This window comes from Astyanax mexicanus, chromosome 24 (assembly GCF_023375975.1).
Source record: "Astyanax mexicanus isolate ESR-SI-001 chromosome 24, AstMex3_surface, whole genome shotgun sequence".
NCBI classification, from domain to species: Eukaryota; Metazoa; Chordata; class Actinopteri; order Characiformes; family Acestrorhamphidae; genus Astyanax; species Astyanax mexicanus.
The window spans coordinates 29,471,386-29,615,564 of NC_064431.1; the positions used below are offsets into that span (position 1 = coordinate 29,471,386).

Genomic DNA, 144,179 nt, shown 5'->3' on the forward strand with positions numbered 1-144,179 from the left:
AACACACAGAGACATGAGACAAGGCCAGGACGTTAAAAACTGACAACAAACAAAGCTGTTGTTACTGAATGCAATCAAATCCTCACAGCAATGCTAAGGAGACAGTTACAACCCCCAACAAAAGCAGGATAATCTCTATAATAGCCAATATGTCAGAAGAAAGAAAGAAAGAATGAATGACAGGTGGATAGAAAGGGATGGTGGAACGAAGAGAGAGAGAGAGAGAGAGAGAGAGAGAGAGAGAGAGAAAGGGAGAGCGTTTTACGTAATCAAGGACACTTGTTTACTGTAGCCATCCGCTCACTGTCATCTCCACAGTAACAGTGAAGTGAAAGAGAGTGGAATGAAAACAGAAAGAAAGAGAGAGAGAGAGAGAATAGTAGAGATAGAGAGAGAATGTGGGAGAATAAGAGAGAGAAGTAGAGAGAGAGAGAGAGAATGAGAGAATAGAGTGAGTGAGGAGTAGAGAGAAAGAGAGAGAAGTAGAGAGAAAACATGGCAGAGAAAGAGAGAGAGTGAAAGAGAAAGGTAGAGTGAGAGATGTTTAAAGAGAGCGCTAAAGAAAAGAGAAAAAGGTAAAAAGAAAGAATAATAGAGAGAGAGAAAGGTAGAGAGAGAGGTAGAGAGAGAGAGAGAACTAGAGACAGAGAAAGAGAAAGAATGTGGGAGAGTGACGAAGAGGAGTAAAGAGAAAGAGAGAGAAGTAGAGAGAAAATAAGTGATCACAATTTCTTTTCTGCCCTCTGTCGTGTTTCCACCTGTTCTCGCGCTCGGCACAATTTTTTTGCGGCCCTTCTCGGGTCTTCACAGTTTTTGAGTCTTTGTTTTCCGCCCATTTTCGGGTTTTTTGTTTTCCACCTGTTTTCGTGTTTTTGTTTTCTGCCCTTTTTTGTGTTTTTTTTGTTTTCCACCTGTTTTCAGGTTTTTGTTTTCTGCCCTTTTTTGCGGGATTTTTGTTTTTCACCTGTTTTCGGGTCTTTGTTTTCCACCCATTTTCGGGGTTTATGTTTTCCACCTGTGTTGAGGGGTTCCTGTCGAGTTTCTACCTCCTTCGTATTTTGCTGCTCTGCACTTGGGTTCTACAACCCACAAATGAGGGAGAGAAAAAGAGATAGAGTAGTAGAGACAGAAGAATGAGAGTGAGAGAGAGGAGTAGAGAAAAAAAGAGAGAGGTAGAGTGAGAGAGAGAGAAATCTAGAGAAAATGAGTGAGAGAAAGAGAGTTGTAGTAGAGACAGTAGAGAGAGCATGAAAGATGTAGAGAGGGGAGAAGTAAAGCGAAATAGGCAGAGTTTTAGAGAGAAAGGTAAAGAGAGAGATAAAGAGAGTAAGAGGTAAAAAAAGAGATGTAGAGAAAGCATGAGAACGAATCTCAAGAGAAAGCAAAAGAGAAAAATGAAAGTGAGTGAATAAGAAAGTGGCAATGTACAATTAACCCTGATTTAAGACAAAAAAAAAAAACACAGCGCATCCAACAAGAACAAAAGCCTCATACATCATTTATATATATCAGTAATAGTGTATGTTCACACAGGAACTCCTCCTAAAGACTTTAGTTCAGTGAATCTGTTCACCTGTACAATAACCCATTAAAACCCGTCACACAGCAGCTCCAGATCTCCACTACTGGAGCTGAGATTAGCGAACTCAGCATCCAAACACACTCATTAATACAGCAGCAGAAACCCAACGTCTCCTCAGTGTCCGTGACCCTGAGCTGACCTCTCATCCAGAGGGAGCGGGAGGTTTCTGCTGACCTACATCCCTCACGCCCGCAACAGCGTCCGGCCTCCGAAATCCAATTACACACCGACTCGCAGAGAATACGGATAACACAAACGACACGATTTCCTGTTTCAGTATTACTTTTAGGCTTTTTATTGTTGAAAAAGTGGCTTTTACTGGCTTAATAATATACATCCATACCTTTTTAAATGCATTTTAGCCAGATTTTTGCCACCCTGCAATTTTTCAAATATCGTCAACAATTCCAATTAATGCTTGTATACAAACTTTTGATTGTGAATGCACATTTTCCTTGATTTTTGCAGGGTTTTTTTTTTCCAAAGAAATAAAAGGGAGAAAAGTTTGCACTCAGCTCTGGAAAAAATTAAAGAAACCACTTTACCGCTTTCAGACCTCAAATAATGCAAAGAAACAAACAAGTTCATATTCATAAAGTTTTAAGAGTTCAGAAAACAATATTTGGTATAATAACCCTGCTTTTTAATCACAGTGTTTAATTCATTCATCTTGGCATCATGTTCTCCTCCACCAGTCTTACACACTGCTTTTGGATAACTTTGTGCTTTACAATCCTGATGCAAAAATTCAAGCAGTTCAGTTTGGTTTGATGACTTGTTGTGATCATCCATCTTCCTCTTGATTATATTCCAGAGATACTTAGCAACCACATAGCTACACCCTCACATTATGGAATCATCTTACTGCACTGAATATCTAGTATCAATCTAATATCAACAACATAGCATTCACATGGGATACCGTAGCAACCAACTGAGAAAAAAACATTGCAACATTGTGTTTCTGTGTTCTGATTCAGAGGGAACTGAACTGAACACAGGCAGGATGTGGTGACTCAGCCCACGCTGCTGCTGCTGCTGCTGCTGCTCTTTATAAAGCTTTAAGAATTGATGCTGACCTGAAAGGAACAGCACCAGATACCACAGCGGTTCTACCCAACTCTCTCTCTCTCTGTATTTCTCTCTCTCTCTCTGTATCTCTCTCTCTCTATCTATCTATCTCTCTCTCTCTCTCTCTATCTATCTCTCTCTATCTCTCTCTGGTTCTTCTGTTAGAACCGGTTCTGTTATTATAGAGAACAGAGAGCAATCCTCTCAACTGCTGTCCATCTGCTGGAGTCACCTTACCGAGGCCTTGAGAGCGACAGATAGATAATAGAGATAGAGAAGTGAGAGAAAAAGAGAGAAAAAGCAAAAGTGAAAAAGACAGAGAGAGAGAGATCTTAGCGCGATTTCTTTTGAGGCTCTTCTCGGGTCTCTATCCGTTTTCGGGGTTTTTTTTCACCTGTTTTCGGGTTTTTTGTTTTCCACCTGTTTTCTGGTCTTTGTTTTCCTCCCGTTTTCGTTTTTTTGTTTTCCATTTGTTTTCAGGTTTTTGTTTTCTGCCTGTTTGTGGGTTATTTGTTTTCCACCTGTTTTCGTTTTTTTTTTCCCACCTGTTTTCGGGTTTTTTTTTTGTTTTCCACCTGTTTTTGTTTTTTTTTTTGTTTTCTACTTGTTTTGGGGTTTTTATCTATCTATCTATCTATCTATCTATCTATCTATCTATCTATCTATCTATCTATCTATCTCTGGTTCTTCTGTTAAAACTGGTTTTGTTATTATAGAGATAGATAGAGAATAGAGATAGAGAAGTGAGAGAAAGAGAGAGAGCAATAGTGAGAAATACAGAAAGAGATAGAGAGCTTGGCCGATTTCTTTTGCGGCCCTTCTTGGGTCTCTATCCGGGTTTTTTGTTTTTGCCTGTTTGCGGGTTTTTTTTTTTGTTTTCTACCTGTTTTCAGATTTTTTTTTTGTTTTGTTTTCCACCTGTTTTCGTGTTTTTTGTTTTCCAACTGTTTTCGGGTTTTCTGTTTTTCACCTGTTTTCGGGTTTTTTGTTTTCCACCTGTGTTGGGGGGTGCACTTGGGTTCTACAACCTTCTGGGCTGGAGAGCTACTGCTCGCCACCCATTACAGAGCTACAGTAAAGAGAAAGAGGTTAATAGAAAGAGTGAGAGAGAGAGAGAGAGAGAGAGAGAGAGAGATAGAGAGAGAAAAGGGTAGAGACAGAGTGAGAGAGTGAGAGAGAGAGAAGTAGAGAGAAAATGAGGGAGAGAAAAAGAGATTAGAGAGACAGAAAAGAGAAAGAATGTGGGAGAATGAGAAAGAGGAGTAGAGAGAAAAAGAGAAAGGTAGAGTGAGAGAGAGAGAGAGAACTAGATGCAGACAGGAGATAGAGAAAGAAAGTGGGATAGATAGATAGATAGATAGATAGATAGATAGATAGATAGATAGATAGATAGATAGATAGATAGATAGATAGATAGATAGATAGATAGATAGATAGATAGATAGATAGGGAGGTAGCCCAGGTAAGCCCAGAGTCTGCTCTGCTCTGCTCTTTCATTCGTTTTTCCAAAACTTTTCCAGCTCTCCAGTTCCAAACAAACTTTCACTCTCGGGCTGAAGCTCTCGGAGTAAACTCTCAGTGTGAGGCAATATGAGCGTTATGGCGTGTGGTTGTGTGTCTGGGGTCTCTGTGAGCTTCTGGAAGGAGCTGGTGGATGGTGGTTGTCTGGGTCGGCGTAAACAGAGCCCTGACTGACGTGACCTTTCCAGTTTTCCTCTCGGACGCTCGGCTGTGTTACTGTAGATGGCGTCAGCTGGTGGAGAACGCGGGCCAACGTGTCAAATGTTGAGCTGTTCCATTTTTAACCAGCGCAAACAAAAAAACAGCCCTGCTGCTCCTCCAGAGGAGAAAGGAAAATAACAAAAATAACAACACATTCCTGACGGCTTTCAGAGAGAGAGAGATCCACCATCAAATTCATGAAGATACAACTCCAGTGCTGTTAAAGTTAAAGCATCAGTGCATGTACATTACTAACAAGATATTTTTAAAATTCTGTTAATAGATTTTCCTAGTTTGACCTTTCGACCAATCTGAAGTAGTGCTGAATGTTTAGCAACGTCTCTGATTGGCTAACAGCACTGCGAGACGGGCAACAGTTAGAAACGTTTTAAATTAAAGACATTCTCTATCAGGGTACTACTTTTTTTGCTGTTTTTAGGCAAAAGAAAATATCTCACTTTTCTCATTTTCCATTATATATCATTTATTTTACATTTATCCTGGATATATGGAGATATTTGGAGTGCATTATTAGTATCATGACATTCTGGATAATTGTTGGGATAATTTACATTCTGTTACAAATCTGTGAAAAGGTTGTTTTTTTTTATTTTTATTTCTCAGTTATGGGTGTGCCATATCATATTGTATCATATCATATCGTATGCAATACAATAAAATTTTATTTTCATTTTGTTGCAGTAGTGTACTCTTAAAATATATATATTTTTTAATTCAGTGTTTTGTCATATTGCCAAGAGTATCGTTATCGCAAAAATACCATGAAATATTGTGATATTATTTTAGAGCCATATCGCCCACCCCTAACTCTTACATTAATAGCAGCCTTCACAATGTCATATGTTACTTTACAACATGTGTAATGCATAATATATACTGCTAAGTGCAGTTCAGCCACTGAACTAGTCTTAGAGTCTCTGTAAAACACCAAATCCACCGGAGATCCTATGTAAACCTATAGATACATACAGAGGTGGGTATTCCAGGTCCTAACACTAGTTATTTTAACTAGTGTAAACAGAACTGTTTTAAACATAGACCTACCTATCTCTATTACACTTTGCTGGTGGTGTTCCATAGACAAATTCTCATAATATGTTACTGCATATAACACTGATTGGATAGGTAATTAGGTGACCTATAGTAGAACTTATGTTGTGTTTTAATTTCAGGAAAGCAGAACAAACTTTGAATAAACTTTATATTTCCCCAAAATTCTCATTTTCCCAAACCAAAGAAAACTGCAGAGTCTTTGGTGTGACGTCAGTGGACAGATTTTCTCTCCAGCCTGCTTTCATTAAGTGCCACATGCCCAAAAGGCCACAATTGGAAGATTGCAGCCAAACAAACATCAGAAGAGGTCTGGCAGCTTGGGGGAGACCCAAGGCATTCTGTAAATGCTTCACTATGGAAACACACAAAACCAATGGAGACATAAACCCTATCCAGAGGGGTTAGTTTCTCAGGGGGACGTCTGTGAAAAATATTTCACACTTCAACTCTTCTAGTGATAAAACTCTTGCATTTTGGACTGCAATTGAAAAAACAGGAGGAACAGTACGTTTTTTTTTGGGGGGGGGTTTCTCGGTCACATGACATCATGTTCAGTAGCTCCTCCATTTCCACTCGCTGTTGTGTTTTGAACGTGGATCTCCGTGGAAACGGAACGCGCCAAAAGTGTAATTACGGTGTGCGGCAGTGGACAAATAGCTATTTTATTAAACGTGAAGTGATGAAACACAGAAATGTGATTCAGGACGGGACTAAAATTACCAGAGGACCACGGAGTTCAGCGAAAAATAGCCCTGTGGCTTAGTGTCTTAGTTGTAGCCTTGGCTTTGGGATGTACGCCACCTTCACTGCATTTCCCATACTCCCTCATATCTGACACCAATGTTACCAGTTCACAACCCTCCACTCATTGTCACTTGAGTACTAATCGTTGTCACCCGTTTCTCCTTTACATTCAATTTCGAATACTGCATTACAAATTTCCTTAACTAAATGGTAGTTGCCTAGGTTTCTCTTCCATTTCTTCTCTCTCTATGTCTCTCTCTCTCTCTCTTACTCTTGTTTTGTAAGTAATAAAAGTTACCAGCCTGTTAATGAATCATCTGATCAGTATGAAGTGAAGTGTCTCTCGTTTGTCTAATATGTAAAGACTCAGTGACAGCGCTGCTTTGATTTCAGTAAACAGCGATGCTTTTAATTTACCCATCCCGCTGATTCCCTGTGATCTCTCTGCGGCTGTAAAATGAGAAATAAATAAATAAATAAACAAACAAATCAATGCTTTGAAGTTTTGTTTTTGTAGAACTATGAATTTTATCGGGTGAAAAAAAAAGGAAGCAAAAGGTGTCGTACAATCAAACCAACAGCAGACTGCAGGAAACGGTGTTAAATGATAAACAAAATAGCTTGGAGAAATTTCACAAAGCAGGATTTCTTAGATGGCAAGACAAATTTGAGCCGCGTCCAATATGAATGTCCCTCAGCTCTTTTCCTATTGGACAGAGCAGACTCTATCTATCTATATACCTACGTATCTATCTATCTATCTATCTATCTATCTATCTATCTATCTATCTATCTATCTATCTATCTATCTATCTATCTATCTATCTATATACCTACCTCCCTATCTATCTATCTATCTATCTATCTATCTATCTATCTATCTATCTATCTATCTATCTATCTATCTATCTATATACCTACCTCCCTATCTATCTGTCTATCTGTCTATCTATCTATCTATCTATCTATCTATCTATCTATCTATCTATCTATCTATCTATCTATCTATCTATCTATCTATCTATCTATCTATCTATCTATCTATCTATCTATCTATCTATCTATCTATCTATCTATCTGGATGTTGGTGATCTTCAGGCCCTCAGGTGGTACTGCATTATAAACAGTACTGTACTGATTCTGTACTGGAAATCACTGCATGACTTTAGGAACACTTCCAGAAATCATTACTCTCTGTGAAAACACTAGACAATACACAAGACAAAGCTTATTTCAATAAATTAAAACCACAACTGCTGCTAACACTGTATCTGTCTTGGTGCCTGATCCCACAGTTAATTCTGAGTTTCGGCTTTTTACTGCCTGACAAAAAAGGCAGATCTCAGACCTGATACCCTGTTCAGTTTTGTTCAGTGTAAAAATCTGACCCGAGCTCAACTCTACATACCGACAGGCTCCAGATCATTCCACTAAAGCTCCGCTCTAATGTCTACTTTCAGTCTGTTACATAACAGCTCTAACGAGCGAACAGCACAAATTACACAGGCTGTATTATACATGCTCTATTATTCCAGCGTGTCTGAAACGTACCGGGGAGCTGTGCAATACATTAACCTTCACATCATACACACACACACACACACACACTGATTAAACTGACTAAAGAAAGCTTAAATGTAACATAAGAAAAACTGTAGTGTTAAAAACTCAAAAAATTATTTAGCCTAATGTTCCATAAAAAATAAAAAGATATGTTTTAAATTTAAAACACATTTACCAGTCTGTTACCACAATTATCAGATCAAACTACATTACGAAATAAATAAAATAATAAAAAAATATGTATATATATTTTGGCAGCAATAGTAGTAGTAGCAATGAGCGTAATAATAGTAATAATAATGGCAATAATGGTAATCATGGTAGTAGTAACAGTATTTATATAATAATAATAATAATAATAATAATAATAATAATAATAATAATAATGCTAGTAGTAGTAGTACTACTAGTAATAATGGTGGTAGTAGTAGTGGTAGTAGTAATAGTAGTAGTAGAAGTAATAGTAGTAGTAGTACTTGTAATGATAAGGATACTAACAGTAGAAGTAGTTGTAGTTGTAGTAATAATACTAATAATGCTAGTAGTAGTAAAAAGTATAATAGTAATAGTACTTGTAGTCATAAGAATAGTAGTAGTTGTAGAAGTAATAGTAGTAGTATTAGTACTTGTAGTAATAAGGATAGTAACAGTAGTTATAGTAATAATGGTAGTAAAATTTGTAGTAGGAGTAGAAGTAATAGCAATAGTAATAGTACTTGTAGTAATAAGGATAGTTATTGTAGTAGTAGCAGAAATAGTAATAGTACTTGTAGTAATAAACATAGTAATTGTAGTAGTAGTAATAGTACTTGTAGTAATAAACATAGTAATTGTAGTAGTAGTAATAGTACTTGTAGTAATAAACATAGTAATTGTAGTAGTAGTAGTAATAGTACTTGTAGAAATAAACATAGTAATTGTAGTAGTAGTAATAGTACTTGTAGTAATAATGATAGTAATTGTAGTAGTAACAGTACTTGTAGTAATAAACATAGTAATTGTAGTAGTAGTAATAGTACTTGTAGTAATAAACATAGTAATTGTAGTAGAAGTAGTAATAGTACTTGTAGTAATAATGATAGTAATTGTAGTAGTAATAGTACTTGTAGTAATAAACATAATAATTGTAGTAGTAGTAATAGTACTTGTAGTTATAAACATAGTAATTGTAGTAGAAGTAGTAGTAGTACTTGTAGTAATAATGATAGTAATTGTAGTAGTAATAGTACTTGTAGTAATAAACATAGTAATTGTAGTAGTAGTAATAGTACTTGTAGTAATAAACATAATAATTGTAGTAGTAGTAATAGTACTTGTAGTTATAAACATAGTAATTGTAGTAGAAGTAGTAGTAGTACTTGTAGTAATAATGATAGTAATTGTAGTAGTAATAGTACTTGTAGTAATAAACATAGTAATTGTAGTAGTAGTAATAGTACTTGTAGTAATAAACATAATAATTGTAGTAGTAGTAATAGTACTTGTAGTAATAAACATAGTAATTGTAGTAGAAGTAGTAATAGTACTTGTAGTAATAATGATAGTAATTGTAGTAGTAATAGTACTTGTAGTAATAAACATAGTAATTGTAGTAGTAGTAGTAATAGTACTTGTAGAAATAAACTTAGTAATTGTAGTAGTAGTAATAGTACTTGTAGTAATAAACATAGTAATTGTAGTAGTAGTAATAGTACTTCTAGTAATAAACATAGTAATTGTAGTAGTAGTAATAGTACTTGTAGTAATAAACATAGTAATTGTAGTAGTAGTAGTAATAGTACTTCTAGTAATAAACATAGTAATTGTAGTAGTAGTAATAGTACTTGTAGTAATAAACATAGTAATTGTAGTAGAAGTAGTAATAGTACTTGTAGTAATAAACATAGTAATTGTAGTAGTAGTAGTAATAGTACTTGTAGTAATAAACATAGTAATTGTAGTAGTAGTAATAGTACTTGTAGTAATAAACATAGTAATTGTAGTAGTAGTAATAGTACTTGTAGTAATAAACATAGTAATTGTAGTAGTAGTAATAGTACTTCTAGTAATAAACATAGTAATTGTAGTAGTAGTAATAGTACTTGTAGTAATAAACATAGTAATTGTAGTAGTAGTAATAGTACTTGTAGTAATAAACATAGTAATTGTAGTAGTAGTAATAGTACTTGTAGTAATAAACATAGTAATTGTAGTAGTAGTAATAGTACTTGTAGTAATAAACATAGTCATTGTAGTAGTAGTAATAGTACTTGTAGTAATAAACATAGTAATTGTAGTAGTAGTAATAGTACTTGTAGTAATAAACATAGTCATTGTAGTAGTAGTAGTAATTGTACTTGTGGTAATAAGGATAGTAATACTACTTGTAGTAGCAGTAATAGCAATAGTAATAGTAGTAATGACAGTAGAACTAGCAGTACTTGTAGTAATAGGAACAGTAATAGTAGTAGTATGTGTAGTAATAATGGTAGTAATAGTGGTGCTAGTAGTAGTAGTTACAGTACTTGTAGTAATAGAGATAGTAATAGTAGTAGTATGTGTAGTAATAATGGTAGTAATAGTGGTGCTAGTAGTAGTAGTAACAGTACTTGTAGTAATAGAGATAGTAATAGTAGTAATAGTATGTGTAGTAATAATGGTAGTAGTATAGCTATTATAAGTTATAGCTTTAGCTAAACTGGTTAGCTTTGGATAAAAGTGATATAAAATTGGATTTCTCTACTGTCATCTACAATAAAATGTTTAATATAATTAAGTAGACAGCAGCTCAATAGGTATTCACATGTTCCTGTGAGTATTTTCTTGCAAGCAAATCCAAAAATAATATTCCATCCTTAATAAACCTCAAGATCTGTTTTACTCTTTAACTAAAGACGTGCAGAGAAGATTTCCATATGCTTCACATAACGCTTCATGTAATTACATAATATAAAAGATGCTGCAGTGCTGCAGGGTCCTGTTACAGCACTGCTCCTGACTGAGTTTCAGGTTCACATCATTAAAACAACATTAAAACAACTTCTGTCCAATTTTAGAACACTCCTCATTATCTGCACAACATCCAACAGAGTGTAATCAGTCAGGGCTTACTTTAATATAATATAGCACTCTAAAATATGACTACCCAACACAAATTAATCAAGTTAATACAACATAACAAAAAATAATATCACTCAAGCACACTCAAACCTGTATTTTCTTTATTTTTAAATGTTTTATTGCACAGAACACTATTTGAGAGCTGCTGTCCATCAGAACAGATCATGAAACAGCCAATGAACATGTCTATAAACCATCAAAGCAGTAGCTTAGCCTCGCCCACTGCACTGGGAAAACAGCAGCGTATTTTTTTACTAATTTTATGTGATTTAGAACACTCTTTTATCATGTTTTCTTCACTGTTTAGGGATGGTTCATGAAATAAAAAGGTCAATTAGAAATATAGTATAATACACAGGCTTCCAATGCAATGGAAATGAAAAAAAAAATAAGTTAATTAGATTTATTTGCTATATATATTTAATAATTAAATATTAAAGTCTTCTTTTCTGTGTATTACAGAGAGAAAACCGCATTCTTATTTTTTTTGTCCATCACTAGAGATAATACAGGTCTGAAAGGGTTTAATGTGAATTGATACTGATTCAGTTACACTGATTGCAATATTGGTTGTTTTAATGAAATATGATAAACATTGAGGTGCGGCTTATATTTTGGCACAACAACCCTTATAAGGAAAACTACATTCCTATTGGCTCCTGGGACCATCTATATAAATATGTATTTTAATCTAGCTGTGTCTTTCCACAGTTTACTCACCTTCAATGTGTAGTCATTTCCCCCAGGCTACCTTATCCTATACCATTATTATATGTGTTTACTTGTAATATACAGTTCTGTTAAAAACTTAAAGACCACTTCAGTTTCTGAATCAGTTTCTCTGATTTTGATATTTATAGGTTTATGTTTGAGTAAAATGAACATTGTTGTTTTATTCTATAAACTACAGACAACATTTCTCCCAAATTCCAAATAAGAATATTGTCATTTAGAGCATTCATTATTTGCAGAAAATAAGAAAAGGCTGAAGTACTGTTCAGACCTCAAATAATGCGATGAAAACAAGTTCATATTCATAAAGTTTTAAGTTTTAAGAGTTCAGAAATCAATATTTGCTTGAATAACCCTGGTTTAGTTATTTAATCACAGTTTTCATGCATCTTTACATCATGTTCTCCTCTCTCCACCAGTCTTAAACACTGCTTTTGGATAACTTTATGCTGCTTTACTCCTGGTGCAAAAATTCAAGCAGTTCAGTTTGGTGGTTTGATGGCTTGTGATCATCTATCTTCCTCTTGATTATATTCCAGAGGTTTTTAATTTGGTAAAAACAGATCCTTTAACTGAACCCGTATCTTCAGTAGAGCAGATCTTGGGCTGGTTGGAGTGTTTTGATGTGCTGAGCTGGGCTCCGCTGTGTGGGCTGAAATACACAATTACCGCCACTTTATTTTCTCTGCACTGTCCCTGTAACAATAGGAGGGGAGGAGAATGTCAGCGGTGAACAGAGTCCTCTGTGGGACCACGCCTCGTTTTATTTGTGTTAAGAGGAAGATGCTGTCTTCTATCTGGACCCGGCTGTGTTTTACTGCGGCGTGAAACGCGATCGTCTGCCTCTGCTGTAGAAAACTATCAAGAAAACAACCCACGAACCTGCTGTACATCTTCAGGAAAAGAGATAAACCTTTTCCTCTACGAAAAACACTCAAAAAGTTTGTTTAAATGATGGAATGAGGCATTTTCTCATTAATTACCTCTGCTGTAGGCAGTGTGTATCCTTCCCTCAGACTAATGAAGGAGAAAAGAAACTGCAGTCACTCCTAAATCAAAAGAGATGACCTGTAAAACCAGAACATTGCATCACATTACATTACATTACAATTGGAATACGCTTTTGTCCAAAGCGATTTACAATAGTGATGTACAAAAGTAATAAAAGTTAAAGGTAAAAACATCTTTCAACAGGGCCTAAAGGAGGTCGAACGGAAATAATAGAATAAAGGAGTGAAGGAGGGGAAGAAGGAAATGAGCTTAGAAGTAGTTAGTTAGTAAGAGGTAGAAGTTAGTTAGAGGTGTTAGGAGAGTAAGTGCTGTTTGAAGAGCTCTGTCTTCAGGAGTTTATTAAAGATAGTGAGAGATGCTCCTGATCTGGTAGTAGAAGGTAGTTAGTTAGAGGTGTTAGGAGAGTAAGTGCTCTTTGAAGAGCTCTGTCTTCAGGAGTTTATTAAAGATAGTGAGAGATTCTCCTGATCTGGTAGTAGAAGGTAGTTAGTTAGAGGTGTTAGGAGAGTAAGTGCTCTTTGAAGAGCTCTGTCTTCAGGAGTTTAATAAAGATAGTGAGAGATTCTCCTGATCTGGTAGTAGAAGGTAGTTAGTTAGAGGTGTTAGGAGAGTAAGTGCTCTTTGAAGAGCTCTGTCTTCAGGAGTTTATTAAAGATAGTGAGAGATTCTCCTGATCTGGTAGTAGAAGGTAGTTAGTTAGAGGTGTTAGGAGAGTAAGTGCTCTTTGAAGAGCTCTGTCTTCAGGAGTTTATTAAAGATAGTGAGAGATTCTCCTGATCTGGTAGTAGAAGGTAGTTAGTTAGAGGTGTTAGGAGAGTAAGTGCTCTTTGAAGAGCTCTGTCTTCAGGAGTTTATTAAAGATAGTGAGAGATGCTCCTGATCTGGTAGTGGAAGGTTAGTTAGTTAGAGGTGTTAGGAGAGTAAGAGCTCTTTGAAGAGCTTTAAAATAAAGCTACTTTATAAAAGGTTTATTAACAGTTTATAAAGGAGTTTATTAATGCTAATAAATTTGGTTATAAAACATAAATAAGCAGTAACAACACTAACACTAACTAAATAGAAAAGGCAACAGTGGTCACCACAGTATACAAATAGTGATTCCACATTCATTTATCATTCCATCAGCAATCATTAACATAATTTATTTTAATAACTGTATAATAACTAAAATAATGCTATTTTCTCTGTTGTTCTTTCTGTTCGCATTATAAGTGCTTATTAATGCTTTTAAAGTTTTTACATTTTTTTAATAAACTGCTTTATAAACTGTTTATAAACCCTTTATAAAGGAGCCTTATTTGTCTTATTAAAGTGGTACCGGATTTTTTTTTAATGGCAAAGGGAATCAAGCTAACAGTTTATTGAAACCCTATATGGTATGTTAAACATTAGCAGTTGGAATAAATTGTCCAAATAAATCTGAAGGTCATATGATGTGGATTGAGCTGAAAGTGCAAATTTCTGAATTTGCTACTGGTCATTAGTATAGCTCTTCGGGTAAAGACTGTACATAATTTATAATGTGTATAAGGAAAAATCTTAAAACTACAAAATTTTAGTTATTGCAGGTAACTGCAGTCAACAGAGGGAATTTTCACTCCTGATGAGGGCCAGTTTTATCATAAAGTTTTTTGATGGACTTTGCAACTGCCCTTAAGGTTACTTTCAATTTTTCACATTGACCGACCTTAATTACTTAAAGCAGTTGTTTCCTTTACTAAGTTGAGTAGTTCTTGGCTCAAAATATGGCTCAAAACATTAATAACTAATGACAACTTTTTACTTCTACTGCTTACATTTTAACACAATTAAATGAACTTCTTTAATATATTTACATTGTATACATTATTTTTTTCAATGGGCATATATGCAGCTGAAACACTAGGAAACCTAATGCATCCCAAATTCTATTATCAACATTAACATTTTAATATTTTAACATTATAGTCATTATGCCTTTTAGAAAAATGTGTTTTGGGGAAAGGGTGGTAGTGCACTATAGGACATTACTTTTACTTTTATACTTTCATTAATATTGGAACCAGTACTTTTACACTTTTACTTAAAGAGTAAAAAGCTTGAGTTCTACAGAAGTATTTTAAACCCTAGTATCTATACTTCTACCTACAGGGTAATGAATGTGGATACTTTTCACACCTTTGCTAATAACGACAGAATCGTTGATAATAAACCATTTGTTTAGTAGATAAAGATGAGTTTGAGGTGGGTCTGAGGTTTTTGCTACTCTAGCACGCAGCTATGTAGAATTCACAGTTACGTAACCTCACATTACATACTTCTGCCTGCAGTAAACCATACCTTCATTCATGCTGAACGCTCTGTAAACACGAGGAGAAAATAGGTTTGCTTTGCATGTAGAGATGATGAAAGCCTGAAGTCACGCTGACTCTGTGTGACTCATAAATCCTGCTGAATCTCACTCTGCTAAAGGGCTCATTAAGACTGCTGCACACCGGCGCCATCTCTCAGACTGACCCAGCCCGGCCCCCTGTGTACCGTTCATCTCTCTCTCTACCTCTCTCTCTCTCTCACTACATTTCTCTTTCACTGTCTCTACACCTCTCTTTCTTTCTCTCATCTCTTTCTCTGTCTCTATCTTTCTCACTGTCCCTATACATTTCTCTCTCTCTAAATGCAAATTCGAATAGCTTTTCTCTACCTCTCTCTATATCTCTGTCTGTCACTCTCTCTATCACTCTCTCTCACTCTCTACCTTTTTCTTTTTGTCTCTCTTTCTATTGCTCTATCTCTCTACCTATCTCTACCTCTATCTCTCTATTTCTCTCTAACTCTCTACCTATCTCTACCTCTATCTCTCTCTCTCTCTCTATTTCTCTCTAACTCTCTACCTATCTCTACCTCTCTCCCTCTCTCTCTCTCTCTCTCTCTCTATTTCTCTCTAACTCTCTACCTATCTCTATCTCTCTCTCTCTCTCTATTTCTCTCTAACTCTCTACCTATCTCTACCTCTCTCCCTCTCTCTCTCTCTCTCTATTTCTCTCTAACTCTCTACCTCTCTCCCTCTCTCTCTCTCTCTCTCTATTTCTCTCTAACTCTCTACCTATCTCTACCTCTATCTCTCTCTCTATTTCTCTCTAACTCTCTACCTATCTCTACCTCTCTCCCTCTCTCTCTCTCTCTCTATTTCTCTCTAACTCTCTACCTATCTCTACCTCTCTCCCTCTCTCTCTCTCTCTCTATTTCTCTCTAACTCTCTACCTATCTCTACCTCTCTCCCTCTATCTCTCTCTCTCTATTTCTCTCTAACTCTCGACCTATCTCTGTCTATCTCTCTCTCTACTGCTCTCTCTCTCCCTACCTATCTCTCTCTGTCTCTCTCTCTATCCCTATCTCACTCTCTACCTATCTCTCTCTGTCTCTCTCTCTATCCCTATCTCACTCTCTACCTATCTCTCTCTGTCTCTCTCTCTATCCCTATCTCACTCTCTACCTATCTCTTTCTGTCTCTCTCTCACTCTCTACCTATCTTTTTCAGTCTGTCGCTCTCTTTATCACTCACTTTCTACCTATCTTTTTCTGTCTGTCTCTCTCCCTATTGCTCTCTTTTTGTCTCTCTCTCTATCGCTATGTCACTGTCTACCTATCTCTCTCTGTCTCTCTCTCACTCGCTACCTATCTTTTTCTGTCTGTTGCTCTCTCTATCACTCACTTTCTACCTATCTTTTTCTGTTCTCTCTCTCTCTCTAGCTCTGTCTGTCGCTTTCTCTATCTCTCTCACTCTCTACCTTTCTCTTTGTCTCTCTTTCTATTGCTCTCTCTCTACCTATCTCTACCTCTCTCTTTATCTCTCTCTCTCTATTTCTTTCTCACTCTCTACCTATCTCTGTCTGTCGCTGTCTCTCTATTGCTGTCTCACTCTCTACCCATCTCTCTCTGTCTCTCTCTATCGCTATCTCACTCTCTACCTATCTCTTTCTTTCCCTCTCTCTATCTCACTCTCTACCTCTTTTTCTGTCTCTCTCTATCGCTATCTCACTGTCTACCTATCTCTCTCTGTCTCTCTCTCACTCTCTACCTATCTTTTTCTGTCTCTGTCACTCACTTTCTACCTATCTCTCTCTATCGCTCTCTCTCTCTACCTCTCTAACTGTTTCTGTCTATTTGTCTCTCTGTTTTGCTCTCTTTATCTGTCTCTCTCTTTCTCTATCTGACTCTCTACCTATCTCTATCTGTCTCTCTCTTTCTCTATCTCACTCTCTACCTATCTCTTTCTGTCTCTCTCTATGGCTGTCTCACTTTACATATCTCTTTCTGTCTCTCTCTCTATCGCTCACTCACTCTCTACCTATCTCTATCTGTCTCTCTCTCTTGCTCTCTCTGTCACGCCTGGCCCTGTTTCCTGTCTGTCCTCGTGCCTGTGTTGTCCCACGTTACCCGTGCCCCTGTGTTCTGCCAGTGTTTTTCCACTCACCTGTGTCCATTTGTAGCTCCGCCCCTCATTAGTCAGTCCCCAGGTGTTACCTGTTCTCTTTCCCGCCTTGTGTGTGTATTTAAGCATCTCTGTCATTAGTGTTTTTGTCGGTTCTTGTGCGTGTATACGTCTGTCACGGCTGTGTTAAATCCCGTCTGTTAGTTAGTCTCCTGTTTCTGAGTTTCTGTTTGATTTATGTTTTGTTTTCTGTTGTATAATAAATGATACTTGCATTAGCGTCCGCTCTCCTCGTCCCGTCCTTCACACAGCGTTACACTCTCACTCTACCTATATCTTTCTGTCTGTCTCTCTCTCTTTATTGCTCTCTCTCTCTTTTCTGTCTGTCTTTCTCTCTTTATTGCTCTCTGACTCTCTACCTATCTGTCTCTATCGCTCTCTCTCTCTACCTCTCTAACTGTTTCTGTCTGTTTGTCTCTCTCTTTTGCTCTTTTACTCTCTCTCTCTACCTGTCTCTCTCTCACTCTCTACCTATCTCTTTCTGTTCTCTCTCTCTTTCTCTCTTCCTCTCTCAGTCAGTAGTTTTATTATTGCAGGGTTGAGGATGTCAGTTCAGTTCCTCTGGCGGTTGATAGTTAAAGGATAATAAGTAAACAGAGCTGTTTTTTCAGCATCAGTTCTCATTTTCCTCACTGCTGTCGCTGTGTAGCATCAACAAAACTGTAAAATATGAATCCTGTGCTGTTCAGACTGACTTTCTGCTTATTCTAGATCACAGTCAGCAATCATCCCATATCCCTAACATAACACACACACATTCACATAGTTCACAAATGCAATCAAAGATGTGAAAAGCATCTCCATTCATTACTCTGTAGGTAGAAGTATAGATACTAGGTTTTATAATATTTCTGTAGAAGTATCAACTCAAGCTTTTTACTCTTTAAGTAAAAGTGTAAAAGTACTGCTTTCACAATTACTTAAAGTATAAAAGTAAAAGTGTAGAGTACACCTCTACATTTAATACTGAACATTTTTGAATAAACATCACATTTTGTTCTAGTAACTGCTTGAGAATACCCACCTCGGCTTGATAATGGCAGCCAATTGGATGGGACCTTTCATTTATGCAGCTTATCTCTTATGAGGAATATATCACATACAAACTTTGAAAATTCTGATTCTGCTACTGTTTCTACTGTAGCCTAAAAGTGCTCATTTTAATTTGATCTTTTTAAGTATAATAGTATAATATTAAAGATGGAAAACACACAGGAAAGTTATTAAAACCATAAATTCCACAAGTAGAATCTGTGTAACCACTCCCTCTCACTCTCCGGCTGTTACGAACCGGCTATTGATGTGAAAGCATTTACAGTCTTGTGATTTCCCATTAAATGGCAATCAATACAGCCCATGGCCACTGGAGCCATTTCTTTCAGAGCAGAACTATCAATAAACCGATAAAAATAAAAAAGGCCATTATCCATGACTTTCCCACAATTAAAAGGCAGAGCTCATGCAACAGTTTTCCTGTTTACCCAAATCCCAACTAACAAAGAACGCTATAAGAACATTTAGCAATGTTTTGAAAAGATAAAAAACAAAAAATTAAATAAAACATTGACAAAGGTGACCTTAAAGCAAAGTTTCCAGAACATTTAAAAAGGTTAAATAAAAAAAGTTTTAGGCCCTGAGTGGTTCAAAGGACTAAAGCACTGCCACCATGATCGAGAGATATCTGAACTCATTCGGATCCCAGTCACGCAGCTTGCCATCAGCTGCCGGAGCCCCGAGAGAGCACAATTGCTCTGGCCTTGCTCTCTCTGGGTGGGTACAGTAGATGGTGCTCTTTCCCCTCATCACTCCTAGGGTGATGTCGATCAGCACAAGGCTGCGTCTGTGAGATGATGTATCGGAACCAAGTCGCTGCGCTTTCCTCTGAAAGAGGAGGAGTCTGACTTCACATGTATTGGAGGAGGCATGTGCTGGTCTTCACCAAAAAATTGTTAGAGTTTTGCATGGTCTGTTGCTTTCTTTAAGCTTTTACAATTGCAATTACCGCAATTAGATTTAACTGGAGCTAAAAGGTTAGCTTGTTTTAAAGGAAAGTAATGGGAGGTTGATCCTCACCGATTAGCATGGTGCTAACTAGAATAACAGAACTTTATTTACTAGTCAACTAGTACTAATTAGCTAATTAGTTAGTTACTAACTAACTTTAGGCACCTCAAATGTTTGAATAAACCTTTTATGGATAAAACTACAACTACTGCTTTTTGTGTCAACAACACTTTAGCAATGCAATTGTAGCAATGCTAACATACTTTAATCAGAGTTTTTAGATAACAGTGAATCAGAAACCACATAGCCTGTTTGAGGTGATTGCTAGCATCACATCTCCAATGCTAGAGAAAGCATGCCCTGGCTAATCAACTGCATTTGAGTTAAAGAGAAAAACAGTGATTTTTTTATTTTCTTCTATTTGTTTAAATATCCGCTGTGATGATTCCCAATCTGTGTGAGCTAAAATTAAAGCAGTGCTTGTGAAAAGCACTAGGCTAAAGCAGGTTTATGTAAGGGTCATTCACGCTGAAGTGTAGCAGAGATGTTAGCCATGCTGCGACCCGCTAGCAGCCCGAGCCACGTGACTCAGGTTAAGAGCACTTGTCCTCCAGGGCTTCAAACCTACACACTTGCGGGGGGCATTCAGCTCTGATTAAGTGTGGATGTGGATGAGGAGCACACATATGTCAGTGTGATTTTGGTACTGAGCCGTCAAACAGTAGAGCAGCGGAGCGTTCAGGTTAGCATCAGTGCTGAGGAGCTAATACTGGTAACTCTGTCTATCCTGCAGATACATACAGCAGTTAAGAGATGTTTAAATGGTTAAACTTAGCACTTGATGAGCACAGGGTGTGTAAGAATATGGAGGAGTTTTGCCTTACTATGTTCATTGTTCATTGATTAAATAGTTAATCTGTGTGTTACTAAATCAGCATTTAACTTAATCATGTTATTCAAGCATTTAGCACGATTCATGATGCTTCACGTTGTGACTTAGAATGTACGTATGTTAGGGTGACCAAACGTCCATATTTCACGTCCTGTCCCGGGCGTCCCGGGTTTTTTTCAAAAAGTAAGGAAATGTCCTGGTTTTTAAATTACCTTCATTGGACCATTACATTTCCAGGCACTAGGCACACCACTCCACAAAGCACGCCAACTCCCCCCCACTCCTGATTTAGCCAAATGAAATTATGGTCACCCCAACGTATGTTGTGTCCTTGTGCTCAAAGCAAGGCCGGTTTTCTTGCAACTTAGCATGATTTATTCCACAGGTGTCCAGAGATACTGTGTTTTTTTTTTCCAGCGGAACCAAGAGTTGTCTGTACATGTAATCTATTGTCTGATATAAGTTGGGGTAACCGAGTTCTTGGCTGACATATAGAATGAATAACTGCTTAGGTATCAGGATCCGGTGGGTGTGAGGATCCTCACACATCATTGGACTGAGGCCAGGCGAATGCCTGTATTTATGTAGACTCTCTGTCTAGGAAGAGTAGAGTTGGGCAGGAGAGCTTCTCCCAAAAGGGACTAGAGAGCCACAGGTCCTCTACACACAGCCGAGAACTCTGGAAACCTTTTCCTCTTATTTTCACCTTTTTATCTCAATTCATTTTTAATCATCTTTTTACTCAATTTTTGATGTTCCCAAAATACTGTTTTGCTCAGAAGATACTTTGAATAAAATCTGACAGAACTACAATTTTTGGACTGGATCTCCTTTTCTTCTTTATGACGTATCAAACCAGACACATCATAATTCGAACAAGTAGATCAATAATCTTTCAGGGTGTGTTTTGGTTGAGTTTTAGGTTGGTTTGTCTGGTCTACTGGAAAGTCCAATCTGACCAAGCTAGTCAACCATTATGTAAAGGGGCTTCACTGAATAATTTAATCCAGAGTTATAAAAAGTGTGAAGGTGATATACAGCACATATGAGATTACCAATATTTTATAGAGTATATCGTCACTTTCCTATGAAAAAAAAAACATATCTTTATTTTTGTTGATTTTTAGTTTACTACATAATTTGAACAGACAAACTGTCTCTTACACTGTGTCAAAATTTCATGATAAACAGATCAATAGAAACTCTTCAAAATGACCTGAAATAAACTCTTTTCTACATTGACTTCCATTGAAAGTCTACAAGGTTTTTTCTCTCTCCTGTAAAGATGCTGTTTTTTGAGATAAGTGTTTTTCATTAGACAGCAACAATATACACTGTAGTATTTTACATATTTGACATGTTTTAGTCAGCAAAGTTCTCGAAAGTTCACCTCTGATTTAACCAAATATGTCCAGCTTACCAATTAGTCAAGATTAATCTTACTCAAATTTAATCAAGCTAATCAAATCTATTAGCCAAAAAAAAGTGTGAGCAATATTTTCCAAGCAAAAAAAAAGGCTATCGCAAAGTCTCAATTGTTTTTTTCTTATTTTTGTTTTGTTTTGAGTAAGACTGAGTAAGAGAATCATTCCTAAAATAATGTAAATAACCTTATAGTGCTTAGAAAGACAAAAGCTCTTATCAGAGAATAAGATAAGGTTTTATCTCATGGGATGGCTTGAGAATGTCCATACCTGTACAAGATCTCTTCAGGTGTTATCAAATTAAACTTATTTTTAATTTTTTTCCCACTCTGAATCTAATAACACATATATTTAACTATTCAAAACATGTATTGGTCATTATCAGGCAGCTTCACTTAATGTTTTACAAGGTTTCTAATCCTTAACATTTAAAAAGTATGTTTAAAAGCAAGTCCACTAATTTTATTGATTTTCTCTCAAGAAAGCCTTTATTTTAAAGTAATAGTTGACTGCATGTTCAAATAATTGATATTTATGACAAAAACAACACTCCTGTTACTGGAACTCACACCTGTTACTGCAACTCACTCCTGTTACTGATACTCACTCCTGTTACTGAAACTCACTCCTGTTACTGAAACTTACTCCTGTTACTAGAACTCACTCCTGTTACTGGAACTCACTCCTGTTACTGAAACTCACTCCTGTTACTGGAACTCACTCCTGTTACTGGAACTCACTCCTGTTACTGAAACTCACTCCTGTTACTGGAACTCACTCCTGTTACTGGAACTCACTCCTGTTACTGAAACTCACTCCTGTTACTGGAACTCACTCCTGTTACTGGACTCACTCCTGTTACTGGAACTCACTCCTGAGTAATATAATCATTCCTGAAATAATGTAAATAATCGAATACTTATAGTGCTTAGAAAGACAAAAGGTCTTATCAGAGAATAAGATAAGGTTTTATCTCATGGGATGGCTTGAGAATGTCCATACTTGTACAAGTTATCTTGAGGTGTTATCTTGTGAGTAAGGCTGAACATTGGCCAGTGTCTGTTTCAGACGTTGTGCAGTGCAGTATTTAATATTCCTGCCACATGGCCACCAGGAATACACCACAGAAGGTATTACCACCTTCAGTGGACAGTGCAGTCAGTGTGTGTTAATGATCGTGACTGGCAGCTTCTGGTTAGAACTGTCTGTATGAACAGACAATACACTTTCAGTTTCACTTTCAAGGCCCCTCATGAATATCACACAGATCAGTGCAGCCTACCTTTTAATTGGACATGGCAAAAGTCATGGCACCCAATCTATGTAGGAGAATACTTAAGCTAGTCATATTCACCCAAAATGCACAAAACTGGCTTACTTTAAATTTAATTTCGTCAGACAGAGACACAAGTTGCAAAGTTTTAGTTTACTATTAGAATTGTGGTTTAAGGTTTAAGATTGGACTCAAGGTTAGAGATTATGTTTAGCCAAAAAGTTTGGTTGTAGAGTTTGAGAATCAGTAGAGTTCTCAGTAGAGAATTCAGTTGCATCTAATAGACATTCAGTTAAATTAAGACCATTCAAGACTCAAATCTCCAAGTGCAATTCAAAGTGTTGCATGCAAATGAAAGCATGCAACCATTGGACTCCAGAGCATTGGAGACACATTCTCTGGATTGATGAATTATGCTTCTCCATCTAGAAATCTGATGGATTATACCAAGTGTAAAGTTTGGATGAGGGGGGATTATGTTGTGGGGTTATTTTTAGGAGTTTCATTCAGCTGAGAGTTTAGTTGCATTTTCATTCAGTTACATTTTAATTAAGTATCTATGATACATTTATATTGGATGGCGAACATGTAAAAACACTTATTGCAATAAGTTAACATCACATCTCAATGCTTCGTTATTAGATCAGAAAATTGCTCTGTTGCACTGAAAATGGCTTTAAAACGCAGCAGAACCAGCAGTCTGCAGGGCCTTACTTACACTCATCAACAGGGGAGGACTTACTGAAAAACGCAGTCTAATCCATTCACTCCCCCACAGGCGCTTTAATTCACGCTGGAGTGCGCTATTCCAAGTTCAATCTGAGGCTGAAGGCGGCTGCATGCAAATACCGTGACCTTGCCGACCCCCAACTTCAGCGATTTATACTCATTCAGAGTGTTTAGTCTCATAAATCGTGTCTGGCAGCGACTGCAGCTCTAAAAAGAGCTTTTTTATAAAGTAGTAGACGTTCCTCAGACAGTAAATGAGTCATGGTCCGGTTTAAACCCACACTTACGCTTTCATCCCTCCCCCTTGGTGCCCAAACTCAAACCCATCCTGATTTTAGCTCCATGCAGAATATACTGTACTATAAATGGGTGCCATTTGCTTGTTGTAACTCTTCCAAATTAAACTTATTTTTACATTTGTTCAACTCTGAATCTAATAACACATATATTTAACTATTTAAAACATGTATTGGTCATTATCAGGCAGCTTCACTTAATTTTTCACAAGGTTTCTAATCCAAAGATGTTTAAAAAACACTGTTCAACATTTAAAAAGTATGTTTAACAGCAAGTCCACTAACTCCTTTGATTTTCTCAAGAAATCCTTTATTTTAAAGTAATGGTTGCCTGCATGTTCAAATAATTGATATTTATAACAAAAAAAATCACTCCTGTTACTGAAACTCATTCCTGTTACTGGAACTTTTTATGTTTTGAGTAACATAAATTAAAGTAACCGGAATGAGTTTTTTAGCATAGAATTAGCAATAAAAACAAATCCCCCAAATCACAGGGGCATCTGGAGATGTAATTTTGCTAAAAACTTTTTATACAGATTTAAGTTGTATACTGATGGAACTGGTGATAACCTGTTAGCTAGCCAGTCCCTGATTTGGCAGCTACATCACACACAGCTCTTAAAAATTATGAGTTTCTTTGATTTTACCTAATTGAAAACCTCTGGAATATAATCAAGAGGAAGATGGATGACACAAGCCATCAAACCACCAAGCTGAACTGCTTGAATTTTTGCATCAGGAGTAAAGCAGCATAAAGTTATCCAAAAGCAGTGTGTAAGACTGGTGGAGGAGAACATGATGCCAAGATGCATGAAAACTGTGATTAAAAACCAGGGTTATTCCACCAAATATTGATTTATGAAATCTTAACATTTTATAATATGAACTTTTTTGTTTTCTTTGCATTATTTGTTATTTCAGCCATTTCTCAATTTCATCAAATAAATGCTCTAAATGACAATATTAAATAAATAGCAAAATCAGAGAAACTGATTCAGAAACTGAAGTGGTCTCTTATTTTTTTCCAGAGCTGTATGTATGTATGTATGTATTATGTAGAATACAGTATTTATTCATGCTCTATCTACCATTGCTTCAACAAAAGAGCAAGCAATGCATTTTGGGTTTTTGTTTTGTTATATTTGTTTTCACAAACAAAATCATAAAAATTATTTCAGAACTTAATTTCGGCAGCAACTCTCTGAAGAGAAGATTCCTGTACGGCTGTGGTTGTTTACGAATCGCAGGTTATCTTCATTTTTTAACAAGAGAGCGCATTAAAAAATGCATGAGCCGGGGTCAGAGGTCACAGCAAACCTACAGGAACGGAGCGTAATTGGTGCAGTCTGGCCGCAGAGTGTGAAACCTGCTCCAGATGTTGCCTGCAGCGTGAAGACCGCAATCTCTTGAATATTTCATTAAATTATGTTAAGTGTGCTTAATCCTATTAATCATAATCTGGTTTAATGCTGACCAGCTACTGTGCATGTTAAAGACGTATGCTTTTTTAATCTCCAGCCATGACCATGTTTCTATTTTTGTGGTGCATTTGCGGAGCTTGTCCAATAATGCTAACCAATTCTGATTTTGCCTTATAAGCTAAAGCATGCTTGGTTTGCCTTGGTTTGCATGCATTAGCAGTTTAAGGTGGGTGTGAACAGTAAATAATTTATTATAGTAACTATTCTCTAATCAATCTGGTTTCTGTACAGCTAGAGCTAAACAGCTAAAGCTAATCTGTAAATCTGCAGTATAGAGCAAAAGTTGGTTTTGGGCTGTTTTTAATTAGCAGGAATAAATATATGAGTCTAAAATTACCCTGATAATGTTTCCATTTTTAGATTAGAGATCACACAACTTTATCCTCCTAACACCCGAACTCTTGTATGGCATGCATTTTTTCATTTCTCTTTGCTATTTAGGCTAATTGGCTCCTTATTAACAAAGAATATTTTTTTTACGTGATGTAGTTTCTGAGAAAAATCATGTCCACATATGACAGGGGTGTCAAACTCAAATTCACAGTGGGCCAAAATTAAAAACTGGGATGAAGTCGCGGGCCAAACTCAATATTAATTGAAAACATTGGCTGCAACTGTGCATGGTTTCCATACTTGTCCAAGTGTTTCGTTTCATAGTGTCTTCTCATGTTATATTATTTCGTTACAGCCAGGGTGGCTCCGCAAACAAAAACAGATCTGTCCTTTACATCCGTGAACAGATAATCTGCCTCCCACCTGTCTTGAAAGCTTCTGTTTTCCATCTTTCCCTTGGCCATTTCTGTCCTTCATGAGTGGTAACAGTGCTTCTAATGATTGTCAGCAGAAAAGAAGGGGTGCGCTTGGCGATCTCGCCTGACACAAACGTACTAACAAAGCATTCTGGGATTTGTAGTATTAGCTGTGCATGCTCTATATACTGGCGGGCCAGCTGTAATACACATTTGATATAGTCTCACAGGCCAAATATATTAACACAATATTGTAGTTATTTAAATTTAATGTTGTGGTCTAGACAACCCAAAATGCGATGTCCACACATGTGGATGGCAGGTCCTAGGAGGTTTAAAACTTACAATATAATTGAAACATACATTGCCCCTAGGTTGACATCATGTAAAAAAATCCTAAGGTCTGGCCAGAACTTAATAATGCATGGAAACGAGATCCTAAGGCATGGCCACGACTTGTTAAGGTGTGGGAATTAGATCATAATTTGTGGGAATGAGATAATTAAGTTGTGGCTACAACTTATTAAGGCATGGGAAAGAGATAATTAAGTGACTCAGTTCTAATACATCAGCTCACAGACGCCTTGTGCTGATCAGCATCACCCTTTGTGCTCTCTCAGGGCTCCAGCAGCTAATGGCAAGCTGCATGATCGGGATTCGAACCAGCAATCGCCTGATCATAGTGGCAGAAATATACTTTTTTTTTTTTACGTAAAGTCACCCTTTTCTACTGAAAAGGCAGAAGGGCACCAGTATACATCAATGGGAACAGCAAAATTAAAACACGAAACAAAGAAGGTTTCAGCAAAACAATGCAGATATGTGTGGACAGTTAATGAAAGCTGTTGCTGTTGCTGATTATCATAACATTAGCTTTAACTTGTAATTTGCCACATTAGTGTCGTTTGACTGACCCTGAGCTCGTTTAAAGCATTATGCCTATGCAGTTGAATGCAAAAACACACATCTACAAAAAGTCTACAAATCTTACATCATCTTTAATTTTAAAATGAAATATATAAATAAATAAAAAAACGGGGGCTCGGCTGTTTGCTTCGCTCAGATAAACTAATTAAATTCAGAGATGCACTGCCCTCAGTGGCAGCTTAAAAGTTTCCAGGGTCCAGTAGCCCTGATATAGCTCTGCTTTCATCAGTGAGCCATTAAATTAATGAAAGGGCTGCATTAGGCTAAGGGTCTGCTGAGGGAGGAAGAGGAGATCTAGCCTCCACCGCTTAGATCCAGCTCACTCCTGGAGAACCGCCGTCCAGGAGTTTGCCTTTCATTAAAAAAGAAAAAAACATTTTTTCCCAGATTTTGCTATTTAGAGGTATATATTTGAGTAAAATGAACACTTGTTTTATTCTATGAACTACAGACAACATTTCACCCAAATTACATATAAAAATATTGTCATTTAGAGCATTTATTTGCAGAAAATGAGAAATGGCTGAAAAAAAAATATGCAGAGCTTTCAGACCTCAAATAATGCAAAGAAATCACAAAATCACAGTTTTCATGCATCTTGGCGTGTTCTCCTCCACCAGTCTTACACACTGCTTTTGGATAACTTTATGCTACTCACTCCTGGTGCAAAAATTCAAGCAGTTCAGTTTGGTTTGACGGCTTGTGATCATTCATCTTCTTCTTGATTATATTGCAGAGATTTTTAATTTGGTAAATCAAAGAAATTTATCATTTTTAAGTGGTCTCTTATTTTTTTCCAGATCTGTATTTAGCTTAGCAACTGATCAGATAGTTCTGTTGGGTGTGCTTGCTAATAGCTAATAGCTAATGGTAATAGCATGAATGTATTGGAAGCCTATAGCCCATCAGTTACACTGAGATTATTTGTAGCTTCAGTAATCTGTATAGTTTAGATGGATTATGTGGTTTCTGTCTCTTGACTACGACTACAATTACGAGTATAAAACACACCCTGTGGTGCACTATTCCAACACAACAATGCTCGTCCACATGCTGCTACCATCTCAAGAGCTTGCCCTAAAGACACAGATACTATGCCAAGGTCAGTTAGACCTATCCATTGCCGAGTGGCATCACAGTGCATTTAGAGGAAAGCGTAGCGATACATCAGCTCACAGACGCAGCCTTGTGCTGATCCACATCACCCTTTGGAGTGATGAGGCAAAAGGCCGCCATCTACCCACCCCCCCAGAGAGAGCAAGCTGCATGACCGGGATTCTAAACAGCACAGACTCTAGTGCGATATTCCAACAGGACAATCCTTACACATTCACTGTGGCATTGTTTCAATAAGCTTCTGCAACGTCACAAGATTTATTTAAATCCAGTGTTGCATTAATTTATTAATTTTTCACCAAGATCCTGCAGCAGCATTGATGATGGTAGAGTCTGACCACTGCACAAAGCAGCTCTTCTCCATCCAGCACATCCCAAAGATTCTCAATGAGGTTAAGATCTGGACTCTGTGGTGAACTCTCTCAATCCATGTGTGAAAATGATGATCTCACGCTCCCTGAACCCTGAACTCTTTCACAATTCCAGTCCAATAAATCTTGGAATTGTCTTATCTTGGAATATGGTCGTGGGAATCATCAGGGAAGAAAAAATAAATCCATTGATGGAATAACCTGGTCTATATTCAGTATATTCAGGTATTGAGGTCAGCTGACCTCATTCTTTCAGCACATACTGTTGCTGAACCTAAACCTGCAGATCAACTGCAGCATCAACCAACCCCACATCATTTACCTACTTACATCCAGGTGTTAAAGCTAATTTTATTATATATGTTGACGCATTAAGCATTAAATTGTGCCATCACTTCCTAAAACATCACAATCCAGAAACTGCCTTTTCCTGACTGGAATCCACCAGCAGTATCTGGTCCCAGGCCTGGTCATCCATTACAGCGTTTACCACTTCATGTTTCTCTGTTTACTCTGAGAGAAAAGCGAGAGTTTTCTGCTTAAGCGATCTCCAGATGGCACACTGCGCTCAGTCTCTGGAGAGAGAAGTCTGGCGCTTTTCTGCCTTAAAGTCTTATTTTTCAATTTCAGACTGATCCATATTCATCACGCAGTGAGGAGATTCAGAGTGTAAAGTAGCTCTGAGATGTCTCAGAGCAACAACCGTACCTAGCAAAGTAAATATATCAACTTTTACTTAATGCCCTAAAGTAATTTGGACATGTCTGTTGGTCCATTCATAATAAAACATTTAATTGGAAATGTTGTTGACTCCTTTAAAACGATGATTTTTGAGACAGTTTTTTATCTTGTCACTATTTGTTGATTAGAACAAATTATACATTTTATCCTCCTGAGACCTCCTGAGACTGTTTTGCTTGGTGTGGATTTTTTATTTTTTTTTTTATTTCTCCTAGCTGTTTTGGATTAGTAAGACCTAACAAGTATAAAAACAGAGGTTTTTACTCGAGTAAAAGTAAAAAAGTACTCAATTTAAACCTCATTTAAGTAAAAGTTACATAGTTGCATATTTATTTGATGTAAAAAAAAGGACAAATTATAAATTAAATAATTATTAAATTAAATAATTTGGACCTTTGTCAGAATCTTTTTAAAACCACCCCATAAAACATTTTCAAGAACAAGTGGCATAGGTTTCTATGATCCATTTTTTTCTTTACTGTTAAAAAGTTAAAAAGTTTTGTCATATAGGTGACTATAAACCATTATTATTTTTTTAACTTGCCATTGCTATGCTTTAACTGCTATTTACATGTTTTTTTTTTAACAAGCAGATGTTCCTAATAAAAACGAGGAAAGTAAAGGAATTATCATGAAAAAAATGAAAACATACAAAAACATGTTGGTCGGCGCATGCCAATATTGATGGGTAGCATAACTCGACAGAACACCGGTTCCCCCGAGCACAGCTAAATCACACAGCGTCCCTCCCGCTAACCGTAATAATAAACACTGCTGGGAAAAGTTCAGCTGCGCTGCCATGGAGAACAAAACTCAATTTTTTTTTTATTCAGACAATTTGTTTTTTTTCCCCCAGCATTTTACTTTTTACTCAGTAACAAGGAGTTTTCCAATGTAGTGAAGTAAATTACTTGTGTCAAAATGTACTTAAATGTACTTAAAAGTAAAATTACCTATTTTAAAAACTACTTTAAAAATGACAAAATCTGCTCAATTACAGTAACTTCTCCAACAGGTTTCTGCAGAAACACTGAAAAGAGAGACAGATATTTGGAATTAAGTCAAATTGTTGGAAAATGTTCCTACATTCAGATCAAAATCTACACTAAAACTAACTTTTAGTGTTAATATAATCGAAGAGATGAAACTTTAAAGCAAGTCATTTACGTTTCAGACGTAGGTTAAACTGCCTGTGTATAAATAACTTCACTCTTCCCAAATAAAATATTGATTAAGATTGATCTGGACGATTAGACAGTTTCTTCCTAATGCAATACTGTTATATTCAGTATTATATTCATCTCCTCTGAGAGAAGAATCAGATCCATCTCAGTTCATTAGCAGAACTCTCTGCTGTATGGAGGCTACTTTCTATAATGCACTAAAGACATCAGCGGCTTCTGCAGCCTAATTGGGATTATAGAGGCAAAGCTGTGGGGACGTCATTTCAGTAAAGTTCATTTACGCCACAATAAATAAGAGAAAATATGCAAAATTAGGGAAAAAAGGGCTTGGAGAATACAGGTCATGTTACAGTAGAGCAAAATAATTGTGTTAAAACGTCTTTGAGTGGGATTATTTACAGAAAGTACCTCCCACAAAATGAATGAAAGATGGGTGTTCCTTACATTTGTTTTAAATTTTATTTGATTGGTCTAACGATAGCAAGAATATCACAAATGTCACACCTAAGCCTGTGTTTGTCTTCTGTTTCTGTCTTCTGTTCTTGTGTTTTGTTTACTCCCCCATATGCTACTAGAGCACATGTCTATGACTTTAAAAATCATAAAATGGCTGAAATTAAATTCTGGATAATTAAGGTCTAAAATTGACTTACATTTACTGTAAATTTGCTGTAGGTATAACATTTGGAGCACATACTAACATTAGCAGCGGGTAACAGGGGAGAGAACTAAGGTTACCGTAGAGCTAGCTAACATTAGCCGCAAGCTAGCTAACGTTACTGGGGATAGAACTAAGATTAGCGAAGTTAACATTAGCGGCGAGCTAGCGAACATACTAACGTGTGAGCGGTGAGTTAGCTACATTAACGGGAGAAAACTAGGGTTAGTGGAGAGCTAGCTAACATTAGCTGCGAGCTAGCGAACATTACTGGGTAGAGAACTAAGGATAGCATAGAGCTAGCTAACATTAGCAGCGAGCTATCTAAAAATATCGGGGAGGGAACTAATGGCAAGCAGAGCTAACATTAGCACAGAGATATAGCTAATGTTACTGGGGAGAGAACTAAGGTTAGCATAGAGCAAGCTAACATTAGCATAGAGCCAGCTAACATTAGCGGTGAGCTATCTATCGTTACTGGGGAGAGAACTAAGGTTAGCATAGAGCAAGCTAACATTAGCACAGAGCCAGCTAACATTAGCGGTGAGCTAGCTAACATTGCCGGGAAGAAAACTAGGGTTAGCGGTGAGCTAGCTAACATTAGCGGTGAGCTAGCTAACATTGCCGGGAAGAAAACTAGGGTTAGCGGAGAGCTAGCTAACATTAGCGGTGAGCTAGCTAACATTGCCGGGAAGAAAACTAGGGTTAGCGGTGAGCTAGTTAACATACTAACATGTTCTGCATCACAATGGAACAAAATTAAAAAAAGAAAACTGATAACAAATGGGAAACGTTACGTTTTATTTTTTTAATAGAATAAATTACTTTCTTTTTAAGAAGTTCTGACTACATTTTTGTGCCTGAAATTATATTTGTTGAGGTCTTAAAAAGGTCTTAAAATGCATTAAATTTGACTTTTAAAATGAAGCAAGCAAGAACCCTGTCATTAAACAATACAAGGAATTGTATGAATTTCAGTGCAATATAAACTAAAATACACCTCCATCCATACTGGTCTCCTCTCTAGCTGAGATCTCTCTTTCTCTCTCTCTTTTTTTTTTTTTTTTGCAGTGCAGATGCACGGGTTTTGGTTGTTGCATGTAAATGCGAGGTTATTTTTAGTGTGCTGGAGGTGATGGTGATCATCCCGAGACTGTGCCGCGATGCCTGGAGGAGAACGTCTGCGTGAGACTGCCTTTCCCCCGCGGAGCCTCAGAGCCTGTCAATCAGCATTTCTCCAACAAGCCCAGAGCCGGGAGAAAGCACACTGACTTCGTTTCCAGGAGTTTGGAGTGGATTGAATCTCCCACTGTATGCCCCGCAGGCGTCCGAGCGACTCCTCTGTAAACGTGTTTGAAGTTCCAGGATGATGGGTTTATCAAAACAGAGGTAATCCTGAAAGAAGGCCCTGAACTCGGGCCGAGCTGTCGACTTCTCATAACAGCAAATGTATAGTAGACAAGCTGCAGTTTGCATTTTTTAAACTACAATAAATATGATCTATTAGGTATATCTCTCTAGGTATATAAAACAGTGTTAAGATTACCTCAGGTAAAGTAAAGATTCTTTCAGAGAGATATACAGTTTTACCTTCTTTACCTCAAATGTAGTCAATAAACCAATTGAGGTTTTGAGTTAAAGTCCTTACAGGCAGGTAAGTAAGTTCACTTCATAAGAGAGCACTTAAAAAATGATGAGTTTCTTTGATTTGACCAAATTGAAAGCCTCTGGAATATAATCAAGAGGAAGATGGATGATCACAAGCCATCAAACCAAACTGAACTGCTTGAATATTTGCACAATGAGTAAAGCAGCATAAAGTTATCCAAAAGCAGTGTGTAAGACTGGTGGAGGAGAACATGATGCCAAGATGCATGAAAACTGTGATTAAAAACCAGGGTTATTCCACCAAATATTGATTTCTGAACTTCTTAAACTTGTATATGAATATGAACTTGTTTTCTTTGCATTATTTAAGGTCTGAAATCTCTGCATATATTTTGTTATTTCAGCCATTTCTCATTTTCTGCAAATAAATGCTGTAAATGACAATATTTTTATTTGGAATTTGGGAGAAATTTTGTCCATAGTTTTTAGGATAAAACAACAATGTTATTTTTTTCTCAAACATAAACCTATAAATAGCAAAATCACAAAAAACTGATTCAGAAACTGAAGTGGTCTCTTAATTTTTTTTCCCAGGACAATACTTCTCCCAAATTCCAAATAAAAATACTGTCATTTAGAGCATTTATGCATATTCTTAGTAATAAAGTTTTAAGAGTACAGAAATCAATATTTGGTGGAATAACCCTGGTTTTTAATCACAGTTTTCATGCATTTCAAGATTTTTAATTTGGTAAAATCAAAGAAACTCATCATTTTTGAGTGGTCTCTAATTTTATTTAGAGAGCTGTATATTGATGGGTTCGGGTTCCTCGACACACCCTTGACTGTAACAGAGCGAAGTATGAGTTGCTGGAATCGATACCTATGTGTCCATCTCAGCCCCCCCACCTCTGACCTCAGCTGAGCCCCTCGAGGTGGGAAGAACATGCCTGATCTCTCTCTTTCTTTCTTTCTTTCTCTCTATTCTCTCTATTCTCTCTATTCTCTCGCTCATCCTCAGAGATTGGCTGCTGAAATATTGATGGTGTGTATTGAAGGCGATGCCAGGTGGGTTTCTCGGGGGAGCAGAGAGGAGATGTTTTTTCTTTGAATAAGCTGACAGGAAGCTCTAGCAGAGAGCATTGACACACACACACACACACACACACTGCTGTTCATTGTCTGTGGTACCTGTAGAGCTTTGGTCAGGAACACAGCAGCCATCACAAAGGTCAGATATACTGACATTTCATACACACAACACAGTGCAAGAGAGACCACCGAGACCCCCAACAACTCCCAAAATCTAAACTCCTGAAACTCAGTATGCTCACCCTAACCAAACTTTACAATCTTCTCTCTAAATCTACTCATTCTCTTTCACTTCATCACTCTCACTCATGTTCTTCACTTAAGTTCCAAATGGTTAATTTATACCTGCTTCATAACAGCTACGAATTTTGGCTAGCAGAATGTTTTCCTGGTAGTATGCAGCTTTGGAAAAAAATTAAGAGACCACTTTAGTTTCTGGAGAGTTTCAAAGAAACAAGTTCATGTTCATAAGGTTTAAAAGAGTCCAGAAATCAATATTTGGTGGAATAACCCTGGTGTTTTTTTTTTATCACAGTTTTTATGCATCTTGGCATCATGTTTTTTTCTCCACCAGTCTTACACACTGCTTTTGGATAACTTTATGCTGCTTTACTCCTGGTGCAAAAATTCAAGCAGTTCAGTTTGGTTTGATGGCTTGTGATCATTCATCTTCCTCTTGATTATATTATAGAGGTTTTCAATTTAGTAAAATCTTTTTTGTATGTTCTGGTAACATTTCTAAAACACCACTGTTTTTTTTTTTTTTAAGCATTACTTTTAACATTTTCAGCTTGAAGTGTTATGACAGAAACATTCTAATAACTTTGGGGTGCAAACTATTACTAAGTCACATGTTTTCAGAACTTTCCTGGAAAAGTATTTCTATAGCGTTACAGGCAAACGTTCCTGGAACCTTTTCAAAACGTTGATAAAAGTTCTTATAACTTTGTCTGTCTATTAGCTGGGATTTTTAGAAAAGCATCAACAATAATGACATTAAAGATTTTTATTTTGCCATCACAGCGGTTTGGTGGTTAGCAGTTCTGCCATCAGTGCTGGAGTGCTGGGTTCAAGTCCCTATCTGGGTGAAGTTTACATCTTCTCCCATCTTCTGTCAGGGAGACCAGGTAAATTGGTAAATTGAATTATGTATGTGTGTAGCGTAATTAAGAATGTGGGCATAACTATATTCCTAGATATGGCTTACCTTAATGCTGGATGCAGTCCTCCAGGTGAGCAAATATTTCCAGTTAAGAGTAGGCTGTGCCTGATTGGCTGCTGCTTTTTTCTGGTGTGTGTTGAGTTTGGTTGTGTAGATTGTGGATTGTAAAGTGTCCTTGGGTTGAAAGGCGCTATATAAATTTAACTTCATTGTCATAATTAGAAAAGTTAAGAATGAAGCTGAAGAGGTTCCCACTAGTTGATATGGTATCCTAGATGTTTGTTGTTCCCTGGTGGCTGTTCTCAGGTAGTTGCTATATGGTGCAGTGGTATCCCACGTAGTTGCTCAGGTGTTGCCAAGTGGTTGCCAATGTGGTTAGTTTAGTGTTTCTAATGTGTTAAAGATGCCGTTTCTCTGAGAGTGTTGGACTGAGAGTGCTTTCTAATAAACTGTGTTTTCATTCCTTAGTGTGAGACAGCAGCCTGTAAGAATGTGTGTGTGTGTGTGTGTGTGTGTGAGAGAGAGAGAGAAACCATCCCGTTTATTCTTCTCTTTTCCACACTCGCGCTAAAACTCACACCTCAACTCTGACAATGTGTGCTCATCTCAGCACTAATCAGAGACACCATCTGAGAGAGAGAGAGAGAGAGAGAGAGAGAGAAAGAGGGAGAGAGGCTGTGAGAGAGATTGAGAGAGATAGAGAGGGAGAGTGAGAGAGAAAGCGAAAGAAAGAGACTGTGAGCGATTGAGAGAGAGATAATGCTATTGAGAGAGGGAGAGATTAAGAGAGAAATTGAGAGAGAGAGTGCGAGAGATAAAGAAAGAGAGATTCTGAGAGAGCTCGAGAAAGAGAGAGATTGTGAGAGAGATTGAGAGAGATAAAGTAAGAGAAAGATTCTGAGAGAGATTGACAGTGATTGAGAGAGAGAGAGAATAAGAGAGATTGTGAAAGAGATTGAGAGAGAGATAAAGCTAATGAGAGAGGGAGAGATTAAGAGAGAAATCAAGAGAGAGATTAAGAGAGATTGCGAGAGATAAAGAAAGAGAGAGATTCTGAGAGAGATCGAGAGAGATAGAGAAAGAGATTGTGAGAGATAGAGAGAGATTGTGTGAGAGATTGAGAGAGATTGCAAAAGAGATTGAGAGAGACAGAGAGAGAGATTGAGAGAGAGATACAGCTAATGAGAGAGAGAGAGAGAGAGATTAAGAGGTAAAACAAGAGAGATAGAAAGAAATAATGAAATAATGAGATAAATCAAGAGAGCGAAGAGATTGAGAGGAAGAGGAAGAGAGATAAATCAAGAGAGAGACTGCGAGAGATATTAGGAGAAAGAGATTAAGAAAGAAATCAAGAGAGGGAAAGACCTTAAGAGAGAGAGATTGAAAAAGAGAAAGAGAGAGATAGAGAGATATTAGATCAGTAGATATTATTATTGAGAGAGAGAGAAGAAAATGAAAGCAAAATAAAAAGAGAGAGAAAAGAATGCTGTTTATTCTTTTGATCAGAATGTTCTAATCCAGGGGTCTCAAACTCATTTTTGCCGAGGGCCACATTGGCATATTGGCTGTCCTCTGAGGGCCAGATGTAACTTATAAATATAAGAAAATGTAACCAGATGTAATACAAAATGAATGTAATTACTCCTTAATGTTAAATAACTCTCAATATACTATTTATTCAATCAAATATTACAGTTGCATGGAAAAATGGTTGCTTGTTGCTCTATTAACATAAATCCTTTTAATTTATAAGTTATATTAACTTTGATCAAAACGTTTGATACTGAAATAAGGCTTAATAAATATAAAATCAAAAATTGTGAGCTGTGACAGATTTAGCATTTCCTCAGATTTAGCAGTTCCTCATCCAACCACTAGTCGGAGCTGCAGCTGCAGCACCACAAGCCCGCAGTCTTTGCTTAGTCAGAGCTGCAGCCCAGCCACGGGCTACAGGGCTCAGCTGAGCCAGTCTGGAGCGTTTTTAAAAATTTGTAAGTTCTTCTGTGTATGAAATAAAATAACCCCACTAACCGGATAATACAGCTCTCTACAGTTCATCTTTCAGCCCAAGCAGCTAACAGCAGCAGTTTAGAGCAGCGTCACGGAGGCACTGCTCGGATTACATTATAAACAGGTCAGTTAGCGCGCTGCTAACCTCAGGATGTTTATAACTACGGAGTTTAGTGGACACACCACGGCTGCAAGGTTAGACTGTTGAAGGCTACTGAAGACTACTAAAGCAGGCAACGCAGCGTAAGCAAAAAAAAAAAAAAAAAAAACACACACACCAAAATACAAGTTAAGATAAAATATGAAAACGAACATAATAAAGCATAAATAATTATGCATGTGGCCCGCGGGCCGCTACTTTGAGACCCCTGTTCTAATCCATTACGAGCATCACTGTATACCAAACACACACACACCCTCACACACACAAACATACACACACACACACACACACACACTATACAGCACCTCACCTGAAGCTTTGAGAAAGGAGCTCTACTGACCTCTAGTGGCACAATCCTACCAGTGCAGCTTCAGCTTCACTCCAAAAGTTTGAAATTACACCATTTGAAATTACTATCAATTAATCAATCAATCAATCAATCAATCAGTTTTCCTTTAAACCTGAAGTGACCTTTATTATCAATGTAGCAGAGTCACTATATAGACTATAGTTAGATTGAAAATGATACATTTTCAGTAGTAATCCTCAAACTATGATAGTTATGACAACTATAGCATATAAATGCCAATTTAGGGACCCAATGAATATATGACAAAAGATAACTGGGAACCAAAAGAACATGTTGCATTTTTTGCATTGCTTTATTCTTTGTCCTGAATGTCTGTTTTGTAGAGCAAAAGATAAAAAACAAATAGAAAATTTCAGGCCTGTAGATAAGGTCTATAGTTCAGGTGTCTGGCCTGTGAGTAAGCTGAAGCCTGGGTGGATGTGGGCCTTCCAGCAGGACAATGACCCATCTTAAACCTACAGTACATCAAAAGTTAAGAGGTCACAATGGCTTGGTTTCAGAAGAAGTTCTGGAAGATTCTAGAGTGGCTGTCTATCACAATTACCTGAATTCTATCCCAGAGAAAATATTTGGTGGGATTTAACCTGCCAAGACAAATCAAACAACCTGTGGGTCACATCTTATGGGGTATACCTGGTCTAAATCTATTGCCACAAAATAAACTGAATTAATGCAACTTATTAATGTAAAGGATATAAATATGAATAATATCAAACATCCAAACTCCAAAACTGTCTTCTTTACAGTGTTTTTATTCATATATTTGTGCTACAGAAAGGACATAAAACATATGAATTATAATAATTAAAATAAATTACACTGAGATTATTCAGAACAAGACTCTGACTTAATTGGAAATAATGACTAAAAATCTCATATTTGGTTTAAAATAATGCTGTGTAACATAATTCACAAACTAAGCTGTAATTGAGTAACTGAAGTCTTACAGCAGAACAGAACACACCACACTAACATCAAATATAAAACATTACTTACAAACATATGTGCCAAAAATGCTGATGCTACTTCAGCAAAATGTTTATATTTATTAATAAATGACTGAAAGCTAAAATTATTCAGTTAAACTCATTAAAACTTCAAACTAACCCTCATTAAATTTCATATATTTACTAATAAAAAGGGCTATTAAGAGAGTCAGTTAGCCGTAAATGAATGAAATCCTGCTAACTAGCCAGATAGCAACATTAGCATGTTGGAGTTTCCAGTCTCAGACACACATCAGTTTAACATCATAAGTGCAACCACTGTCTCCTACTGTACGTGTAATAAAAATAAAAGGTAAAATAATGTGCGTGTTTATGAAATGTAAGGGTGTTAGCTCTCTATTTCACCACTTGTTAGCTGGCTAATTGCTAGCAGAGCTAGTTCTGTTCCTAGCACAGCTAATAGCACGACTAGTGCATCTCAAAAAATTCAAATATCATTAAAAAGTTACTTTATTTCAGTGTTTTCCAGGAAAATCTTACAGCACTTCCCTCTTGCCTCCCTCTGTTGATAACTTTTATGGAGATGTGGATTTCATTTTCCAGCAGGATTTGGCACACTGCCCACACTGCAGAAAGTACCAATTGGTCTTATATAACGTTCTAATTTTCTGAGACACTGATTTTTGGGTTTTCATTGGCTGTAAGCCGTAATAATCATCAACAAAAAAAACGCTTAAAATAGATCACTCTGTTTGTTTAATACATCTATCTAATATATAAGTTTACCAGCTTTGACCAGCTTGTTAACAGGATAATACCTATAGTACTGGTTCTAATGAGCCAACAGACCTAGTGCTTTTTCTCCCCAGCTAACAGTGCTGGTGCTTATGTTTAAAAGCTATTTACTATACTTTTCACACTATAACATGCACCAGATTATATGGCGCATTATGCAACACTAGTAAAGAACAGGGGGGGTTGTCATGTTTAAATTTAAAAGTGCTGGATGTTAATTTACACAGATTTCTCTACTGAAAACAATTTATTTGGGTGAGTAACGAGCTTCCGTTTATTTAGAGTAAGCTTAGATTTCCAGATTTTCACTAAGGCTGGGTGCAGCATTAGCATTAGTAGCTAACTGCTAGTGCTAGCCGCCTGTCAGCACTACACAGAGGAACCCTGAGTGTTCTGGTAAGCCAGGGCGATATGAGCTAGCGGTTTGTCCTACATAGCTTGTTTAAACATGGTAAACACGTAGGATACAGTCCAATATACTCACCTCTGAACGTTGAATGAGCTAGCGCTTAGTGCAGTTAACAGATAATGCTGCTCCAGCAGTGCTAGCCAGGATTAGCAACAAGCTACAGGCCGAAAATACTTATACTCTTATTGATAAAAGAGTTAGCACATAGTGCAGTTAGCGGCTAATGCTAATACTGCTCCAGTCTTGGTGCTGTACTTCAGCAAAGTGGTTTTACTGCTCCTTAATACCGGACTGGTAAATTTCATGCATAAGGTGCTGCATATTTTAAGGCGTACTGATGATTTTTGGGAAAATTAAAGGATTTTAAGTGCACCTTATAGTGCAAAAAATACAGTTTAGTACCAACGATGACCATCTAGATAACAGCACAATTTCTTATTTTGGTTTGCTAAAAACTCAAGTACCTGAATTGATGAGCTAACAGCACTAGAGCTTATTTTTTCTAGCTAATAGCTCTATTTATTTCTTTTTTTTTGCTAACAGTGCTCGTTCTTATTTTGAACAGCTTTAGTGGTTGTTTTCTTTCAAATATATAGGATTCTAATTTTATTATTTAACAGTGCAGATTAGTTTTCTACATTCCGGATAAGAAAAAAATAAATGTATTCCAATCTTAGTCAGTAATAGTTTCTGTTAATTCTAACTGCCAAACCACAGTTTCCCTTCAGCACCCCCAACACACTCCAACACTGAGGAAGGTCCTGGTCCTGATCTTGTGTCGAATCAGATGTGATGGAGAGATGTGATGGCGTGTTGTTCTCTAGTAGTGTCACAGTCTTCCTCTTATATCACTCCTCCAGTTCTTCTTATTTCCTCTGTGCTACAAGAAGCTGTCCTCTTTAAAAACACATTCATTAGGTTCTACATTACAGCACCACCACTACTCAATAAATAAATACTCAGTCCAGTCCTGGGTTCACCTCAGTCTGACCCCTGTCTGACCTCAGTCTGACCCCGCCTCCTCTGCGTCTGAGGACTCGTACTCATCTGCGGAGTCGGTGAGGGCGGGGTAGGGGCGAGGATGGTCCAGGTTAACGTACGTGACCTTTAGGCTGATGTAGTGTTCTCCCTCCAGACTGGACAGAATGGCCATCACCTCAGAGACCAGTGTGGTGAAGGAGGGCCGTCTCTCTGGATCAGGGTCCCAACACTGCAGCATCACAGCAAACCTGCACACATCACATACAGGACACACCAAACACTGACTTTAATACAGTTACAGCTCAAATCTCTAATTTTCAGTAATAACAGGCATTTACTATGGTGCTACAGGTGGTTGCTGTGATGCTCCTTGGTAGTTGCTAGACGGTTACTAGAGTGTTGCTAGGTGGTGGCTAGCTGGGTGCTTGAGTGCCTCGCAAAAGTATTGTGTCCCACTTGTTGTTGATTCTTCACAAAAAAATTACAATTTCATATCTTTATCTTTGAAGCCTGAAATGTGACAAAAGTTTGAAAAGTTCAAGGGGTGTGTATGTGGGTGCTGAGGCTTTGCTACATGATAGAGTACTGAACCCTTTTATACATGGTTGCTAGGTGGTTGCTAGAGTGTTGCTATGTGGTTGCTATATGGGTGCTGTAGCTTTGCTACATGATTGTTAGAACACTGGACCTTTGATGCATGGTTGCTAAGTTGTTGCTAGGTGATTGCTATATGGACAATGTAGCTTTGCTACATGGTCCTTAGGGTGTTGCAGGTGGTTGCAAGATAGGTGCTGGAGCTTTGATACGTAGTTGCTAGGATGTTGCTAGGTGATTGCTAAGATTGCAAACTAAGTTAAGTAAAGCTAAGATAAGTAAACAAAACTGTAATAAAAAAAGACTTTCTTTTGAAGTCTTTTTTGAAGGGCTGGATGTTAATCTACACAGATTTTTTCTCCTGAAAACTGTTTATTTGGGTGAGTAAAGCGCTTCCGTTTACAGTAAACTTAGATTCCTGAATTTCTCCAGGACTAAGGCTGGAGCATTAGTATTAGCCGCTTACCGCTAGCAGTTAGCGCCTAATGCCTCCCGACAGCACTACACTGGGGATCCATGAGTGTTTCGGTAAGCCAGGGCGATATTACCTAGCAGCTCGTCCCACATAGCTTGTTTTAACATGGTAAACACACAGACTACAGTCCGATATACTCACCTCTGAACTGAGAAAGTGGCAAAAGCGGTTAGTGGCTAATGCTAATGCTTCTCTAGTCCAAGGTGATGGAGATCTAAACTGAAACTCCTGTATTACACTGTACTTTAGCGGAGTGGCTTTACTGCTCCTTACAACCTGACAAGTAAAATTCATACATAATATATAATACATATAATACATAATAAAAATGTATTTTAAAGTAAATAAATAAAAGTTTGTGAAGTTAAAGTATATGACTATCATTTTCTCTAACTTAATCACTAACTAATGTTGCACTTTCTTTTACCAGCTTCTAGAATGATCAGTACGTCTGCATTCTGTTAAGAAAATGCCACATACACTGTGAGTAAAGTCACTTCCGAAACGTTTCACAACCCTTCTTCACCTCCACAGAGTTCAGGTGTGAAATGGTCAGGGTAACCTGTAATCATTTAACTCTGTGTGTCACTGTGTTAGAGCTGTGGATGTTTAGGTGCACTTTTCCCACACTAGTACACTAGTACAGTGAGTAAACACGGCTTTTGACCTTGATTAGATGGAAAAAACAACATCCAAACCAGCTGCAAGCTGCTCATCAACCAGAGATGAGGAACTTATTCACTACAGGCCTGTACCAAACTCCAGAGCCCATTTTCAATCGGAACCTGTTTCGTTATAGTGTGACGTAAGAAGAAAAAAAAATAATTGAACTGAATTTTAGACTGACATGTCACAAAAAGTCATGGCACAGAAATTAGATTTGTGTCCCATGAGTCAAATGGGATATGTGTGTGGGTCATGCTCATTGTTAACTTACACCCTGCTAACAGTCTATTTTCACACCTTCAGTGCTTTTGAATATATCTTCGGTGATGACGCATGTTCAGGTCAATTTCTGGTGTATTGCTATCTTAGCAACGGAAAACACTAATGTACTAATGCTCTGGAATATAGTAGATTATCTTTGCGATCTTGGCATTAAAGGAGAACTCTGGTGTAAAATTGATTTTGGTGTAATAAAACATAATAAAAAGTACTAACCTTTGTTAAATAGCACACCCCTGTTCTCCCACAGCTTTCCGAGATCAAGTTTCTCCAAAGAATGGATGATATGGGGCATATTTTGCCCCTGCAGATAAATCGTGTTTTATACCGTTATCCAGCTCAAAGTAGCTCCACACCTCACTGGTAGACATTTAAAACGAGGCATTAATAAATGTATAACTGCACAAGTAGCTTATTAAAAACTACTGCCCCATTTCATCCATTCTAAATCCTGTTTGGAGAAACTGCACAAAATTCCTGGATCTCGGAAAGCTGCCAGAAAGCGGAGGTGGGCTATCCAACAATGGTTGGTACACTTTATCATGTTTTACTACACCCAAAGTCACCTCAAAAGTTCTTCTTTAAAGACAGGTACTCCTGCAAAACCCAGGAAATCTTTTAAAAGCAGAAATAAACAATGACTGAGCAGGTGTCCCATTACTTTTGTCCATGTAGCCTACAGTATGTACTGCTAAATTATGTATACTGGTGTAAAGAAACTCACAATGGATCTGGACAGTACTGGGGCTGAGGTAACCTCCGTCCTCGTAGCAGGTAATGAGTGATGTCATACGGATCCACCTCAGGGTACGGACTCGCCCCACGGGTCAACAACTCCCACATCAGAACACCGAAAGACCACTAGAGAGAGAGAGACAGAGAGAGATTAGTTTGTGCAAGAAATATATATATATATTTTTTTTTTTTAATTTCCAAAATGTACTTTTTGCACTGAAACTATGAGGCCTATTGCACCTAACTATGAAGTATTTAAGCTTATATGCAACTAATTAGCATGGCGCTTACAGCTCTCTAAATTATCACACACTACTAAAAGTGTGTTCGCTAATCTTTAATAGACTTGATTAACATATTTTACACATTATATGGCACACTTAAAATCCTTTAACCCCCTGCCTTACGTATGAATTCTACCAGTCAGATGTTAAGGTGCAGTAAAGCCACTCTCTGCTGAAGTACAGATTTATACAGGAGTTTCAGTGAAGTTTCTCCAGCACTAAGGCTAGGTGCAGCAGCATTAGCAATAGCCGCTAACCGGAGTGCTAGCTCTTTCGCCATTCATAGGTGACTATGGTGAACTGTAGTCTGCATGCCTTACGTGCTAAAACAAGCTACATGGGATGAACCACCAGCTGATAGCGCCCTGGTTTACCGCAGCACTCAGAGTTCCTCAGTGTAGTGCTGTCAGACAGTGTTTAGTAGCGCTGAGTGCTGCTAACTGAGCTGTTGAAAATATTGGAAATCTATGCTTACTGTAAATAAACTGAAGCACTTTACTCACGCGACCAAACGGTTTTCAGGAGAGAAATTTGTGTAGATTAACATCCAGAGCTCGTTTGATTTTAAAAGGAAATGTTTTTTGTAAGAATTACAGTTTTGTTTACTTTGGCTACACCCCTGTTCCTTACTATTATCGCTTAAAATGCGGCTTATAAGCCTTATATATAAAATAGACCAGAAAACAGACATTCATCGATAGTGCGCCTTATAGTTCGTAAAATAAATGTATGTGGTTTTAACATGATATAAATCACTCTTATGTATAAACATGAGCGATAGTATTTTATCATAGCTAAAAACAGGTTTACTTTACTTTCTAGTTACATTTTCTTAAACGTACAACTGCATAAACAAACTCCAGACATCTCAAATGATGGATAAATGAGTTATAGGTAAAACTATAAAGCTGTGTATCTCACCACGTCAGATTTGGATGTGAATTTCTGCGTCTGTAAGCTCTCTATGGCCATCCACTTAACCGGCAGCTTGGCCTTCCTGTGGTCCTGAATGCTGTAATACTCTTTATCAAACACGTCTCGAGCCATGCCGAAATCCGCCACCTTCACCGTGTACGACTCGTCCAGCCTGCAGGAATTTTACAGAGCCACAACCACGAATCAATGATAACAGGAGAGAAGTTATACAGCAGTCCTGAACCATAATTCAATATCAATATTTATCACAGCAATATTTTATCAATATTTCAATAAGGGTGATTTAATTTGATTTAAACACATAATCAATAATTAGTGTCACTCAGAATTGTGCCACTATTTTATTATTACAGAGCAACACGTGAGCAATTATTAGTTAAGTTAATAATTGCTCACGTGTTGCTCCGTAATTAATACATACAACTCTAGAAAAAAAAACAAGAGAGCACTTCAGTTTCTGAATCAGTTTCTCTGATTTTGCTATTTATAGGTTTATGTTTGAGTAAAATGAATATTTGTTTTTTTATTCTATAAACTACAGACAGCATTTCTCCCAAATTCCAAATAAAAATATTGTCATTTAGAGCATTATTATTTGCAGACAATGAAAAAACAAAAAAAAATGCAGAGCTTTCAGACCTCAAATAATGCAAAGAAGACAAGTATATATTTATTTCAGAAGTTTAGTTTAGTTTTCAAGTTCAGAAATCAATATTTGGTGGAATAACCCTGGTTTTCAGCATCTTGGTATCATGTTCTCCTTCACCAGTCTTACACACTGCTTTTGGATAACTTTTTTCTGCCACTCCTGGTGCAAAAATTCAAGCAGTTCAATGGCTTCAATGGTTTGATGGCTTGTGATTATCCATCTTCCTCTTGATTATATTCCAGAATTGTTCAATTTGGTAAAATCATAGAAACTCATCATTTTTAAGTGCTCTCTTTTCAAACTGTATTAAATTCTACATTCAGACTCACATGCAGTTACGAGCAGCTAAATCCCGGTGGACAAACTTCTTCATTGCCAAATACTCCATCCCCTTAGCAACCTGGAGCCCGAAGCCAATCAGGTCCTTAACTGTGGGGTTCTAAAGAAAGTTAGAACATTAGTTAAATGTAACACATTCATTCTGTTTTAGAAATAATATATTATAGACATTTATTACATTTATAACAGGCAGGACACACAAAGCCGGGACACTGACCCTGTTCTCACAGCGTATGAAGTGCCGCAGGTCCCCGTGCTTCATGTAGGGAAGAACCACCAGGGGAAGCCCTTCCTCCGGGAGCAGGACCCCCAGTAAAGACAGAACATTACTGTGGTGAAAACCCTTCATTAAAATCCCCTCCTTCAGAAACTGCTCCACCTCCTCCACATCTGTTATTCCTGAACAGAAAAGAGGGAGGGGAGCAACAGACAAAAGCACAGATCAATACTCTCAATAATACTATATTTAATCATTTCCTTAATATATGACTCTCAATATATCTCAATATATTATTTTATTGCATCAATATGCTTTTTAATGGCATCTGTATATTATGTTGTAGCTTTAATATTGGATTTAGTGGCCTCATTATATTATCTTATGTTCACAATTACTTTCTTGTGGCGTCAATATATTATCTACACCCTTTATACACATTTTCTTGTGGTCTCAAAATAATGTATTAGCTTCCACTGTCAATATTTTATCTCATGGCCTTAATAGGGATGACTGCTAACATGAGGCCTCAATATATCATCTGAAACCCCTCAATATTTTATCTTGTCACCTCAATATACTATCTACAACCCTCAATATTTTGTCTTCGCCTCAATATATATTTTTTTATATACTACTTTAATATAGTATCTTACACTCTCTATATATTATCTTGTGGTTTTAAAATAATGAATTATCTCATGGCCTTAATAGGGATGTCTGCTAACATGTGGCCTCAAAATATTATTCAATATTTCAATATTTTACTTTGAGACTTCAATATATATTATCTTGAGGCCTCACTATACTATATATATATATACAATATTTGATCTCGTCGCCTTAATAAATTATCTTGTGGATTAATTATATTATCTCACAAGCTTAATATATTATCTTGTGGCATATAATATGCCACAATAATATATTATCTTGTAGTGTACTCAATATATTAGCCTAAATGTTGAACACTAGAAGTTTTGGCCTTTAAATACTGTATTATTTAAGTTGTTTTTATGTTATTTATGTCTGTTGTAGAGATTACGCAGGTTGTTAGCTCACTGTTGAGGGACTTGACAGCGCAGTGGATCTCTCTGTTGTTGTGGTCGGTGAGATAACCGTGATAAACTGTGCCGAAGTGACCTGCAGAGGAAATCCTGAGTTAGCAGCTGCTGGGGATGGGTGTCAACATCATCATCAACATGAGAAAACACAAATTATTAATCTCAAGTCTTAATGCTTCTGGAAGTCTGTTACCTTTTCCGATGATCTGATGGTGCTGGATGTTGAGCATGGCTGCTGGGATCAGGACGTCCTTCACCTCCTCCAGGAGCTCTGGGCGGAAACTGGTGAGGGAGATCTTCTCAGGGGGCATTAGAGGGGTCAGGCTGGGGTCCAGAGTGCTGGAATACACCAGGCTGGGGAAGGCCACTCCCCCTGGGGTTACAGGGGTGGTACTGAGGGGAATTTCTCCTGTAGCAAAGAAGGAAGAGCTTTTTAAGAAAATATAACATTTGTTTTGAGCTTAAAACAAGGCTACTTTAAATAATATATTGTCATTAATAATGGTTCACATGTTTATTCATCATTAATAATCTACACAGACAGGCCAAAAAAAAAAGTCTCCACCTGGATTTAAGTAAGTAAGTAAATGATGTGGGGTTGGTTGATGCTGCAGTTGGTCTGCAGGTTTAGGTTCAGCAACAGTATGTGCTGAAAGAATGAGGTCAGCTGACTACCTGAATATACTGAATATAGACCAGCTTATTACATCAATGGATCAATTTTTTCTTCCCTGATGATACACACGGCCATATTCCAAGATGAGACAATGTCAGGATTCATGGAGCTGGAATTGTGAAAGAGTTCAGGGTTCAGGGGGCATGAGATCATCATTTTCACTCATGGATTGAGAGAGAGTTCACCACAGAGTCCAGACCTTAACCTCATTGAGAATCTTTGGGATGTGCTGGATGGAGAAGAGAGGCTTTGTGCAGTGGTCAGACTCTACCATCATCAATGCTGCTGCAAGATCTTGGTGAAAATTTAATCCAGCAACACTGATGATAAGTGTATTTTTAATTATCATTGTCCATAAAAAACACACACAAACTGAAGATTTTTCCTCCTTCCTCTAGTTCCTATAGTTGCTATAGTAGAAATACCACGATTTTTGCAGCATGTCAATGAAAATAAAACATAAAATATTACTGCAATTTGCCGATGCATCATCACCTCGTCTGTAGTCTCCAATAGGCAGGAGTTCAACGCTGCCGTTGCCTGTGAGATTGTGGTTGTGGGAGTAGTGAGAGAGTCGGGTCTCAGCCAGAGAATCTGTGGGTTATTACAGAAAATATTTGCAGTCAGAACAGAGCAGAGTTTATAAGCAAATCTGAGCATCTGTGTTTACATGTACTTGTGTAATCAGTAGGGGTGTCACGATTCTCTAAATCCTTGATTCGATTTTATTTCTGATTTTAGGGTCATGATTCGATTCGATTCTCGATTTTCTTTTTTCTTTTTTTTTACAGCAGAGAGGCCTATGCCAGTTTTAGATTAGTCTATGGTCAGTCATTGGTTTGATTCATCAAATTTACAATATCTTATTTCAAAAGCTGGGCTTGATATAAGTGATGCAAAGTGATACAAGTGATCTGTAATACACCACGTTAGGCAAATGTCAAATTAAATGGTCAAATTTAAATAATTTAATTAAGATATATATGTAATGGCATCTAGTGGCTTTTTGGTAGCAGCAGTGTGCACTATTAAAACAGCAATGTGCAACATAACAAAATAAATAATAAAAAATACAGGAACAGTCATGTACAAAATAATAGAACAATTGGAGCCTTACAAATTGAATTCTATCCTACTATAACAGTAGGATAGAATAAAACGACTGTTATTTTTAAATGTTCAAGTTTTTCTTTAAGAAGATGAGAATGTCCACATTTTCTGGAGAAAGGCACAATGTCCGGGGCGTCTGCTGCGCCATTTGCGTAGCTTAGAGGGAGGGATCGTCGATCATCTTTTTGACTTTGATGCTCGAGACCATGACATAATTTCGACCGATTTCGATAAAATATCAGATTGTGAAACCCCTAGTAAATCAGATAATAGGAAAACTTGAAAATTTGTCCGGCAGAAGATAAAGGAATTTTTTTCGTTTCTATTTTGCTGCTGGGTCTGTTTTCACACATGCACAGACTGAGAAATGCAGGAATACTCCGGTTAAGAGTATAGGCACTGCGAAATCTGCTAAATTACTGAGCTAAAATCCAGCTCTCCTACTGTAATCCAATCGAAATCATCAGAGAATGCTGTTTATTAAACCCATGCACTCAGTAAGGGATTCATCCTCACCTGTCTTCTTCTTCCTCAGGTGTTTCATGGTGATGAAGGCCAGCACCGCCCCCACTATTAGAGCTGTCAGGATGCCGAGCACGACGCCCACCATGTAGTGATTACTGACCAGCCGTACAGTGCCGACATTGTGGACGTAGCCGTTTACTGTAATCTGATACAGAAAAAAAATAAATAAAAACTCTAATTAGACAAATACCTTCGAATCACACAGCTTATTCAGCCAATCAGCCATAACATTAAAACCACTGCCAGGTGACGTAAACATCATTGACGATATGGTTTCAATGGACCCTCGCAATAAATATATATTAGTGAATATATTAGGCAGCAAGCGAACAGTCAGTTTTAAAAAAGATGAATGTGAACATATGTAATAACACATATGACTAAATTAATAAACTAAATTAACTATATTAATGCTACAATCTATTTTTTTAAAAAGTTTAATGTTTTAAAATAGATTACATTTTTGATTATTTAGTCCTATGTATCTTTAGGGGTATTTTATTAATGCCAAAGTACATTCTTTTGTAATTTAAATATCAGAATATGTATAATGTTGTTGATCACAACACATTTCTACGTTTTTAGGGTGTAATAGTAAATAAATACTGCATATTGGCAGTGTTGAATCGATGTTTGTGGATCGATTGAGTGCGCTGTTTCGGGGGTGGAGTCAACAAAGACGTTCTTTAACCTTGTTGGTTATTTTTCACTTTGCGAAGCTCTTTGGGAAACACTCTCAGAACTGACTCGTTCTTTACACACGTCATTCGTTAATTCGTTCGTTTTATTCGCTAAGATTGATCGTTTTCGGGAAACCCACCACTGGTGTGTAATTTGTGTGGCTGGCAGTGTGAACAGCAAAAACACACCTAATCTGATATTTTAAATACCAATTTGAGCGATTTGAGTATGTGGTATTGCAATTTGATATGTGTCTGGTTTGTAACAATTTGGTAAAAATTCATGCAAAATAAGTAGATGGAAAAAGCAGAGAGCTTTTTTTTCCGTAAATGAGGGTTTTATTTTGTGAGATAATGAAGTAATAGAACTCAAAATAATATAAGTGGAGTGATGTTTCTGTTCCAATAATATTAAAAGTCGTTCAGTGTTTAAAATGTAATGTACGAACAAAGCCGATGTAAGGAGCTGAAGCATCTAATTACAATAAAATGATTAAAAGATAGATTTATAGAAAGGACTGGCTGTATTATGTGCCATATCTACAGTGATCTAAAGTGAATTCTCTGTGATAAACCTAGCTTTTAGCCTGAACTCATTCATAACTCTTAAGATTCGGACCAGGATGAAACCAAAACTTCACGTGAAGCGTTGCTGTTTTGCGCAAACGCATCAGTTACACAGTGCATTTTGTGTAATAACATCAATAAACACTGGTATTGGACTTAACAGCCTACTGATAAGATTTGTTGGTCCCACTTTAAAATAAGACTACCTTTATAAAGGGTTTATAAATGGTTTACAATTAGTGTATTAATGGTTACTAATTAGGTTGTAAATGCATTTAAAAATCATTAATAATCAGTTATAACACATAAACATAGAAAGGGCAACAATGACCTGTTTTTTGCCAAATAGTGAACCCACAGCCATCTATATTGTTGCCCTTTCTACATTTATGTGTTATGACTGATTATTAATGATTTTTGAGGCACTTACAATCTAGATAGTAACCATTAATAAACTTATTGTAAACCATTTATAAACCATTAATAAAGGTAGTCTTATTTTAAAGTGGTACCGAAAAACCCAACCAACTCTCATTCAAGCCTGATTCTGTTTCCCTTCAAGGGCCATTAAAGGTGTAAAACTTATTCATGTCCTGGACAATATCATGCAATGTCAAAGGAGACTGTTCAAAATATAAAATATTTTTATTTGCTTTAAAAATTTTGTTATTTATAGGTATATGTTTGAGTCAAATTAACATTATGTAGTTTTATTCTATAAACTCTGGACAATATTCAAACCCTGGTGAAAAAAATATACACTTAATTGTACTTAAAACATATTAAGAAATGTCTAAGTATGCTGAAAATATAATAACAGATTTATGTACTTACATAAAATATATTAAAACTACATTAATATTATGCTTTCATCAAATGTTTGAAAATAAACATTGATCATATTTTTTTAAATAGTACATCATAGTGCATTTAAAAATAAACAGACTAGAATGAAGTACACTTTTTTTTTGTTTAATTTAAATCAATATATTTCCACTTCTATACTATACTTCTAAACTTATGTTATTTATATGTATATGTTTGAGTAAAATTAACATTGTGTGGTTTTATTCTATAAACTATGGACAATATTCAAGCCCTGGTGAAAAAATTATAGACTTAATTGTACTTAAAACATATTAATAAATGCCTAAATATTGCTGAAAATATAATAACAGATTTATGTACTTAAATAAAATATAAATATATAAATATAAAAGTACATTAATATTTTTATTTTTAAACTGTTGTTATTTATAGATATATGTTTGGGTCAAATTAACATTATGTGGTTTTATTCTATAAACTATGGACAACATTCAACCCCTGGTGAAAAAATATATACTTAACCTAGTTGTTAACCATTAATAAACTAATTGTAAACCATTTATAAACTCTTTATAAAGGAAGCCCTTTTTTAAAGTCTTATTTTTCTTTATTGTATTTAGACACAGTGTTACTGTCTGCTTTAGAATGTTCGTGTATGTCATCAGCATTCCGACTGCCTGAGTTTTCTAAAGGTGATGTCATCAGCCTCCTGATTGGTCAAAGCTTCGAACATTCCGCTGTAACATTCCGTATAAATAGAGGCGCATTTGAGTTTTTTAGCAGTTCGTCGCTTCGTCGTTCAAGAGAGAGGTTCAAGCGTTCAAGAGCGGTTCGAGAGATTATCGGAGAGTGAACATGTCGCTGCCGTTTAAAGCCTTAATCGTTCCAGGTGGGCTTGCACTTGCTGGGTGCCTTTGGTGGTGGTACACATCACGTAAGCCTACGCCTGCTTCTGCTGTAGAGCTATCAGAGCTCACAGAGGAAGATGAACAGTGTGCTCGGTCCATCCAGACCAGAGCACCTGTCTCTGACAAGCAGCTTCAGGAGCCATTGAGCACCCTGGAAGAACCAGTGGGAGAAGATGAGCCAGTGATCCAGGACATGGTGGACATCAGTGAGTCAGTCCAGAGCTGTGAGGAGATCGAGCAGCTCCAGGATCAGAAGCCATTGAGCACCCTGGAAGAGCCAGTGGGAGAAGATAAGCCAGTGATCCAGGACATGGTGGACATTAGTGAGCCAGTTCAGAGCTGTGAAAAGACAGTGAGGAGACAGTCCTCAGAGGAACAGTGGGCCCCAACCCTCAAGCCGGAGAAGCCGTTTGTCCTAAGGACTGAAAAGGCCAAGAAGGGGAAGAGCTTCAGCAAGTTTATGTGGGAGAAGAAGCTGCCAGAGTTCCTGATTGGAAGATTCATTGGCCAGGAAGGCTGGCACATTGAGCACCTAATGGAGGAATCTGGAGCAATGATAGAGCTTATATCTGTGAAAGGCTCTACAGAACAGATCATCCTTGTGGACGGTACTGAGAAGCAAATCATCAAAGCCGCAGCCATGATTACAGTGTGGTTCAAACAATTTGAACGGGATTGGCTGTTTATCACATCTAAACCTAAATTACATTGGAGACGATGAGGACTACTGAAGATCAAGCCTTCATTCAGTCTGTGTGCTTATGTGTGTTCAGAAAAGTTCAATAAAAAAGCTATAACATATCTTAATCTCTGGATTGAAATGATTCATTTTAAATTAAAAGAAAAGTTTAAATTACAGGGAATTAAATATAAAAAAGGGATAAAAAATAAAAACTTTAATTGATTAGAAATGAAGATGAAAAGGTTAATAAAAAACGGTAAAAATTAAGGTAAAACTAGCTTTTACATAGTACAAATAATAATAATAATAATAATAATAATAATAATAATAATAATTAAAAAGTAATAATACAAAACTATTAAAAATAAAACAATAAAAGAAATAAAAAATTAAATAAAAACTAAGAGAAGAACTAAAGCAAAACATCAACAAAAAATAATAATAAAATTAAAAGAAAATTTAAAATAACAGGGAATTAAATATAAAAATGGATCAAAAATAAAAGCTTTAATTGATTAGAAATGTAGATGAAAAGGTTAATAAAAAACAGTAAAAAGTAAGGTAAAACTAACTTTTACATAGTACAAAAAATAATAATAATTATAATTAAAAAGTAATAATACAAAACTATTAAAAATAAAACAATAAAAGAAATAAAAAATGAAATAAAAAAAACTAAGAGAAGAACTAAAGCAAAACATCAACATAAAAGCTTCAGGATCTGATAAGTGGGTCGGTAGGTAGTATGCAAAAGAGTATGTCAACAATGGATTTCATTTAACATAAACAACATGATGTCTCTTAATATTAAACTCCTTAATCACAGCAACTTTTAGACTCTTTGGCCCGTTTTTCTGCGCTAGAAAAGCGCATCCTCTCCGCTTTTAGATTCTTTGGCCCGTTTTTCTGCACTAGAAAAGCACGCCCTCTCCACTTTAAGATTCTTTGCCCCGTTTTTCTGCGCTAGAAATGCGCACTCTCTCCGCTTTTAGACTCTTTGGCCCGTTTTTTTGCGCTAGAAATGCGCACCCTCTCCGCTTTTAGACTCTTTGGCCCATTTTTCTGCGCTAGAAATGCGCACTCTCTCAGCTTTTAGACTCTTTGGCCCGTTTTTCTGCGCTAGAAATGCGTACTTTCTCTGCTTTTAGACTCTTTGGCCCGTTTTTCTGCGCTAGAAATGCGCTCTCTCTCCGCTTTTAGACTCTTTGGCCCGTTTTTCTGTGCTAGAAATGCGCACCCTCTCCGCTTTTAGACTCTTTGCCCTGTTTTTCTGCGCTAGAAATGCACACCCTCTCCGCTTTTAGACTCTTTGGCCCGTTTCTGACACCTAGCGTTCAAACTTTGAATCTCACATTATAAAAACCTGCTTAACAGCGGGCCAACTTTCATTGTATTTCTAAAATACCTCACGGGCCACTCCAAAACAGGAAACGGGCCGCAAATGGCCCGCGGGCCGTAGTTTGGACACCCCGATGTATAGTAATAATACACAGGGGCGTGGCCTGGCCTGGACTTCCAGTAGCGCCGAATCGTTTCGCTCCGCAGTATTATTAGTGAGGAGACGGGCCGCTGTCTGCTGAAATGGAAAATCTCGAACATGAATCATGGTGCCAGTTCAAGGATAAAGTTCTGCCTTTCAAGAAAAACAGCCAATTAGCTTGCTGGTTTTTGCGGAGCGCGGTGGGCTGGTAGGGAAGCCCACACCCCCGCACTCCCGCCGCCTTGCTGGGGAGGATTTTTGAGGGTTTTTGAGTTCTTGGACCGGGTTTCAGCACTGATGTTAAAACAGATATGGATATACAGCAATGTTGTTTTTAGATGGGTACTTTCACTTTTACTTGAGTAGAATTTTAGCAAAGTAAAGGTACTTTACTTAATTACAATTTTTCAGTACTTTTTCCAACTCTGGTTATAACTGATTATTAATGATTTTTAAGGCATTTACAACCTAGATAGTAACCATTAATAAACTAATTGTAAACCATTTATAAACCCTTTATAAAGGTAGTCTTAATTTAAAGTGGTACCGATTTGTCTTTAAAGTGCCTGGTACCATGGAACAACTTCTGAAGTCTTGAGGTGTCGATATCTCAACAAAACCTATCTGTTTTATCAGGATAAGTGGGGCCAACACAGTATTAGGCAGGTGGTTTTATTGTTATGGCTGATTGGTGGAAATTTCAGATTCAGATTCTACAGGAAACCCTGTTTTTAGCACTGGAGTCTGACCTTCACAGGTAAGCCCTCGTTAGGGATGGTGAGGTTTTTGGGTATTCTGCAGGTGATCTCGTTATCCAGAACCTTCGCACCACAGTCCACTCCTCCCACTGTCATAGTGATCTTCATGCAGGAATTGACCAGGTTCAGCTTCTGGTGCTGATCATGCAAATAAAATAATAAAACAATTGATTATACAACATTTTAACAGGTAACTCAACTTAGATATGTCAAAAATCATTTTTTTTTTTCAAATAGGTCTTGCTAATGTCACTATCCTGAATATGGAGGGTTGTGGTGTTGATGGGATTTGAACCTATGCTTGCTCTTCAAGCAGACAGTTAGACAGTTGTGCCACCCAATAGCCATTAAAGCACAAGCATTTCTGTGTTCAATAGTGTAATTTTTCAGGCTTTGGGTGGCCCTACAGTCTAACTGCTGATCAAGATCAAGGTCAAGAGATCATGAGTTCAAATCCCAAAAGGAGTTTAAACCTTTACTGTCAAAAGCTTCCTAGTCTGGGAATGTCATGTTTCATGTGTTAATAGGGAACATGTTGAGGGGTCGTGGATAAAAAAAAATAATTAAATCGAGTGAACGATACAGCAGTTCATGCTCTAATTCGAGCGAACGATTTTTATGCGCACTAATAAAAGTGGTGACACCACCACTACGGCAAAATCTGCACACTATATTATCTAACTGTAACACTAGAGCTTCAATAATCAGCATTTTATACATGTAGATAACTGATTATCACCACAGCAGCCCTGTAACCGATCAAGAGCGGAAAATGCTCCTTTCCCTCCAGGCTTCTTTTCTTAGTGCTCATAAAAATCGTTCGCTCGAATTACAGAAAACATGAGCACGAATTAAAGGAATCATGAGCACAAATTAAAGGAATCGTGAGCACGAATAGCGAATAGTTCAATTAAATTACAGAAAACATTAGCATGAATTAAAGAAATTGTGATCACGAATTAAAGAAATTGTGATCACGAATTAAAGAAATTGTGAGCTAGAATTGCAAATAGTTCACTCAAAATACAGAAAACATTGCACAAATTAAATATATCGTGAGCACGAATTACAAATTGTTCACTTGAATGACAGAAAATTTGAGAACGAATTAAAGAAAACTAACTGCTACATTGTTGTCTTGATTTATTTATTTTTATCCATGGCCTCTCCCAGGCTCAACTCAATATGTAAGCCCAAACTGATTTGCGGACGTAACAATCTGAATATTGAATACTAAAAAATCATTCTGTTATTAAAAGTAAAAACAGGGTCAATAGTGAGTACAGCAGTGAAAAAAGTGCTCACTCACATGTAAAGACACTTCATCAAAACCCGGGTAGAGCTGAAGGACGTGTCCCTCAGTCTCGAAGGGGATGGGTCTGCCATAGGGATGGTAGGAAAAGTCCTGCTTCCAGAGACCCAGAGCTCCATCCATATCGAAGGACAGCTCTCCCTCCTCCGTCTCGTCTCTGTGGAAGACAGGAGTCGTACACTCCATTCGGGTCGGCTTGGCTTTTCCCAGGCACTCCTGAAGAGGAGAAGAAGAGACAAATGCGTCATGAATTAGACTGAATACATCGAATTACAACAAATTTAAACTTATTTTAAACTTCACAGAACTCATTTTAATAAACAGTATATCCTTGTCATTTTAAGATGATTTTCCAGAGAAAGAAATAGGGAGAAACGGTATTGGGCCTGAAAAAAACTTACTTTAAGTACAGAACCTATTATAAGACATATATTTTTATTCAATGTGTTTTCTTTCTTTTTTATTTTATTTTACATAGAACATTAAATATTAAATAACATATTAAAGCTATATGGAAAAAAACAACACCAAAAAGTATTTAACAAACCAGAATAGACAGAATCTAAAAAATCTCATTCTCAAACCAAGCTGAACTGCTTGAACTTTTTCAGCAGGAGTAAAGGGGTAAAGTTATCCAAAAGCAGTGTGTAAGACTGGTGGAGGAGAACATGATGCCAAGATGCATGAAAAAAACTGTGATTAAAACCAGGGTTATTCCACCAATTATTGATTTCTGAACTCTTAAAACTTTATGAATATGAACTTGTTTTCTTTGCATTATTTGAGTTCTGAAAGCTTTACATATTTTTTGTTATTTCAGCCATTTCTCATTTTCTGCAAATAAATGTAATACAGAAAGAACAGAACTAAACAATCTTACAGTGGAAACAGGCTTCAGGTGGCTCTCCTTAGGCTTGAAATGAATGATGGTTTTGAAGACCGAGTCCAGGTTCTTCCCTTCAATAGTGATAATCGACCCACTGCAGATCAGAGAGAGAAAAGAAGTGTGGAGCTATTTTAAGTTTGTTAATGGTGTAAAAAATAGGGATTTCTTTGCATATGTAACTCTATGCCCCTATCACTAGCATTGTAAGCCTGTTGAGATTTCATGTTACAGTCCCTTTAAAGTAACGCTCTTAAAGTAAAACGTGCATGTCGAAGCTGCAGTCGGGCAGGACAGAGAGGATTTCAGGAGTCTGCTTGTAGCGGAAGACTCTGGTGGTGACGACGCGGGACTTATCGATATAGACCTGCAGCACCACGTCCTTCACCTCAGTGACCGGCTGAGACAAACAGACGATGGACGATACGTTCCCTTCTATTACAGACACACTGCAATGAAAAGAACAGAAAAATGAGAACAACTGTCACGTTTAGTGATACCAAACATTAAAAAACTCAATACCTTAACCATCAACCTGTTAACTAAGGAAGTGCTTAATTAAGCAATAATACACTCGAGGTTTCAGGCTATAAGGTGTAATATTGGCACTGCTGTGCTGTTATAGCACGTACACGAACCTCGAGTGTATTATTGTGATTATACCAAAGTTCCATTATTATTATTATTGCTGTTTATTAAAAGAATGAGTTAAAAAGGATAAGAAAATAAGATCTGTTTGGTTATAAACACTTTGCGAGTTAAAATAGTTCCATTACTGCTCTGTTTGTTGCTGCACTGTTGATGTTTGGCTTGTAAGCGCTGCATCATTGCTAGGTTACCTGTATGTGGCAGAGTAATACATGGAGAGGTTCAAGTACAGTGCATTACCGGCTGAAAACGGTACTCATACAACAACTCTCAGCCAATCACATTGCAGGTTCAGAACTAACTGTGGTATAATACCTAATTAATTTATGTAATTGCTGTTATAAATAAATAAAGGCAAAACTACAGAAGTTATTTTAAATGTAATGTTGAACATTGTTTCAATACATTATGAAATCTCAAATTTGACCAAGATTTAATTATTTTCCTTAAATGATACTAAAATATAATTTTTTTTTTAAATAATTTAATTTATATTTTTTTCTCATTTTCTTCTCAATTTACAAAGCCAATTACTCAACCCACTCATTCGGCCTCCCCCTATCACTAGTGATGCCCCAACACCAGGAGGGTGAAGACTAGCCTAGACTCCGCCTCTTTTCTCAACTTTGCAGAGTAGCATCACAGCGATAACACTCGTAGGAAAGTGCAGCAACTGGGTTCTGATACATCAGCTCACAGACGCAGCCATGTACTGATCAACATCACCCTTTGGAGTGATGAAAGAGGAAAAAGAGCGCCATCTACTGTACCCACCCAGAGAGAGCAAGACCAATTCTCAGTGCTCTCTCAGGGCTCTGGCAGCTGATGGCAAGCTGCATAAACAGGATTCGAGCCAGCGATCTCCTGGTCATAGTGGCAGCTCTTTAAAAATCTGGACCACTCAGAGACCCCCCAAAATATACAATGTTTTTGACTAAAATAAAATTTAATAAAGTATTATGTTCTCATAAACCAGCACACACACACAAACACACACCTTTGTATAGGACAGCTCTCGCCATCCAGAGTGACCTTGCGGTTCTTGCCTGAGTGCAGGTAGGGTCCAGTGATGGTAATCAGCGTTCCTCCGTTCACCGGCCCGTAATCCGGCTGAACCTCACTGATGTTTGGCAGCTAAAATGTTCACATTTGTTAAATTTAATGGAGATTATTACATACATGTAATATTTACTAAGTAATAAGTCTTAATAAGTCAGAACAAAGAGGCAGGAACATGTATCTCCATGAGAGATGTAATATAGTTAATCTCAAACAAAAGAAAAACTGTACCTAAATAGAAACCTTGGATCACTTTCTTTTCGATTGTTATAGATCAAAGGAAGTGTGTAATAAATTACATGAAATACACGATACAGTAGAAATCACTGTATCTCAAAGTGAAAATTTTGGTTGATTATTTGCATTGCAAAATATAAACTAAGGAAAACGAGATGCAAAATTGTTATGCACAATCACAATATTACAAGTAAAAGTATTTTTAAACAGGTCATAACAGAACTCAAAAGGAAAAGAACTATGTACATTTTTCAGCATTGTTCTTTTTTTTACATTTTGATGTTTTGTAAATAATTTTGCAATATGTTGTGCAACTGGATATTGTATTTTATTGTATCTATTTAAATGTAATGTAAGATTTACTGAAACAATCAGTAAAGTATAAATAAAAGCTGTTTGTGGGCTGTTTTCTCTCCACTTCAGCAAAAGATGCTCCACATATGAGCTGCTAACAAACGCATCCATTTCACCTTTATAAAGCTACGAGTCTCTCGTCTCTCTAATATGATTTTTATTTTTTTTTGTGGGTGAAGAAGGAGACGTTTATAACAGGTATCAAAAAATCAGATTTGAGCAACATGGCTTATAATGTGAACGTAGATCATGAGACCTCAAGCCTAACAGAGCGATTACACTGCAAAACAATCTATTGGCAAAAACTAGACCAAATAAATGTAAATTGAGACGTAAATGCACAAATTAAACAAGAAAATCTGCTAATACGTTAAGCAAATTTTTCCTAGTAAGATTTTTTTTTTAATAAGCAATCAGAAAGTCCCAAAATGAGTGCAGTAAAACTCAAATCAAGCAAAAATTCCTTATTTTGTGGCTTAAATTTAAACACAAGAATCAGAATAACTGGTACCACTTTAAAATAAGACTACCTTTATAAAGGGTTTATAAATGGTTTAGTTTATTAATGGTTACTAATTAGGTTGTAAATGCCTTAAAAATCATTAATAATCAGTTATAACACATACGTAGAAATGTACGTAGACCTGTTGTTTGCTGAATAGTGAACCCACAGCCACATAACTGATTATTAATGATTTTTAATGCATTTACAACCTAATTAGTAACCATTAATAAACTAATTGTAAACCATTTATAAACCCTTTATAAAGGTAGTCTTATTTTAAAGTGGTACCGAATAACTTAACTGGTGACTTTTAGTACTTATTTTAAATTCAAGCTACTTACAATAAGGTGAAAATTAAGTAATAAATAAGTAAGACTGAATAAGGTCATTATTCCTAAAATAAGTAAAACAATCTTACACTTACACAATGCTTAGTAAGACAAAACTTCTTGTCAGAGAAAAGAATATGATTTATTGCCTTGAAATTAGATTATTTTACTTGCTAAGATTTTTTTTTTTTTGCAGTGTACAATAAGTAAATAATTACCACAAAGGTGAATCCAGGCATCTCAGCTTTTCCTTCTATAGAGTAAGAACCTTCCACTCGATCCTCGTGAACCTTTGCTGTGATGTTTACCGGCTGAAACAGGGGTTCCGTCACTAGAGAGCGGATCTTACACATCAGCCTGTAGAAAAACATGGAAATACTTTCTATGAATGATGCATTTATTAGACTCGTAACACATTATAATGCGTCCATAAAGCATTAAACCATGGTTATAAATATTTATAAAGATGTATAACACATCTGTTGGTGTTTCTTACAGGGTGCTGTTGCTCTTGAGTGGCTGGACCACGCATGCCGTCTCTCCGAGCTTCACCTCGTGGGTTCGGGTGCTGATGGCCGGTCTCGAAGGGGACTGGAACTCCCACCCGCACAGAGTCAGCTCTGTCTGACCATCGAGGGGCGCTGTTTCAGGGAAGAACTACCCCACAAACCAGGTATATACACACATACACACACAATTAACACCCTTGTTCAAATGCATCACTTTAACACTCACACAGGCTTATATATATATTAAAATCCAATCAGCATTAAATGGCATACATAATATCTTATAATGACCATCATAAACATGTGTAATAACTCATACGTACATATAACAACAAACATTACATGTTATAAAATACTAATATGTGTTTTTAGTTCATGCAATTCAATTTAGTTAAAAATATTTTAAGGCAATATGAACATTCTCTTTATGAAGCCACTTGTATTTTAGAACATGTTATGTAGGTTACGTCACTATAAGTTATAAGTACTAAAGAGTTATTATACAAGCTTATGACAGTCATTATAAGGTATTATGTGTGATATATAGTACATTATATTTTAGAACATGTTATGTATTGTAGAACATGTAATGTATTTTAGAACGTTATTTATTTTAGAACATGTTATGTACGAACTTGTAAGTACTAAAGAGTGATCATGCAGGCTTACGACAGTCAATAGAAGGTATTAAGTGTGCTATATAATATAATATAAATATAAAATATAAACACACATTTTAGAATGTTGTTTTTAAAAACATGTTACAAAATATTTTAAAACATGTTATTTATGAAAATGTAATGATATGTGCCATATAGTACATTACACTGTAAACACACATTTAAGAATGTTATGTATTTTAGAACATGTTATGTATGAACATGGTATGTATGAACATTGTATTTGTGAGCATGTCATGCGAGTCGCTATAAGTATTAGATTATATTAGTTATTATCCTTATAAAATGTATTTTAAAACATGTTATGTATTTTAGAACATTATGTTATGTATGTGCTCATACAGTAAGTACTAATGAGTTACTATACAAGCTTATGAAAACTTTATAAAGTATTATGTATTTTATTTAACATGTTATGTATTTTAAAATATGTTATGTATGTTAGAACACGTTATGTATGTTGCTATAAGTACTAAAGAGTTATTATGCGAGCTTACGACAGTCATTATAAGGTATTATTTATGCCATATACATTACATTATACTGTAAAAGAATCCATAATGCATTCTAAATACAGGATTCATAGGTTCTGTGTGAGCATATATTTTTCATATATATTCTTATGCATGTATTCTGTGTGTTTGTGTGTGTGTGTGTGTGTGTGTGGTCAGGTCAGGTCAGGTTCACCTGTGTGATGACGGGTGGACAGGATTCTTTGGCCCAGTCTGCAGGACACTCCGACTCCCAGCTGCAGTATCCAGAGCACCAGCCACAGGACATGAACGCTGGCGCCGTCAAACACGCGGCACACGTGAGGAAGTGCCGGCACCCGGGACCTCTCTGAGGAACCTTAATCATCTGCCAATCACACGCAAACATGTTCACAAACTCACAGTGATCACTACAGGTCAAACAGTGATTCAGCAGTGGAGTATTATATTACACACTGTTACCAGAATACAAACTAACAGTTTATCATTTCCATATAATACAAAACACAGCTGTTACATTACATTATAAACACAGCCCAGTCCAGACACTCAAACACTGACGCACGCCTTACACACAGATAACAGTGACTCACGAGGAAACTACATAATCGTGTCTATCAGTAGTTATTAAACAGACTGACCCAGTCTGAGGTGAGTGTGTGATAACTCATAACTTCCATTAACTATTGAAAAAATAAGAGACCTCTTAAAAATGATGACTTTCTGTAATTTTACCAAATTGAAAACCTCTGGAATATAATCAAGAGGAAGATGGATGATCACAAGCCATCAAACCAAACTGAACTGCTTGAATTTTTGCACCAGGAGTAAAGCAGTATAAAGTTATCCAAAAGCAGTGTGTAAGACTGGTGGAGGAGAACATGATGCCAAGATGCATGAAAACCGTGATTAAAAACCAGGGTTATTCCACCAAATATTGATTTCTGAACTCTTAAATCTTTATGAATATGAACTTGTTTTCTTTGCATTATTTGAGGTCTGAAAGCTCTGCATATTTTTTGTTATTTCAGCCATTTCTCACTTTTTTTGCAAATATATGTTCTAAATGACAATATTTCTATTTGGAATTTGGGAGAAATGTTGTCTGTAGTTTATTGAATAAAACAACAATGTTCATTAGCTTAAAAAAAGGTTAACCTCTGTATATGTTTGAGGTATTATCTTGTGAGAGAGCTCATTAATTATATTGTAATGAATTTAAGAGAGGCCTGGTCGTCTGTAGCAGATGTTTGGGATATTCCACTACCAAAGTTCTGTGCACATTTAATTTATCTCACTCCACAGTGTCACATGTGCACTGTAACTACATCATAGAAGGCATTATCACCCACAGTGGACAGTGCAGTGGGTGGTAATGAATGTGACTTGTGGCTTCTGGCTGGAATTGTCAATGCAAAATGACAAGCAACTCAAAACAAAAAATTCTCACCCATACATCCATGGTGTGTCAGTGTATAGTGTACAGTATGTCCATAATGATAAATATAATAAATACCTTGTCCCCCACAACAAAGAGGAGGTGGTCTGGGGGGAGTACGGCAGCAGTGGCAGAAACCCTCTGGTTCTCCACTAGAGAGTAGTTAGCAAAGATGACAGGACTGGACCTCCGCAGGACGAGCTTTAGGACCATCAGAGAGGACGATGTTACATGAAGCACACACAGAAACAATTAATTAAACTGTAACTTTAAAATTTTAAAATTTCTAGTTGTGGTCTGTAGTATGTATGAATGAATGCCATGTCAGAAAAAAAGGGTCCCGGTGATCCCGTATAACACTGCTTTAGTCCAGAGGAGGAGTGAACGGGGAGACATGATAGGATTTCGTCTCTTGCATATGAATATTCATACATGCAAACATATCACCTCTGATTGGCTAACAACACTGCGACACCAGGAGGGACAGACAACAGTTAGAAACGTTTTAAAATAAAGACATTTTTACACTAATAACACTAATCTTTGCAATGTCATATGTTACTTTACAACATGTGTAATAATGCCCTGCTAAGTGCATTTCAGCCACTGACTTAGTCTTTGTAAAATGGAAAAAAACTATAGTTACTCACACACAGAGGTGGGTAGTCCAGGTCCAGAAAGTAAAAATCCACCTCGGAGTGCATTTTTACATATAACTAACTTATGTAAACAGAACTGTTTTAAAAATACACCTACCTATCTCAATTGTCCTTGGCTGCTGGTGTTCCACCATAGAATAATTCTTACCATTTGTTCCTTAGCTCTGAATTACTGGGTAAAGCATATAACACTGATGTGTTATTCGCACAAATAACACAGGAATTAACTGCCATGCTGTTCCTAATGCTGTTATTTAGCTCCTATCTGACAAGACCGCGTCACTGCCCGGCTTTAGTTCTGCCTGTGGGCAGTCGCGAGCCGAGGTGGGCGGGGCCATGAATACTAATATATTAATTCACGGGTTGATGTAGACACGGTGCTTTTCCTGATCGACTCATTTTTCTGAATATTTTCTTTTACAAGCTACTACAGACAATGGAGGTTGAGGAAGAGTTTTATGTGCAGCATCAAAAACAACTCAGAGAGACCTATTCTATTTCACAAAGAACAAAAACAAAGTGGATTTTACAAAGTGGGACTAAAATGAATTTTAAAGTAGTCTTGTTAGTGCTGGCCAATTGCAGTAGGATGGTCAGCGATGCTTGGTCCTTTTCCATCATAAAATGGTCAGTATTAGTATTAGCAGTATTCAAATATTGGCAATATCAGCCAATGCTGATATAATTACAATATCATCGTGCATCCCTATATTATATTTAAAAAAAAAAAGATTGTAAAGTGCTCCAGTTCATACGGACATACCTGTAGCAGTCTCCCCTCCGCAGTGCCTATATGAGCCAGTGTCTTGTTCTCCAGCCTGGTGACCAGCAGGGAGGTCAGCAGCGTGTCCCTCATCTGCCTGTTGAAGAGATCTACTCTGTAGTACGGCTGGGCCACCAGTGTGGGCTGGTCTCTGCAGCTGGCATTGTGCTCCATGCTCTGCTAACGCACATATATTAATTAATGCATTTATACATTACATTATTATATTGAAGCTTTCAATGTTTTTCCCCATTTTCTCCCATTTTCTCCCCATTCTCTCTCCCCTAACGGTCGGAGAAAAGCGCAGCGACTCGGCTCTGATACAGCAGCTCACAGATGCAGCCTTGTGCTGATCCACATCACCCTAGGAGTGATGAGGGGAAAGAGAAGAGCGCCATCTACTGTACCCACCCAGAGAGAGCAAGGTCAGCTGTGCTCTCTCAGGGCGCTGGTAGCTGAAGGCTGAAGGAACCAGCAATCCCCTGATCATAGTGAAGCTTTAGATTTATTATTTTAAATCCATGTGCATTTGTGTGTTCCAGGGTGCATATACAGGCCACTGGTAAAAAGAACAGTAGTTTATCTCACCATAGTCAGAGTTTGATCATTCAGAAGAGCTCATGCCAGCTGAAGAACTGCACTGTCATTTTTCTCAGTGGAAAATTACAGCAATCTCATCCTGTGTATTGCCAAATACTTTTAAAGAGATGTATCCGTTGGCAGTATGCTGTGATTTCAAGTCTGATCACGAACAAACATCCAGTGGGTTTTTTCCATAATCAGGTCATATAACCAGAAGAAATCCAGGATGGTCCAATCATGCTCTTTACCTATTTAAAACAAGCCTGGTTCTTTATTAGAGGTGGAAATCCCATGACATGTCACGATACAATATATATCACAATACATTTCCCACAATAATGATGATACCACGATACTGTGGTTCTGTGGTAGCACAGTACAATTATCTACAACACTTCACAGCATCTGTGTTACTGAAGAGGATGCAATACTCCTAAATAATAAAATACCAGAATTTATGGATTTATTGGTGTCAGTTTCAAAGAATTTCACTGCAGGTTAACCCTATTCATTTGATTAGCGTCACAATGTGGAGTAATAAACCAGTAACTTTAGGAAGTCTAAAGTCTGGACCACTCAGAGCCACAAAACGAGTGGGACAACAAATAAATGAGTGCAGTTCAAAAACGACAGTGAATTTGTGTATCAGCTGAGCAGAGGTAAAGTAAATAGGTGGAAAAACAAAGAAAAAGAATCAGATTTAATTGGAACTTATGCAAAAAAAAAACTGCATCAGATCAAAAGGCTGTATACAAGCCACAATCACACAAACCAGACCAAATCATCTGGAGTAGAAAACTGTGGGATGAATCAAGAAGCAAGAATCTGGCAGAAAACAATAATAAAAAATACTTATATAAAGAAGAATGTAAACTAGATACCAACACAATTTTGTATTTAAAAAAATATATATAGGAGCTGGCACTACAAGCTGTATCTTCTGTTTTTAATGTAGAAATATTTCCCCAAAACAACTGAATGGACTGTAAAAAAACATTTCTTTCTAGTGGTTTCCTGTCTGAGAAACCTCCTTTTCTCCATGTCTCTCAACCTTGTGGTAAATTGTGGTTCATCTAAAAAGCAGTCTACTCCCTTCGTACTCTCAAGCCTCCCAAATCCTACAAAACTTTTCAAAAGGTTTCATAACAGACCAGCCAAAACCACAGAAAATCCTTTCTCTGAAAACCAAAGACGTCCAAAAACATTCTTCTCTTTTTCTGAAAGCGTGTAATTTTTCTGAAAATGACAACAGTCACAGTGATATTCCACTCAGTAATCCAGTAAGTATATGATTAATGCTGTGCACTGACCTCATGTGGGCAGCTTTCGCACGGCTGGAAGTGGCACAGGCCTCTGGAGAGCTGCTCTGGTCCAGACATGCAGCAATCATCCACACCTTCGTCTATGAAGGAGTTCACAGAGTCCATGGGAAAGGCACAGAGGGCAGAGTCGTGCTCCGGAACCCCCGAATCGTCCGTCACGGCAAAAACGCCGTACAGGATGTCGTCTTCTTCCTCAGCCCCCAGTTCGTCGGCCAGGTCTCGGCCGGCTTTGCCGAAATGAGCTGCCTGGACCACGTTGTAGACGATGTCCTTAAAGGCTTCACTGGTGTTTCTCCTCCGTCTCCGCTTGGGCTCGAAACGGCACTCCAGCACAACTTCTCTGTACCTTGGGCGATATAATAAGATGCACTGCATTTATTATCTCTTTGACCAATCATAGAGACACTGTATAGAACAGCCAGGGTTAAATTTACACTAAGTCTGTTTTTAAGAGATTGTTTAAATGCAAGATAGAGGATGTGATTTTTTTTCTTTCTTTTTCTCTTTTCTTTAAGTTCTGTTCTTTATGTGTGTATATGTTTTGGCAAAAACCGAAATAACTTGAAGTTTATACAGTACCACTTTAAAACAAGACTACCTTTATAAAGGTTTACTTTATATTACTTTAGGGTAAACTTTACTAATAGTTATTAATTAGGTTGCATACTTAAAAACTAGGGGTGTCACGATTTCGATCGAAATCGATCGAAATTATGTCATGGTCTCGAGCTTTGAAGTCAAAAAGATGATCTACGATCCCTCCCTCTGAGCTACGCAATAACGCGCGCTACGCAAATGGTGCAGTACACTGTAGCCGACGGCGCGGACATTGTGACTGCTGAAAGAGCAGCTCTTTCTCCAGAGAATGTGGACATTCTCATCTTCTTAAAAGAACTTAAAAATATAGAAATAACAGTTGTTTTGTCTAGACTCAAATATGTTAATAGTTTTGGTACCTTAAGGAGCATCTTTCTCTCAGATAAAGTTAATAATATATCTTTATTAAAGAAAAAAACTTCTCATTCTCAGGGACCGAAAAAGTCTTAAAGTCTTATTTTTCATGTTTAACTGTTATAGTAGGATAGAGTTCAGTTTGTTAAGGCTCTAATTGTTCTATTATTTTGTACATGACTGTTCCTGTATTTTTTTATTATTTATTTTGTTATGTTGCACATTGCTGTTTTAATAGTGCACACTGCTGCTACCCAAAAAAGCTACTAGATGGCATTACATATATACCTTATTTAAATTATTTAAATCTGACCATTAGTGCCTAATGTGGTGTATTACAGATCACTTGTATCACTTTGCATCACGATATATCAAGCCCACCTTTTAAAATAAGTATTGTAAATTTGATGAATCAAACCAATGACTGACCATAGACTAATCTAAAAGTGGCATAGGCCTCTCTGCTGTAAAAAAAAAAAAAAAAGAAAATTGAGAATCGAATCGTGACCCTAAAATCGGAAATAAAATCGAATCAAGGATTTAGAATATCGTGACACCCCTATTAAAAACCCTTTATTAGGCAGTTAATAATTATACAACAACACATAAATAGAAATGGCAACAGTGAGTTGAAAATTTGTAAAATATTAATTCCACACATTAATTTATACTGTCAAACCTCAGCTCTTTCTAGATACTGATCTTACGTTGAGTTTTCCATCAATCAGCATTAAACCTGTCATATTATTATAATTTACGTGTAAGTATGTTAAACTATTTACTATTAATGAAATATCAATTACGTTGAATTAAATTACTAGGCAAACAATCACTGTTGCCTTTTTTACAACTATTTTGTTGTAACTGCTTATTAATCGATTTTTTAAGGCATTTACAACATAATCAATAATAATAAATAATCTAATTTATAAACCATTTATAAACCCTTTATAAGGGTAGCCTTATTTTGAAGTGGTACTGCGCAGTCCGTTATTAGAAATGGCAGTTCAGGGGAACTGTGGAGGTCAAGAAAAACAAGAAATTTTTTTTACAGAATTAGAGCCCTATCTCATAGCCTGAGCAAGGCGTGTTGCGATGTTCATGGCTGCCTTACAACCCAACAACTGTCTATTTTCACGCCTTCTTTCTGCTTCATTTAAATAGCAATGATGCTTGTAAGTACGACGATGGATCTGGTGGTTCAAGTCAAGGTCAAATTTTGGCAGAAATGGTTGCCATTTTTTTTACCAATTAATAAATTACTTAGCATAAATGTATGTTTTGTGCTGCTTTTCAAACAAAAAGCAATAACAGAACTACAATTGAAATACTTACTTTAATATTGACAGATGTTTATAAAAAATGTACATTTTTAATATCCCAGCCATGCTTTTCAAGGAAATTAAAGTCATGCACAGTAAGTTTTTTTTTTTTTTTTCCCAGATTAGCAATTGTGTTCACAGAAAACTATCAAACTACCAAAGTGTTTCAAAAACGCTAGCTCAGAATTTCGCAGTCCTTGTCTTGGAAACACACTGTGCTTTTGTAAAATGTTTGTATTCAATCAGATTAGCTGGATCAGGTGTGCAGATGTGCAGGGCAGTGTTTCAGAACCAAAGTTGGGAAAAAACTAGCTAACCTAGCTAACTTCAGGCAGAGAAAACAGATTACATTAGTTTTACTATTTTTTTACACTCAAATAGCAGGTATAGCGAAGTTATGTGCACAAACGAGTCAATTGGTCATCCATACCTCCGAGTTTCCCACTCGTGTCGAGGAAGTCGGCCCAGCCTTGTCTGGTATGGAGACGAATCCTGGTCAGCCTTCTCTCTCTGGACCGACAGGAAGTAGACGAAGTCGGCCGTGAAGAAAGTGTAGACGTAATCAATTCTGTACACCCGTCTGAGCTTAGGCAGCACAGTTAGACCCTGGAAGTCTGTGTGGAAGCCGTCCTCGGTTGCCAAAGGCCGGCGAACCGACACGGACTTGCGGCTGTAGCGCTGCGTCACGCTGTCGTTGACTGTGGCAGCGACGTAAAAGTACACGTGGTGGCCTTCCTCCACCATGCTGACCTTGGTGCCCAAAGGACTCGCGATGCAGTCCGGACAGAAGGCCGGGGAATTGAACTTCTTCCGGAACAGGCATTTGGAGGGTCTGGGGGGTTGACCATTCTCGTGGAGTTGGTGAAAGTAGCACACGCCATACTGAGAGCTTCCACAGGAGTAAAGGTACATGAGGTATGTGTCTAACAGCAACACTTCGCTGTCCGTGTCTTCGGGAAACGGATCTTCCTCGATGTCGCAGAGATTGCACACCTTGCACTCAGGACTCCCTACAGGTCCAGTGTGCAACTCCCACACTTTACCCAGAGTGAAGTTCACCGCCTCAATGAGGTTCTGAGACGCGACATAGATTTCATGGTACACAGGGTTGATTACGATGTTCTGGATGGGATTCCTGGTCAAAAGGATTGGCAGGGGGTAAGGGACGGAGAAGTTAACCGCAGCAAGAGTGGTGGAAGGACAAGTGTCTGAAGCGACCGTCGCTATAGCCTGGATCCAAATGCATGTTACTAGAGGAGAGGTCCACTGGACCATGTCGAACCACAGGGGGAAGCACCACTTCTCTTAGGGTTACCTCGAGCACAGCACTTTTATTTGAGACATCCTGAGGACCAGCAAGGAATCTCTGGAAAGACAAGAAGAAAAGTAGTCAGAGAAACACAAATACTGTTCAATCAAAGATACAGTATTGACTATAATATTAAGCTGGTGGGACTGGACTGATGAATCCAGGCTTATTTTTTAAGTCACCGTGTCACCCAATAGAAGAAGTAAAAGAAGCAGTGTAATGCCAAATCTGAGTCGGCAGTGATTACTGTATCTACTGTAACTTTAGATTATCCCAATCTGAGGGCATTCTGTTGCATGTACTCAGTTCTTGTGCATGCACTCACAGGGAGACAGATTCCAGCAGCGAGGCAGAATTTGGCACAACACTGGGAAAGGCAACTTCCTAAACTGACAACATGCTCATGTTCGAGTACTGGGAGACACAGCCTGCATAATTAATGATGACCAAACGTTCTAAAGTTCTTAAGTGCACTCAAACCATGTTTTGGGCTGTGGTCACAGCTGGTTAGAAATGAATCTCTGGTGGAAATGCAGATTTTATTGGTGCACAGTCACTGAAAACAGGATGTGAATCTAATCCTGCATCAACGCTTTCTCTGACCTTCAGCAAACACACAGCCGTGACTCATAAGAAATGAATTACTGAGGTCTTTTATTTACGTTTACAGCACTTAACATCCTGAAATGACCTGATCTTTTCTGGCAGAACAGCAGCATTAAAAAGCTGCCTGTTTTAGTCCAAATGAGTGAGAGGGGCCAGTTTTTGTACCTAGAGACAAATATAGAAATCCGTTTATAGTAAACAGCTTTATTGGGGATCAAAAAAAAACCTACAACTTATTTTTTATTGTTAATTTATGCTCTCTTTACACCTTAAAGCTTTTTACAAGGTGGGTGGATCTCATGAAGTGGCACTCGAGTACAAATTACAAGCTGTGTAGGTATTTCCAGTAAAGTGGACTGTGAACATATACACAGAAAAAAAGGGTACCACTTTAAAATAAGGCTCTTTTATAGCCTTAGTTTATTAATGGTTAATAATAAGGTTGCAAACACTTTATAAACCATTTAAAAGTGTCATACTTATTTTTGTGTGTCAGTTATCATTTTCATATCTAATAAAATAATATAGAAACAACAAAAAAATATATAGAAAATATATTATTAACAGATGTTATTATTGGTAGAGCTAGGCAATATATAGATTTTTTTTGTATTTGGATAAATTTTCCTATTGAATCAACAATATGTTTTAATATCAAAGCTGTCCAATGAAAAACAAGTATTTCAATTTTTGTTACTTTTTGTTTATTTAGAATTTGAATAAAACTTACATGTGTGAAAATGTCTTGATGAATGGACCAATAGAATTCTCAGAAATGGACTTCCTTTAAAAGTAACATCGTATCGACCAAAATCAAGGAATATAAACCGTGATAAAACTTTTGCGCTCGTCCACCTTGTTTAAGACAAATGCATGTAAGTATATTTTATACATATATAAGTATAGTTAACATGGAAAAGTACATACTTTTTTGCACTCAAATTAATATGTGCTTAAAAACATACTAAATGTACTATTTTGAAACAACTTATTGCAATTTAAGTATATTTCAATTATAATAAAGCTATATTTAAATACATAAAGTTATGAAAGCATTATGTTGTGCTTTTGAGTGCTTTTTTTGTATATCTTCTGTAAACTTAAGTAAATTTAGGTATGTATTTTTTTTCCATAATTTTTAATATACTGTACTACTGTGCATATTGAGGCACATATTGTGTACACCTTAATGACACTGGAAATATTTTTTTTCTATCAACACAATGTATAATTTTAAGCATATTACCTAAAATACATTTTATGGAAACACAGAGAAATTATATTTAATGTGTTTGTTATTGAGTGTATTAAATAGAAAATGCACTTTTAGTATTCTTTACCTAATTTAAACATACTTTTAATGCCCTTAAGTATCATTTCTTTTTACAAGGGCAGCCTAACTTAAATCAGTCCAACTAATGTCTGAACTGAACCCAAACGTTGAACAGGACTTTTCAAAGGTGCTTATTTAAAAACACAGGATCCAACACACACCATGCATGTAGCTGATTAACCCGTGGAGGCAGAGGGCCTCCCTGCTTTGCATTCTACTCACAAACACTTCGTGCCAAACAAGTAAACCTGACGCAGATTGAACTACGACCTCTGGAGTAAATGGAGTGCTCACTCCTGGTCACCTAAATAAACATCCCTGCATTTTAGAGTTCAGATAAATCTGTTTAAATCTATTCTAATAAACTTCTATTAAAATGCTGAACTGTTGGGCTTGAGTTTAAAACACAGAACAAAATAAAGGAAACTAAAGCAGTGTAATTGAGTTATTCCAGCCTCGGCTGTTTCAGACCAGCATTACAGCAGTTTTAGCTAATGGCTTGTGAAACATGACTCAACATACTAATGGTGCTTTTTGAGCAGTTTTGTGCTCTAAGCTACAATCAATCCAAGCATTTCAAACGAGTTTCCACTGATTTGTTAAGAAGAACAGTGTGAGTGATGTTAGGGTTGTGTTTGTTAACTTCTCCAGTGTTACAGGTTTAAAATACAGCCAGGACAGATCGTGCTGTACTTGTTTTTAGTTCTTGGTGGTGTTGTAGTCAAGACCGCTAGAGCCGAGTCCGAGTCAAGACCAAGACCGGAAAAAACTGAGACCGAGATTTAATAATAAAAATATTAAAGTATCTTCTCTATTTATCATGCTTAATCTGTGTCTCTTATACAACTTAATCAGAAGTCACCACAATCAAAAAGTCAACTGAATCAAATTCTATTCATTTTTATCAAAAAATGTAAAAAAAACAATCACAATTTGCCATCAAACAGCTCATCTCTAAGGATGGTTAGCTTGATGCTAAGGTCGCTCAGGTTAGCTAGCTTGTCGCTAAGGTTAGCTAGCTCATCTCTAGTTTTAGTTCTCTCCCAGTAACATTAGTGTGTTAGCTAGCTTGTTGCTAAGGTTAGCTAGCTCATCTCTAGTTTTAGTTCTCTCCCCAGTAACATTAGTGTGTTAGCTAGCTTGTTGCTAATGTTAGCTAGCTTGTTGCTAGCTTTAGTTCTCTTCTCAGTAACATTAGTGTGTTAGCTAGCTTGTTGCTAAGTTGAGTTAGCTTGTCGCTAAGGTTACCTTGCTTATCACTAGCTTTAGTTCTCTCCCCAAACATTAGTATTTTAGCTAGCTCATCACTAAGATTAGCTAGCTTGTCCCTAAGCTTAGCTGGCTCATCGCTAGCTTTAGTTCTATCCCTGGTAACATTAGTATTTTAGCTAGCTTGTTGCTAAGCTTAGCTAGCTCATTAATAGTTTTAGTTCTATCCCTGGTGACATTAGTGTGTTAGCTAGCTTGTTGCTAAGGTTAGTTAGCTCGTCGCTAAGGTCAGTGCTCTCCCCGATAACATTAGTATGTTAGTTAGTTTGCTGCTAACATAAGTTATCTCACTAGTTTGTACTTATCTCTCCTTTTCTTCTAGATGTCTGGAAAAATCACATAAACAAAAAGTATATTTCCAGTGAACCGGTAAAAAGGAGCACATTTAACTTAATATCGGACTATTCAAAATGAAAAGTGCATTGATTGGATACTGAATGAAAGTGGGAGTTGCTTTTTTTTTTTGCTGGTAGCCAATCTGTGTGCAGATTTTAGAGACAGAAAAAGTATTCCTCACTTATCTTGTTTTTTGTCATCATACATCCTTATGTTATTTTTTGCTTTTTTGTATCAGTACCTGTCTAATGCTGAGGGCTTCTTTAGCACAAATCTTCATTTTTATTCTCCTTTATTACTTTATGTAGAAACTGCAGAAACAGTCATACAAAAAGGGCTTTTATTCAAAAAGTAAGAAAGGAAAAAAAAAAGATTGACTGAATATAACTTACTATTTATGGATTTTTTGATAAAGAACAGAATTCATGCTTTCACTTCCATCTATTACAGCAAGTTGTCCAGATCCTTAAGCAGCAAAGTAGCCTCAGACCATCACACGAATAAAACTAACTAACTTGAACTGCCTGGACTGAACTTTTAAGGTAACAAAAGGTGCCCACGCTGGCACAGGCTGGCACAGGTGGAACTGATAGAGCCACGGCAAACACTCTCCCTGATAGAGCAGCAGGAATGGTAGTGATTTTCTATGTACTCTAGTTTTGTTTACACACTGTAGTAATCAGATATAAATTGATAAATCTGTTATTAATTACTCAAACATTGGCCCTCACGCTCCTGAACAGTCTGAATGAACAGGTTGATGCAAGTTTAACAGCGAGTTTCATTTACTCAAGAAGGATTTTAACTAGATTTATTTATAATTCATAAGATTTTTACTCAAACGGTTTGTAAAAAATCTACATGTTTACTAATTTTTGCGCTTAATAACATCAGGTTGTGCTTGAGGTTCAGCATATATATATATATATATGGAAAAAATTAAGAGACCACTTCTGTTTCTGAATCAGTTTCTCTGATTTTGCTATTCATAGGTATATGTTTGAGTAAAATGAACATTGTTGTTTTATTCTATAAACTACAGACAACATTTCTCCCAAATTCCAAATAAAAATATTGTCATTTAGAGCATTTATTTGCAGAAAATAAGAAATGGCTGAAATAACAAAAAAGATGCAGAGCTTTCAGACCTCAAATAATGCAAAGAAAACAAGTTCATATTCATAAAGATTTAAGAGTTCAGAAATCAATAATTGGTGGAATAAAACTATTTCTTAATCACAGTTTTTATACATCTTGGCATGTTTTGCTGCTTATTTAAAAAAAAAAAACATGGTGTTGCTAATGGTGCTGAAACAAGAGTTACTGTGAACATGGAGAATCAGAATGGCAAAGAGCAAATGGCAAAATCTTCATGTGCCCATTCATAAATCAATTAATCTACTCTTAAAGGCAACCGCAGAACAATGCAAGTTTTAAAAGTACTTTTCTGCATATTCAGTAGATTTAAACATTCCCGAAACTTACAAACTGTTGTTTTAGGTATCCTAGGATATCCTGAAATAATATATTCTAATGTCAAATATGTGAAATAAACACTCCCAACTATTTAGCATGAGGTAAAATGTTGTTTTCTAAAACGTAACAACATTAATAAGTGACAAAATGAAGGAGAAGAGGTGTTGCAATGGAGACAAACTGAGCAACAGGAGTCTCTTACCTGGCTGAGGTAAGCATGAAGATGTAGACGGCTTCTTAAATCCTTTTATTCTGCTTCACATCTCCAGGCTCATCACTAAACTCCACAGCAACACAAACCGAGGTTCACAAGCTCACATATCCTGTAATTTTGGACCAGGATCTGTACTAACAGCAGAACGTTAGAACTACATATGACTGATTCCACTCTGCAGGATGTTGGAGTGATTGCTTAAAGTGCAGTGAGGAGTAGAACCCACAGGCAAACTCCACCCCTAGAGAGTGATTCAGAAATACAGTATACCAGGAAAATAAACAATGTGAGTTTAATCCATCTGTAAACTCACAGCGCACCCTGCTGGCCTTCATGTGTAAAACACAGCCATAGTCCCCATTTGTGTTGTGTCCTGCAACCTTGTTATCAATAACCAAGTGCTCTAACCACTGAACTCCCAAAAGTATTCACATAACCTGGGTATCAAACCCACAACCCTGTCATTAATAACCAAGTGCTCTAACCACTAAACCTCAAAAGTTTAGTCATAATCTGGGTATCGAACACCTAACCTTGTAATTGATAACCAGATGCTCTAACCACTGAACACCCAAAAGTTTTTTTTACATACCCTGGGTATCGAGCCCATAACCTCCAAGTCCCAATGTTTTACCATATTTTAGGTATCAAACCCACAACCCTGCTATCAATAACAAAGTGCTCCAACCACTGAGACCCCAAAGGTTTTATATATCCTGGGTATTGAGCCCACAACCCTGTCATCAATGAACCAGTACTCTAATTAATAAGCTCCCGAGGTTTTTGTATAACCCAGGTTCTGAACCAACAATCATCTACACCTACCCAGAGCTCTAAACACTGAGCTCCAAAAATGTTTTATATATCCTGGGTATCGAGCCCAGAACCTTGTTATGTATAAACCAGTGCTCTAGCCACTGAGCCCCCAACATTTTCATAAATCCCAGGTATCAAACCCACAACCCTCTTATTAAACAACCTTGTTATCTATAACTCTATGAGCCTCCAAAGTTTTACATATATCAGGTATCAAACCCACACCTCTGGCATCAATTGTCCAGTGCCCTAATGTTTTTTTTTTTGTTTTTTTTTTTCTCAGGTATCGAACCCACAACCCTGTTAGTAATAACCGAGTCCCCAAAGTTTTTATATTTCCTGGCTATTGAACCCACAACCCTGTCATCAATAACCCAATACTCTAATCACTTAGCAATCAAAGTTTTTGCATATCCTGGGTATCAAACCGCCAACAACCCTGTTGTTCATACCCCAATTTTCTAAATGCTGAACCCCCAAATGTGTTAGATATTTTGGGTATCAATCCTACAACCCTGCCCCAGTACTGAAAGTATTGGACCCACAATTATGTCATCCATACCCCGATGTTCTAACCACTAAGCCCCCAAAATTGTTCCATATCCCAGGTATCAACTGGCGACCATGTTACTCATACTACAATGATCTAACTGCTAAATCTCCAGTGTATTCATATATCCCAGATATCAAATCCACAACAGATTTAAAGACAAAACAGTGTATTTAAATAGGCTTTTATTATTTTGAATATATGCTGTTAATTTATATATCATACATCATTACATGATCTAGTTTTGGTCAGTAATACATGAGGATTCACTTGGGCTCCTTCTATAATCCAGCTCTGTGATACTGACTGTGTTACGATACGAAAGTCAAGGCTGTAGACAGTCAGAGCCCAAGCGCACAGTGAAATCTCTACAACCCTTCATTGGATGGAATGTGTGAGTGTGGTTTAAGCATATTATGATATTAATGTGACAGTTCCATGAAAAAGAAAATCCATTTTGAACTAATATATCCCTCCTCAAATGTCATTAAGTCATCAACAGCCATGCCAAGATTCATTGTACAACATGGTTTGGTTTTAATGGATCAAGGCAAATGTGTGATAATTTAGAAGAAGAAGTTAAGGAGTTAGCACCATGCTAACTGGTGGGTTATATTTATATGTAACTTGTTAGCTAGCTTCATTAGCCTTGTATCTCAAGGAGCAAGTCTCAAGTTTTTGTTGATGATGAACATTTGGTGTAAAAAAAAAAAATGTGTATTACATGATCACTTTATAAAGGCATTAATTAATTAACTAAATTCCAAACAAAACATTAGCATGAGACATAAATTCCTTGGTCCAAGACAAGAGTATGGATCCATTCTGTCAGAAAAAGGAAAGACTAGTCCAACAACTCAAAGGAATGTAAAAAAAAGAAGAATAAAAAAAGAAAAAGTACAGTCCTACCAATAAATCAATGCTTCTCAGATCCTACTTTGTAGAATGTTTAATGCCCCTATAATGAGATTATAATGCTATAAAAGATGCACATAAACTCATTAGTAAAGCAGTAACACTTTGCAATAAGGGTACATCAATTAACAGTACAAAAAACATTATGAACTGACAGTAGGTAAGACATTACTCATAATTACAGCTTTTTTAACTATGCCCTAATTAATTACAATTCATTATTCAGGATTAAAATGTTTACTGTTCAATAACTAGCCTTAACTAGTCTGAAATAATAATTAGTTGAAATATTATATATAATTCAAACTGTGAATAATCTGTATAATCTCTGCAACACAGTAAAGAAATCCACAGAATGGAACTTGAGAAGCATTGATTAATAGGCAGCACCGTAATTTTGGGATCATAAGGCGCACCAGATTATAAATCGCATTAAGCGACACTAGTAAGGATGCCTACATTGAAGTGAAAAATGTTTCCCTTCTAATGTGAAAGCACAAAACTGTAAACAAAACTGTAATAAAAAAAATTGTTTTAGTTCTCCTGAAAAAATGTTATTTGGGTGAGTAAAGAGCTTCCGTTTATTTACAGTATAGATTTCCAGATTTCCACTAAGGCTGGGTGCAGCAGCATTAGCATTAGCTTCAGCGGGTAACCGCTTGCCATGATTGGCGCTACACTGAGGAACCCTGAATGTTCTGGTAACCCAGGGCAATATTAGCTAGAAGTTTGTCCCAGGTAGCTTGTTTTAACACGGTAAACGCACAGGCTACAGTCCAGTATACTTGCCTCTGAATGGCAAAAGTGCTAGGGTTTAGTGTGATTAGCGGCTAATTCTAATGCTGCTCCAGCAGTGCTAGTCTAGTTTAGCAGCAGATTGCAGCCAATAATACTTGCTTCTGCACAGCGAAAGACCTAGCGCTTAGCTTGGTTAGCGACTAATGCTAATGCTGCTCAAGCAGTGCTAGCCAGGGTTAGCAGCTGGCTACAGTCTGATAACACTGAGCTCTGAATGACAAAAGAGCTGGCATTTAGCGTGGTTAGCGGTTAATGCTAATGCTGCTCCTGCAGTTCTAGGTGGGGTCAGCAGCAGGCTGCAGTCTGATAACACTCACCTCTAAACAGCGAAAGAGTTAGCGCTTAGCACGGTTAGCGACTAATGCTCAAGATATTGTCTGATTTTAGATCTTCTGCAGACATGGAGCTATTAGAGCTAAATTTAATAGTTCTGGAATTCACTATCGAAGACATAAAACTCAAACATAATGATTTAATCCATAATCTTAGTAAAATATCCCTTTCCTGGATAATTTCTCTTCAACCGCAGCTCAGTTAATATAGTAGGAGTTTTTTTTATTAATATAAGAATTAAGAATGTTGTTTCTGATATGTTACATTAGGTCAAAACAGTGGCAGGTCTAAGACACTTCAAAAGAACTTCAAAAGATCTAACTTAATGCAGCAGTTCACGTTTTCTTGTGACTACCTGTTGGAGCCACAAACAGAATATGCTGAAAATGGTGATTTTGCCTATTAATTTCATGACCATGGCTTTTTTTTTTTTTTTTTTTAGAGCAAACTGGATAAAAGGCACCATCCTTGGATTGTATTATACACTATTTCCATTCTCATACAAAATGCAACATAATCAACATCCTAAAAAGCATTCTAACTTTGTGTTAAGCTGCTTATTCTGCGTTACATTTCGCTATTAAGTCAGATTTCTCAGATTGGATTAACTTCATACCCAAATTTGGATTCATTTTTTTAGTTAAACATATAGTTAAACTGCTAATAAACTGATAATTGCTAAACATGATTTCAAAGCATTAAAAAATAAAAAAAAGTCAGATAAATACTTTGGAGTTCACTACAAATTAGTGTTTTAGGATGAATCAAAGCAACATATGTCACACTCTTTATGTTCTATAGATAGGCCTGTCACAATAAGAATTTTTTGTGGACGATATATTGTCCCAGAAATTATTGCGATACTCAATATTTTATGTATTTCATGTAATTTTAAGACTATTAAATGCCACTGACATAATGATAACAGAATAGCATAAAAAAGTAATTATACACTTTTTAAAGACAGAAAGAGTTATTGAAGCTGTTATATGCGTGAACAAACATACAAATAAACATAATAGGCACAATAGATACCACGATTATCAAAAAATATTGAGATTATTTATTACAGTATTAATTGTACAATAAATCGATATTGTAATTATTGTGACAGGCCTACCTATAGGCTATGATTGATTGCACAGTTAGTGAACAGGGTTAGCATTGCTAGGGTATCAGTATTTGCACTTTCGAAAAATTTAACAACAGAAATTATTTTCGACCGAAATGGCAAAAAAAAAAAAAAGAGAAGTTTTACTTTTGATGATTAGGCATGTGAATATATATATATATCCATATTTGGTGATAAGTATCAACTATCAAAGTACGGCAAACTTGGCCTGTTCTCCTCCACCAATCTTACACGCTGCTTTTGGATAACTTTATGCTACTCACTCCTGGTGCAAAAATTCAAGCAGTTCCATCTTCCTCTTAATTATGTTCCAGAGGTTTTCCATTTTTTTAAATAAAAAAAAATATATTTTTAATTTTGAAGTAGTCTCTTATTTTTTATCAGAGCTGCTTATAGTGAAATATCACATTTTCCCCCCACAAGGTACACCATCTTTTCTGGAATGATGGAGCTCCATCCTAAAACACCTAGACAGTTGGACAGAGTGGCTGAACTGAGAGGCGGAGTGCAATCAAATCCATTCTTTACTGCAATATTCTAACATTTAGATTCTTTTAAAAATTAAAGAACCAGCGTAAGTAAACTCACTAATAATACACCTGATTATAGAAGAAAAGCTGGATAGCCAGGTGTCTGCAAACGTTTGGATTAGGAAACATTAATTTGGATTAATTTGGATTAGAGCATTCTTATTGATTCAGATAATTAATTCAGAAAATTTTCACACAATGTAAACACAATCTACTATTTTAAATGGTGTTATGTTAAGCTATGGTGTTTTAGAGATGATATTACATATAGAGCTCCTTTTTAAAAGTATTTGTTAGTGTTTGTGCTCAAACATTTTGGATCTTCTCTCCTTCAGCTAGCATCGCTCTCCTCCAGTATGAACTGTGCATCCAGTATGAACAGGTTAAGAAAAGCCTGGTGAGGTTTTTGCTGGTTGTTCTTGGCTATACAGAGCGGTCAGTGGGTCCAGCATGGTTCCTGTGGGTTAGAGCTGTAATTATGATCAGGAATCACTCCTGCTCCAGCTGTAGCGTGTTCCAGTGCGTGATCAGTATGTTACTGGGTTTAAAATAAACAGGCGATCCTCCTCCTTCCTGATCCACTTCAGCAGTTTGTTGATGGCGGACATGGCCAGAGCTTTCGTACCCAGTGGACTGAAACAGAGGTAGAGCTCGAAGCCGCTGGTGGCCTGCAGGAGTGAAAGAGGAGAAAAGCAGAATTAACATTAGAGAAAACACATTTCTTCACAAATAAAGACATAAAAATGGAGAAGAATAGAAAAGCAAATGCATGAATTAAGCAAATCTGGCCAATAACAGAGCAAAAATTTCAGTGATCAGATTAGGATACTGAAATTACATAATTAAGTAATAAAATGAAATAATTAAATAAATAAATAAACTAGTAGTGTAATATTATAACAGTTATATTATATATAGTAAATAGTAACATTTATATTAGTTACTTTTTTGATAGTGGCTATATATATATATATAACAGTTCATAGTATATACTCAATAAATCATAATAGATTCTGAGTAAAATCACAGAAGATGCCAAAAAACTCATAGTAAATACCGAATAATTCATATTTGTTACTGAATAATTCATAGAGGATACAGAATAATTCATAGTGGATACCAAATAGTTAATAGTAAGTTCTTAATAAATTAAGAGTGGTCACTGAATAATTATAAATAATTAATTGTACTGAACAATTCATTGTATTAACTAAACAATTCATAGTGGATACTGAATAATTCATTTTACAGTAGTTACAGAATAATTCACAGTGGATACTGAAAAATCCATAGTAGTTACAGAATAATGTATTGCAGATATCGAATAAATCACAGTGGAGGGCAAATAGTTTATAGTAGATACTTAATAATTCATAGCAGAGGGCGAATAATTTATAATAGTGAATAATTCATAGAGGATATAGCATAATTCATGCTGGATACCAAATAATTATTAGTAGATTCCTAATTCATTTAGATTGGTTACTGAACAATGAATTGTACTGACCAATGCATAGTATTAACTGAACAATTCACAGTGGATGCTGAATAATTTATTGTAGTTACAAAATAATTCATAGTGGATTTCTAATAAATTTAGAGTAGTCACTAATTAATTAATAGTATTGAGCAATTCATATCGGATACTGAATAATTTCTAGTAGTTACAAAATAATTTATAGTGGATACTAAAAAATCTATAGCAGTTATAGAATATGTTATTGCAAATATTGAATAATTTACAGTGGAGGCTAAATAATTTATAGGTGATACTCAATAATTAATAGCAGAGGCTGAATAATTCATAGTGGATAGTGAACAAATCATAGTAGTTACTAAATCATTAACTGTAGGTAGTGTCAATTTGCTAATATGCTAATTTCTTAATATGTTATAGCAGATTTTGATAAATGACAGTAGTTAGTAATTTTACTCTACAGAATAATAATTTATTCTGCGAGACAGCCCCATCCATCAGGCTGTGAGGATGCTGAACTCTCTTCCTGCTCTACCCCCCATCCCAATCCTGCCCCCAGCACACACTCACTCAGCATCCTGACCCCCCCACTAATAAAGTACTGAAACTCTGCACTACAATGCACAAAGTACTGGTCCCTTCCAAACGGACTTGCACTACACAACACCTGCACTACTGATATACTTGCACTGTCAATACGCACTTTAATTCCACTTAATTAAACTGTGAACTTTAAGGACTTACGCACCCATTCACTTTACCAGCCTTAAGCTATATACCATATACCGTATTTGCACTACTGTTATTTACTATTTTTACTGTCATTCCATCTCGATCACCATCAATATTGCACTATTGTCTTACGTATGTTTATTGTGTCTTGCTGTATTGAACATATAGTGTCTCCCACTCTTTTATATTATAATTATATATATATTTTTACTTATTTTTACTTATATTTATATATCTATTCCTCCCCCACACCACTGCACCTTGTTTTTGTCTCATGTATGTCTATTTGTGTCCCTGCTGTATTGTACACATAGTGTCTCCCATTCTCTTTTATTATATCTATTATCTGTACTTGCTGTAAAATTGGGAAGGAGAGTAACGTAATTTCAATTCTCTGTATGTCCTGTACATATGCAGTATTGACAATAAAACTACTTGACTTGACTTGACTTGACTTGACTTAATAAACCCGTTAAACCTGTTTATTAAACGCAGCTGTGGTGATAGTACTCACCCAGGCGAACAGGTTTTCGGTGTCTCCGCAGCGGTACACCGAGCGGAGGGGGCGGGTCGGGTGGTGCAGGCAGCTGTGGAGGTAACGGTACAGTCCTATCAGCCTCTCGTGCTCCTCTTCCTTCTGGTACGGAACAGGAAGCTCCGGACTACAGAGGAGAGAAAGAGCAGTCAGAGAACCTGAAAACAACGTGTGGTCCCCTATTTGCGGCCGCCCCCTGTTTTCGGCCAGTTCCGCCTATTGCGCAGTTTCCATCCTTTCCATCTGCCTATCACCTCTCGCCTTAGAGGAACACTTAAACTTTATTCTTACAAAAAAATCCAGTCATAAAATATTATTTTAGTATCGCTAACAATGTTGTAAATCTGTGCATAAAAAATAGTGTAAAAACATTCCCGTAGCGCAACGGCTATTTTTCTTGATTTTTTATGTTGTGCACTACTTAGGGAGCCTAATTCTAAGTGAACAAGGGTGTTGCCATGTTTTCCTGATGTAATTAGAGTATGGATGCCCACACAGGACAAATGCGATGTCATTATACACCACTGGGAGCCGCTGGATCCTACAGGCTCAGTGCAGAAACGCCATGTCTCCAATAGGCGGCGCAGACCCCACAAATAAATAAACCCAGCGATTCAAAAATTATTACATTATTACACACATTTTCAGCCACCAATATCAGGTTATGAGTTGTTTTTATTAAAATAAAAGCTTAAGTGTATGTATTTTCCACTTAATTTAGGGTATTTTAGGGTGAATGTAAGGTGGTCAAAAATAGGGGACCCTTGTAATTTCACAGGTCTTGCCGCTGGGGGGCGCTGAAGTAACCAAAAAAATTCTTTCACAGTCAATCGAGCACTGGACTTAATCTAAACAGATTTCTCTCCTGAAAACTGTTTATTTGGGTGAGTAAAATGCTTCCGTTTATTTACAGTAAGCTTATATTTCCACAATTTTGAAGGGAATGGCCGAAAATAGAGGGAAAACAGCGCTAGATAAAACTTAAAACTTCTTGTTCTATTTAAAATAGAAATAAACACTACTTGAACTCTTACCTGGTGTAAAGCCCTGAGCTTTTGGACTTGTACACAAAGTGCCAGAGCTCAGGGATGCCCACTTGTGAGACGGGGTACGTGGGGGTCTGCAGCGCCTCCTGCAGGGCCTGATAGGCACTGCGCTTGCGAAGCCTCTCCAGAAAGCGGCGCTTGCAATCAGACAGGTTGAAGAAATCCTCGCGGTCTGTGGACACCAAGATCAGACAGAGGTCAGACTTGGGCTCCAGATAGGAGATGTGGGCATGAAAAAAGCCCGCCGTGTTAAACTTGGGGAGGCAGATGGGCGTCCAGCCTTCACCTTCCCTAAAGGACGAGGACGAGCCCACCAGGTTGAAGAGCAAATGCAGGTCCATGTGGTGGAGGTACTGGTCCTTCTTCCTGACCAGCGTGACCAGGCGGTTCCCGGCCAGCAGGATGGAGAAGACCAGGCTCTTGGCCTTGGCCGCCTGGAGGCTGGTAGAGACCACGTCCCTCGCCGAGCTGGAGAGAGGGAGGCTCATGACGGCGTTGAGCAGCAGCCCCGGGTCGCGGTCCAGCAGCCGCAGCAAGCTGTCGGTGAGGTGCTCGGATCCGGCCAGCAGCCGCCGCAGGTCGTAGTTCTGCTTGTGCTGGAAGACGTGGTTGAGCTGCGTCAGCGTCAGCAGACTCACGATTTGATAGTAGACGTACTGAAGCTCACGGGAGAGCTCGCGATCTGATTGGCTCGACTGGGACACACCCACCAGGACCAGGGGGCTCTTGTGGAGGAAGACCACACGACAACCATCTAAAAGAAGAATAAAGGTCATTTAAAAGGATAATACTTTGGGTCAAATCATGCAACCATGCATCTCCAATGGTTCTGCTAATTCTTAGTAACACCACAGCAACCACCTTGGGTACCATAGCAAATATCTTACAACATATGACCTATGCAGCTTGTAACAATGTAAAATTACAAGCTGCACATATTATAAAGGCATGGCTGCAGAAAAAGTGGGTACAATATGTGTACAGTAACACCACAGTAACCACCTAGGGTACCATAGCAAAAATCTTGCATCTTATCTTGGACACATCTATTATAGGGATGCCTACACAAACTTTTCAACAAGCCCATGCAAAATTACAAGCTGCACATATTACAAAAGCAAGGCTGTAAAAAAAGGGGGGTACAGTATGGGGACAGTAACACCTCAGCAACCACCTAGGGGACCATACCAAATATCTTGCAACATATCCTAGACACATCTTTTACAGGCGTGTCTACACAGTTTTCAACAAGACCATGCAATAATCAAATGCTGCACACAAGGCTGTGGAAATAGAAGGTACAGTATGTGTACAGTAACACCACAGCAACCACCTGGGGTACCATAGCAAATATCTTGCAACATATAGTGGCCACATCTGGTGCCTATCTGGAGCCTATGCAGCTTGTAACAATGTAAAATTACAAGCTGCACATATTATTAAGGCAAGGCTGTGAAAAGAGGGTACAGTAACACCATAGCAACCACCTGGGGTACCGTAGTAAATATCTTGCAACGTAGCTTGCAAGTATATTCAGCATCTTTAAAAATTGCTTGAGTTTTTGTGCCAAAAGTGGCATAGATTTATCCAAAAGCAGTGTGTAAGACTGGTGGAGGAGAACATGATGCCAAGATGCATGAAAACTGTGATTAAAAACCGGGGTTATTCCACCAAATATTGATTTCTTAAGTTTAAGACAACATTTTTTTTTTTCCAGAGCTGTATGTAATGAAAATATTTTATATTATATTATATAATAATGTTTTATTTATTACATTTTACAAATTATTTTAAAATGATTATACAGTTTGATTTCCGTCCTTAATACTGCTTTTTATTTCCTAGCACTCTAAAATAACTCACAATCATGCTGTGTAGTTTGTGTCGGAAATGAATCAATTTGACTTTTAAAACATATTGGTTTTACCACCACTGATAAAAGGACCAGATAAAGACGTAGAACCAATTCAGCTCACTAAAAAGCCATTAACTGAAATATTTATGAAGCAATGCAACACCAAATCAATTGACATCAATAATTAAATCAGTACCGATCAATAAAAGCCACGGGATCACCTGCATGAATGGCTCGTATGATGTTCTTCTCCGCCTCCACGAAGGACACGAGGGCCATCATGACCCCCATGGTGGTGGAGAGGGCCTCCTCGGTGCCGTAGCGAGTGTAGATGGGTTTTCCTGCTTCGCTCAGGACAAACACATGCTTCCTGTGTCTCCGCCAGGCTTCACTGGTGACGTCCTCCTCCTTCCCCCGAACGCCGGTCTGCACCTCCTGCTTCTGCTTCTGATGCTGCTTCTGATTCTCCTCCGGCTGATCTTTCTGCTCCTCCTCAGGCTCTGCGCCTCCTCTCTGCTCCTCCTCCTCCCCCTCCTTCTCAGAAGCCTCCTGTGACTCCCCGAGGACAGACTGGTCTTCTGCCTGATCAGAGTCCGGGTTACTCTCACTCTCAGCCGCCAGGTCCTCAAACGACTGAGCGTGCATGAACATGGCGTGCTCCTGACCCGCACCTGAGGACACACACATACACAAAATAAAAAAAAGAAATAAAAAACTTTTACGTTTAATGATTGTACAATATTTCAGAAAAAATTGCAATAATCTATATTCTTGATATAGTATTTTTCTTTAAATGCTATATGAGCAATTTCAGATTTAACACCCCCCCCAATTAACAACTAACAACCCCTCAAAATGCGTCATAGAGGAATAGCTGACCAGCATTGTGGGTCTGAGGTGAAATTTACTTCATGTTTGATGTTGAGAGATTCAGAATTCTGCTCTTCCTCAACATTTTTCACAATAGAAATTAACCCCTGCAGCTAAAGTTAACCCTCCTGTTATGTTACGGGTCCAACTGACCCGTCTTGAAGTTTGAAGATAAAAAAAAATAGTTAAAAGTATTTTTTCAGTATGAAACTTTAATTATTAATTAGAGTAATCAACATATAATATGAAAATGGTTCTTCATATTTGCAACCACTCCCTTTCCCTGCAAAAACTACACTAAAACAAAATTGCAATATTATGTTTCAATGTTAAACTACTGTAAAACTACTGTTTTATATGTTGGTCTTTCAAAAGTAACAAAGTAAGGAAACATTAAAAAAAAAATTAACTTGTATTTTTTTATTTAAAAAAAAACGAGTGAATTATCCTAATTGTAGCATTGAGGTAAGGAACGTAAGGAACACCAATGCACTAAATATTAATTATATTGACAATTATTATTAATGGAGTTAGTAATGAAATATTCATACTGTATGTTAGGACTTTTTTTCAGGTATCTTTTGGATAATTAAACATGCGACGGGTCAATATAAATGATGGAAAACGACTAACTAAAATCTCAACCTTTTTGTTATACAGAACATTTTTCATGTCAAAATGAATAGGCTTTTTAAAAATTTGCCTCTATTACATGCTGTGGTAAATAAATATGGTCAGAACCCTGTACGTTTTATTCTGTGTAAAATTTTCACCTGAACATCGCTGGATTCTCTGAACTATGAGATTGTTTAAGAGTAGTAATAAGAAAAATGCCATGGTACCCTAAGTGGTTGGTTGGGTGATACTAGTGCATTTACAGCTCTGGAATAATTTAAGAGAGCACTTTAGTTTCTGAAGTTTCTACTATTTATAGGTTTATGTTTGAGTAAAATGAACATTGTTGTTTTATTCTATAAACTACAAACAACATTTCTCCCAAATCCCAAACCAAGCTGAACTACTTGAATTTTTGCACCAGGAGTAAAGGCATAAAGTTATTCAAAAGCAGTGTGTAAGACTGGTGGAGGAGAACATGATGCCAAGACGCATGAAAACTATGATTAAAATCCAGGGTTATTCCATGAAAATATTGATTTCTAAACTCATTTTTTCCCATTATTTGCTGAAAGCTCTGCGTCTTTTTTGTTATTTCAGCCATTTCTCATTTTTTGAAAATAAATGCTCTAAATGACAATATCAATAGAAACTGATTCAGAAACTAAAGTGGTCTCTTTTTTTTCCAGAGCTGTATAGTAAAAATATAAAATCAGATAACAATTAAACCAAAGTTGGCAAAACTATGGCACCTTAAACAGTCCTATAAAGAATTTATATTGACAATAAATGTTCTTCAATAATGTAAAACTCCATTAACACTAAACCTGTCATATGTATTAAAGCTCTGCTGCTCAGTAAAGATCACTACAGTCATAATAAAAAAGGAAACAAAAGTAACTAAAGCCACATTTCTCCCTTTTCATTTTTAATACTGGTTAACACTGTCTAACTTCTTCTTCCAGAACCGTAACCGACCACAGGAGTCACTTTCAAAACCAGCTGCACGAAACATTACAGGAAGTTTAAGCAACCAGAACCAAACAGTTTAAAGGCCCCGTCTGCAGTTCCACACGGCTCCTCTCACCAGATCTGACAGAAAACTGAAGTGAAAGTGAACTCGAAGGTTGAGGTGAAGTTCCACATCATGCTCACTGAACCCCAGCAGGCACTTCTCTGTAAAGACGGTCAACCAGTTCCTGAATTCTCCAGTACTGTATATTTGGCTCAGTCTATGAAGAGTGTTCTGCAGTTTGACAGGTACATAATGAAGCTGTTACATCTCCACTAATACAGTCCATATTCATTCAGTCTCGGGGGCCACACAAGACCATCTCTAATGGCCTACAAACATTTCCAGCAATAATGTGGCTCATTTTAAATGAATACATTTGGAGTTTCTGTTCTATAATGCATGATACATGTACAAATTACTGCAGCGAATGCTGTAAAATTTCAGGAAAGCTCATAAAATCGCAATCACAAAACTCACAGGCGCTTCATGACTTACGACTATTGTTATTCTATTATTAATTAACTTAACTACATTCAAAATGCTAAGGCTAATATAACTCAGCTAACATTACTATCCTAGTCCTGTACAGCTTGTATCTTTTAGCTGAAAAACAGCCATCTTTTGACAAAGTAGTGAAGTGAATAAACTGATACCAAACATCATAAGTGATGCTGAATGCTTCATACTTGAACCAGACGTTTGTCAGATACCCGTTATATAGTTATTTTTCAAATATTCTACTATTTAAATCAGGCCTTGACCATGACCATTACAACTCCAGAGTGTCCATCACCTCAAAAGCATATGCGCACTGAAGAAGAGCCTCCCCACAATGTGATGCTGCCAGCACCATGTTTAACAGTTATGACAGTGCTTCCTAAAGAAAATAATGGTTAGGATCTTGCCACAGAAAGCATTTGGGGGTTTATATTGGAGCATTTTTTTTTCCATCTTGAGAATCAGGATTATATCTGGATCAGTTTAAGCAGATAAAAATGACTCAAACACACCTGTTCAGTAGGTGGTCTAAGAGTTATAACAGTGTAAATGCACCTGACAACAAAACCTTTCCCACTAGAACTGAAAGACCAGTAATAATTTAAATAAACTTTTAGTCTGCCTAACTGGAAAAGGGTGAATTGCTGTGGTTCTTAATGACTTTCTTGATACTCTGATTTGAAGTCCTTATTATTCCTTAATACTGATCCAGCAGTAATCAAATACTGTAGGTATCATTTTATCGCTTTTTCCTGTATTGGGAATGTCTATAATATAATATAATATCTCTGATGATCTTTCTATTGGTCACCGTCAGGGAGCATGTCATGGAGTAAATCAAACTACGTGATAAAATACAAAAAAATTTAACATGCTGGTCTTTTCATCAGACAGTCATGGCATCGCTCATGTCACATTACTGCTCTTTGTCATTCGATGTCATACTACACAAACCTTTAATCACTTGCAACACTGAAATTCGGGTTAAAATCAGGCTAAATGTGTCTAGTCTGATCCGGGCATGAGAAAAGCTTGCTCTGAAAACTCAGAAACTACGCCACTGGATGTGGAGCAAGACTGAAAATGTGTGGGATGCCATTGGATGCACCGTCAATACTCCCAACCCTAATACAAAATCTACAGGAACTACATGGAAAAAATACATTTTTAATATTTACTCTCACATTCCAGCAGCTTAGATGTTTTCCAGGAAACATACTGGAGGTCAGAATGTAACATTGCTGTTTTATGGACCATCCTTTACACGCCCTGCTTTAATCTGATATAATATATTCCACATTAATCATTACTGCATAAAGAACCTGCAGGAGTGATTGCTGAAGCCCAACCTTCAGTAAAGCAACACCTGCAGACTGAACCCAGCGGCGGCACAGCGGTAATCATTCACCCGGCCGGCCCTGAGTCACTGCGTCTGCGCACACAGGAAATACACTCAGGATATTACTGTACAGGGCGGAACCTGGAACCAGGAGAGTAGGATTTAATCACACTCACACTGAGGAGAAGAGTAGACACCTGTTATAACAGCTTATAAACCTCTGCTGCATTATTAACATCCTCATACTCTAATAGAATCCGAATTACAGCAGTAGAACAGAGGCTACGTTCACATTACCAGACTGAAGTGACTTAAATCTGATTTTTTTCATGGCTGTGTAAACGTGCCAAATTCAAATTTTTCAAATCAAATTTGAATCAATTCCATATGTGGTTCTAAATCAGAAATGTATCTGATACATGGACATGCAAAATGAATGTGAACGGTCAAATCAGAATTCGTGCTTCTCTCTTGTACCCACATTTTATCTCTTGGTGCAGCTGTGCAGCTATAGCTGCAAAAACAGCAAAAGCAAACCACCTCGACCTGAGCATGAAATTCAGACCAGCTGTTTACTTTCCACTCCAGCAAAAGATGCTCCACATATGAGCTGCTAACTCATCCATTTCAGTTTATAAAGCTACAAGTCTCTCGTCTCTGTAATATGAGGTTTTTTGTTGTTGGTGAAGAAGGAGACGTTTATACAGGTATCAATGTGGTGTAAGGTGTTTAAGGAACAGATTCGTTCACATTACACACACATACAGATCACTTACATTTTCACTGATATGAGCTAATAATTTTCATTTATTTTTAAACAATAGATCTGTTGTTTTAATTAACGTGTTAATTTTAAAAAATAGGTTTTGAAGCCGTAAGGACTCTATTTAAGGACCAGCAAACTATATGTAAACTCACCTGGCTCTGTGCCCTGAACCAGCCCTGGAGTCGGGCTGTCTGAGCGCTCACTGCGGAGGCGGTCCACAGGTACCAGGCTGCCATTTGGAGCATCCCAGGTCACTCCTTTGTTGTGGACATCTGCTGCCATCCTAGCAACTGATCCCAGACGAGAGAGAGAAATAGAGAGAGAGAAATAGAGAGAGAGAAATAGAGAGAGAGAGAGAGAAATAGAGAGAGAGAAATAGAGAGAGAGAGAGAGAGAGAGAGAGAGAGAGAGATTTGTTCACTTGCCAAGAATTTCACCCCTTGGAAAAGTGAATTTCTAAAGATAAGGATAATTATGAACACACTATTAAACACAAGTTTGGACACACCTTAGAATAAATGTGTTTTCATTATTTTAAAATGTTCTGCATTGAGTTAATGAGTTAATTATTTGATTTTCTTGTCTCTTAATGAGTTCGAGAGCATCAGTTGTAAAGTAGTGAAGAGGTAGAGTTACAGGTATACAGTGAATAGTGAATATTTGAGCTATATGTTTTAATCCATATCATGGCAAAAGATACTCAACCAAATAAATAAATAAGAAATTAAGTTAGTCAATGTGAAACATTTCAAGAACTTTGACATGTTATATAAAAAAACTGGCTCGAATCAGGACTGCCAACAATACTAACATTTTAAGAGTTTAGAAATCAATATTTGCGCAGCTTTCATTCATCTTGGCATTCTCTCCACCAGTCCTTCACACTGCCTTTGGGTGACTGCATGCTACTCTTCTTGCAAAAACTCAACTAGGTTAATTACGATAATTAGATTATTGATTTTTAGGTCTTTAAAATTGTTGGGTTTTTTTGCCACAGATGGGTCAATACAATGTTGACTAATACTAAGGGTCCAACACACACAGACACACACACAGACACACAGTCACTTCTCTAACTTAAGCACAGAATAGCACAGTAAAGCACAGTAAAGCAGTGTAAAGCACGGGCCAGCACAGTCAAGCACTGTAAAGCTGTATAAAGCAGTGTAAAACACAGTACAGCACAGTAAAGCACTGTAAAGCTGTGTAAAGCAGTGTAAAACACAGTACAGCACAGTAAAGCTTTGTAAAGCTGTGTAAAGCAGGGTAAAGCAGTGTAGAACACAGTACAGCACAGTAAATCCGTGTAAAACATAAAAGCCGTGTAAAGCACAATACAGCAAAGTAAAGCACAATAAACTAAAGCAATGTAAAGCGGTGTAAAGCACAGTAAAGCACAGTAAATCAGTGTAAAGCACAGTAAAGCAGTGTTAGTGTAGTTAAGACTGTAAAGTTAATGTAGTTCAGACTGTACAGTAAACACTGATCCTCAATAGCTGAGCTCTGAGTTTATGCTAAGCTAGTTAGCGAACAGAGCAGCAGTACAGTAAACTCAGCCCTATACACTCAGTCCTGCTGATATAACCACCCCCCCACTTTCCCTACAGCCCCTAAATAACCCCCTAAATAACTCCCTGCACTGATTTACCCACCTGCACAGATCCAGCTTCACTACCACAACACCAGCTCACTCATCTGTCACAGAGGTCATCTCACTCAGCAGCGGCGCCGCACTGCATCACGGGACATGGAGTTTTCAAGCGTTCCAGTTCAGGGAGCGTCTCAAAACGCTCCCTTGTGCCCTCATTAGGCAACAACTGGAGTAAGAGACCTTTATAGAGTGCGTTGATGGATTGCAATTCACCATAATAAAAGAACAAAAAATCCAACACATAAGTCAGCCAAAAGCAAAATATAGACAGTTTTGAGAAAATAATGATAGAAAAATATTAATAGAATGAGCCAGCCTGTAAAACTGAAATGGAAAAAAGGTGAATAAAATAATAAGTAGAGAAAAAAAATAATATTTGTGTGTTTATACTTATAAAAAGTGTATATCTTTATATCTTTAAGTGTATACAGTATATACAAACGTGTGCATAGGGCATTTTTATAGTTTGAGGCTAATATGTCATACAAGGCATGTTGGTATAAATAAATTATTTAATGTATTAATATATGTATGTGTGTTTTTGTATTAGTGAAGCTGTAACAATAATAGAAATAGTTTAAAAACTGCGAAAGACGAAAAATAGCAGAAAACAACAAGACAACAGTTAAAATATTATTTTTGTACATTAAATTAAGGTGGAATTATTTTTTTTCAATTAGATTTTTTTAAATCAGTAAAAAATAGAGGAAACGGAAGAAAATAGACTATTTTCTATATCACGGTAGCGGACTTTATGAGAGACTTTTATTTTGTAGCAGTGTATGAGTCGCTGGTTGGTCAGATGTCAGCAGGGGGCGGGGCTTGCATGTAGTGTTTGAACTGAGCGCGGGGCTCTGGAGCGGTTCCGATAAAGAAACAGCAGCAGTAATAATACAGATTATAAACCCGGTTTTCAACAAAAATGGAGGACTAGCGGAAGTTCTGCGGGGTTTACAGCTTACAGGAGATTCAGGCACGGAGTTACGGTAAGCGGGGATTATGTATTTGTTGTGTTTGGGTGAGAAATATCAGTGTTTGTTTTGCTAAAGCTAATGCTAACTGCTGCTAACCGAGCACAGCTAACTACCAGCACTGAATCCCTATTACATTAGCCTAGCCTAGCATATCCTAGTCTAGTCTAGTCTAGCTAAGCTAACTAAAAGACTGGCTGGTTATTTTGGGTTTATTAGGGTGATGCACACTAATGCACTAAAATAATTGTAGCTATGCTGTTCGTTTTCTGTTTTTAGAAAAAAATGTATATCCTTACTGTAATTGAATTAGTTTACCTGAATATATAAATTTACAAAGAATACTTATAATAACAAAGAATTAGGGATGCATGATGATGTCAGAATTCTATTGGTAGCTCATACTTATAGATACAGTACCAGTCTGTATTTACAAAAGTATGAAAATGTTTGGACACCCCTGATAATTTTATGATTTTCCTTTATAAATCACTGGTTGTTCAGATCAGCATTTTTACTTAATTGTATCATATAGCAGACGGACACAGTAGAATCTCCTTTTGCAGAAATAACAGCCTCTAAATGCTCCCTTTAGCTCCCAATGAGAGTCTAGCTTCTGGTTGAAGGTATTTTAGATCATTCCTCTTTACAAAACATCTCCAGTTCAGTCAGGTTTGATGGTTTCTGAGCATGAACAGCCCGCTTTAAATCACACCACAGATTGTCAATAATATTCAGGAAGTAAATTTACTCACAAACACAGATGGGTAAAAACGTGGTGACTTTAATACGAAGGGTCCAACTCATTTCTCAGTCTTTAATTAGACACACTCACAAAACCACACACACACACACACACACACATTCACCTCACATTACTCACACACACCCACACACACACAAATAAACCCCTGCACTGTAAGAACACACGTTAAATCAGAAGAGTTGGGTCCAGAATAGTACGTTAGGTCTGAGTTTTAGCATGTTGTTCTTTTTTTCCCCACCCACAGATCCTGACCACCATGCCCATCCGGGCGTACTGTACCATTTGCTCGGATTTCTTTGACCACTCAAAGGATGTGGCTGCGATTTACTGTGGCCACACCTTCCACTATGCGTGGTACGTAACCAGCATCCTCACATAAGAAGAAATAAACTAACTTGTTATTTATTATTATATTGAATACATACAATATATAATATAGTATTTAAAATATCGTCTTTATTCAATTAAAGTCTGCTTCAGTGGTTCCAGTCTGCTCCCACTAAAACCTGCCCGCAGTGCAGGAAACAGGTGAGTGACCTTCAATGTGTTCAGTATGGAGCTTTATTCATTTTTTTTATCTTTGCCAGTTAAGAGGAGCGCAGTCATTTATTGGGATTGTCATATTGATCACTTCTAATCAGATTTATCTGTGATGCCACTTCTGCTTTAGGTCAGCTCGAGACACATCATCAATAAGCTGTTTTTTGATATCGCGCCAGAAGATGAAGGATCTGCGGCCGATCCAGAAAGCTTACAGGTGATCAATCTGTTATTCACCTCTTATATGTTCATAACTCTTTTAAAAAAGAGGGAAATGTTCAGATTGAGTGGATATCTTATTTGGGAAATGCTTTTTCCTAATAATGAATAAAAAGGCATGATGCACAGTATTTTATATATTTATATGATCAGTGTTATGTAGTAGAATTTGTAATTTGGGTTTAATGAACACTCTTTGTCTTTCAGAACGAGCTGGACAGAATGAAAGCAGCTTTTTCTGAAAAGGGTAAGACCAAAACCAGTTTGTTGGGAAAATTGCCTGTTGTGAGAGTTAGATATATATTTTTTATGTTGTTATTTAATTATGCAGGTTAAAATAAACACTGTCAAAATTAAATAGCTTTCAATGGTCTGGGTTCAGTCAGTGGCCTCTGCAGTTAATATAAATGGCACTAATAATGACATACAGCTAAAGTTTTACCATGAATCTCACCAGTGAACGTTGGTTCTGAGTTATGTTTATTTGGTTGCATTTGAGCGACTGTGTCAACCAGTCCGTGGTGGTTCGTAAAGGATATGTGTACAGTTACATCCACTCCTCACAAATCTATTAGAAAGCCTCCCTAGAGAGTGGAAACAGTTACTTTAGCAAGCAGGATAAACTTTCTAATAGTTTTCAAATACCCTTCTTTACAAGAGAAACGATAAATTACTAGAAGTTCAGAAACGTTTGTCTTAATAGTGTAAGTGTGTGTGTGTTTCAGAGAGAGGCTGGCGGGAGAAACAGAAAGCGGCTGATAATCTGAGGGAGACGATCGAGAAACAGAGAGCCGACCTGGAAAGAGTGAGGAGAGAGATAGGAGAGAAAGAAATGCTCTGTACTACTCTTCGAGTAAGTCTGTGTCTGTCTGTGTGTGTTTTTCAACAACATGGATATGCATGCAGTGGTTCTAATTCCATCCTTTTACCCATACAGAAGCAGATGCAGTATCTGGAGAGCCAGCACAGGGAAAGCGAGGCGGCTAAAGAGGAGGCCAAACGACTCCGAGTCAAAATGAAAACCTATGAGAGGTAAATAACTGTTTAAGACTGTGTGTCCTGAGAATATGATTACCCACTATACTGTGGTTAAAATCTTATCAGAATACAATTAAATACGTCTGTAGTAGCAGTGTGCCATATTGTATCATACGCAATAATATCGCCAACATTTTTAAATATCGTGAACGATATATTATACCCTGAATTATTGTGCCATTTCACCCACCCTTAGTTACTGATTTTAGCCAAAAAAAAAAAATACACACTGTTCTCATTTCCCATTATATATCTACTAGAGACTAGGGGTGTGACGAGACACTAATATCACGAGACGAGACACGATACTGGGGTCACGAGAACGAGACGAGACGAGATTTAAAAATATAATTTTTTTTTAAGAAAATGTCAAAAAATGAAAAATGGCTTGAAAACTAGAGTTTTATTTGACAATCATATAACGCAAACTTAACAGACTGGTTTCTCTCACACATTGATTCTATAAGAAATAGAAATAAGAATACGAATAAAAAATAAAACTAAAACTTTTCTAGGACTTATATAGTGCAAACAATAAGTGCAAACCATAACCAGTCATATTAAGACTATGGTTTGTGTTTTTTTTTCTCCTAAATGTCCTAAAAATCCGTTTATTGTTTCCACTGGAAAGCCAAAATGCAGCCAGACATACAACTTAAAAAGTGGGTATGCAGCCTATGCGCCAAATGAAAGCCCCAAATAAATTTTCTCTCAGGAGAAACAGCCAATCAGCTTGCTGGTTTTGCGGAGGGCGGTGGGGTAGTAATGACCAAGCGTATCTCCTCCCCTCCCCTCCCCCCGGGGGCGCTGATACTACGTGTGTTGCCAGATCCCGCTTAAAAAGTCCACACTAACCTATTTTTTTCCCGTGAGACAGGTTAAAGCTTGACGAGAAATATCGTCACTATTAATCTCGCCCCACACCCCAACTAGAGACATCTATGGAGATATTTGGAGTGCATTATTAGTATCATGACATTCTGGATCATGGATCAATGACTTCTGTTACAAATGTGATTGTGCCATATCATATATAAATACATAATATATATATATATAAAATTCAGGGTTTTGTTCTATCGCCAAGACTGTCATTATTGCGAAAATACCATGAAATCTATTGTTCAAGCTAAAATGATTATGATGTATTGTTCTTCTCTGTTCTGCAGTCTGAATGCAGTCCTGCAGGGCCAGCGGGCGGAGGTGGAGGCCATGATTTCAGACATGGGCATCGGCCAGTCAGCTGTGGAACAACTGTCCATTTACTGCGTCTCTCTGAAAAAGTAAAGCACCACTTTTTATCTTCTGTTTAGACTGTGAGTCTTGAAAGCTACTGTGATGCACTCTGTCCAGTCCTATGGATCATTTTTGTAACAATATAGAGGATTTACCTTGGATGTTATTAAGTTTTTTTTTACTATTAAACAAAAACAGGTCTATACCTAGTCATTGTCAGACTCAGCAATCAATTTTGCTCACTAATGGCTCACTTTTGGTCTTATTAGATGTTTAGTTTGTCCACATTATCATTGTTTTATGGTTTACATACAGATTTACTTCCATTTACACCTAGAAATATGTTTTAGATTGAGTTCATTGTTTTGCTTCAGAACCATCTTCTCCTACTTTTTATGCTGTACTTTGACTTCAATAAGAAGAGGAGCTGAATAATAGCTGAATATGATTTTTTTTTTTCTGACTGTCTGCATTTCTCTCTCTCTTTCAGAGAATATGACAATCTAAAAGGAAGCCTCAGATCCTCCAATGACATGTGTGAGAAGCTGAAAAGGGAACTGTTCTCCTCGAATAATAAGGTACATTCCAGAACTGCTGAGTTACAGCCAGGATCTTCACACGGTTTAACTGCACAATATATCGTTTAAGCATCATTTTTACTTTTAACCAAATTTTTAAGACAAAAGGAAAATCTCCTTTGTTTTTCCAAGACATATTAATCGAAGGCAGATTATACACACACAGTATAAATTAATTTTCTCCAGTTTTTCATAGATATAGTTTAATATTAATGTTATGAAATGTTGATCATTTACTTTTATACTCAGAAATTGGATTAAAATGATTATCTAGTTAAACTGTGGTTTATAGGCAGATATGAATGTTCAGCCAGACTACAACTGAAGTAAATTACAGAAATATACAACATTAATTATTAATCAACCCACATATTGAACAGCTTCTATAGATCTACATCTTTAAGTAAATACTTACGTGCTTAGGACTTTGTTTGGTTTAATGCTTATTGTCTGTTTATTTGTGTGTGTGTGTGTGTGTGTGTTCGGGTGTGTGTGCAGTTGCAGAAAGCGACATTTGAGATGAACAGAGCAAAGGAGGACATGAAGGCCCTGCAAAAGGATCTCACTAATGCAGACAAAGAAATCACAGTAAGAAAATATATGTTTAGTTATTTTACTAAGCATTTAAGTCGAATGTATCATATGCAAAAACATCATATCTCCAAAACTGTATTTTTACAGGACAAGAAATTTGGTGTGTAAATAGATCTTTTTTTATATATATATATATATATATATATTTCATTACATTTCTATTGATTAAAAAAAAAACTGCCAGAGTCGCCAGGTTTATTAATGACTGTGATTGATTACTTTCTGGCATTATAGAGTAAAGGGGAACACTGTAGAGAAGAGAGATTTTCTGTAATACGTTATTTTTTTAAATATATGTAATGTTTCTGTAAATATCTGATTTTTATTTTAGGTAGTTTTGTATCATATGGATTATTTTATTATGAAATGGTCCCTTAAACTCCCCCACTTTTGATTATTTATATTTCAGAAATAGTACAGTAATCATTAGTGTGTGCTTTATGTAGGCAGAGGTATTGAACAATGTGTCCACTAGAGGGCAATAAAGCAATAAATAAAGTAATAAAGGTATAATGAGGTGCTTATTACTAAAGATAAGAAATAAAAGACTCAGAAATGTTAATGGTGTAAATATGTGCATCCTACGGAGCAATATAAAATAAAGGTGAAGTTTTCTTATAATTCAATATACAATATTTACAGCATACAGGTGTTTCAGTTTTCTGTATGTTTTTTATATTGTTCATATTAATATTGTAATTATTTCCAAAGAATATAAACAAATACGGACCAAATAAATGCACACTAAAGACAGAAGACTGAAACATTTATTATAAATGAGCTTTAAGCTGATGAACATTTCAGACAGCAGTTCTTTTTTCAAGCATTTTGCAATTAAAAAGCAGGTTACATTTAAAACTACATTCTTCTACATGTAATTAAAAAAGGCAATTAAAATAAATAGCAAATAAATGCATTGCTTGATGTTTCTGCAGAGTCTGAAGAAGAAGGTGGAGATCCTGCAGAAGACCCTGAGCACGCCCACCCGCACCAACGAGGCCATCAGCCGACTCGTGTTTGAAAGGTCAGATTTCAGCTCTGTTGCTGATGTTCTTTCAGACTTCATTAATGTAGCATTTATAAAATTTGCAGTAATAAATTAAAAAGTGCTTCAGGCACCGAGAGGTCCAGCGATCTAAAGCGCTGCCACTATGATCGAGAGATTGCTGGTTCAAATCCCCGTCATGCAGCTTGCTATCAGCTGCCGGAGAACTGAGGGAGCACAATTGGCCTTGCTCTCTCTGGGTGGGTACAGTAGATGGCGCTTTTCCCCTTCATCACTCCTCACTAGGGTGATGTGGATCAGCACAAGGCTGCGTCTGTGAGCTGATGTATCAGAACCGAGAAATATGGGAGAAAATTAGAAATAAAAAAAAAAAGAAATAAAAAGGTTCATACAAAAATAAAATGCAGATAAAACCAATAACTTTAAAAACACGAATAATGTATATTTGCGTTTTTGATCTGATCTATATATAATATTAGAATATTAGAATATTATATTAATATATTGTATAATAATAACAATAAGAATATATATAATAATAATTACTAGAAAAGTGTTTTGCCAGATGGACTGCAGGATGGTTGTATAGAGAAAGTGGTTGCTACTTCCAAGCTGTTGCTATGTGGTTGCTGCGGTGTTCCAGGTGGTTGTTATTGTACCCCAGCTGGTTGCTATGGTTTACATAAGTGGATGATAGATGGATGCTACAGTGTGACAAAATGAATCTCATTTCAGACAGCTGACACAATGTTGCATTGTGGTTGCTAGGGTGTTGCTAAACAGTTGCTGTGAAATCCCATGTGGTTGCCGAGGTGTCGCCAAGTGGTTGCTATTGGCACCCTTGTTGGTTCTTGGAATTACTGATCGATTTTCTCTCGTTTGTGTGTGTGTGTGTGTTAGTCCTGCTCCTCTTGAGCTGAAGCCCCCGCACCTGCACCAGCCTGCAGACGGTCAGGACATTGACCTTAACGTGACCTTTGACATCAGCACACCTGAGCAGGTGGAGAAAAAGCCTGTTACAGTTCCTGCAAAGAAGATGCGTCTGGATCCGGCACAGTGAGTGTTTCCCTTTTTACCTAAATTTATAAATAAGATAAATAAGTAAGATTGTAGATATTCATCAGTTTTTCATGTTTTCCTTCACAGATCTTCATCCAAACAGAGTGAAAACATTTTTACGAGTAAGGTATGTAGGGATGCTACAGGGAGGAGATTTCAATTTACGAATATAGAGGTAGAGGTTTGATTTCAGAACAGTAGTTATAGGTGTGTGTGCTCTTTCAGAACTCTCATACTAAAGAAGAGGAGGATTCCATGTTTCGCAACTCGTTGCTGTTTAGGAAGAAGATGTTTGGCAGCATGCTCGACCCACACAGCAAACCTGGCTCTGTAAGATACACACACACACACACACACACACACACACACACTATTGTTACTACTGTACAGTATTTTTGATAGTTATTCTATAATTAACTCTATATAGCATTATAATAAACCCAAATAAACAGTCAGTGATCAGTGAGAGTATTTATTCTAATGTTATTAGAGTTAATTACAGGTAAACACTCTCACTAAACACTGACATTATATAACATTAGAATAAACCCATATAAACCCATAGTCAGTGGTCAGTCAGTCTACCTGTAATTAATGCTATTTACACGAATCTGTTGATTTTATTTTAAAAATGTTTTATATTGAAATTATTCTTCTAGGTGAGAACAGGCTACGACGGGCTCGGAGGAAGAACCAAATTTATTCAGCCTGTATCCTTTTAATATGTGTTTTTGATTGACAGTTTAGCAATACTGTAGTCATAGGGAAGCTATATATTTAACACATTTGCTTTGGATCACATTTTTTGTTTGTGCTGAACTGTTAATTTGTTGGTTTGTAATATTGGTTTGTCAGAAAATACAGAAATTGCACTGGAAAGTTGTGTGTGAATCTGTTCTTCTACCTTTGTTTTCCTGCATTGGCCAATAAAGGAAAACAGACATAAAAAAATTGAATCAGGAGAAGCCCTCAGACTGATATCAACCCTTGAATAGACCACTGAAGTTGTGTGTCATTCCGTAGTCCTCGCACGGCTTCCGGGTCTAAGCGCCTTTTCCCTATGAGTTTTCAAAAACCTGCCTCTTTTCCTTTTCTGTGGTAAATAAATCTGTTCAGACCCCTGTACATTTTATTCTGTGTACATTTTACTCCTGAACATCACTGGATCCTCTGAATTACACAATCGTTTAAGAGTCGTAATGAGAAAAATGCTAACTTTAAGCTAATGCTACAGCGGAGCTGCAGAGATCAGCAGGGGACTATTTTTGGCGCAACACCTTCGAACTCTGGCTGTAACTATACAGCGCATTAAACACAGCTGAGCTAACTAATGAACTAACTACCCTTACTGAGGAGAGCTGAGAGTTTCACAGCATAAAATCACTAAAACAGGTGAGTGATACTCCAGAACCAGCTGTAACACGTTTTAACATTTACCCTCTTTACTATGCAGTGAAATAAATAGGTGTTTCTGGTTGGTTGTTGCTTCAGTGAGGGCAGGTAGTTAGTTGATTAGTTGATTAGTTAGTTGTTAGTTGATTATTTGGGTCAGGTGTTGTAATTAGTATAAACTAATGACTGTAGTTAAATACTAAACCTGCAGTGAAGCGCTGCTGAACTGAGAGACACTTTCTCTTATTACCTGCCTTTTAAAGCTCTAACACAGACTACACTGCTTAACATCACACTGCTCAACATTACTGAAAGAGTTTTCACCTGTTTAAATGCTTTAATGATCCTCTGTGAAGTAGCATATTAATCCAAAACGTGATCTGACCGGAGTTCGCTGTTGTTATGCAGAATCCAGTCTCGTGTCATTTCCAGACACTGTGCTGTGACGTCAGTTAAGCATTAGCTTAACGTTTTCTAATTACTCCCCTTAAACGTTCTCGTAATTCAGATGATCCAGTGATATTTAGGAGGTAAATGTACACAGAATAAAACGTACAGGGGTCTGAACAGATTTATTTAAGACAGAATGTGACAGAGGCCAGTTTTTGAAAAGCCCATTCAAATTCCCTATTTACTCGTACCGCTTAGACACAAAACCCCAAATATGGGCGTGAACAACATGGAGCCAACTACAAAATGACGACACGACTTCAGTGGTCTATAGGGATTCGGGGCCCCGCCCACTGCAGAACCAGGGAGGGAGCATCACAATGCTGTTAGCCGATCAGACGCGATGAATATTCATGAATTCATACTTCTGCATCGAACCTATGACAGGACCCTTGACCTCTCTGAAATTGTAGGTACGCATCACACGGCATGGACTTTCATTTCTGTGCCTTGGGTTCCCACCCACACATTCCAGATAAACTGCAAAGAGTTGCAGAGCCGCTGATATCCGAATTTGTTTGAAGAATTTGTTGTTCCTGATACATTCTGTTGTCCTTCTGTATAGCATTTCAATCCCTTCCTTATAGTTCCTATAAGAACTGTTTTTTTTTTTTTTTTTTTTTTGTCTATGAACTATTATAAATGAATGACATTAGCTTTCCTTGACTCCACTGTGCTTTAGTCCCCCCTGGCTGAGATCAGACCCCTCATCATGAAGGCCAAGAGGAAGAAGGTGTCGAGACCAGCTCCCAACAAACTGTCCGTTAACCTGCCCACACTGGACGGCTTCCTGGAGTGAAGCTCCCAAACCCCAGCTGGAGCTCACTGTGACTCTTAAGGGAGCTTGGGTTGGTTATTAGGGCTGTGCAATACAAAAGGGCGGAGTTCTAGTATTGTAAGTACAGCTGTAGTATGCAAAAGTTTGGGCAATTCTGGCCAAATCACATGCTTTACATTTTGCTAATGTTTCAGGTGTAAATAAGTTAATGCATAATCTACTGTGAGCAAACTTCTTAACACTTCTGAAGCACAAGCCCTGTTCATTTGCTTACTACATTATAAACTAGTTTCCCTGATGCGGATTAAGCATAGATTTGGACTACACGGCATTTATTACAGTAATTCAGTTGAAACTGTGAAACTCTTATATTATATAGATGTACTACACACCGAGTGATCTATTTTAAGCCTTTATTTATTTTATTGTTGATGATTATGGCTTACAGTCAATTAAAAAAAATCAGTGTCTCAGAAAATTTGAATATTATGAGACTAATTCTTTTTTTTTTTTTTTTTTTTTTTTTTGGCAGTGTACCAAGTCCTGCTGGAAAATGAAATCCGCATCTCCATAAAAGTTGTCAGCAGAGGGAAGCATGAAGTGCTGTAAGATTTTGTGGGAAAACAAAACTGCACTGACTTTAGACTTGATAATAAAACACAGTGGATCAACACCAGAAGATGACATGTCTCTCCAAACCATCACTGATTGGTGGAAACCTCAAGCAGTTTGGACTGTGTGTCTCTCCACTCTTCCTCCAGACTCTGCTCCCTTGATTTACAAATAAAATGTAAAATTTACTGATGATCAGTGATGGTTTGTTTGGAGAGACATGTCATCTGCTGGTGTTGATCCACTGTGTTTTATTATCAAGTCTAAAGTCAGTGCAGTTTTGTTTTCCCACAAAATCTTACAGCACTTCATGCTTCCTTCTGCTGACAACTTTTATGGAGATGCGGATTTCATTTTCCAGCAGTATTTGGAACACTGCCAACACTGCCAAAAGTAACAATTGGTCTTATATAATATTCTGATTTCTTAAAACACTGATTTTTGGGTTGGGATTACAATAGATCACTCTGTGTGTAATACATCTATTTAATATACGAGTTTCACATTATGAACTGAATTACTGAAACAATTTGCTTTCAATAGAAAAATCCCCATTCACAGTGCTGTGTAGTCCAAGACTTGGATTAATCTCCCCACAGTGTCGAAAATGTGCAGAAACGTTTTGTTAGAAACTCAGTAAAACATGTCATTTGCATTCAATTTTTTGCTTCATATTGCATTTTGACACCTCAAAATATCGTTAAATGTATCTCAATTTTTGCCATTTTCACCCAATAATTCATAAAATATAAACAAGTTAACAAATTCTTTACACTTTACTGCATAAGTACTATTTGTTTATTTGCTTGAATAAAATCTACATTGTGTCATATGTAGACTTTACAACACAATTTATATTGTATACAATATGTTTAATTCAGCAAATTAATAGACATTGTGCATAAAAAAGGTGCAGAAACTTAGTGTAGAGGATTTGTCGACTTGCTGTTCATTGCAATTGACACATGAAATTAACCACCTTGCTATCAGAGAAAAACCTTGTATCTGAATAGTTTTTTGTCATTTTTCAAGTAAATGTTATCGAGATTTTTATAGACATTTCTCAACATTTTTGTATGAATGGATTGATAGAAATGCTTAAAAATGACTAAAATTAATATTTGTGGTAACACTTTAAAATAATGCTCCCTTATAAAGAGTTTATTTCTAGTTATTAATTTGGTTTGTAAATACTTAAAAAATAATAATACACAGATACAACACAACTAGAAAGGGCAATATTATTTTGCTATTCTTTTGTTAATAAGTTTATTCATTTATCTAGCCAGATTTATTAATTATCCAGTAATAAGAATGTGATCAATACTAACATCTAAAATGACTAAACTGATTTTTTTAAAATATTATATTATTAGATATATTAATGATGGCTGATGGAAAAGATAAAGTAAGATCAGCATCCAGAAAGATAAATTAGGTATAAATTAATTTATAAAAATGTTTCCCTGTCTATTTAAATATATGTAATTTATTAACTGCTTATTAATGTTTTAAAAGTATTTATGAACTGTTTATAACCCCTTTAATGAAGGAGCCTTATTTTAAAGTGGTACCATATTTATTTCTTTTTTAATTTCTTCAAAATTTTTGTGTGATAGCAACAGTATGTTAATGCATTTATGCATCAAATTCATTAGCTGAGCAACAATATCTGAAAAAATATATTTGAGCTGTGATTGGTCTAGAAACTCTTTTGCATATTACAGCTTCTATTATACCACTATTAATATCACAGTGATGGATGATGATCTACTGCATGAGCTGCACTTCCTCTGACTGGCTCTTTTTAGGACAATTTGACCATACACAGAGTAAAAAGATGCTATTAGGATTTAAATGTAGAGAAATTAACTTTTCTCCGATTCCGATTTCCGATTACAACAGAATAATTCAACACATTTGCCTTTACTGAGTTACAGAAACACATTCCCATTGGCTCTTTACTAAATGCTGACCTGTTTTTTTTGTGTTTTTTTTTTGTTTGTTTGTTTTATAACATACATTGACCATCTTATTTTATTGTAAATATCAAAACATCACCTGTTTACATCACAGTACATTTCAATTTAGCTGAATCGTGTCAGATCCGCTGTGAAAACCGTTTTTAAACAGACGGATTTTCTATTTATTTTTGTTGTTTTTTTTTTTATTAAAGTGCAGAATTTTGTTGTGTGATATGTTTGTGTTGTTTCGTTCGATGTACGTGTGATTTATTTTTTTTGTCTTATAGTTCGAATTGTTTCTGATTATAGTTTTAAGATGTAATAAAATGTAGTTTCTTTATATTTCAGTTTTTTTGTTTGCTCGTTTGTTTTTATCTGCCTTCATCAGATTACTTAAATGAATAGTTTAGTCAGAATTACATTTAACGTATTTTTAACGTATCAGATTTTAAGGCGCATTACGCTACACTAGTAAGGAACAGGGGTGTCGCCATGTTTTCCTTTCTAATTCAGCAGGTCTCGTCTGTGGTTAAGTAAAGTTAAGTACAGCTAAGCTATATAAACAAAACTGTAATTCTTTAAAAAATTATTTCAAAGACAAACAAGCCCTGGATGTTAATCTACACAGATTTCTCTCCTGAAAACTGTTCATTTGGGTGAGTAAAGCTCTTTTGTTTATTTATAGTAATCTTAGATTTCTACGTTTCCACTAAGGCTGGGTGCAGCAGCATTAGCATTAGCTGCTTATAGTAAATGCCACCTGACAGTGCTTCACTGAGGAACCCTGAGTGTTTTGGTGAGCCAGGGCGATATTAGCGGTTTGTCCAAAGTAGCTTGTTTTAATACAGTAAACGTGCAGGCTACAGTCTGATATACTGATTTCTGAACTGCGAAAGAGCTAGCGCTTAGCAAGGTTAGCGGCTAATGCTAATAACGCTTCAGTCTTGGTGCTGGAGAAACTTCACTGATACTCCTGTATAACTCTGTACTTCAGCGGAGTGGCTTTACTACTCTTTAATACCTTACTGGTAGAATTAATTCATAACAAGGCACACCGATGTTTTATGGAAAATGACATAAATATGGCAATTTGTCTCCATATTTAGTCTTGTTAGGTGTTTGATGTTTGCTTTACTAGTTTTACTTTGGCAAAATGTCTTCATTCAATGTTTAAGCATGACAACAGACATTACAACAGTTAGTATGGTGTTAGCATAGACCAAAATCAAATACATTCATACTTGTGTAGCTTCTAACATTTAGATTATTATCCATGTTAGCTAACATTTTCAAGTACAGTATTAATTTAGTTTGTAGTTTTCTGTTATAGATTCATAATCTTGATCTTTAAAATCATCTAAAATCTCTAAAATGGCAACTTTACATGAGAAAAAATATGTTTTTCATTGAATATCAATGTAAGAATATATATGCAGTATAAATATATGCATATATATATATATATATATATATATATATATATATATATATATATATATATATATATATATATATATATATATATATATATACACAATACTGTATATCCAAAAGTAACAATGCCCAAAATTTAACTGCACTTCACTGCTCTGTCCACTAGAGGAAGCTCTAAGCCTGTGTTAGTGAGTATAATACTGGACTGGAAATGCCAGCACTTCATCCACTGTTTCCTGCCTCCCACCTCTCAGTGTGTGTAATACTTCAGCTATTTATTATTACTTATCAGCAGCCTGTTCAAAAACAGCAATACCCTCCCTGCCCTTCATACTGTTATATCAGGAAAGTCCGAAAGCGTGAAATCTCAGGAAATCTCTGCAGGTATGAGTGGATTTCTCCTCAGAATGATTCCCCGTTTCCGGCTGAGCAGTGCTCAAAATCATACCTTCACATCAGCCTGCTGTCATCATCATTAAACTACAGGATGTTCAGCAGTATTGGGCTTTCCATCCAACCTGAATAAAATATCGTAAAATCATTTTTATGCCCTATATTAACCTTTAATATGCAATGCTGTGTGTATATCGTTAAATAAAACAGCTAATATGTCACCAGGCACTGTAAAAATTACGAAGTGATTTATAAAAAAAAAAAAAATAAGCTAATCACATGTGTTGACATGTAAAAAGTTAACAACACAAAATTCTAGATAAACAGCCCCAAATACATATGTGTGCCATGCACAACACTGCTGTAGACAATAAATTGCCCAATGTTCAGACCAATTCAGCAGGTTGTGCAGCAGAAGCTCTTGGACTCGATGGGTTTCCCTTGTTTCCCTTATTCTTCCGTTATGTTCTTCTGCTGAGTGGAGTAGACCGAATAGTGCTGCAATAGCTGAAGGCAGTCATCAAGATAAGAGGCTGCTCAAGAGGACTGAACGACATCTCACAAAGAGAACTGCCAATCCTCCATTCATTCTCAAACCCAGTGCTGATCCTGGATCAGATGCTGCATTGATTCCTTGCGGTCAGGTGTGGATGTGTGGATATGGACCTGATCCTAGAGGATTAAATTTGGGCTAATGTGTTTCTGACAGCGTTATTACAGATCTCTAAAGATGCTTCACGGTGTAATAGGCACCACACTGTGCTGTGGCAGAATATTGCTCTATCCCACCTTATTACTTCATGATAACCCATCATCATCTCCACAATACACACGGCAGATGTGTGCACTTGTATTGTAGTTGTCTTTTTTTTTAGAGAGAGATTACTGCATCGAGAGCTTTCTTCTTGACAGGTCAGAGTAATTTTCTTGAGATTTCCTGAAGGTTATAGCAACTCTAGAATCCGGTTGGGCACCTCCAGCCTGGATACAAGGTGAGACAAACATTTAGCCATGAAGGTATACAGCAGGGGTCGGCAACAGGTGGCCCTCGAGCCAGATGTGGCCCATGAGGTTGTTTGAACTATAATGAACGATAATGAAAAAAATAAATAAATTGCTTCTATGGCAAGCTTTTGTTTACATACCTCCCCTTTCTCTCTGTTGCGGTCGGTGTGACTTTAGTTTCCACCTGTTCTAATTTCTCTGCTCCTTCTTAGGCTCCCTATCTTCTAATAGGGCATTTTTTTCACAGCCGTGTCCCAATTCCTTAGCCAGAGCAGCAGTAGTGTATTCGACTGTGACCCTGACGACATGGGTTTGATATTGCGTGAGGAGCGGTGTGTTTATTCATTTATTTTTTCCTTTTATCTTGGGTTTACCTGCTTTAAGATCAACTGTTCTGCAATTGGGTTCAACAACCCTCTGGGCTGGAGAGCTACTAGTCTGTAGCACTCCATCCCATTACACTTCATTTTCCAAAAATGCATTATTTATATCATAATCTGACTCAGCAGAATCACAGGAAGCTGTAGCAGTAAAGTAAAGGAGCAGGAGGTACAGTATTCAGTCTTTGCACTCCCACCAGCAGCTGGAAGGCCAGAAAACTGGTGATTAGCGCAGTAGCTCAGGCTAATGCCACTTCCTGTGGGGAACAGATCCCAGGCCCCAGCATCTGGCTCTGGTTGGAGTGTGTGTACGTGTGTGTTTCTGCTCCGTGGCCGTGTTTAAAAGCAGATCCTCCAGTGTTTACTCTCAGAGCGCTGGGAAAGGGCACCACGCTGAGCCGGAGCCGGAGGAGCATGTGAACCAGCAGAGGAAGAGGAGGAAGATGAAGACCCGAGGGATCCGGACTCGTCTTCCAGAAGCTACATCATATTTTAGTGATTTACAAACCAGCTTTTAAAAAGAGGCCAATCAGAACCAAGACTGACATGTACAGCACTGGTCAAAAGTTTAGACACCCCTTAAAGGTACACAGTAAAATCTATAGTGTTAAAATCACAGTGTAAACATTTTTTGACTTCCTGGGTGTTATCCTAACAACTCTCAGTGTTACAATTCACATAAAGTTAAAAATATATACATTTATATACATAAAGTTAATTATTTTCCACATTAAGTTAATTATTTTCCACATAAAGTTAATTATTTTACACATTTCGGTGTATTCTGTCTCACAAGCTCCGCCCCCCAATTTTGCCACACTCAAAATTCGTCAGCTGCCATTTTCTTCGTGATTCAGCAATACTCTCGATTTTGATAAGTAGTGACATTAAATATATTTTTTATTGTTGTATCATGTATTAAATATGTTTTTATTAAGTGTTTTTGCATTTCCATTAATCCTGTGGAATCCTTTTTGGGCTACTTATTTTTTTCACAGCTCTAGTATGTGTTTTTGCTAGCAAGCTAGCCTGCAACAGAGACTAATTTTGGTGCCATTTGTAGTAATACAAAGTCTCAGAATGCCCTTTAGTTAGTTAGTTAGCTAGCTAGCTAACCTTACTTATGCTAGCTAAGGTGAAATGGGAAATTTCTCACAATAAACTGGTTAGCCAAGCTAGCTGAGGAGAAGAATTAACCTACGTTTTTTTTTTTTTTCATTATTTTAAAACGTTCTGCATTTCCTTGTGAAAAAGAAGTATACTTAAATTATGCTGAATTAGGTCTGTACTTAAGTTATGGTATTTTGCAACCACTAATTTGTACTGAAATACAACTTGTTTGTAATTAAAATGATACGAATTTGCACTACATTTATACTAAGTATACTAGTCATATATTATTAATACAATTTAAGTATATTTGTGTGAGCTGTCCAACTGAACATCAAAAACATATTTAAGGTGTGATTAAAATATAGATTTAACATTGCATTCATTTTAAGGAGTGTATAATATATATATATATATATATATATATATATATATATATATATACGTATATATATGTATATATATATATACATATATATACGTATATATATATATATATACGTATATATATATATATATATATATATATATATATATATATATATATATATATATACATATATATACTGGGAAAAACCAAAGCAAGATATCTCACTGCTGCATCAGTTTAAAGTTAAAGTTATTTTACCTACACTAAACTAACTAAAGTAAACTTTTGAAGTATAATTTTAACACATAAAAGGTTCATCTTCACAGTTTGTTTTAATTTCTCAATACAAATTTAATGTTTTGCTAGCAAATTTCACTGAAGAGTTTAGGAAAAGTTTAGTTTTGTCATAAAAAGCACAGTTTCATAAAATAATACTAAGCATATATTTTTATTATGAACATTACCAGTAGATAATTAGCACATCCAAATAAGTAATATTTTTAAGTTTACTGAAATATAGATTAAGTGGCTAAAAAATGTAAATATAAGCAAAAAAAGTAAACTGCATATAGTTCAAGTAAACTATGATTTTTATTTAAATACACAAAATTTTCACAAGTGTTAGATTAACAAGATTAATACTAAAGTCATCCAAACGATGAAGAAATGAAAAATAAAACACAAATGTTACTATTTACTTTACTATTTACAAAAAAGCGTTAAACATTACAGAATGTGTTTTATATTTTAGATTATTATTCACCTCATGCTCAGATGATCAGTTTTGCACATCTTTGCTGGATTTTCAGGTTTATGAGGTTGAGTCACCTGAATTTCAGGCTTTCAGTTAACAGCTGTGCTGAACTCGTCAAGAGTTAATTACTTGAATTTCTTGTCTCTTAATGTGTTTGAGAGCATCAGTTGTAAAGTAGTGAAGAGGTAGAGTTACAGGTATACAGTGAATAGCTCTATTTGAGTAATGTTCTATTCCAAATTAATCTAATAAAAATCAATGATGAAACTGGCTCTCATCAGGAGCACCCCAGGAAAGGAAGAGCAAGAGTTTTCTCTGTTATACAGGATACATTAATCAGAGTTACCAGCCTCAGAAACCACAAGTTAACAGCTTAACCCCAGATAAGAGCATCTAAATGCTGCTTTATAGAGTATTTTGGTTTGTTTAACACTTTTAAGTTCTATATTCAGACTGTGGTTGCAAATTCGGCACCATATTGGATCATTTTGGCCTCATTTGTATAAAACTTAAGGTAATGGAACCAGAGCCTCCATGTTTTTTTTTGCAGTCACTGAGTTTATTCACGTCTTCGGAAAAGGGTTGGAGAGAAGTCAGGCAGGAGTCGGTCTGTCTCTTTTCTTTACTGCTCCACTCTTCTACACTCCTCATTTATCACCGGACGTTTATGAGCGGCTGTGATGCTCACTTCCTGCCCCCAGAATTTATATTTCACAAAAGAGAGAGAGAGAGGAAGAGAGAGAGAGAGAGAGAGAGAGAGAGAGAGAGAGAGAGAGTTCACTAAGCCAGATCAAATAGAAACAGGAGGAGAGTTGGCTGCATGGTAATTTCACTTTAAAGAGCTTTTTTAAAGTCACCCCAGTGTTTAACGGGTTCAGTCTGAGACTGTAGCTGCTGGGGACTCCACAATGACCAGCAAAACTGATCTGAGAAACATCTCTCTCTCTTTCTTTCTCTCTCTCTCTCGTTCTCTCTCTTTCTACAGACTGTATTTGTCTTGTATTAATGATGAATAGTTTGTGGATGAGGCAGAGGAAAGTTTCTTAAAATAGAGAGTAGAGAGAAGGTCCTGTTTCTCCTCAGTCCGACACACAGAGCCATGAACGCACTGAAGAGCCAAAACACAAGATGGCTGTGAATTCTGAATTTTAGCAGTGTCACAACTCACAGTCCCAGCTAACAGAGAACATTATGACAGAAGTTACAGAAATAATATTCCAGAAATGTTCTGAAAACATGTGAGATTATAATTGGTTATTATATTGAATCACAGAACGTTTCCAGCTAGACGAATACTAACGTTATGGAAAATATACCACAGTTACTTCTGACCCTGCAATGTGATTGGCTGAGAGACATTCTATGAGTGCCATTATCAGCCGGTAATGTACTGTAACCGAAGCTCTCCATGTACGTATTACTCCGCCACATACAGGTAACCTAGCAACGATGCAGCGCTTACAAGCCAAACAGCACAGCTACAAACAGAGCAGCAATGGAACTATTTTAACTGGCGCAGTGTTTATAACCGAACAGATTATATTTTCTCGTCCTCTTTAACAAAATCTTTAAAAAAAACAGCGATTATGGAACGGTGGTATAATCACAATAATATACTTGAGGTTTTTGCCATAACATGTAATATTGACACTGCTGTGCTGATCTAGGGTAATCTGTCTGTGGCCTTGTGCCTATGACTTCAGCACAGCAGTGCCAATATTACATGTTATAGCATGAACCTTGAGTGTAATATTGCTTAAGTAACATTCCCAAACAAGCAAAAAAAGTGGTGTTAATAAAAACATTCTAAAAATAGTTACTGTATTGTAACTTTACATTTTGCGATGTACTGTACATTATCATTGTAGCTTCAGTCTAAAACTGACGAGACACAACCTAAGATATGGAACATGCCTTGTTAGATAGACTATTCGTGGGTTAATTTGGATTTTTTTCCATTTTTCTTCAGCAGGTCACAGGGAAAAGTTTCTAAAACATGTCTGCAGAAGATGTTTGATGGTAATATCAGCCTGTCTCCTCTCATCTCCTCTCCGTTTGTTTGCATTTCACTTCTGAGGTGACCTGAAGGCTAAGCCTAGGTGTCAGGAGTTGTAAAGGTCAAGTCAGGAAAATGGCTAAACTGATCTGGAATCAGCTCAGAAAAACAGTCAAACTGACAAAACAGTCAAAGCTGAAATGTCAGAAGTCACAGGGTCTAATTCTGCGTGGATGACGCGCTCTTCAGCAGACATATCCAACAGGTTTCTCCAAACCGTCAGAGGAAATCAGCCTGGATGTTTGTCTGTCTGATCTCTGAGCTTAACTAAAGGTCAGTGTTGAGACAGAAGATCTGTGGAAGTGGAAGAATTTTTGTAGTTTTAGTAGTTTTTTTAGTTTGGGAAACTCTACTCTAAGCCAAAACCAGCAGCCTGCAGCTAAAACAGCATATCAGTGTATGTATGTATGTATGTATATATATATATATATATATATATATATATATATATATATATATATATATATATATACACACTATAAAGCCCGATAAGTTGACTAAACACAAAACTTTTGTTGTAACCGATTACCTAATACATTAATACATTAAGTTCATGTAATATAATTTTTAAGTACAATAAACTTAACAAATACATATACATATATATTTAAAATGAATATTTCCTGAACTTGTTTTTAGTCCTCTTTCTGGTTCACTCAATTCAATTTTTCTAAAAACTCATAGAAAAGTAGATGAACGAAAACAGTAAAGAATTAAAAGTACTGAGAGAACAGCGAGAACACAGAGTTACTGCAGCTCAGTAAATGATGCTTGTTCTACAGCCGACAACACAGAGACCAAGCATTTAATCATAATATGTGATCTACAAGTTTACCTAACCTAGCCCAGGGGGAATCACTACACACTGATGGTGAGTGTTGGTCAGAAACTGTTGGACACACCCAGTATGCAAATAGATTGTGACAGAAGCCAATGGAAAAGAAGCTGTTAATGGCAACAAACTAAACTCAGTTATTATAAGTTGATTCAACTCAAAGATCTCAGTTTAAGTGTATATGTGCCTACTAATGTTCAACTAACTCAAAATAGTTGAGTATTGTTTAGAAATATCCAATTTTATGTAAAACACACTTAATTTATTTGAGTTCAAACAGCTTCTGGGATTACAGTGTGTATATATATATATATATAAAGTATATTTCTGACCTCTAGACTGAAGTAAAGGTCAGTGCTCATTGGTCTGTCTCACATCAGCTGCTTCTGCTGGATAATGAACACATGGATTTCAGATCTAATTAGAATTCTCCACACTCTGAAGATCTTCACGGCTTTTAGGAAGCACCCAGACGCTCTCCTGCACTGCTAAATATCAGTGTCTATAAATCAGCAGGAGGATTAGAGTCACTTCAGGGTTTTATACAGGCTCTATTTGAGTCAAAAGCAGAATCTTGAACTCAGAAAGTCAGAAATATAGACGGATCAAACCTAAATGAGAAATAAACCAGACACAAACAATTTGACTTGAATGAGGGATCTGAATTAATTGAATTTAAAAGAACTACACAACAGAATTGATTTAAAGCGATTCAAAAATCATACCGAATCAAATTTAATATAATAAATAAAATGTATCTAAATGGCATCTATATAAACTAAGACATTGAATAAGGTTTAATTCATATATACAGCTCTGGAAAAATGGAAAAAATAAGAGATCAACTACAAATTAGAGTTTCTTTGATTTTACCAAACTGAAAACCTCTGGAAGTTTACCAAGCTGAACTGCTTGAATTTTTGCACCAGGAGTGACGAAAGGTACTAAAAAGCAAAAGCAGTGTGTAAGACTGGTGGAGGAGAACATGATGCCAAAATGCATGAAAAAACTGTGATTAAAAACCAGGGTTATTCCACCAAATATTGATTTCTGAATTCTTAAAACTTTATGAATATGAACTTGTTTTCTTTGTATTATTTGAGGTCTGAAAGCTGTGCATCTTTTTTTTTGTTATTTCAGACATTTCTCATTTTCTGCAAATAAATGCTTTAAATGACAATATTTGTATTTGGAATTTGGGAGAAATGTTGTCTGTAGTTTATAAAATTAAAAAATGTTCATTTTATTTAAACATATACCTTTAAATAGCAAAATAAGAGAAACTGAACAGAATCTGAGTGTTAAGTCTAATAAAATGAAAGCTGTCTCTTTTACTCTCACACACACACACACACACACACACACACACTCACATTTATAATCAGCCTCCTCTATAATCGACCTGTTCCCATCCCATTTATGTGAGGTGTGTGATTGGTTGTACAGTCTGTGTTAAATCCCTGTATTAGCGCTCAGGCTAACGGCGCTGTCGTAATGGAGGTGAGAGCGAGACCAATCCAGCCATTATCCCTCATCCCTCCAGTCTGCTCACACACAAAGGAGCTCCCAGCAGGCCTGTAATGGGGTGCTGATGCACAGGTACCGGTCACTGACCCTCCACACACACGTCTTTCTGTTCCTTTATCACACACAGCGTTCAGCTCCAGACCCCCCCTGACACGCTAATACACCGGTGCGTCTGCTAGTGTGTAAAAGGCTCATGGGATGGCAGGAATTACAGAATATAAGGGAAACATAAAAGAAAAAAGGCTGTGAAGAAGCGAGTGGAAGAGCGTTTTTTTGTGTGTTCACTATGTTAAAAAAATCGTTAACACTTTTCTTTTGTTTGCTTTGGAAGAGCTAAAACCAGATCATTTTTGTACTTCTTCTGCGTTATACTGTATATCGTTGCTGTCCTATGAAAAACACTTATCTCCATTTTTGTCGATTTTTAGTTTACTATATAATTTAAAGAGACAAAATTTCCCTGTCGCTTACACTGTGCCAAAATTGATTGATGAATGGACCAATAGAAACTCTTCAAAATGACCTGAAATAAACTCTTTTTATATTGCCTTCCATTGAAAGTTTACAGTTAAAGGTTTTTCTCTCTCCTGTAAAGTTGCTGTTTTGGAGATAAGTGTTTTTCATTCAGTGATATACTGTACTTAAGCGATTATGATATTTGAGGAAAACTATCATTTTTTGCGAAAAAAAAACTGATAATTTTTGTGATTTTCCTTTATAAATCATTGTTTGCCCATATATATATATATATATATATATATATATATATATATATATATATATATATATATTGTGATTTAGAACACATCAGGTTAACGTTGCTGTTTATGGATTATGTGTGAAATAAAAAGGTTAATATAAAAAAAAACATAAAAATAAAATGTTAAACTAAGGCTTCCAATGCAATGCACATTAAAAAAAGAAATTAAAAATATTTTAGTTAATTTTATTTAATTTTATACAGATTTATTTTTAGACTATTCAAGTTCTTTTACACCATTCTTTTTGTAGTATAAACTGCGGGTAGAAAATAGTATTTATTTATGAAATAGTATAATGTGTAACTATATAAACTGTACAAAACTCGAGAAGGATTTGATGTTTTCATTTTTTGGGCCAGATATTTTATTTTATGTTTTCTTCTTTCGGCTGCCATTTATTTTATTTGTGATTTTTTTTTTCTGTATATAAAATGTATTTTGTTTATTATTGAATTATTAAATCTTTTATATAAAAAATAAGAATAAAAATAAAATAAATAAATAATTTTCAAAATAATTTTCACTGGAACATACAGTAATTTAGGTCTGAAAGTTAATATTAAAGTGGCGGCACTCAATTTTGTGCAAGTGGTGCTAATGTTATGGCGGATTAGTGTATAATCCAATATATATTCCATATATATTTCAAATATTGTGAAGTGTATTTCATTGTGTTTTGTGGCCAATCTTACTGTAAATCACGTGACTCTCCACTCCTAGCTTTTAAAACACAACACACACTCACACACACACACACAGACATGCACACACACACACACACACACAGACATGCACACACTGGCTAACTCTCTTAGAAACACACCTTCCAGCAGCAGTGTGTTTGACTGGCAGGTCCTTTGTCCTCCTTCCCACCGTCTCCTCCCCTCGTAGTAGCTCAGACAAAGAACGAGGGATAAACGGAGGGAGAATGGAGTGAGGAGTGACTCAGTGGGCCATGCCTTTTCTACCTGCACAGGTAAATGAGTGCAGGCATGATTTGGGGCTTTAGGGCACCTGAAGAGTCAAATTTCTCAAAACAGGTGAATAAAAACATGCACACTGGCCCTCTCACACACACACACACACACACGGCCAATCAGTGACCTCATAGCTTAGGACCGCTCAGTGCCACAATGAGGGTCAGTCTGTCGGTCAGTGCAAACAGAATGAAATGGACACCCTGCATAGCACCTTTCACACCGAACGGCCACTTTATAAGAAACACCACATCCTTATTAGACGTTTACTGAGGACCACTTGGATAAACATGGTTCTGTGGACATTTTTTTTTTCTTTTTAGCTCATGCCAAAGTTCATAGTACAGTATCCCATGACTTTTGCCAAATCTCAGAAAAAAAGTATATAAAAATGGATTCAGTAAAGAGAACTTTCTAGGAACATTTAGGAACCTCCTTTAGGCCCTGTCAAAAATGTGTTTTTTTAACTATAACATTTATTATGTAATTTATGTACATCATTATTGTAAGTCACTTTGGACAAAAGCTTGTGCCTAATGCAATGTAATGTAATGTAATATAATGTATTATAATGTAATTCCAAGGAAAGCACTGCACTGCAGTCCAGCAAAAGCAACATATCAGAACTGTTAAGCATGGGGGTGGGAGTATCATGCTTTGAGTCTGCTCTGCTTTCTAATACTGTTTTCTCTGAATAATACAGTATAATGACATTAATGATTAAAGCTATGAATTCTGCACTGTACCAAAAGATTAAATAATAGTGTTTTTAGAGAGTCTTTGTTTCAGAGCCTCAAAATCACTAAATCCTTTCGGAGTGTCCTGCAGGGATGTGTTTACAGTGTGATGGTATTTGGCAAAGTAGATCCATATCACTGTGCAGCGTCTCTATCATTACAACAAGCAGCACACACCTAGTGTGTGTGTGTGTGTGTGTGTGTGTAGACTCGCGTGCCACCTGAAGATGAAGTGTGGAGAAGGTGGTATGATGTGTCATAGTTTCAGTCTATCTGTCCCAGCTTGTTTAAAACCACAAACGCACACACACACATACACACACACAAACACACACTACATAGGCAAGTGCTGGTTGTAAATTTACACTCTAGGCCAAAAGATTCTATATGCACTGCTTAGCCAAAAAAAAAGTTGCCAAAAAAAGTTGCATTAATTTTTCATTTTCATCCAAAGCATGCATACTTTTGCTGCAGCTGGCCATGGCATTGTATCTGTGTCTTCAAGGCATAAATGCCTAATATTTTTTATTTATTCATGCATTTTTCCTTAAACACAAAAAAACTTAATTTCCTGAATTAAGCAAAATTATGTCAATCAATTCACTAAGACACTTTTTCTTAGATTAAATCACTTAAAATAAGTACAAGGAAGGTGGAAATAAGCTGTTAATTCTGGTGATATTACGTTAATAATCTCAAAATTAGGAATATTGGATATTTAAGACCACATTCAAGAAGATTTCACTTGCTAATATATATATTTTGCTATGTGCTATAGCATTGTGTTATTGTGTATGATCTGAATTTAATTTTAGGAAAAACTTGTCCTGTCACTGTCTGTCTAGCTGCCACAGACTGAATCTAGTTCACTCACAAAAGACTCCATTTCCCAGGATACACTTGCGTCTAACCTCCTTAACATGCATTGGCATTCTAGCTCACCAGCCTTCTAATGTGTTCATGTGTCTCCTCTAGTATAAATAGCCCCCTGATTCAGTCCTTCGTTGCCTGGTATTGAATCTACTTCATAGCTCCTCTACCCCACATTTCTTTTGTCTCCAACTGTTTGTTATTGATCTCTTTTTGTATGACCAACCACTAGCTCTTAGCTGTTTTGTTAGGCCTGTTTTTTATATTGAAGCTTTTCTTTTGCTCACTCTGGTATGTGGTTTGTTTATGCTGTCCTTTGGTTATTGATCCTGCCTATCCCTGACTATTCTTATAATGTTTAACCCCCTAGATGGGTTGACGCAGACTGGTACCAATGTAGCTGAGAAGAAAGCGAGAAATTGGCCTCAAATATATGAAAAAGCTATGATTGCAGATCACAGCCTGCAAACTTCAACAGGAATGAAGCATGCAGTAAAGAGAAAGGAGGACAGGAATGAACTTGTAGGCCTTTTGCACTGGCCCTGTACTCTGTGTTTGTGTGTGTTTGTGTGTGTGTGTGTTTAGAGGTTGTTGTTCTGAGCTGGACCCTTGCCCAGCGTCGGCACTCCTGCCAAAGCAGTAAAGGAGTGAGAGAGGGAGTCAGGCCACAGCTCTATCTTTAGAGAGGGGATAAAGAGAGCGAGGGACGGACAGAAAAGAGAAAGAAAGAGAGAGAGAGAGAGAGAGAAATGAGAGGAAGGAGAATGATAACAACTTCCTCTCCACCTGGCCTCTGCTGCCCTCTGAACAGAGGCTCTGCACAAACTGCTGTATTCTGGCAGGGTCAGCGGCTGTGTTCCAAATCCAGCACTTCCGTAGTGTGCTAGACTCAATAGGGTATTCAGAGAGGGCAGTGTGTCAGGAGGTAGCTGAGTCAGATGTAGCTGAAGCTTGGTGGGTAGTCGTGGTGGGTGGGGTCATTTTCAGGGATGAGTCTCACTTTTGTCTTAGTGTAGAAGACCAATCAACAGATTGCTGTTAGAAAGCATGGTGTCTATGCTTTGGAAGTGTATTCATTTGGGTGTGATCACAATAACCTCAAAAGTGCGTGAATTCAATCCAGACTCTAGACATCTAGATTCTAAGATCTGGATTTTTGAGAGATGTTACATCCCTGGACCTACTTTTTTTGCAGAAAACACTTTACAGATCCAGAAATTTTAACAGTTTGTACAAACACCCTTCAGACTGGGTGAAACGGGGCATAATTTGCTCCGATAAATCGCCTTTTCCACCAGTATTCAGGCTCAAAGTAGTAAACAGTGTTTTTAATAAGCTTCTTCTGCACGTTTTAAATTATTAATCCCTCGTTTTAAATGTCAGGGCTCTCCGGATTCTAGCAAGGAGGTGTGAAGCTACTTTGAGCTGGAATAAGTGATTTATCAGGGTAAATTATGCCCCGTGTCACCCAGTCTGAAGGGTGTTTGGACAAATTGTTAAAATTTCTGGATCTCTGAACGCTGTGGGAGAACAGAGTTGTGCTGTTCATCAAAGGTAAGGACTTTTTTTTCATGTTTTACTACACCAAAAGTCCATTTTACACCAGAGTTCTCCTTTAAGGAACAGCAGTGTTATTTTATTCTTTATTTTGTGTAGTGGAGATGTAAAAGCTGCATGGCTAAGATAGGATTGGACGGCCGACTGTTGACTGTTGTCAGGGTTTTAATCAGTCAGTGGCACACCTGTGTGTCTTATGGCCAATACTGAAACACGCCAGATATTTACCTGAACATACCTCACTTCCAGACTCCCAAGCCCATCGGCATAGATATATTATATTGGAGTGATTTATGCATGAGGCGAATTATCATAGAACACCATTAGGAACCTCTACAACTCCATCCTGATCTCGAACATCAGGGATGTTGCCTTGTTGCACATGCATTACACACTATTACACACACACACGCACATGCATTACACACAATATTTCTGTATGTGAACCTCAATAAATATGATTAAGAGTTGCTCATATCAGTCTAAACTTTTAATAATAACACAACACCCCGTTTACAAGGGGCTGCAGTGTGAACAGCCTGTGTGAGGCCAGTATACGGCCAGTTTAGGGTCAGTTCAGGCAGTGATTCTGGCTCCTGCCCCAGCTCTGCACTGTCAGGCAGAGACGCCTGGCACCCATCACACACCGGATACACCACCACCACATGGGCTTTAGTGTTTACCCCTGAAACACAGCGCACAATAAAACACACACAGGAAAACGTCTCCGGGTCTCTGGGGTGCACGTCTATACACACTAACACACACATATACACTTACACTCACTGGGCGACCATCCAAGACTCCACCACCATTGCTGTCTGTCTGACATCTCTCTTAAGTCGTTGCATGTTAAGAAAGAATATATACACACACACCGGTTTGGTTTATACAGTGTCAGGATGAGGATTATAACATGTACCATATGTTTTATGTATATATGTATAAGTAAAAGTATCTACTATACAGTATATTAGAAAAATTAGGTCCCATGTGTATCATGAAACTCATTGACACAAAGATAATGCAGCAAGAAGGAGTTGTTGAAGTTGGAAGGGTGAAAGAATGTTTAGAAAGTTTATTGGTGTAAGAATTTTGTAGGATTTTATTAATCCGAAACAGAAGGCAAAATCGTAGTTCAAAACATCAGGCAGAGTTCAAAACTAGATATAGATTACAAGGCAAAAATAATCATCATCTTCATCATTATATTTCCCTCCTCTCCTTTACTATCTTAATCCTCTTATTCTCCTACCTGCTTTCTTTTTCTTCTTCTTCTTCCTCTTCTTCATCATCGTGATAATCATCATCATCGTCATAATTTTCATCTTTCATTACTACCTCTTTTCTTTTTACTGACTCTTCATGATCACAACCCTTATCTTTTGCTTCCTTTCTGATTTTCTAATCTTCCTTATCATCTTTATCATTATCTTCATCCTCAAGGACAGGCAAGGATAAACACTGTAGAAAAAACGCTTGAAAATGCACTGGTGTGGCAATATCTCGCAACCAAACTAAGCAAGTGTCCCAGCACATATTGTGTAATATATATGTAATATATGTAATAAGCTGATTTCCCACAGGTGTGTTGGAGGAGCAGAGTCAGCTTATTAGTACTCTGGAGAGGCTGATCTTAAAGGTACAGGTGTGACAATTGGGGAAACCCTTGCTGTGTGTGGAAAAAAGGCCAATTGGAAGCACTATTACACCCTTTAAGACTCATTGTCTAATCAGAAGACTGTAGAAGACCTGTAATCATCAAAAAATGTATCATTAAAATAGTTGAACCCATAAGAAAGTTCCTGCCAGTCAAAAGCTTGGACACATGTCAAATTCAGTGTTTTTTCATTCATTAAAAATGTTCTCCAAAGTAAATTAATACTAAAGTCACCCAAAATGTAGTTTTATATTGTAGATTCTTTAAAGTAGCACCTCTTGCATTTAGATGACAGCTTATGAGGTAGAGTCACCTGGAATTCAGGCTTTCAGTTAACAGCTGTGCTGAACTCGTCAAGAGTTAATTACTTGAATTTCTTGTCTCTTAATAAAGTGTTTGAGAGCATCAGTTGTAAAGTAGTGAAGAGATAGAGTTACAGGTATACAGTGAATAGTGAATATTCGAGTTATGCTCTAATCCATATTATGGCAACTTAACTAAATTCAACTAAACTCAAATGCAGTCGCAAAGTCAAAAAGCAACATCAAAAATGTTATATTGATGAAACTGGCATTCATCAGGACCACCCCAGGAAAAAAAGGAAGAGCAAGAGTTTTCTCTGTTGCACAGAATAAGTTCATCAGAGCTACCAGCCTCAGAAACTGCGAGTTAAACTACCACAGAGTATTTTGGATTGTTTAACAATTTTAAGTTACTACTTGATTCATTATGTGTTCCTTCATAGTCTGGATCACTTCAGTATTCATTTACAATGTAGGAAAAATGGCAGAGTATCTGTAGGGTCTTCAAGGAAAGCTCTTGAGGTATCAGCAGTATGTGGACAAGCATTGTCCTGCTGGTTGGGCCACTGGCTGCAGGACTTTTGAACGTATGATGTGTGTATGAAATTGCTGTATACTGTATAGTAATAATATGCTACCAATTAATTATACTCTATAGTAAAAATCACCAGCTACCATTTTCCCCCAGACTCCTCACTGGACCAAACTTTCCCCTAGAATGGTGTGTGTGTGTGTGTGTGTAAAGCCACCTGACTGAAGTCTGGCCAGGTTTCTCTGGTGTTCTTCCCATTGGATAATGAGCCAAACAACTGAGTGGCCACATACTGGCCAGTCCAGCAGCAGGAAGTGAAGCTATTCATTACCCACAATTCCAAATCAACGGACAATGAAGAGCCAGAGCTGTCAAGACCATAAGTGTCTCTCTCTCTCTCTCTCTCTGTCTCTCTTTCTGTCTCCAGCTGAGCCCCCCCAAGTTGTAATTAATCCCAGACCCGTGTCAGGCCGGAGGGTTGTGGGGGGTTGGGGGTCCGAGGTCATGGTGTCCAGCCTGAGGGCAGCGGTGGAGGTGAAACAGAGCCTCTCACATTTCTCACTCTGAGCTTCTTCACACCGACCAATCAAATCCCGCCTCACGCTGAGCATCTCCTCAACTTCAAAGCATGACAGCTCTGTCTCACACTGTCTCTCCTGTCTTCTGATCTATCTGTCTCACTCTCTTTGAGGAAAGGACTTGAGATGGCAGCAGTATGTGGACGAGCATTGTCCTGTTGGAACAGCAGAAAGTGCCTGGACATGAGATTTGTATGAAATGGTTCAGTCAGCTTCAAAGCATGACTTCAAAGCTTCAGAGGAATGTGTGTCAGTGAAGATGATAAAGAAGATGATGAATTGGCAAAAGGAAAGATGAAGAAGAGTTAGAAAACAAGAAAAAAAGAGAATAATGATGGTAACAAAGAGGATAAAGAGTTACTATAGATATTGATGGTGATGATGACAAAGCATTAGCAAAAGCGAACAAATAAAAAGAGATGAAGACGATGATGATGATTATTATAAGTCAAAAAAAATTTAAAGAAGTAAGAGAGGAAGATAATCGTGATGAAGATTTAGGGAAATTCATGGAATAGAAGGAAAGCTGATGGTGGTGTCATGGTAAAGAAAAGAAATTTGATAGGAGTGAAAGAGGATGAAGATAATGAAGAAAAGGATAGGAAGATAATGATGAAGATTAGCAATTGGAAGAAACAGAAGGGAAGAAAATTGGCGAAGTTTATTATAAAAAATAAGTGAAAGGAAAGATGTAGAAAAAAAAATTAAGGTGATGATGATGATGATGATGATAATGATGATGATGATGATGATGATGATGATGATGATGATGAAGATTTGATGAAGATTAGCAAATAGGAAGGAACAGAAGGGAAGGAAGATGGTCATGGTTACCATAAAGAATTACTTCTGAAAAGAAAGTTGATGTGATGATGATGATAACAAAGAAGAAGAAGAAGAAGAAGAAGAAGAAGAAGAAGAAAAACTGGTAGGAAAAAAAGATTAAGGTAATAAAGGAAGGGGGAGGAAGATAATGATGAAAATGATGATGAAGATTTGATGGAGATTAGCGATTAGGAAGAAACAAAAGGGAAGGAAGATGTGATGGTTATGATCATGAGGAGTCAGTGAAAGGAAAGAGGTAGGAAAGAAAGATGATGTGATGATGATGATGATGATGATGATGATGATAAATATGTGTTTGAAATTTGCCAAAGTATACAATCAGAAGAAATACATAAAGAAGATAATGATGACAATATTGAACAAGAAGAAGAAAAAAAACAGAAACATGTAGGAAAGAAAGATAATGATGATGATGAAGATGATGATGACAAACATGTGATGAAAATTTGAAAAATAAAAAATATGAAGAAATGCAAGAAAATGATGATGATGAAGAAGAAGAAGAATTATCAAATGGGATGTAATGCAAAAGTAATTAAAATAAAAGCAGGTATAAGAGGAAGAGAATAAAAATAATAAAGTAAGAAATGATGATGATGATAATGATGATGATGATAATGATGATGATGATGATGATAAATATTTAATGAAAATTTGCAAATGTAAAGAATCAGAAGAAAAGTAAGACGAAAATGATGATGATGACGATGATGATGAAGAAGAAAATAAGCAGATAGGAGAGGAAGAGAATTAAGATAATAAAGATACCATACCATAGTATAATAGTAGAGGAAGACAATGATGAAGATGATATGAAGAAGTGATGGGGAGGTTCTTGGAAGTTCAGAGGAGTTCTGTTGGACTGGGTTGGAGTGTTGTGGAGGTGCTGGTTCTGTGGTGTGTACTGGAAGCTCTGGTCTCTGAGCAGATTGTGGTGGGGGTGATGGGCTGATTGGGCTGTACAGGTACTGCTGGCAGGTTTTAGACCCATATGCTGCAGTGGCTGTCCCTGTATTTAGTTTCAGGGTTTGGCGCTGGGGGGCTTTGTCTGTGAGCTCTAACAGTGCTGCTCCTGAGCAGCTCTACAGATGGAGGGGTGGAGGAACAATGCCAGCATCTGCTCTAATAGAGGAATCACTGCAGCTCTCCTGGATTTTCTAAACCTCCACCTTGTATACAAACTTAAAGGAGAACTGTGCTGTGGAGGTGGACTTTTGTTGTAGTAAAATGTGATAAAAAGTTCTTATCTTTGATGAATATCTTACTTCCGTTCTCCCACAGCATTCTGAGATCAAGAAATTGGAACAGTTTGTCAAAACACCCTTCAGACTGTGTGACACAGGGCATAATTTGCCCTGATAAATCGCCTTTTCCACCGTTATCCAGCTCAAAGTAGCTCAACATCTCCTTGCTAGAGAGATCTAAAGAGAGCACTGACATTTAAAATGAGGCATTAAGAAAAAAACAGTGTTTACATCCTATAATGCTAGCTTCAGCTCAGAGCACCGCCATTACTCTTGGCGCCGGCTGCTACGTTATGCTGAGTCTATGTATATATATGTCTATGTTATTATCAGTACAGTGATGGCGGCGCTCAGAGCTGAAGCTAGCGTTATAAGATGTAAACTGTTTTTTAATAAGCTTCTTCTGCACTTTTTTAAAGTTATTAATGCCTCTTTTTAAATGTCAGGGCTCTCCGGATTCTAGCAAGGAGGTGTGGAGCTACTTTGAGCTGGATAATGGTGAAAAAAACGATTTATCGGTGCAAGTTATGCCCCGTTTCACCCAGTCTGAAGGGTGTTTGGACAAACTGTTAAAATTTCTGGATCTCTGAACGCTGTGGGAGAACGGAGGTGTGCTATTAATCAAAGATAAGAACTTTTTATCATGTTTTACTACAACAAAAGTCCATTTAACACCCGAGTTCTCCTTTAAGTGTCTCTCTTTCTTGGTTCTCTGGGTTCATGTTCGGCTTACTGAACCTAAACGCAGCTCAGACTGTAGCTCTGCTTAATGTGTGTGTTTGTGTGTGTTTTTTTCCGAGTGGCCGGAGGAGCGTGCAGGAGCTTAATGAGGCAGGAGAAACACCATTTGGCACGGAAGAGCATTAATTAGGCTCTCAGATTACCTGGTCTGGACCACTGACCAACATACACAGACCATCTACAGCTCACACACACACACACACCTCATAAAGCAGCTCCTACACACCAAAGGTCTCAGAAGTATCCACATTCGTTACTCTGTAGGTTGAAGTAAAGATACTAGGGTTTAAAATCAGAAGTATCAACTCAAGCTTTTTTACTCTTTAAGTGAAAGTGTTTAAAAAAGTACTGCTTTCAAAACTACTTAAAGTATAAAAGTAATGTCCAGTAGTGCAATACTCCCCCTCCTCAAAACACATTTTACTAAAAGCCATAATGACTATAATGTTCTATTAAAATATTTATGTTGATAATATATTTTTGGATGCACTGGGCTGTTCCCTATAGTGTTTCCACTGCATATATGTTTATTAAAAATTTATGTATTTTAGTAGAATGTAAATATATTAAAAACTTGGACTGGAGTTTGTCTGGAGTTCTCTTGAGTCTCTGCACGAATCATCTTCATACTAGACTACATACGTCTGCTATGTTCTTGCTGGAGTTTGTGTGTGGGGGGGGGGGGGGAGGGGGCGTGTGCAGGTGTGATGGATCACAGTATAAACCAATAAGGAGTCGGAATGGTGTATGTTTATACTTCTCTACATCCAATCACAATCAGATCTATCACTCTATCTGGATGTAGAGATTTATCTGGATAGGGATTTTATTGAACGATGAGGAGCTGAAATGAAATAGGAGTATTTTTAAAATGTAAGGAGTAGAAAGTTCAGAAAGTCCAGTGTTGGAGTCTTTCAGAAGCAAAGATAAGCAGAGGCTCATCAATCTGCCAAAACTAAAAGAGTTTTTTTTTAAACAATTTCAGAAAAATGGGTGTCCTATGCTTTATAGTCCATAATACCATCAAAAGATTCAGAGACTCTGGAGAGATCCCTGTGTGTAAGAGACAAGGCTGACGGTCAGTACTGGATGTTGGTGATCTTCAGGCCCTCAGGGGGCCCTGCATTCTGTACAAAGAAACCACTGGATAGAGATCCAGATATTATTACTGATTGTGAGCATGGTTCATCACACTGTGATCCACTAATGCAGGTTAAAGCTGTAGCAGGTAACGCTTTATAATACAGCCCGCGTTTTAGAGGGTTAGTACTGTGTACTAACAGAGTAAGAATGGTAAAACACTGTACACTACATAATACAGCCCAACGCTCCCTGTCATTTCTGAGTAATTACTGAGTAAGTATTGTGTACTTAGACAGTAAGAACAATAAGAAAAAATCCGGTGTGGTCTGTGTTTATTAACCATTAATATAAACCCTTGTGGTTTCTGTGTATTAATAAATTATTGAATTTTCTTTAAAATCTCAGCACTCCTGATATTGTATTATTATAGATATATAAATATTATTGCATTTTAGTCTTGACATTACAAACTATACATTTTCTTCCTGCTCCACCCTGACTGTTGTTAGCTGCTCCACCCTCAACAGATTTAAAAGCATAAATCATATTCTCATATTCTTTTCAAACTGATACAATTATTAAAATAATAAAATAATTCCCTGAAGTGTGACTGTGTTTAAGCCTTCATAACAGCCATGAACAAAGGGCAAAATAAAGATATATTATTTTATATGAAAATTGCACCCCCAGTTTGGGGAAATTGCAGGATCTCCTGTGCTTTATTTGTACCTACATTTAAGTACGAACAGGACCCCATAAGTATTTTGTATATACTGATTTATAGAGAACAGTAACACCATAAGTGTTGGAAAAGTATAAGGTAAGTTTTAGAAAGTGACCTAGTTGTTACACTCTTGTTCCTGGTTGTACTTTATTTATACGTACAGTACAAGAACAAGGACCTGTAGGATCTGGTAAGTATTTTGAATATACCAGTTCATTCAGAGAAGTTACACAGTGAGTAAATGGAAATTACCACTAAATGCATGGTGTATTATAATGTGTTACCTGATTTTAGTTCATAGAATTACATTACATTACATTACATTACATTACATTTGGCAGACGCTTTTGTCCAAAGCGACTTACAATAGTCAAGTACAATGTAAAATAAGTTTAAAGGTAAAACATATTTGGATAGGGATAAAAGGAGGTCAAAGGGGAATAATAGGATAGAGGAGTGAAGGAGGGGAAGAAGGAAATGAGGTTAGAAGTAGTTAGTGTGTTAGAGGTGTTAGGAAAGTAAGTGCTCTTTGAAGAGCTCTGTCTTCAGGAGTTTATTAAAGATAGTGAGAGATTCTCCTGATCTGGTAGTAGAAGGTAGTTAGTTAGAGGTGTTAGGAGAGTAAGTGCTCTTTGAAGAGCTCTGTCTTCAGGAGTTTCTTAAAGATAGCGAGAGATTCTCCTGATCTGGTAGTGGAAGGTAGTTTGTTCCACCATTGGGGAACTCTGTATGAGAACAGTCTGGATTGCTTTGTGTGAATTGTTTTCAATGTATGAAAATGTGTTGCACACAACAGCTCTCAGCTACAGTGTGGTGTAGTGTGTTTGCGTGTGTTGTTGTGTGTGTGTGTGTGTGTGTGTGTGGATGACAGATGTGTGGTGATTAACAGCTCCTACAGAAACTCTGATGAGTTTAGCAGGAGCTGAAATCCAGAGAGAGAGGCGAGAGAGAAACAATCAGAGAAAACACTACCACACTCACACACACACACACACACACACACACACACACACATGCTCACACACACACATGCTCACACACACACATGCTCACACACACACACACACACACACACACATGCTCACACACACACACACACATGCTCACTCACACACACACACTCACACACACACACACACACATACATACACTCACACACACACATGCTCACACACACACACACACACACACACACTCACACACACACACGCACATGCTCACACACACACACACACACACACACATGCATGCTCACACACACACACACACATGCTCACACACACACACACACATGCTCACACACACACACACACACACACACATGCTCACACACACACACACATGCTCACACACACACACACACACACACACACATGCTCACACACACACACACACACACACACACGCACACACACACACACACACATGCTCACACACACACACACACACACACACACACATGCTCACACACAAACACACACACACCGCAGTTAAGTGATTAAAGCGGGAGGAGTGTAAATCTCTATTACCTCTCAGGGACTCAACCCTCAGGCTGAGGTTAACTACCTACAGAGAGAGAGAATCATCTGTAATCCTGTCAGAGCAAACAAATTGATTTTATATCTTTTAAATAGAGTATTAAAACTGAAATATAAAAAGAAAATGCAGGAGGAAGGAAGGGAAAGCAAGTAACTAATAAAGAAAGAGCAGAAGAATGTAGAGAAAAGGATGAAAGAAAGACAGGAATGAAGAAAGAAAGGAAAAGGAATACAAATATAAAATAATTACCTCCCTTAAGAATTTGATGAATTATTTTTTGTAGTTAAATATTGTATTTTGATGTTACATTTTAATTTATTATCAGTCTCAACAAATTTGTATCTGATTTTCTGAGCTAATAGTTGTATAATGAAGATAAACTTTGCATTTAGATACAAATTGTAAACTTTTTTTTTTTGCTGAAGATGTATTCTGAAGCTAAACCTGATTTTTTGTTGCTAAATATTGTATAATATGAAATTAACTTATTCTAAATAAATATATATATATAATTTTTTACTTTTAAATATTGTACCTTGCAGCCACACACTGTATTTTATAGCTAAATTTTATAGTTTTTTATATTTTATAGCTGTTAGTTATTCTTATTCACAGCAGCAGATCTTCCTCAGTTTATAAAGCGAGTGTATGCAGGCTTATCTCTGCAGTGTGGTCTGGACTGAGCCTGTAGCCTTGAACAGAATACTTCACACACACACACACACACACACACACACACACACACACACACACAGACACATTACCTAAAGCTCCAGTGTTTCAATTTCCATAATCAGGCTGCTACACTGGACATGGGTCAAAAACAACACGAGCACACGCAGCAAAAACATCACTATCACTATAATCCACACACAGCCTGATAAAGAACCTGCAGTAACGTCAGCATGATGCGAATCCAGCTCACACACCTTACTGTCCCACTGAACACCAGCTGAACTGAACACACTGGATAATCTAGAATAAATATATACAAGAACATTAATCTACACCAGCTAAACTAACCACTCTAGCTGCACCAACCAGAAAAACAACAATAGATGGCACGGAAGAAAGGGAGGAAGGAAGGAAGCAAGCAAGAAAGGAACTAAGGGAGGAAGGACGGAAGAAAGGAAGAAACGAAGGAAGGAACGAAGGAAAGGCTTTGGATTTGAGGCACCGACACTGTTGGGCCCTAACCCTCACTGATTCCCAAGCATCAATGTGCTCCCACTGGGGGGGGGGAAAGAAAGAAATAAAGAAAGAAATAAAGAAAGAAAGAAAGAAAGAAAGGTAAAGTATCCATTGATCTAAACCGACTAACCTAAAGCTTTTAGATTGCATCATCTAAAAGAGATAGAAAATCGAAAAACTGAAGGAAGTAAAAAAGAAAAGATAGAAGGAAGGAAAAATGAGTCTGACATTGATTTAAACTATGAACCAAAATAGATGGCTGGATGGATGGATGCATGCATGAATGGATGGATGGATGGATGGATGGATGGATGGATGGATGGAGGGTTCACTGCACCTATAGGCCAAATTCCATCTGTGCTTTCATCACTAGTGTGGTATATATGGTCAAAAAAGAAAGAAAGAAAGAAAGAAAGAAAGAAAGAAAGAAAGAAAGAAAGAAAGAAAGAAAGAAAGAAAGAAAGAAAGAAAAGGTAAAGTAACCATTGATTTAACCCCACTAACCTAAAACTTTTGGACGGCATCATCCAGAAGAGCTAGGAAAATAGAAAACCTGAAGGGAATAAGGAAGTAAGGAGGTAAGAAAGGAAGTAAGGAAGGAAGAAAGAAAGAAAGAAAGAAAGAAAGGAAGGATGGAGGGAAGGAAGGAAAGAAGGAAAAATAAATATCTGACCAAGTTAACATTGATTTAGATGATTTAGATAGATAGATAGATAGATAGATAGATAGATAGATAGATAGTTAGATAGATAGATAGATAGATAGATAGATAGATAGATAGATAGATAGATAGATAGATAGATAGATAGATAGATAGATAGATAGATAGATAGATAGATAGATAGATAGAGCATCTTTATTCTGCTAGCTGGTCTTTGCTGATGTAATACTCTATTATATAAGAAATTTATTCATATTTAAATTATGCTGTTTTATTTTCAGCACACAGGCTTTGCTGAGATTTTCAGGGTGCCGGCCTATTTCCTGCCTTCACAGGAAGTGCTGATATTGGAAACAGATTTGCTGTGCTGGCGGAGTGTGTGATCTGGGCTTAAGCACTAATCACTCTTCTTCTTGGCCATAAGGATGAGGAGGAAGGGGGGAGGCTTTGAAATTCATCTGCACCCCCCCCCCCCCTTTCCCTCCACCACCTCCCACCCCTTTATTTTTATGACTTTTTTCCTCCTATGTGATCTCTCTCTCTCTGTATAACTTTCTCTCTCTTTCTCTCTCTCTCTCACTCTCACTTTTTCTCTCACTCTCTCTCAAAGTTTTGTTGTAAAGTTTGTTGTAATGGAATAAAACTTTATATGTGTGAATCTAATGATGATATTTGTAAGTTATTACAATATTAAAGTTAAAAGCATACATACATTTATTAAGGTATACTGTAAAATTGAAAATAGGCTCTATACAGTATATGTTTGAGTTCTATAAACTACAGACGACCTTTCTCTCAAATTCCAAATAGAAATATTGTCATTTAGAGCATTTATTTGCAGAAAATGAGAAATGACTGAAATAAGAAAAAAGATGCAGAGTTTTTAGACCTCAAATAATGCAAAGGAAACAATTTCATATTCATAAAGTTTTAAGAGTTCAGAAATCAATGTTTGGAAGAATATTTCTGGTTTTTAATCACAGTTTTCATGCATCTTGGCATCATGTTCTCCTCCACCAGTCTTACACACTGCTTTTGGATAACTTTATGCTACTCACTCCTGGTGCAAAAACTGAAGCAGTTCAGCTTGGTTTGATGGCTTGTGATCATCCATCTTCCTCTACCCAAAAAACTACTATTGTCCATAGATCTCAGCATTTACTGCAGTTACAGGGCTTTCACTCGAGAAAATGCTGAAAATGATCAGACAGAAGTGCAGAGGAAACCACTTTACACACACACTCACACACACACACATACATATGCACACATCAGCAGGCCAAACAGACCCATGTGCAGATGGACTCCACTCAGCAGTCCAACATAAATACTGTAGCCCCCCAACTCCCCCCCAAACCAGTGCCAGCAGAGCAAGAGAGTGGAACTGGAGCCCAAACTGCACACATACACACACACACACACACACACACACCTACTGCGTATATATAAAACTGTCAGAACAGCTAACTGACCCTGGACTCAACCCAAACAGAAAGAGAGAGAGAGAGAGAGAGAGAGAGAGAGAGAGAGAGAGAGAGAGACTAGAAACACACGTACACTCAAGAACCAGAGCATTAACACTGTACTGCTCGGTTCTGTGGGGAATAGAGGTGGAGATCAGTTGACTGCAGTTGACATTAGAACAGATTTAGTTGGGCTCCATACTGGGTTTAAGTAGTTTGTTGAAGTTTATGATAGATAGATAGATAGATAGATAGATAGATAGATAGATAGATAGATAGATAGATAGATAGATAGATAGATAGATAGATAGATAGATAAGGTTCTATTTGGGCTACAGTTGAGATCAGAGAGAACTTTGTTGAGCTATATATGGATTCAGACACAATTGTGCTGACTTTGCTGATTTTGTTGAGTCCTATGTAAGATCAGACAGGTGTTTTCTAAGCTATGATTGATATTTGACATAATTATGTTGGAGCTTAGCATGGGACAAGATTTTAGAGGGTTCTAGTTGAGATATAACAAGGTTTTGCTAGAACTTTGTTGAGTTACAGTTAAGATCAGACAGAACCTTATAGATTGCAGATGAGATCAGACAGAGCTTGGTTGACTAAAATATTGGTTCAGACAATTTTGCTGAGCTACAGATGAGATCAGACAGAACTTTGTTGAGCTACAGTTGAGATCAGACAGAACTTTGTTGAGCTACAGTTGAGATCAGACAGAACTTTGTTGAGCTACAGTTGAGATCAGACAGAATTTTGTTGAGCTACAGTTGAGATCAGACAGAACTTTGTTGAGCTACAGTTGAGATCAGACAGAACCTTGTTGAGCTACAGTTGAGATCAGACAGAACTTTGTTGAGCTACAGTTGAGATCAGACAGAACTTTGCTGAGCTACAGTTGAGATCAGACAGAACTTTGTTGAGCTACAGTTGAGATCAGACAGAACTTTGTTGAGCTACAGTTGAGATCAGACAGAACCTTGTTGAGCTACAGTTGAGATCAGACAGAACTTTGTTGAGCTACAGTTGAGATCAGACAGAACTTTGCTGAGCTACAGTTGAGATCAGACAGAACTTTGCTGAGCTACAGTTGAGATCAGACAGAACTTTGTTGAGCTACAGTTGAGATCAGACAGAACTTTGTTGAGCTACAGTTGAGATCAGACAGAACTTTGTTGAGCTACAGTTGAGATCAGACAGAATTTTGTTGAGCTACAGTTGAGATCAGACAGAACTTTGTTGAGCTACAGTTGAGATCAGACAGAACCTTGTTGAGCTACAGTTGAGATCAGACAGAACTTTGTTGAGCTACAGTTGAGATCAGACAGAACTTTGCTGAGCTACAGTTGAGATCAGACAGAACTTTGCTGAGCTACAGTTGAGATCAGACAGAACTTTGTTGAGCTACATTTGAGATCAGACAGAACTTTGTTGAGCTACAGTTGAGATCAGACAGAACTTTGTTGAGCTACAGTTGAGATCAGACAGAACTTTGTTGAGCTACAGTTGAGATCAGACAGAACTTTGTTGAGCTACAGTTGAGATCAGACAGAACTTTGTTGAGCTACAGTTGAGATCAGACAGAACTTTGCTGAGCTACAGTTGAGATCAGACAGAACTTTGTTGAGCTACAGTTGAGATCAGACAGAACTTTGTTGAGCTACAGTTGAGATCAGACAGAACTTTGTTGAGCTACAGTTGAGATCAGACAGAACTTTGTTAAGCTACAGTTGAGATCAGACAGAACTTTGTTGAGCTACAGTTGAGATCAGACAGAACTTTGCTGAGCTACAGTTGAGATCAGACAGAACTTTGTTGAGCGACAGATGAGATCAGAAATGATTTTAGTGTCTTTTCAAACACATAACTGTGTTTTTAGACATAATTGTGTAAACCGATTTTGTACGGTCCTAGGTGAGATATGACAAGGTTTTGTTGAGCTACAGTTGATATCTGACAGAACTTTGTTGAGCGACAGATAAGACCTGACAGAACCTATTGGATTGCAGTTTAAATCAGACAGACACGATCTGAACTAATAAGGTTGATCTACATATTGGTTTAAACACTTTTGCTGAGTTATGATTGAGATCAGACAGAATTTGGTTGGGCTGCCATTGAGACCAGAAATGATTTTATAGAGTCTTATTCCTTTTCTAGGCTAAGATTAAGATCAGACATAATTGTGTTGGAGCTTAGTGAACATGATTTTTTTGAGTCCTAGTTGAGATTTGATAAGATTTTACTGAGCTACAGTTCAGATCAGATAGAACTTTGTTGAGCTACATATTTATTCCGACACAATTTTGCTAAGCTACGGTTCAGATTAAAACGAATTATGTTTATGTTTAGCATTAGACAGGATTTTGTAGGGTCCTCGTTGAGATCTGACAGAATTTTATTGGGCTGCAGTTGAGATTAGACAACAGATTCCAAGATGGCGCCGCCCGAGTGGCAGCCTGTTGCAGCAGCTCTGTATTTTAATGTGTGTGTTTGGTTGTTTTTAGTGTATTTTCATCTCTTTTTCACCACTAGTTTTGTTCTGCACATGAATGTGCAACATTTTAAGTCAGCTTTCTGCCTTTTTTTGCTTTTTGGTCATTTTTATGGAGTTTGTGGCGATCCACTGAGCCAAGACTCCATTGTTTACACCCGGAAACAGCTGCTGGCACTGAGTGACATGAGGACACTACCATGTGAGACTCCACAGATCCCCAAGGAGGTTAGGAGAAGGAAGCGTGGATGTAGAGCTGGAGTGAAGTGTCGTGAGAAGAAACGCAGGTACAAACCCACAGTACCTTCTATTATTATGGGGAACTTAAGATCACTCTCTAATAAAACGGATGAGCTTGCGGCACTTACAAAGCTTCAGTGGGAGTATCGACAAGCCAGCATTATGTGCTTCACTGAAACATGGCTGAACAACAACACACCTGACTCCATCATTGCACTGGATGGCTTTCAGCACATAAGAGCAGACAGGAATGCTGAAGACAGTGGTAAGAGGAGAGGTGGGGGTTTGGCACTGTATATAAACAACAAGTGGTGTAATCCTGGGCATGTGCATGTGAAGGAGTTGCACTGCACTAAAGATATTGAGCTGTTAGCTGTTAGCATTCGGCCTTACTATCTTCCCCGGGAGTTTTCACATATTATAGTGTTAACTGTTTACATTCCCCCATCGGCCATTGCTGCAGCAGCCTGTGAGCTCATTCACTCCATTATGTCACGGCTACAGACAGCACATCCCCAAGCCCTTTTCATTATATCCGGTGACTTCAATCACGCCTCCTTAGCCACTACTCTTCCAAATTTCACACAGTATGTAAAATGTAACACTAGAGAAAATAAGACATTGGACTTGCTGTATGCAAATCTCAAGGACGCATACAGCTCCACCCCTCTCCCTCCGCTCGGCCGCTCTGATCACAACCTGGTCTATCTTCATTCTGACTACATACCCATGGTGAATAAACAACCACCTACCGTGAGATATGTAAAGAAATGGTCTGATGAGGCCAGTCTGGCTCTAAAGGACTGTTTCGAGTCTACAGACTGGGAACTGCTGTGTGGCTCTCATGAGGGAGACATTGACAATATCACTGACTGTGTTACAGAATATATTAATTTCTGTGTAGAGAACACTGTGCCAACAAGGAGGGTACGGTGTTTTTTCAATAATAAGCCCTGGGTTACCCCCGATCTTAAAGCTCTGCTGAACAAAAAGAAGCAAGCTTTTAAATCAGGTGACAGAGATGAACTGAAAAAGGTTCAGAGGGAACTTAGGGTGGAAATTAGGAGGGGCAAGGACTGCTATAGGAGGAAGCTGGAGGAGCGTCTTCAACAGAACAATGCCAGAGAGGTGTGGAGAGGCCTAAAGACCATCTCTGGCCACAGCAAGGAAAGTGGGAGGGGGCCTGAATCAGGAGATAGGGAGTGGGCAAATGAGTTGAATCTGTTTTTCAACAGATTTGACACCTCTCCTGCACCCGTCTCTTTCTCACCTCAGAATACTGACCTACTGCATCACACTTCTCCCTCTTGTGTCGTAACATCTTCAGCGCTTTTCCCTAAAACTACTCCTCTCCCTACTAAGGCAGCACCACCCACCTCCATTCCTGCAAGTCTCATTACTCCTGCTCTTCTCATTACATCTGAACAGGTGAAGTGTGAGCTGAGGAAGACCAAGGCTCATAAGGCGGCTGGCCCTGACGGTATCTGCCCTAGATTGCTCAGGGATTGCGCGGACCAACTTTGTGATGTATTGCAATACATCTTTAACCTGAGTCTGAGTCTTATGAGGGTACCGGTCACGTGGAAAACCTCCTGCGTGGTTCCAGTTCCCAAATCTGCACATCCGAAGGAGCCAAACCACTTTAGGCCTGTTGTCCTCACCTCTCAACTGATGAAGACGATGGAGAGGATTGTACTTAAACATCTTCAGTCCTTGACAAGCTTCGAATTAGACCCCCTTCAGTTTGCTTATCGTCCCGGGATGGGGGTTGAGGATGCAGTTATTTATTTACTTCACCGAGCCTATTCTCACCTGGATAAGTCTGGGAGCACTGTGAGGGTCATGTTTTTTGACTTCTCCAGTGCTTTTAACACCATCCAGCCAACACTGCTGAGAGAGAAATTGTTGAACGCCGGAGTGGACAGCTCTCTCACTGCTTGGACCATCAACTACCTGACCAACAGACCACAGTATGTGAGGCTAAGCGACTGTGTGTCAGACGTGGTAGTCTGCAGTACAGGTGCTCCTCAAGGAACTGTCCTCTCTCCGTTCCTCTTTGCTCTATATACCTCAGACTTCAGACACAACTCTGCCAGCTGTCATCTCCAGAAGTTCTCTGATGACACAGCCATTGTTGGCTGTGTGTCTGAGGGGAGCGATCTGGAGTACAGGGAGATCATCACAGACTTTGTTGACTGGTGCACAAGGAACAATCTACGCATAAATGCCAGCAAGACAAAGGAGATGGTGATTGACTTCCGTAGGAAGGCCACACCCACATTACCAGTGAACATCCTGGGTTTGGACATTGAGACCGTGGAGGAGTATAAGTACCTGGGTGTTCACCTTAATAATAAACTGGACTGGTCCACACACACCAATGCCCTGTACAAGAAGGGCCAGAGTCGACTCCATCTTCTGAGGAGACTAAGGTCCTTTAATGTGTCTAGGGCTCTGCTTAAGACTTTTTATGACACTGTGGTGGCCTCTGCAGTGTTTTACGCTGTGGTCTGCTGGGAGAGCGGCTGCACAGCTCGAGACAGGAGTAAACTGGAAAGGTTGGTCAGGAGGGCCAGTTCAGTAGTGTCCTGCAGTCTGGACTCTGTTGCTAAGGTGGGAGAGAGGAGGATGTTGGCTAAACTAACATCCATTTTGAACAACACATCTCACCCTCTCTATGATACAGTGAGCTCTCTAAGCAGCTCCTTCAGCAGCAGGCTACGGCTGCCACAGTGCAGGAAGGAACGCTTCAGAAGGTCCTTCCTCCCATCAGCAGTGAGACTGTACAATAATAGCCTACAGTAATATATAAAATTCTATATTTTCTCTGGTTCTTATGTATATTAGTATTCTGATTGTGTTTTAAATTATGTTAGTTATTGTTATGTTGCCCTTTGTTGCACAATTTGCCCTTTTACTTTTTATTTAAATAGAAGTATACTTTTTTAGTTACTGATTATGCACATTGATTTTGTCTTGCTGCTGTAACAAGTCAATTTCCCCTTTGGGGGATCAATAAAGTCTTATCTTATCTTATCAATCTTGATAGACGAGAGGCTATAAAGTCACATTGGAGATATTTGAGAAGTATAATTGATTAATAAAATACAATTAAAAATGTATATACACTACCAGGTTTTTGTTGGACAGCAATAACCTGAAATCTGAAATTTATCAGACCACTAATAATCATATGACATGCAGACCCCTCACCTAATACACACACATCAGTTCTAAGTGTGTTTATCCCTGTAGATAACACAGCGCAGGCTGCAGGCTGCAGGTCTGGGTTTAGCTTTACATTAGCACTAAATCAACACGCCCAGACTCCGCAGAGCCCACCGTCTGCTTCAGCTCCCAGAGCCAGGTTACCATAGCAACGACCCCGGGGTCAGAGGAAGTGTGCCGACATGAGGACCCCCCAGCCTGAAGAAGAACCCCACTTCTACAGTGAAGGTGAGTGTGTGTGTGTGTGTGTTACATTAGCTTCACCATGGCTCAATCAAGAGGCAGCACTTTCACTGACACACACACAGCTCACAGCTCCTGAGCTCACAGAGAACGTTAAAAAAGAATGTGGTTAAAATCGATGGGAAGATGGGTGGAGCCAAATACAGGAACATATTGGAAGAAAACCTGTTGAAGTTTGCAAAAGGCCTGAGACTGGGACGGAGATTTACTGTATCTTCCAACAAGACAATGACCCAAAAACATAAAGCAAAATCTACAATGGAACGGTTCACAAATAAACATATCCAGGTGTTAGAATGGCCAAGTCAAAGTCCAGACCTGAATTTAATGGAAAATCTGTGGAAAGAGCTAAAAACTTACTGAGCTCCAGCTGTTTTGCAAAGAAGAATGGGCAAAAATTTCAGTCTCTCGATGTGCAAAACTGATAGAGACATAACCCAAACGACAGAGTATTAAGGCAAGGGGGCTGAATAATATTGCACGCCCCACTTTTCAGTTTTTAATTTCTAAAAAAAAGTTTAGAAATTAAGAATATCCAATAAATTTCATTCCACTTCACGATTGTGTCCCACTTGCTGTTGATTCTTCACAAAAAAAAACGTTCAAAATTACAATTTCATATCTTTATGTTTGAAGCCTGAACTGTGGCAAAAGGTTGAAAATTCAAGAGGGCTGAATACTTTTGCAAGGCACTGTATCCGTTCCTTCATAGTCTGGATGACTACACTATTCATTTACTATGTAGAATTAAAAAAACATATTAAAACATTGAATTAGATGTTGTTTCCAAACCTTTGATTGGTACTATTTATTTATTCAGTCATGCAGATAAAACATTAGGTACCACTTTAAAATAAGACTACATTTATAAAGGGTTTATAAATGGTTTACAATGAGTTTATTAATGGTTACTAATTAGGTTGTAAATGCCTTAAAAATCATTAATAATCAGTTATAACACATACGTAGAAAGAGCAACAATATAGATGGCTGTGGGTTCACTATTTGGCAAACAACAGGTCATTGTTGCCCTTTCTACGTATGTGTTATAACTGATTATTAATGATTTTTAAGGCATTTACAACCTAATTAGTAACCATTAATAAACTAATTGTAAACCATTTATAAACCTTTTATAAAGGTAGTCTTATTTTGAAGTGGTACCAAACATTAAATATATTGGGTTCCTACTGTCTAATATGAAATAAAAGCTAATAAAAAAGTAAGAAACATAATTCTTAATTTGAGTAAATCTGATCTTTCTAAAAGCTTTCTGAGGCATGCTGGGTAGAAAAGAGCTTCACAGCTCCAAAGTGATCATTACTTTCACTTTTTTCCATCACGGTACAATTTACTCCAAGATCAAAAACACGGAGGTGCTGCTTAAACTCCATAATTGAGGCTGTTTTAGCAGGATGGGTAAGCAGATACTCTTGGTCTGGATTTGGAACAGCTCACCAGGCTGAGGTAAGCTTGGCTCTTTGTGTTGGAACTCATGGTCCTTCTGGATGAATGCACTTCTTCTCCTCCATCTGGTGTTTTATTTCTCTCTCTCTAACCCTGTCTTTCTTTCTGAGATGTGTTTTTCAGCACCGCTGCACGTTGCCTCACCTCGGCTCCTCGGCACCTCGGCAGACCCTTTGTCTTCTCAGATTTACCTGGACAGGTGCTCTGGAAACCAGGCCTGGATCTCCTGGCAACCAGCAGCAGGTGGGAGCTGTTGGAGCAAGATGGGCAGATGTTATTTGACTTAAACAACAACATAGAAAAACACATTTTCACACACAGAGATGAGATCAGACAGAATCCTGTTGGGATCTTGCTGAGATTAGATTTCGATTGGACTGTAGTTGAAATCAGAACAAGTTTACCGCCAGGTTTAACACGTACAAACTCATTATTTAGTTGGGTTTCAGCTGAGATAAAAGAGAATATTTTCTGGCTGTAGTTGTGAGCCCAACAAATATTTTAGACTAGCAAATGTTGTCTGAACCCAACAAAATTCTTAATTCTGTCCAGTCTCATCTATAACCAAACTGACTTTTGCTTAAACCCAAACATAAAGTGCAAATGTGTAACGATAAAACTGTACAAAACAAATCTGTGCAACATAAAACTACAATAGTAACACTACAATAAATACAACATAAGACACAGTTTAGCAGACAGGATAGTGCAGTACGATACAGGGTTCAGCTCCGTCTCTGTGTGTTGAGGAGTCTGACTGCCTGGTGGATGAAGCTGTTGCAGAGTCTGGTAGTGAAGGCTCTGTGTGTTGAGGAGTCTGACTGCCTGGTGGATGAAGCTGTTACAGAGTCTGGTAGTGGAGTCTCTGTGTGTTGAGGAGTCTGACTGCCTGGTGGATGAAGCTATTGCAGAGTCTGGTAGTGGAGGCTTGGATGCTCCTGTATCTATCTAGCATAACACAATTGTAACATAACATTTTTGTTATGCAACAGTTGGGTTTAAGCAAACTTCTGTTTGGTTATAGATGAGACTGGACAGAATTTTAGAAAGAAGTTGTTGGGTTCAGTTGAGATCAGACATGATTTTGTTGGGTTACAGTTGTATGACAGAATGAAGTGGGGTTGTAGTCAGAATTTGGCTACGGTTAAGATCTTACAGAATTTTCTAGGGTTCTAATTGAAATTAGACAAGATTTTTGATCAATCTACAATTTAAATCAAATAGAAATTTTATTGGGATAGAGTTGGGACCAAATAGAACTTTCAGGGCTACAGAAATTAAAGTCAGATATAATTTAGCACCATTTTTGTTGGTCTTACTGATATAGTATTATTGGACAGATCTTTATTAGCCTAAAGTTAGGTTTAGAAAACTTTTTAGGCTTTTTAGGTTGAGATCAGACAGATTTTGCAGCCTATATTTGGGGTTAGACCAATATTTTGTGCTGCAGTTACATTTAGAGGTTAGTGATGGGATGCAGATAGGCTCAGTCAGGACTGCATTGGGCTACAGTTGGGTTTAGATAAAAAGTGTTGGATTTATACAGACCAGACAACACTTTGTTTAAAGTTTAAAGTTGGGTACAAACAGGTGCTTTAGCTTTAGATTTTAAATCCGACAGAACTTTGTTGGGCTTTGTTTGAGACTGGACACAATTCTGGGCTGCAGAAAAACCACAATATGCTACCAGATGGCATCAACAATAGTGCTGAGAGTGGTGATTATTTGTGTTTGTGAGAGAAGAGAGGGTCCCTTTCCCACAGTGTGTGTGTGTGTGTGTGTGTATGTGTATGTGTATGTGTGTGTGTGTGTGTGTGTGTGTGTGTGAGTTTGAGTTAAGATTACACCTTTCGCCCATCATCGAACATACTGAAGCCACCCACGCCAAAAATATCACACAGACCACAGAACACACACACACACACATTAAAGACACCAGGATAATGCTATACTTACTGCTTCTGAGACTGTTGTGGTCGAACCAACTATATATACATACACACACACACACACACACACACATTCACAAAGGGTAAAATTAGTGGCCTAGCACAAGTTCACTCATCCCCTCTGTCTTTTTATCTCCAGTGTGTGTGTGTGTGTGTGTGTGTGTATGAGAAATGCCAATATCAGATTACACAACATTTTTGTCCCTCACAATGTTCACTATGTCAGATTAAGCAGTTTTTTTCGTTTTGCGTCGTTCTCGGGGGACTGGCAACACTACACGTTAGTCACATACCAATCATCGTCCACGTCCTTGCGTGAGTTCGTAGGTCATCACGGGGGAGAAGCACAGAATCTGAGAATCATGGCTACAGAAGCTCTTTGCGTGATGGAAGCGCTTTTGTGCCGCCGTTCTCCTTCAGTTGTTCACCGGACAGTTCTTCGCGCCTGACACTCTGGCTGAAACTCCACCCTCTTTGACTAGGTCTGCCTAACAACAGAGCAATCTATATTCTGATTGGCTCAACGAGAGTACATTATAATATACAGCCGATGGATTGGCAAGCGTAATAAATACAATGTGTGGCGTGTGAGCGTGTGAACTTGCTGAGGTGCGTGTGTCACACGCTCAAAGCGTGAGACTTGAGAACACTGATAATAATTAATCTAATTTTAACATGCTTTTATGACTACTTTTTCTTCTTTCATTTTCTGGTAACTCAATCTTTTTAATATTACTATTTTTTTCTAATCTGTATGTTTATTTATTTATTTTATTATTCTAATATCTGTTTATTTGTATTATTAATTGCTTTGGTAATAGTGAATGTAATTACATTAATGCCAATAAAGCACCACTACTCTGAACTGAAAGAGACAGAGACAAAGAGAGTGAGAGAGAGAGAGAGAGAGAGAGAGAGAGAGAGAGAGAGAGAGAGAGAGAGAGAGAGAGAGAGGGAACACTGTAATTTGGGCCTGTTTTGTATGTAAGTCACAGCTGGGAAAGCGAGTGTGTTCCGTATCATTTAGGCCTGAACTGCTCTTGACTATATTTG

General features: G+C 37.3%; 3 protein-coding genes across 4 annotated transcripts; 1 reads left to right on the top strand and 2 right to left on the bottom strand.

The window, feature by feature from the left end:
- Positions 1-39,991: 39,991 nt before the first annotated feature.
- mst1rb (macrophage stimulating 1 receptor b) lies at positions 39,992-75,716 on the bottom strand. Of its 2 annotated transcripts, XM_022682592.2 has the most exons (22): positions 75,482-75,716; positions 69,381-70,316; positions 66,666-67,023; positions 64,774-64,950; positions 63,430-63,552; positions 62,110-62,280; positions 60,730-60,890; positions 60,452-60,590; positions 58,747-58,883; positions 57,371-57,550; positions 57,099-57,198; positions 56,216-56,434; positions 54,898-55,044; positions 48,995-49,148; positions 47,864-47,962; positions 46,886-47,101; positions 46,691-46,771; positions 45,629-45,810; positions 45,402-45,511; positions 44,409-44,574; positions 43,193-43,329; positions 39,992-40,702 (listed from the first exon to the last, which is right to left on the bottom strand). In XM_022682592.2, the coding sequence occupies exons 2-22, from the start codon at positions 70,223-70,225 to the stop codon at positions 40,477-40,479; spliced, it is 4,128 nt and encodes a 1,375-aa protein (XP_022538313.2). In that variant the 5' UTR covers positions 70,226-70,316; positions 75,482-75,716; the 3' UTR covers positions 39,992-40,476. The 2 variants fall into 2 exon arrangements, with proteins under 2 accessions (XP_022538313.2, XP_022538314.2); XM_022682593.2 differs by lacking the exon at positions 75,482-75,716 and having other exon boundaries at positions 69,381-71,390.
- Positions 75,717-77,027: 1,311 nt separating this feature from the next.
- mon1a (MON1 secretory trafficking family member A) lies at positions 77,028-93,056 on the bottom strand. Its single transcript, XM_049471588.1, has 6 exons — positions 92,968-93,056; positions 91,468-91,605; positions 86,434-86,883; positions 84,346-85,111; positions 83,291-83,438; positions 77,028-81,235 (listed from the first exon to the last, which is right to left on the bottom strand). The coding sequence occupies exons 2-6, from the start codon at positions 91,595-91,597 to the stop codon at positions 81,095-81,097; spliced, it is 1,635 nt and encodes a 544-aa protein (XP_049327545.1). The 5' UTR covers positions 91,598-91,605; positions 92,968-93,056; the 3' UTR covers positions 77,028-81,094.
- Positions 93,057-93,795: 739 nt separating this feature from the next.
- LOC103042100 (TRAF-interacting protein) lies at positions 93,796-104,120 on the top strand. The gene is made up of 16 exons (XM_022682591.2): positions 93,796-93,952; positions 94,948-95,057; positions 95,174-95,231; positions 95,374-95,460; positions 95,670-95,709; positions 96,188-96,315; positions 96,400-96,494; positions 97,670-97,783; positions 98,227-98,314; positions 98,813-98,902; positions 99,844-99,932; positions 100,815-100,970; positions 101,061-101,100; positions 101,199-101,303; positions 101,633-101,683; positions 103,498-104,120. Exons 2-16 carry the CDS (start codon positions 94,960-94,962, stop codon positions 103,612-103,614), a joined length of 1,356 nt encoding a protein of 451 aa, XP_022538312.2. The 5' UTR covers positions 93,796-93,952; positions 94,948-94,959; the 3' UTR covers positions 103,615-104,120.
- Positions 104,121-144,179: the final 40,059 nt, after the last annotated feature.

Coding starts and splice junctions, on each gene's coding strand:
- mst1rb (XM_022682592.2), bottom strand. CDS start 70,225: ATGGTCCAGTGGACCTCTCCTCTAGTAACATGCATTTGGATCCAGGCT. Junction 49,149..54,897: donor ACGAGGGCTTACCTGTGAAG/GTCAGACTCCAG, acceptor TTTCTGTATCAG/ATTACAGTAAACGGCTACGT. Junction 46,772..46,885: donor CCATCAGATCATCGGAAAAG/GTAACAGACTTC, acceptor TTTCCTCTGCAG/GTCACTTCGGCACAGTTTAT.
- mon1a (XM_049471588.1), bottom strand. CDS start 91,597: ATGGCAGCAGATGTCCACAACAAAGGAGTGACCTGGGATGCTCCAAAT. Junction 86,884..91,467: donor GGTTCAGGGCACAGAGCCAG/GTGAGTTTACAT, acceptor GTGTGTCCTCAG/GTGCGGGTCAGGAGCACGCC. Junction 81,236..83,290: donor CCGAAAACCTGTTCGCCTGG/GTGAGTACTATC, acceptor TCACTCCTGCAG/GCCACCAGCGGCTTCGAGCT.
- LOC103042100 (XM_022682591.2), top strand. CDS start 94,960: ATGCCCATCCGGGCGTACTGTACCATTTGCTCGGATTTCTTTGACCAC. Junction 100,971..101,060: donor ATGCGTCTGGATCCGGCACA/GTGAGTGTTTCC, acceptor TTTCCTTCACAG/ATCTTCATCCAAACAGAGTG. Junction 101,304..101,632: donor CACACAGCAAACCTGGCTCT/GTAAGATACACA, acceptor TTATTCTTCTAG/GTGAGAACAGGCTACGACGG.